Source organism: Momordica charantia (genome assembly GCF_013281855.1).
Source record: "Momordica charantia cultivar OHB3-1 chromosome 5 unlocalized genomic scaffold, Mcharantia_2.0 BLBB01000005.1, whole genome shotgun sequence".
In the NCBI taxonomy this organism is placed as follows: Eukaryota; Viridiplantae; Streptophyta; class Magnoliopsida; order Cucurbitales; family Cucurbitaceae; genus Momordica; species Momordica charantia.
Window position 1 is genome coordinate 4,352,800 of NW_028275163.1, and position 107,003 is coordinate 4,459,802.

Sequence of the window (107,003 nt, forward strand, 5' to 3'; positions counted from 1 at the left end):
GAAACTAAGTTTTTGCCATTTGTCTCTTGTGTTTGTAGTTCAAAAGTTGCTTGGCTTTTCTGAAGGTCACCTTCTGGCTCTTTGCTCCTTTTGGGTTTCATATCTTTCTGTTTGGAATTAAAGGCAAACCATTTCTTCCTCTAGAATAGAGTATTTCCTGGCTGTTCAGTAACACATGTCAGTCATGTGATATAAATTCTTTCATAAGTTTTGTTTATATTTATCAGATACATATTAAATTGACTTTGCCAGTGTGAAGTAAGTTGAACTTAGTCTATTAGAAATGGACCATCCAGCCAAAATAGCTCCTAAGAACAATGTGAACCAAACCTGAGGATATTAAATAGGCATTTACTTCATTTCCTTTTGCATATATATTCGCTTTTCTTAACTTCTTTATCAGTGCATAAAGAAACTACTGCTTAAAAATGACAAAATTTCCAATACTAAAAAATAATGTGAGGTACAGGTACAATGAAGACAAAAATTATAGTATAAAATAGAGGAGTTGGTATTCTCACAGTACTATAAATTTTTTCGCTTCAAAACTACAATATTCAAAGGAATTGGGATCGGGATAGCTATTTTTCTGAAATGTTCATGCTAGTCTCGATCCCAACTTTACCACTCCAACCTATTTTTTGAGAAGTAACAACCACACCACGATTTGACTATTAATGTCTAATTAGAATTCCAAATCCTTATATTTTTGCCAGTTTTGGAACTTTGGTTTTTCATATTGTTTCATTTCCATCTTTGTATTTTTGTTAATGGTATAGATTAGTAGTAATAAAAGATCTTGCATGATGTGTTTTAGTTGTTTTTGTTTTTTTTTTTTTTTTTGTGGGATAACTTATTGTTCGGTTTTCCATATATATGCAATTGCATGACGTCATGGATGACGTTTGTTTTAATGTTGGTGCTATGGTAGCTTTTGGTTACTATTTAATAACTTTAACAATTAAGAACTAATAATAATAATAATTTAGGTTTGGGCGTTGCCGCAGTGGTAAGAGGCTTGGGAGTTGACACCCAAGATCTAGATTCGAACCCTCTATGTCCAGAAATCAAGGAGAAAAAGTGAATGAAATAATAAAAATATACTAATAAAACGGATGAAAGTTATAAACGAAATTTATGATTGTGCTTCATGCCATTTTTTATATACTTTTCAAAATGTTTTATTCATTAGTTGGATTTGTATAATTTTAAAAAAGTCAAACTTATATATGTTACCTATTTTTATCATTCTGGGGACCATAAATTTGTTACTTGTATGTAATACGTAAATGTACGTTTTTAAAATTAGCTTCTCAAATGGTACAATTACATTTACACGAACTATAAATATTTAGGGTAAAATATAGCTTAGAATAAGATTTCTAATACCATTCTAAAGGTTTAGCCCTCTCCCCCAGTAATTGTTTTGTAATTAAATCTAATTATAACAATATTTATAAAAATAACTTTAGTATATATGTGCTGCTTAAATATAATAGTTTAGTTTTCTACATTAACATGGAAGCCTCTATAAGAGTATATATATATAATATATATACATATATTATACGTTTTGTTATAACTTTTTAATTTCATGCTTGGTAGTAAAAATAGTAAAAATATATTTGTTGTTTTTCTTTTTACCTCAATAGTACATTTGTAATTAATAGATGCCGTTCCCTTTTCTTTTCTTTCTAAAAAATTAGAATTATTAAATACGAAAACCGACAACCTACAAAATCATATTTCTATAGTAGAAAAATCCTTTTATTTATTTATTTTGTTTTTTTAGACTCCCTTTGGCAAAATTTTTTTTTTTTAATTTATCTTAAAATTTTTAATGTACCATTCAAATATTGAACAATTTTCATTCGAGTCCCCATTCACACATCAAATTGAATAATAAATAATCTGAAAATTTAAAAGTTATTATTTTCTATAGATTGATTTTCTTTTTCTAATGTGAATATACATTTCACTCCATCAAATTAAAATTCAACCAACCTTATTTAAACAAAAGTACAAACTCAAAACCCTACCCGACCTATAAAAAGTAATAATTTTCAAATTCTAAATTCCCATTCCATCACTCAATTTGAACGATACTATTAAGTTGAAATTGATCCAAAAATTAAAATGGAAAAGTAATGTATATTTAGTCTAAATAAACGAATAAAAAAGAGAGAAAAAAAGTGGAAAAAAGTGATAAAATGGCAATGGGAGAGTGGGCACCCTAACCATGGTAAATTAGAGAAGGCCGATTCAACTAACCATGGTTACTTAATTTGGTTAACATCAAAGCCAAAAAAAGTAAGAAACAATACAATACAACAACGCCTGAGGCCAAAATATTCAGTAAGGAGAGAGAGAGAGAGAGCCTATATGCTCTACGCTACAGCAAGAAAATAAGGAAACGAAAGGAAAAAAAGAAAGAGAGAGAGAAAAAAAAATACATCAAAAAGAAAGGGGAAAAAAAAAAAAGGAAAAAAGGCTCTTACAAGGATTTCTCTATCTGATTCTCCGATGTTTTTCTGATTTTTGTATATTTCCTTACAATCTCCGATTGTTCCAATCACCAGCTTGAATCGGCTGCGCTCTGCCGATCGTTTCGCCGTCCGTTCTTCAACATTAAATTATCGAATTTGTGTTGGGGATCTTCTATGTTTCTAGCAGTCCCCAATTTAAATTGTTGATAAATTTGTTGTTCCTTTGATCTACGAGGTTGGTTTCGGCTTTTAATTCGCGATGGAATTGGAATTAGATGATTAGATTATAGTTTTCGCTCGTGTTGCACGGGTTCAACGTTTTGACGTTTTATATAGATGCTTCAGTTTCTGCTTTCGGTATTTGTGTTTGTGATTGATTTGTTTTTATCTTTCTTTCTTTTTTTTTTTTTTCCGGTGGACGCAGATTTTGATTGTCGTCGATTTTAGTACTGAGATTCAAGGTATGCGTCTTACTCCTCGTTAGATGAATACTCAACAATCTGAATGGTTTTAGTTATCTGCCAAATTTTTAGCTGGATACGATTCATTCATGCGATGCCAGTTCTATTATTCTCTCTCTCTCTCTCTTTTAATCTTTTGGTTTACATAAGATGGATTGATATTCATGGTTTTCCTACTGCATTGAGGTATGAGAGACGTATGGTACTTTTACGTGTTAAGTGTATATAGTTCACACCTGAGAGAAGGAAAAAAGGATAACTAGATTAAGGTATTCATACTTTGTTGTCTTGTGCAGTGGAAAATGGCATCGATGGTCGCTAAGCCGAGTTGTCCTAGTACTAGCAATCATGTGCCTTCTTCTATGACTGTCCAGGAGAAAGGGAGTAGGAATAAGAGGAAGTACCGAGCAGATCCACCTTTAGGTGACCTGAATAAGATCACCATGTCATCTCAAGATGAATGCCCGAGTTATGAGTTTTCTGCTGAGAAATTTGAGATAAGTTCAAATATTGGGCAAACCAGTGCGTGTGATATTTGTAGCATTAGTCAAGAATACTCTGCTGCATTGAAACTTGATCTCGGATTGTCCAATGGTTTGGGGTCTTCTGATGTTGGGTTAAACTGGCCAAGGGAGGAATTAGATGTTGATGAGGTCGAAGATGCTGATTGGAGTGACCTTACAGAAGCTCAGCTCGAAGAACTTGTTTTAAGCAATTTGGACACAATATTCAAGAGCGCAACCAAGAAAATTGTTGCTTCTGGATACAGTGAAGAGGTTGCTATAAAAGCTGTCTCGCGGGCTGGCATTTGTTTTGGTTCTAAAGACACCGTGTCAAATATAGTGGACAACACCTTAGCTTTTCTTAGAAGCGGCCAAGAAATTGATCATTCAAGGGAACACTGTTTTGAAGATTTACAGCAACTAGAGAAATATATTTTAGCCGAATTAGTTTGTGTTCTCCGAGAGGTTAGGCCTTTCTTCAGCACTGGGGATGCAATGTGGTGCTTGTTGATATGCGACATGAATGTAACTCATGCATGTGCAATGGATAGTGACCCATTTAATGCATTTTTTTGTGACGGGGCTTCGAATGAGAGTTCGTCTAACTCTATCCCACAGATAAAAGCAGAAGCCAAAATCTCTGAGATGAATCTTCCTAAGCCCGTTAAGCCAATTTCTCCAATCAGTTGTGCTCATAGTTCTCAATCCGAGGAACCAGCCACTCTAGGAGTTCCTAATCTTCCAAAAACAAAGGATCCCGTGTTTTTGAGTGGACCAGTATCAGATAAAGAATTTCAAAGTTCCGCCTCTGATGTTGCTGAGGAATCATTTAATGTAGCTGGAAACTCTCAAACTTCTGTATCGGAAGAAAAAATTGGGAGCAGTAGGAAGTTTCATTCTAATATAACAAAGAGAGAATACATGCTTCGACAAAAATCGCTTCATGTGGAGAAGAACTTTCGAACATATGGACCTAAGGGCTCATCAAGAGGTGGGAAGCTGACGGGTTTGGGGGGTTTAATGTTAGATAAGAAAATAAAGTCTGTTTCAAGCTCCACATCAGTAAACTTTAAGAATGCTTCGAAAATAAGCAAGGCTATGGGAATTGATGTGATCCAAGACATTGGGAACCATAGTCTTTCCACCATTGACATTCCAGCTTCCTCCCTAGCATTTTTGGAAAACATTAGCACCATTTCTCCTTTTTCTAAGGCCAATACGCTATCTTCAATGCCTGCACCTAGTTCACCACCTGCATTACCTGAAGCTAATACTTCTTCTGCATTATCAACATCTGACATTGATCTTTCTCTTTCTTTGCCCACTAAAAGCAATCAGCCTTCGATGCCTATCAGCTACAACGCTGAATCTTCTTCTAGCAGTTTTGTTGAGAAATCTTATGAAAAGTCACTTGGGCAGTGGTTTCCTAGGGATAAGAAGGATGAGATGGTTTTGAAGCTAGTACCAAGAGCACGGGAGTTACAAAATCAGCTGCAAGAGTGGACGGAGTGGGCCAATCAAAAGGTCATGCAGGCTGCAAGGAGGCTGAGTAAGGACAAGGCTGAACTCAAGGCTCTGAAACAAGAAAAGGAGGAAGTTGAGCGGCTGAAAAAGGAGAAGCAGACTCTGGAGGAAAATACCATGAAGAAGCTTTCTGAGATGGAACATGCATTGTGTAAGGCTAGTGGGCAGGTTGAACTTGCTAACTCTGCTGTTAGGAGGCTCGAGGTGGAGAATGCTGCACTACGGCAGGAGATGGAGGTTGCAAAGTTACGTGCTACAGAATCAGCTGCTAGCTATCAAGAGGTTTCGAGGAGGGAGAAGAAAACACTAATGAAAGTTCAATCATGGGAGAAGCAGAAAACATTGTTCCAGGAAGAACACACGGCCGAAAAACGAAAATTGAAACAACTAATACAGGAACTAGATCAAGCCAGGGATCTCCAGGAGCAACTTGAGGTATGTTTTAACAAGTTACCCATAGTTCTCATGAGCTTTAGCTATTATCTTCTAGTCCCTTCATTATTAATTGACAACTAATCTGTAGAAATGATGGATGTCATAAGCAGAATGACTATAGATTGAATGATAAATTAAAATTTTCACTTCCCAGGAATAATTATGATACACTAAATGACGCTTTTTACCTGTAGTGGTCCAAAAGGCAATAACTGCCCTAGGAAAGGAACCCAGTTAACAATGTGTATTCCGCTTTATCTTTCCTAGGGGATTTCAACTGAACTTTAATCCTGTTATGCATAGATCATTTTGCAATTTTTGTTTGCTGTGCTTAGTTCCTGGAATGTTTGCAGATTACTGGTTGGTGTTTTCACCCCCTTTGAAATATCTGAGTATGTTCCTCTTTTTCCTTGTTGAGCATTAAATATGTTGTTTAGGGATACTTGCTCAGTCGAGAAGTAACAAAAAAGTTTAAATTGTTACCTTTGGACTCTTTCTTATAAAGGTACATGTTGCATCTCTTTTTAGGTGCAAAATTAACATTAGCTCATCATTTAGTTTTTCTCTTAATATTAAATTTCAACTCTTAATCGTATGTTCTTGCTTGGTTGTTCATGTTGTGCAGCTTTTAATATGCGATGCATTTGTTTCTCCAACAGTTCATGAATTTTCTGAAAATTTGAGTATTTGCATGTCAACCCTAAAAAAAATCTGAATTACTATATGTTCTATCTTGAACATACTTTCTTTGCGTTTTGTGACTCTGTTGCTAGTTTTGTCCTTAAATGTTTCTCATTGGTTTTCAATATTTCTGACATTAATTCTTCGTTTCATGGGTTTTAAATATCGACGGATGCCGTATTCCTACAACCTAGTACTTAATTTGCAGTGTTTCTCTTGGTTCTATTAATTACGTGGCAACTTGTGGACCCTTTCTGATTGACAAGGAACATATCTCAGGGTAGATGGAAGCTGGAGGAGAGAGCAAAAGATGAGGTGCTGATGCAGGCTGCTTCGTTAAGAAAGGAAAGAGAACAAATCGAGGCTTCAGTGAAAGCAAAGGAGGATACGATTAAACTGAAAGCAGAAAACAATCTTCTAAAATACAAAGACGATATTCAAAAGCTTGAAAAAGAAATCTCCCAGTTGAGACTCAAGACTGATTCGTCGAGAATTGCTGCTCTTAAGAGAGGCATTGACGGAAGTTATGCCAGTAGGCTAACAGATACCAGAAACAGCACAGATCATAAAGAATCCTGGACCCCAAATGTCTCGGAATCGATGAAGGATCTTTACGAGTACTCTGGAACCGGGGGTGTGAAGAGGGAGCGGGAGTGTGTGATGTGCCTTTCAGAGGAGATGTCAGTAGTTTTTCTCCCATGCGCCCATCAAGTGGTGTGCACAACCTGCAATGAACTGCATGAAAAACAGGGTATGAAAGATTGTCCTTCTTGTAGGAGCCCCATACAGCGGCGTATTCCAGTCCGTTATGCTCGCTCGTAATCAGTTTTTACCGTTGAGTTCGAGTGCTTTTGAATAATGTTCTGGGACTCCTATGGAATGGAATAATGCATTTGAATTACCCTTGTTAGAAAATGTTGTGGAAAATCAAGTTTGCCTGTGTTGGTTATTACAAATCCTTACCTTACCTCCCTCAGCAGCTGTTTGAACAATCAACAAGGTACTCTTTATCTTAAACTCTTTAAGAATTTTAGCATCCAAAAGTAGATGATGCAAGAGAAGTCTTGTCCTTAAAATTGCCTTTTCTTTTTTCCTTTCTCTTTTCTTGGGTCCTTTACCCAAATTTTGGCGGAATCTCTCTCACACGCTGTTGAACTAAAAAAGAAAAAACACAAGGCAACTTATTTATTTGGTTTTGGGTTAAGTTATGATTTTCTTTTGGTTCTAGTTTGGTTTTTTCTTTTATTATTATTTTTTTTTAAAAGGGGGATTTGTTGATGATACTTTTTATCAATGTTTCTATCAAAATTAGTCTAGATTGCTAGGAATCAAAGTTTGTTAATTAAAACGTGTATCTTTCAAATTTAGGAGAAAAATACATTTTTTTGTCCATAAATTTTGTGTTGAATTCCAGATCTTAAATTTCAAAACCAAAGAGATTATCCTTTTTTAGATTTTATTATATTATATTTTTTACGCCCAGTGTAGCAATGATTTATTATTAATTTCGTATTTCTTATTTTACTTAAATATCAATAAGTTGAACTCTAAATTTTTAATTTAATAAAAATTAACAAAATAAATATATGTATAATTTTTTGGGCAGGTGATTTTCTTACCGCTTCCATTTGCCAATCATTCAAAAGTAGTGAAATAACTATTTTACCATTTCTTACTACTTCACTTCCAAAATCCATAACAAGTATTTAAAAAACGACTTAAAATTACATAATGAGTTTGAATAATTATTTTAATCTTTTTTAGAAAGCTAAAATATTTTAGTGAACCATAGACTTGAAATGAATATTAGACTTGTGGTCAATTAATCATAGCTCAATTAGTTAAGAAGATATATAGGTTCAAATCCTACCTTCAAATATTGTTGTAATGAGTGTGTTTGTGAGTGATTTTGACATGACCTAAATCACTTTAAATTATTTTTTAAGGTATCACTTAAATAATGATTTTAAAAAATCAATTATACTTCAATCTCTTTTTTCAAAATTACTCGATCTACTGGTACTCCTAAACACATATTTAACAAAGAAAAAATGTATTTATCTCTAAAGAAAGAAAAAAGGAGAGAAACAAGTGCCATTGAAATAAGATAGCCCTCTCTTTTTAACTCAAATAGTCTTTTAATTTAGTTTTATTTCTTAAGCGATAAATCATCTATTTCTACTTTTGAGGTTGTATATTTGGTGTAATAAAAGAAATTAGGGGAAAGAATATTATGTCTTAGAGGTGTAACTAATGTTTATTGAATTTATGTAGACTCGTTTTTTTAGTGTAATCACTAATAATTTAAAACATTGAATTTTTGTTTCCTTTCTTCTAAAGAGAAGAAACATGAAATTTGTTTAATGTGTCTAATAGCAAACATTTCTAAATAAGCTTTAGGAGGATAATGAAATTATGGTAATACATTTTCTTCTTTTAAAAAAACCATTTTTACTCCTATACTAACCTTAAGCTTTTTAATTTCATTGAATTAAACTCTAAACTTAAGTAAGTATTACAATTAATATTTTCTTCAAATTAAATTAGAAATTTACCTATGAATGAATTAATAAATCATATAAAATTAATTTCTAAAAAATATAAAAAACAAATCAAAATAAATAAATCATATAAAATTCAACTAACAAAGAACTAAAAGTTATATCCTAAACTTAATTATTAAAATACTTGAATACAAAAAAACTCAAGGGTTACCCAAAAAAAAAAAAAGGAAAATGGGGAGGAAAATTTATCAAACTTTTTTTTTTCTTTTTTTGAGTACAACAGTAAAATTTATCAAACTTAAACCCTAAACCCTAATAAAATTGAAAGACTCTAAATATACCTCTCCAATCTTTGAAATTTAAGAAAACTTTTCATCACGTGCGGACTCTGAGGAGCCTTTTATTTACCAATCTATAGTTGTTGAGAAATTGTTGTTATGAAGTTGGTGCAGTGATCCTTTTTAATAAGAGTTTACCTTACACACATAGTGTTACTTGTCCTGTCATTCTAATGCACAAGTCAGATCAAGATCGATCAAAATTGTCGAGCTAAGCAAGAATTAGAATTGTGTGTATCTCATGTGAGACTTTGATTACTCTGTCGCAGTAACATACTTAGTTTATCATGTTCGTGGTCTAAGGTTAGACTATTCGAAGTGACTTCTTATCAAAGTAGTCCTACACTAAGTTGCACATCTATCTTGAAGAGGGTTTTGCCGTACAAATAGAATAGTCCATTTATACAGAATGGTAAAGGGGTCCCTCTATGATGATATAAATGAACAGAAAGGGATATTTGAATCCTTACCAACTTGATCTTGTTGCCCCAGGCAACAAGCATGCATGAACCATTTCACGAAGTATGTGTCCAGATAGCCCAAAGTCTCGATAGTTAGCTCTCTGTCTTCCGGTTAAAAAACAACGTCGATGAAGACGTGTGGGTGCACTATTACACGGTGGGGATTGTAACTTTCCATGAATTTCCCATTTCTCACTCAACGATGTAACTTTTCTTATTTCTTTTTTTAAGGATCGACGAATCAAATGATATTTTTGTTCCAATTTTTGCCTCTTTCTTCTCCCTGTGAATTCCTCCGCTTGATGACTGGGAGGCAAACTCTTTCTTCCCTACTTTGTAATGATATCTATATTCTAAAATTTATACATTTAAATGTTAGTATCTAAACAAATATTTTCTATCTTAATTTCCTAGTTCCAATAGTTTTTGTGATCTAGGAAATTTGTTTGACTATATAAACGTCACATCAATCTCCATTAGGATTAATAAATGTATATAGAAAATCAATCATTTTCTAAATGCAAAGATAAAATGGCTACAAATGAGACCAAATGTATAATTCAAACCAATTGAAATAAGAAAATTGATGGTGAAGTTCTACTAAAACTAAATAAATAAAAATAATAAAAATATAAAGATAAAGTTAGTAAAAATAAAAAATAAAATAATTTATTTGTGCAGATACAATTTAGCTACCGAAGTACCACTTGCTCCTTATTTGAATTTAGTTTCTTATAATTTAACATTTTTCAATTCGATATCTTATTGTTGGTATATGCTAAAATTAACAGATGATAAACTTACACAATATATATGACATTGAGTGAATTGACAAAAAGTTAGAGAATAAACAAATGTTATAAAGAAACGAAAACTTGAAATTTATGCTATTTTTCTTTTTTCTTGAAATTTGGTTGGAGAATTAGAAAATTCTCTATTAAACAACCTTTTCTTCTCTCTAAATTTATGTCACATTAAGTTTATTAAATCAACTTCTAATAAAGTATTAAATTGGAAAATACAAAAATATAGAGCTCTAAATTCGTACAATCAAACTAAAAATAAAATAAAAAAACTCAAACATCATAGCCTAGATATTTAGCCTTTTTATTTTTATTTATTGGGAAAGAAAATGATTAAATGACTGTTAATTTCTTTTTTTTTTTTTTGAGCAAAAATGACTGTTAAATCAAATCATTATCACTTTGTAATGTGTGGAGATGAAGATAAGATAGAGGAGGTGTGGAGGATTAGTCCTCTCTCCTTGTGTCCAAGACAGTGCCACGTGTCACAATCCCGTGACTCCGATGTTCCGACAGTATGGGAGCTGGTCCCACCCGGCTGCATTTTTCCGTGGAGTTTCTCTCTCTGCCCTTGGTGACCCCTCACTAGAAATATCAACGCGAAATGACAGGATTGCCCTCGTCAAATAATTGAATTCCCTCCCAACTTTCTGAAGAACTTCCAAGAAAAATGGCATTTTTGATATGTGTGCCACGTTAATCAGGTCAAAACGGTATGTTCTAGTGTTCTCATCTCCATGATTCAGCAATCTGTCTCACCACGTGTCGAAACTCGATTGGCACAAACTTCCTCTGGTGCACGTGGAGAGGGTACCCTGGGAAATTCACACGACCGTTGTATGGACCATGGACAAATAAAGGTCAAAACTTTGGCCGCAATGGGACTTTTCCCAGCAGTAATTTCATCCACTTACGTCGCTCCTGTAAGCATTATGAATTTATGGGTTCACAGAAGGAGCAGAGGAAAAAAAAGAAAAAGAAAAGGAAAGAACCAAAGAAATAAGAAGACGCCACCAACTACCATTCTTTTCCCTTTGTATTGCAGAAACTGTGATCCTCACAAGATTCTCACATTCATCTCAGAAAGTTTCTGAAACATTGGGTAAAGAAAGGTTTTGCTTCTTCTCTTTGTTGTGGGCTGCCATATTGTTTGTTTGCTTATCAAATAGTATCAAGAGCAAGAGTTTTCTATTTCTGTAGAGTAGAGTCTATGTTTTAAAAGGGGGGTTTTTGGAAAGAGAGGAAGATTGAATCTTCTTTGTTATTGCCCACCATGTGTTCCGTCTTAATGCCTCAGAGACCACCGAGTTTAAACTTGTGACAAAAACAGGGAGTTTTGGCTTTTTTTTGGTCTAGAACTGGCTCTCGGGTTTGGTTTTCCAATGATTTGGGTTGAAAAGTTTCAGTTTGGTTCATTGTTATAGTGGGAAAAATGTTCAGTTAATTCTGGTTTTATTTCTTCTTCTCTGTTTTCTACATGGCAGGGGTGATTGGAGAGGGAAAAATGTCCTCCATAATGCATGGATCACTGCTGCAGACCATAGCAGATTGTGACCAAGGATTGCTGAGAAGGGGGAAGTACCACATGGGCAACACCCATCTTCCCAAAGAAAAACATTCTTCTTTGAGGGCAAATAGGAGTGGTAGAAGTAAAGGTATTTGCTGCCAAGACTTGCATATGAGTACCCCTAAGCCAGAGAGACATGAGCCTCCCAATCGACATGGCTCGAGAACGGACGCTGTCCTAAGCCCTGTAATACCTACTACTACCAAAAAGGTTGGCTCATACTCCTCTGGCTTTTGATTTCCCTTTTCATGTCTCAAGTTTTTTGAGGTCATAGTGTTGGACATATCCATATTTTATTTTTATTCTATTTATTTATTTTATTCTACTCAATTAATTTGGTCATTTCTACTCTTCCTAGTAAATAGGAGGGGAGAGGTTGCAATTTGTTAAATCGAGACTCCCTAATAATAGGGGTGCTATCTTATAAAAGGGCAAAATCTGAGAGTCTTATACAAAGTTTTTACATCGAGCTGTTTTTTTTAAACCAAAAGAGTTTGTTATTTAGCACGATGATTTTTGAGCATGCGAGCAATCGAGGACTAGCTAGAGGATTTAGCTGCTACACAAAGCCTCTTGAAGAATTGTTGTACCTTTGAAGTGGGGCATATCTTCTCTGTAGATAGTGTTTATAAACGTGCCTCAATGCATAATTTCCAGGCATTATTATCTTTCTACTTTTTGGTTGTTTTATTAAGTTAATTATATTTCTAAGAAGTACAAACACATACTCGTAAAAGTAGGACACGAAACATTAAGTTTTTATACGTTAAAATATATTAAATATTAAAAAAATATTACTTAAGCAATTAAGAAAAAGTAATTGAGAGGAAAAAAGATAGTTTTTACTGAAAAAAAATATTAGCCTTGAGGAAAAGCAACATAAATAAAGGAAGAGAAAAATGGCCACTTGTTAGTTAGTCATGGGGACACAGGTAGAGAAAAACGGCCACCTGTTAGTACATGGGAGAGAGGTGCTGCATGCAGAAAAATTGCCACTTGTTAGTCATGGAGGAGGGGGTATGTCATGCACTCTTGATCTTTCTCCAGTTTATTTTTGTTCTACTTCTTCTCTTTTTTCTTCTCATAATTCTGTGTTTTTTTTCCCTTTTTTCTGGTTTTTTTTATTCTTCTCCTCCTATTAATTTTCTTCTTCTTTTAACTCATCATCTTCTTCCAACTCTTCTTATACCAAGGCTGCCCTTTTTTTTTCTTTTCTTTCTACTCTTCTTTCTCCTCATCCGTAAGAGAGAAGCCAACATGTCGTGGGTAGCAGAAAAGCCAGAAGAAACCCAAACGCCAAGGGTAGAGCAGGAAAAGATGGAGAAGTTGAACGTGTCGCACACGTGTCCTGTACGTGTCACCCCGTGTCTTTTAATTTAAAAAAAATAATTGAGATACGTATTTGAGCGTGTCGGAAGCGTGTCCGACATCGACACGCCGTGCTTTCTTTTCATATCAAATATTATTCATATCGATTATTTCAGAAATTTTTATTCCAGATGAAAATATTTGGCTCTTATTAGTATGGGACAATTTTGTCAGTCCGCTAAATATTTAACAATCCAGTTTCAAATATTTAAAGATCAAGGACAATGTTTCTCCTTATTAGTAGTAAGGAAAATATTTGACTCCAGGAAATTAAGGAAGAAACTTAGGATTGAAATAGGGGAAAAAAATACCATCCCGACAATATTTCCAAAGGAATTACAAATGGATCTGCGGGTTCAACAATTGATGGTTCTAGAACCGTTAAGTCCACAGTTACATACAGTAGTACCTAGAATTATCACTGACTCCTGGAAATTTAGGAACAGGTCCTCAACGTGGCCCAATAAACATTTTGATATCTCCTATTTTCTCTCTTTTTTTCTCCCTCTCCCACAACGTTTTACCTCTTTCATTTTTCTCTTTTTGCATTGCTTCATCATTTTTTTATTTTTTTTATTTTTAAGTATTTTATTTTCATTTTACAAAATAAGTATCTCTCATGATAGGAGGAAAAAAGATAAACGAAAAACATATATATATATTTTTAAAGTTCAACCTCCTACCCTATGTACTTTGCATTGGGAAAAAAGAAAGTTACGACGGAGAGGGAGGATGAGAAAATATAGGAGATATCATATTATTAAAAAAAAATCTTGTCTACCTGTTACTTGACACACGGACTCTTTTCCTATTTCCAACACATAGTTCTATTGATCACTCTAGTGAGTTGTGTTTTTTCAGGGTGCTTGTAATACTCTAGTTAGCTGGTTTTGATCCAATTTCTTATTTGAACAGAGAGTATTCACTTTTGGAAAAGGAAGGAGTGAGGGTAACAAGAGCATGAAGTCCTTGGTAAGTATTTCTTCAACTTCTCAGATTGCTTTTTCATCATAAACTGTTAAGAAATTGAAGCAACTGTGGAGAGGCTTATACTTCAGTTATAAATTCACACTCAAATGCTTGAGCATTTCTAGGGGTCTAACGTATTTAGTGACACCATAATGTTGTCTTAAATTGAACTATTTTTTACAACCATTGAACTCATAACATACTGTTGTGCTACAGTTGGGAGGGAAGGGAGCAAACCTTGCAGAGATGGCGAGCATTGGGTTATCCGTTCCGCCTGGACTGACCATCTCAACTGAATCATGTCAAGAGTACCAGCAAAATGGAAATAGATTGCCTGATGGCTTGTGGGAAGAGATATTGGAAAGCCTGGAAAGTATTGAAAAGGACATGGGAGCTGTTCTTGGAGATCCATCTAAGCCTCTCCTTCTCTCAGTTCGGTCTGGTGCTGCTGTAAGTCACCTTCCCATTGAATTGAATCAAAATTTATGATGACTATTAATGTCTCTTCTGTTGATGTATAGATCTCAATGCCTGGAATGATGGACACTGTCCTTAACCTTGGATTAAATGATGAAGTCGTTGCTGGCTTGGCTGCAAAAAGTGGAGAGCGTTTTGCTTATGACTCTTATAGACGGTTTCTAGACATGTTTGGAAATGTTGTAAGTGGTTCATAACTATGCCTTTTGTTTTTCTTTCTTCTTATTTGAATCAAGCATTTTAGTTGATGAAAGGTCTGGAACTAACTGCACATTTTTGTTGTGTCCATTTGAAGGTGATGGGCATTTCACATTCATTGTTTGAGAAGAAGTTGGAAATGTTGAAGATTGCAAAAGGCAAGACACTTGATACTGACCTAACCGCCTCTGATCTTAAGGAGCTCGTGGAACAATACAAGGATGTATACATTGAAGCTAAGGGCGAAAAGTTTCCTTCAGGTGCTCTCACTATATTGATTTGTGAACATAAAAGATTAGAGGCTTTCGCTAATCATCCTGTCATTGTCCAATAGTTCATGCCATTTACCCTTTTATCAATCTGCAGACCCAAGAAAACAGTTGCAGTTAGCTGTCGAGGCTGTTTTTGATTCTTGGGATAGCCCAAGGTCCAAGAAGTATCGAAGCATTAATCAAATCACTGGGTTGAAGGGAACCGCTGTGAACATCCAATCCATGGTGTTTGGAAACATGGGACATACCTCTGGGACTGGAGTATTGTTCACTAGAAATCCAAGTACTGGTGAAAAGAAGCTGTATGGAGAGTTCCTCATCAATGCTCAGGTTACATTCACTAGCTTAATCTTTGATCTACTTCCTATGTCTCCCTTATTTTTGTATATGTTCATACTATTAAGATTTGCTGTTGCTTGGCAAATTTTATGCATAACTGAATAAAATGTCTGATGTATCACTCCCCTTTTATTTCATTGATCAGGGTGAGGATGTAGTTGCAGGAATTCGGACGCCTGAAGACTTGGACACCATGAAAAATTGCATGCCTGAAGCTTATAAAGAGCTGGTTGAGAACTGTGAAATTTTAGAGAGACATTACAAAGACATGATGGTATTTTCCTAGTGAGCAGAAACTGCAGTCTGATAGCTATAGATGATGTTTGGTGACTAAGCTGGATTGATTTGAAATTTTTCAGGATATTGAGTTCACAGTCCAAGAGAATAGGCTATGGATGCTGCAATGTCGGTTGGGGAAACGTACAGGTAAAGGTGCCGTGAAGATAGCCGTAGATTTGGTAGATGAAGGACTTGTTGACACTCGTACTGCGATTAAGATGGTCGAACCGCAACATCTCGACCAACTTCTTCATCCTCAGGCATGCTTTTCTTTGTCCTTCCATTTAACAAAGCTAGAACTTTGACATGACTCGCTGTTATCAAAATGAATAAAGAGAAACAACCAAAATCCAAGAAGTTGGGGTCTAAAATATGTCTATACTAGAAGATCTATTTAAACGAATCAGCTATCAGATTTCCCTATCCTGTCACTCACCAACTCCCAAGCACTTACATTCTTTCCGAGTTTCGAGTACGAGGTTGTTTTGTTGTTTGCATATCTAGCTAGATTTATGCATGTTCTTAGAGGTTTCTCTCTAATTGTTTTTGTTGGCTCAGTTTGAAGATCCTTCTGCTTACAAAGACCAAGTAGTTGCAACAGGCTTGCCTGCGTCTCCCGGTGCGGCCGTGGGACAGGTCGTCTTCAGTGCCGATGATGCTGAAGCGTGGCATGCCCAGGGAAAGAGCGTCATCTTGGTATTCCCATATTCATTTTCATAGTTTCATTCTTTATTCAGTTGACAGAGATTCAGTCTCATTCCATCAATCCCATATAGAGTTTTTACTTAATTGCGTCTGAACTCTTTTCCGAAGTTTTAAGTTAAGACGATAAAAATTGAACTAATAGCAATCACCATAATAGCACTCTGAATTCTTTCATGGCTGTGACTTGTAAAGGTAAGGGCAGAGACCAGCCCAGAGGATGTTGGTGGTATGCATGCCGCTGCAGGTATATTGACAGCCAGAGGTGGAATGACATCTCATGCTGCTGTCGTTGCTCGTGGATGGGGAAAATGCTGCATTTCTGGTTGCTCGGATATAAGAGTAAATGACTCCGAGAAGGTACATCATTCGGTTTTTCCTTTTCCTTATCTGATGTGGATACAAAAAACAACAGACGAATGGAAGTGGATTGTGAAGATTACTTCATAACAATGCAGGTTCTTGTCATTGGAGATCTGGTGATCAATGAAGGTGACTGGATATCTCTCAATGGCTCTACTGGTGAAGTGATATTGGGCAAACAACCACTCTCTCCACCAGCTTTAAGTGGGGATCTAGAGATATTTATGTCTTGGGCCGACCAAATAAGACGTCTCAAGGTGCTCGATACGATAGCCTTAACAAACTCCAAATTTATTGTGATTGTCTTTTGTTTATTCCATCTAAATCTTTAATCTTTCTATTTAGTGATTGGTAATTTGATGCTCTGAAGGTTATGGCCAATGCTGACACTCCTGAAGACGCTCTTACCGCTCGCAACAATGGCGCTCAAGGGATCGGCTTGTGCAGGACAGAGCATATGGTAATTTGATCCATTCTATTATCCTATTCATCACAATTATATAGTGGCATCAGTATTCTCACAATCATGAAACTTTCAATTTCATGTGTCCTTTTTCTCATTTATATGTGGATGTTTCAGTTCTTTGCATCTGATGAGAGGATCAAAGCTGTGAGGAAGATGATAATGGCGGCTACAACCGAACAAAGAAAGGCGGCTTTGGACTTGTTACTACCTTATCAACGATCCGACTTTGAGGGAATCTTCCGGGCCATGGATGGTAAACATCCAATCCAGCCTACTGCCTTGTAGCTCCTTGATATGTTATAAATTTTTGGGTAAATTGCACTTGCACAAACCACTACTGTTGTAATTACCCCCTTAACTTTCAATTAGAAAAATTAACCTCTCATAGTAAAAAAATTGGACCACTGCAAATTTCCTTCTTTCTACATTTGAAACATAATTTGAAACATAGGAATAGGAACTGTAAAAAAATTGGACCACTGCAAATTTCCTACTTTCTACATTTGAAACATAATTTGAAACATAGGAATAGGAACTGGACTCGCATATGACAAACCTCAATTATTCATTGGTCGCGGGTCTTTTTCTTAAGCGGCGACCACACCCCACCAATTCTCTTCCTCCTCATCTCTGTCAAACCAATCAAACTGTCAAACCAATCAAAAACATCAGACTGTCATTAACCAAAATCAAACCCTTAAGAAAAAGTTGATTAAAGAGGGAGGTGGTCTTTAGGATCGGTCGTTATCGCCATCATTTGGATGGTGGTTTTAGAAAAGCAGAGGTGTTCGACGAAATGTCAAGCGAACGACCATCATTTGGATGGTGGTTTTAGAGAAGCAAAGGTGTTCGACGAAATGCCAAGCCAAGTAGGGGTGCAAATCTTGAGAATGGAGAGCCTGCTCCGTTTTCCATGTTTCAACGGTAAAAATCAAAATTTGGGGAGAAATAATAGTTTAAATACCTCAACTGGATTTTATTTTTATAATGGAAAACCTTAAAAAGGGTAAAATTTTCTTATTTAGTCAAGTTTGAATATTTAATTTTTATTATTAAATATTCAAGGGTCCAACTTTTTCACTTAAGGGTTTGCAATTAAAAGTTGAGGGATGTAATTACAACATCTACTATACTTTAGGGGTGGTTTGTGCAATTTATTCTAAATTTTTTATTAGGTTCTAGTGATTCCTACTTTGTTACAATTTCAGGTCTGCCAGTGACTATCAGACTGTTGGATCCTCCACTCCATGAATTCCTTCCGGAAGGCAACTTGGAAGACATTGTCAGACGACTAACTGCAGAGACTGGAATGACTGAAGATGAAGTGATCTCTAGAATTGAGAAACTCTCAGAAGTTAACCCGATGCTTGGCTTTCGTGGTTGCAGGTATGATATCAGAACTAGTGAACAAATTTGAATCCAAGCAAAGATATTTGGAAAGAAAGAACATTGCCATTGCATTGGCAACTTTATTTAATAGTTTCTGACTGTGCCTGAAAACATAGGCTCGGGATATCGTACCCGGAGCTGACAGAAATGCAAGCACGTGCAATCTTTCAGGCTGCCATCTCAATGTGCAATCAGGGAGTTAAAGTATTTCCTGAGATAATGGTTCCATTGGTCGGAACACCACAAGTATGAGCTGCTTCTTTCTGCCATTAATGTTCTAATCAACATACAAGCTTCTTTCTCCACTGATAATATGAAAATGTATCAGAAAGAGATCTCTGTACAATAATGACATTCTTGATGGCAGGAGCTTGGACATCAAGTCAGCTCGATTCGTGGTGTTGCCGAGAAGGTTTTCTCCGAGATGGGTTCCTCCTTAAATTACAAAGTGGGAACCATGATTGAAATTCCTAGAGCTGCTCTGGTTGCAGATGAGGTATTCATAAAATGTGCAAATTTCCCCCTTCGCATTCTAGTTCTTGTAATACTGTTTTTAATGCGAAGATAGTGTAACCGACGTAGAATTAGAGAAATCAAATGGAAAAGTGAAAGATTTTGAACTGAAGTATGACTACATAGTATCAAAATGGATGAAAGTAGTAGAAGGACTAAAAAGCTAAACAAAATACCACAAGGGTGTAGTAGCAAAATGGAAGAATATCTGAATAAGAAGTGCTGCTGTTTCCTGTTTGATTGGCAGATTGCAAAGGAAGCAGAGTTCTTCTCATTTGGGACCAATGATCTTACACAAATGACCTTTGGGTACAGTAGAGATGATGTGGGCAAGTTTCTTCCTATTTATATATCCAAAGGAATTCTGCAAAATGACCCTTTTGAGGTCAGTGCCATTTTTCAAAAATCATTGAAGAGAAGTTAGTTTTACAAATGAATTGAATGTATATTTGCTTGGTGGCAGGTGCTTGACCAGAAAGGAGTTGGGCAGCTGATCAAGCTGGCTACCGAAAAAGGGAGGGCAGCCAGGCCTAGTTTGAAGGTAATTTTTTCATAAAGTATACAATATTAATTATTTTTTTTTTGAAAAAAGTTATTTGAAAAAATTAGGTTGTTTGACATTTAGATTTTGTGGTAGTTGTGAAGAAAAAATGAAAGTTCGACATGATATCATATGAAATCCTCTCTTGAAAATATGATTTAGAAAAGTTGAAATAATTTTTAGAATAAGTTTTCAAACCATTTTTTTAAAAGTTTAAATACTTGTCTAGTCCTAATACTTTTAGCTGGTCCCTATATTTTTAAAGTATTCAATTAAGTTTTTGTAAAGCTGTACTTTTCGTTTTATTTCGTTTTATTCCAGTATTTTTAAAAAGTTGATCAATTTGGTCCATATTTACAAAATTTTAATACAAATTTCATATCAACGAAAACTCTTTAATACTAATTTATGACTACATTTCAAAAAATTTAGCGAGGAAAATGTCGTGCAAAATTATGAGTGAAAAAATGACATAAAAATGAAAATGAAGAGACCAAAATAATCAATTTTTAAAAGTATAGGAACTTGGTGCGAACAAAAGTTGGAAATATGGTAATGAACCAAAGTTGAAAGTACATGAACTAAAATAGTATAGTACTATTTGATATTTGATATTGATGAGAAAGAGGATGAATAACAGGTTGGAATTTGTGGAGAGCATGGTGGAGAGCCTTCATCTGTTAGATTCTTTGCAGAGGCTGGACTTGACTATGTTTCATGTTCTCCTTTCAGGTATGTTCTTCTTTATCTTTATGAACATTCTTCTCCAATCCAACATCTCGGGAAGGCTAATATCGATTTTACCGCTTATTAAATATTAGAGTTCAATGAAACTAAAACTGGAAGAAACTTGTATCTCACAGAGTTCCAGTTGCAAGATTGGCTGCAGCCCAAGTTGCAGCATAAGAGTGGAAGAGAGAGGGAGGTCAAAATGGGAAATAGGTTTGTGGATTTGTAAATTAAAATTGGTGGGTAGAGGATATAAATGTTGTATAAATGAATAACTCTCTTGTTTAAATGTGTAGAAATATATATTGTATACAAAGAACAAAGGAATATCAAATACTGTATATATATAATAAATGGGAAAGAAAGTTTTCATTGGTTCTGAAATATTGTTTGCTCCAAATAATTGAGAGATAAAAATTATCATCAGGTGGATTGGAAGTCACTTGTAAAGTTTTTTTAAAATTTGAATACGGTACAATGTCATACTTAAAATTGAGATTGATTAAATTTATGATATAACTTAAAATAAGCTGTTAATTAGCCTTAGTTATTCAAATTCTATGTTTTTTTTAATATAAATTTATTGTTATATTGATGACAGTGTCATGTTGAAATTGTAATGACAGTGTTACGTGATATAAAAATAATATAAAAGGTACAGAAATCAAAGTGGTATTTCTTTTAACTTTTTATTAATGGAAACAGTTAATATGTCCAAAGGAAAAGGACTAGATAAAGAAAGGAACACTTAATTGATTAGTTTGATTTTTTTAACTTTTTATTAATGGGACGTGAGCATATTAACTAGGACTATATAAAGGACGGAACACTTGATTGATTAGATTATATATATGGTCATACACGTAAAGGTATTCAAATTTGTAAGTAACTTTTAAGGTATTCAAATTTTTACCTCATAATTAAATATTAAATCCAACTCATATTAGATGCTACCATTCAAATTACGCTAATTTAAAGTAAATAATTAGAGTTCGTTTGGTAATATTCATGTTTCTTGTTCATCATTTTCAATTTTTTTTTTTAAGAAATTGAAGTATTTTGCAACTATATTTTTTTTTCTCTTTTATTTTATTTGGGTAACATTCTAGTTTCGAAAACAACGTAGATAAATTTATTCTTTCTTATTCTAATTTTCAATTTATTTCAAAATATAAATTCAGAAAATATAATTTGAATTTTTTTTCTTTATAAATTCTCTTATAGTTGATATTTCCATTCCCATTGAATTGGGACATCGACGTTTCATACATACAAGATATGTATTATTCTACATCTATTAGGCACGTATTGAAAGGAATCCAGCCGACGGTTGGCGGAACTGGGAACTGGGAACTGGGAACCGGGAACCGCTCCTTCTCCTTCTTCTGCAACGGGCCGCCGCCATTGGAGTTGCAGACTGTCGAAACCCTAAAATCCGCAAATCCCATCACATTCTTTAGCTTCTCTTCAATCGATTAATGGCCTCTGAATTCGAATTCGGGATCCAGAGCTACGTTGTGGTGCATAACATAGCTAAAAGGCACAACATTGGCACATTGGCGCGAAGCGCCACCGCCTTCGGCGTATCGGAGCTTATCCTCGTCGGTCGTCGGGACTTCAACGCCTTCGGTAGCCATGGCTCCACTTCCCACCTTCGATTCCGCCATTTCCACTCCCTCCTCGACGCCCAAAACTTCCTCAAGGTTCGCCCCCTACTTTTTTTTTCCTTTCTCGTTCTTCCCTTAGGGTTTGTTTAAAACTTGAATCTCCTTCTTCTGTAGGAGAAGGATTGCGATATCTGTGGCGTGGAGATCACTGAAAACGCCGTGGCTGTGAATCAGCATCCTTTCAGGAAGAGCACCGCTTTTCTTCTCGGCAACGAGGTTGGTTCTTTGCATATTATGGGCTCGTCACTGATCGCTACATGCTTGTATTGAGATTCCCTTTTTTAGTACATTAATTTTCGCCAAGTAAAAGGAGTAATTACTTAATAGTTAATACATTGTCTCTGTTGTTGATCTATTTCCAGGGAATGTCTGTTCGTTATAACTTGTAATGGTTGAATTGATGGTGTTGTTTTCTATATGCTGCGTTGCGAGTCAGTTAACAAGTTCCTTTTTAGTTCCATTGATACATATTAGTTGTTGTCTCTCGGATTCGGCCTTGGGGTGGGCGAAATGCATCAAATTAGTGGAGCGAGCCATAAGCATCATGTGAGGAGTGAGGACATGACATCCTGGTTGTAATTGTAATGCATTATTTTTCTCCTTTGATGTAATGAGATTAGGACTTAACATAGAGTTATAGATCTCTTGCTTCGTTGTACGATCCATGTATATGTGATGTTCTGGGGACTGAGTTGTAACATGATCATCAGTGCTGGGCTGGACCAGAATCATTTGGAAATAATTCTACTACACTATTTTCAGCGTCGAGCCACCCTTTTGATGGTTCTATGGATGTTGTTTCTAGGGAACAGGGCTTTCTGCTAAAGAGTGTGCGATCTGCGACTTCTTCATTTACATCCCACAGTATGGTGTTGGCACTGCTTCTTTGAATGTTACTGTTGCTGCTTCCATTGTCCTACATCATTTTGGTGGTAATTGATTCAGACCTGTTGCATTTTTATGGCCCCCTTTTGAGTTTCTTTTGCTTGCTTATCTTATGTATATCACCTATCGGGATTACTAGTCTTTCTCAATATTGCTTATTCATGCAATAACTTTGGTTTTGATGCAAAACCATGGGCAGTTATCTGATCTAATTATTTTTACCCCTTTCTTGAGTCATGTATAAGTTCTTTATAATGGGAAATGATCCCTTCAAACTGACACTAGGGAAAATGTCTCCTCGGAATTAATATGACTCAGTTGAATGATGTGATAGTTTGTAATGGCTCTCGTGGTTAATATTGATAAATCATCCTTTCATAATATTAAAACAACTTGAGCGTGTTTGGGAGCTGAACTGCTTTTGATAGCGAAACTGTTTTTAAGAATAGTGATAGGGGTATTTATGCATATGTATTCACATGCTCGTATAGTTGTACTAACAAAACATGCCACAAGATAAGAAAAAACAACTTTTAAAAATGTGTTATTACTAAATTTCACTTTTAAAAACAAAAAAGGATTTTGAAACAGCTTCCAGATTTAGCTATATCTTCTATTTCTATTTTAGGATCTTTCTAGTTTCTAGCTTGCATATGTTGAGGTTCAAGTAAAAATCAGGTTAGTTACGTTTTATTTGATAAACTGGAATTGATATTTGTCTCCTTTTCTAGATGTTGTAAACTTCTCATGGATTGTTTTCTTCAGTTTGGGCAGGATTTCCTGAGAGATGTCGTGATGGTAACAAGTTTATTGTGGCCGAAAGACCGGTAAAACAGGTCAAACGGAATTATTGCGCTGAAACTGCTGAATCTATTATTGAAGAGCGGAAGTCCAGGAGGGAGAATGCTTCTAAAGGCTTCTTTGATGAGGGAATGATTGATGATTCAACATCCAACCTTCTTGATACATTGTTTATTGACGAATGATTGGATTTGGAGATGGGAATCGCTATTCTATTATCACATGCATCCAGAACCAACCGGCAGTCTACACGATCATTGTAGCTTAATTCCATTGCTGAAGGCATTCACTGCAGGAACCTGTTCTGGAGAGAAAAGAGATCTCCTCCATCTTTGTCTTTTTTTTTAATCCTTCTCTTTCATTTTCCTAGAAAGTTTGTGGAATTATATTTAGTTGATTAATTAGCTTGATGGTTGACTTGCCAAACAAAACATGGCCACCACATGGGTAGGGCTGATTGAGGAAATGTAGGGCTGATAGTGCTCATCTTTTTGTCAAAAAACACCATGTACATGTAACATGATATGCATAGGAAATATCAGTTTTTCTTTTTTCTAATGTCTGTTTACATCTCTGTCTCTCTCCCCACCCTGACACCGACCCTGACCTCGACCTCTCTACGTCTACCGTTTTTACTTTCCATTACATTAGGGTGGGGACCCAGAACAACCACCTTGAGAAACTATAAGATTTGATCAACTTGGCTCTTGGTCGCCAGAAATCAAAGCAAGCATCTTTTACTAAAGATGGTGAAAAATGAGAGAAATCAAAGTCAACTCAGAAGTGATGTAATCTTTGAAACTCTCTGTTCTGTTGTACCTACCAAGGAAAACTGCACCACAGCTAAACTCAGATTGGGAAGGCAATCAAAAAGTCTTGTCTCACATCATAGTGATTCTTTCTGGAACAGTGAGTTTTGTCATTCTCAAGTCCAATTGGAAGTTATTTTTCTAAGTTCAGTGGAAGTGGTTGGTTCCCTTTTGGTTTATTTGGAAAAAGGAGCTCAACAATACTGCATCTTTGTCAATCTTCTTCTCAAGTAATGGAGTGGTTGATCCTTGTCCTTATGTTATATATCTCTCTCTTCACCACACTGTAATTCCTACCTTTTAGTTGGGCTGTTGGTGGCACCTCCATTGAATTCACACATGACTTGCTGTTGTCTTAAAGATCAGAGGTGAAACTTAACCGGTCCCCAGACTATATAACGGAGTTTCGAAATCGTTACTTACATCGAAAGAATTGAGGGGTCCTTTGTTTAGCTGAAATGTTGAGGATTCTGAGGAGTGAACTCCGGCGTCTCTGCTCAAGGATATGGTGGCTGATATGGAAGCATCCGAAGCGCAGAGTTATAGTCAAAAGGTTTGGGAAGATGAATGTGAAACATCGACGAACGGGCAGACCGGGTAAAAATAAATCCAGAGTCTATACGAAGAGCCAGTTGGGTGATTCTGTCACCGAAAGGCCATTTCGTGTTGCCACATTCAATGTCGCCATGTTCTCTCTCGCACCTGCTGTTCCAACTGCAGATAAACCAGCAGTGTTTGGCTTTGGTAGAAAGGAATGCAATTTCAGAAGCCCCGTGAGTCGTTCCCCAAAGAGCATACTCAAGCAATCTCCATTGAACACAGCATTGTGCAATGCTGAATCTCTCTCCAGATCCAAGCCAAAAGTTTCCATTAATCTTCCTGACAACGAGATTTCATTAGCAAACAAGTTGCCTGCCTCCATGGAAGACGAGACACCGAAGACGAACGACAAAAGGTACTTCAAAAGCCAAGTCCCGGTAAGATCTCCTGTGTGCTTTCCTTTCTCCATAGCTAATTGGCAGTGTGAAGACCAGTTGACAAGCAGCAGAACCATCCTAGAGGTTCTTAAAGAGGCAGATGCTGATATATTGGCTCTACAAGATGTGAAGGCTGAGGAAGCAAAAGGCATGAAGCCTCTATCTGATTTAGCAGCTGCTTTAGGGATGCATTATGTATTTGCTGAGAGCTGGGCTCCTGAGTATGGAAATGCTGTTCTATCCAAATGGCCAATAAAAAGATGGAAAGTTCAGAAGATTGCTGATGATGATGATTTCAGGTTTTTCATTCTCTACTCATTACTAGAATTTCGACTGGAAAATCATCATAATCTTTCTCCTTTCGTTTTCTATCTTCAGTTTGTGTTTTTCACCTTCTGGGACATGGTAGGAACGCTTAACTGATGGATTTAGTTCGATGTGAATCTCAGAAACTTGCTAAAGGTTGCAATCGACGTGCCGGGGACGGGAGAAGTGAACATCTACTGCACTCAACTTGACCATCTAGATGAGAACTGGAGGATGAGGCAGATAAATGCAATAACAAAATCAGTCGATTGTCCCCACATCTTGTTGGGCGGTCTCAATTCGTTGGAGAGATCCGATTACTCGCCTGAAAGATGGACCGACATCATCGAGGTAAACTCTGCACTTGAAACGAAACAATCAATATTCCAACCCTCTGAGATGCTGATAAATTCAAGCTTTTTCCAATGCAGTACTACGAGAAGGTCGGGAAGCCGAGTCCGAAGGTGGAAGTGATGAAGTTTTTGAAGGGAAAAGGCTACATAGATTCAAAAGACTATGCAGGAGATTGTGTGCCAGTGGTGATCATGGCCAAGGGCCAAAGTATGAGACATTGCCTACGCTCATCAACCATTTCTCTTCTGAAGAAAACAAAAACTTAGCTAATTCCATATATTTTGCATCACAGATGTGCAGGGGACCTGCAAATACGGCACAAGAGTCGACTATATCTTAGCTTCACAGGACTCGACGTTCAAATTCATCCCGGGGTCGTACTCGGTCGTATCGTCTAAAGGTACTTCCGACCACCACATCGTCAAGGCAGAATTCATAAGAATGGGACAGAAAACAAGCAGAGGGCAGAAGGATTTAAAGCAAAGAATTGTAAGGTTGACTCAAACATGTTCTTCAATAGGGATGTCCTTGGTGCATCCTTAGATACCTTTTGCTGACTTCTGATTTCAATACAGAATCCTAAATTTACCCATATACAGAAATTTATCAGTTTGTATAATTTTAAAAGCAGTTTCTGGTATAAAAAAAAACGAATTATTTTGTACTAATATTAAAAGTCTCAACTGTTTTCTCCAATTTTTTTTATTACAACATACTGGAGTCGAGGATCGAACTTGCAACTTCTTAATTGGAGATATATGTCAATTATCACTGAGCTAGGCTCGATTTAACCTGTTTTCTCCAATTTTTTCTTTACTTAGTTAAATAAAATATATTAAAAATGTATCACCTATCAAGTTCAATTATATTATAGAGACTGATTTGAAACTTTTAAAACCAAATATGAGAGTGATTGAATTAAAAATTTTAAAACTCAATTTATAATTTAACCAAAAATATATATACTATCAAACGAGAATGAGTCAGATCTTTAAATTAATTATTGTTTTAATTTAAATAGTAACAATTAAATTAAAATATATATTTAAAAGAATGTAGTATATAATATAAACTAAAAAGGGCTAAAAAGGAAATAATCTTTTTTTTCCTTTAAGCTGCTTTTTAATATTTCATAGATGGTTCTCTTTATTATATTATAGATCGATTTAAAATAGAGATAATATCTTGGAGGGCTATTTTTAATTCTTAATTTCATAAATGTCTTTAATTTTCAAAATTTACATTTCTAGATTTTTTCACGTAGGATTTTATTCTAATACCGTTTCTATCCTTATTTATTGCTTTTTATTTTATTATAATTTTAAAATTTAAAAGATTTGAATCTTTCATTTGTTATTATATTCATTTAATTATTGTGGCCCCGTTCAATTTTTCAACCTAAATTCCTCAAATCTCTCCCTCAAAAAAGATTTTATTCTCTCACCAATTAAGAACTTCCAAATTTGTGTGCTTTCTTCTCCAACCTTGATTTTTTTTCTCCGGCGTCTTCTTTTTTTTTCGTGCATACCTTCATCAATGTCGACAACATTGAAGTGCATACCGTCTGTGTACTTCTTCAGAGCTTCCATCAACGATCGATTTTTTCCTTCTTCTTTCCGTCGAGATCTTCTTCTTTCCGTCGTCGAATAGACTTTCCGTCGACCTCGTTCCACGTTTTCGATGCCGTGCAGCGTGCTTCCGTCAACGAGGTATTTATTCCTTCAATTTCCGTCGCCAAATAAACTTTCCGTCGACGTCTTTAAACGTTTCCGACGCCGTTTAGCGTGTTCCTCGTCTCCTGTCCCCTTCTGTTTTTACCATTGATACTTATTAGTCTTCCGTTAAGATTAGTATATATGGGGATATATTTTATGTATGTGTACAGAAAATGGAAGTTCTAAACGTCTCACAGTCTTAGTATTCCTGATTATATTCGTATATATAGGTATATATTGTATATGTTAATATATCTTATATGTGTGTACATATATCTTATAGTTCTGTAGAAATAGTCCTCCATACCATTTGTAATTATTAGTCTTCCGTTAAGATTGGTATATATGGGGATATATTTTGTTTATGTGTATAGAAAATTGAATTTCTAAATGTCTCATATTCTTAGTATTCCCGATTATATTCGTATATATAGGTATATATTATATATATGTGTATATATCTTATAGTTGTATACAAGATATAAACGCATATATCTAGAAAGGGTCCTCCAAAACTGAAGTTTTAAACGTCTCGAAAAAAGTTCTTAGATTTCGAATTTGGGAGATTTTTGGACGGGATTTGGAGATTTTTGGACGGGATTTGGAGATATTTTGGGAGGTTATGATTTCAATTTTGGGGAATTTAGGGTTTTGTTTTTAATGTTTTGGTGTTTTAATTTGTTTTGGAAAGTATCGTTAACGTAAAATTATGGGATCTAAATTATAACCTTCCAATTAATCAATTTTGCATATTAAAATGAATTTAAAATTAATTTGTAAATACAAGAGGCTATTTAAGTAATTTATATGATGGGTACCCTCTTAAATAGGGTTGATACATGACAAATGTGTAAATTGTATACATTCCATCCTTTTATGTAATTAAGATTTTTAAATAGCCCAGTACTAATCCCTTTAAAATATTATCCTCTAATAATATTTTTAACCACGTAGTTATATCTTTGTCTTTTTTACGGTTTTATTTTAAACTTGTAATATTGGATAATTTGGTTAAAAAACATATTTGGTATTCGTACTTTCATTATAGTAACGATTTGGTCTCTATACTTTTAAATTGGTAACAATTTACTCCCTGAACGTTAGTATGTAATAATTTAGTTCATATAATTTAAAATTTATAACAATATAGTCTCTGTCATGAAAAGTCTAATCAAAATTAAATGTCAATTTTTAGCATATAATGATTTAGTCTTTGTAATTTATAAATTAATTTAGTCATTTATTGATTTATTGATCTACATATATAAGAGATTTAACAAAAAAAAATTCACGACAGGGACTAGGCTGTCACAAACCAAAGTACAAAATCTGAATTGTTATTTTAGCAAAAGTACAAATATCAAATGTATTTTTCAACATAAAATTTTTGTTCAAGAAGATTATTAACAAACAATAATATATATATATATATATATATATATAAAAATTAACTACCATGTTTAATTTTTACTTTTTATATTTGATTCATGAATTTTTAAACCATATCCTCAAGAATTATTTTCAAATTTTACAAAAATGTCTACAAAATGTAGAGTAAATCACAACTTTTAGTTCCCTAATGTTTGGAATTGTATTTATTTAGTTCTTAGAATTAAAAAAAAATCAATTATGTTTCCAGATTTTTATTTTAATTTTAATAAGAGTGCACAGACAAAAATTCAATAAGAGAAGCAAGCAAGATATATTTCAAATTTTTTTTTTGTTCTAATATATTTAGTTGACTCAATTCCTTGTGTCAAATTAATCTAATTAGCATACTACATGAGCAAAATAATATTAACTTGGTAGGAAATTATTAGAATCTAATCTAGACTATAAATGAAACTTTTTGAAGTTCAAGAATTAAATAAAACTAATATTAAAAGTTTCAACTAAATTGATAAAATAGCCTGAAAAAGTATTTAATTCATTTAAAAATAGCCCGTGAATTTCCGGCTGAGGGATCTCTGTCGCGTGACGTTACATTTTCTTTGCCCTTTTAAGTAAATTCACGAAATCCTTGCCACTGTTCCAAAAGCTCAACTGCACAATTTTTTATTTTTTTTTTCAATTAGTCTAAATCTTGTCCGTGGATTTATTCTATTCTAGTATTTAAAATTTTTAAACATTAAATTTTCAACATATCTATTAATAATTTTGTTTTCGGTCTGAAATTTTAGTTCATTTCTTCAGTTTTGATTCATTTTAGTCTTTATACTTTTAAATGTTTTATTTAGTTCCTATACTTTTAAAAAGCGATAACTTTGGTTGTAAAATTTCGAAATAAGTCCTACATATAATGTTAACCCTCCAATATAAATTCATAGTTACATTTCAATAAATATATTGGGTGTAGTATCATGTTGAAATTATAGTTAAAAAATGATTAAAAATAAAATCAATGAACAAAAATAGTCACTTTTTAAAAAAACGTGAACCAAATCAAACATTTTGAAAGTACATGGACTAAAATGAACAAAAATGATCATTTTCAAAATACGGAGATTAACATGAACCAAAGTTCAAACTACGGACCAAAATAGTATTTTTAAATTTTATTTTTTGCCACCTAAAATTCGCTCAATCAATACATATTTCAATTTATTTATATAATTTCAATACATACACATTATCAGTACATTAACAAACATATTGAATAGTGAATTATCCATTTATTAAATAACTAATAGAAAAGTAATGACAAGAACTAAAGTAGTTTATTTAATTTTTTTTTTTGAAGATAAATAGTTTATTTAAGCTAAGCAGTAGGATAAACATCTTGAAAGTTTTTTTTTTAAATACAATATGCGGGGTGGAAGATGAAACTCACAATGTCTTAATTGGAGATATATGTCAGTTATCATTGTCTTATGCTTATGTTGACAAATATTTTAAAGTTAATTGATCATAAAAAATAAAATTGAAAGTATCAAGTATTTTATTTCATTTGCACATTAATTTAAACAATTACATTAAGTTATAGTAAAAATAATTGATTGAAAATATATTGAATAAAACATTTGAAAATGACTAAACATTTCTATTACCTATTATTTTTATACTTCAATTAGAAACTTTTTTTTTGTTAATATAAAATTTGTTTTTTATTTTTTATTTTTAAAAATTTACGTTGACTTGTGTAGGTTCGTTATGCGTTTGGCCGTTTAAATTTGCAAAACGCAATCTTTCCTCATTAAAGGGACTTTTCTTTTTCTTTTTCCGTCTTTTCAAAATTAAATCACGTGGAAAATATATTATCTCTTGAATTTTTTTTACTATATTTATATATATAACTAGTATATTTTTTAATACTAAAATTTAATTTTTATCTAATGTATTTGATTATTTTTCTTTGTCAATTACTACTGAACTATTTGGTTTATGAGTTTATACGAATTCCTTTTGTTTAACTTTTGTACTTCCAAAAATTTTCGATAATTTCTTTTTTTCTTCAAAATCCTTTATTATTATTATTATTATTTTTAGTTAACCTGATGTTCACACGGCTAAATATCAAAATCTATTTAAGTATCTAAAGATGGAAGGAAAATACTTTCTTACTTACTAGTCAGAATTGTCATTAAATTATTGAAAAATAAAAGAGAGGAATATTATTTAAAAAAAAAAAAGAAAAGAAAGAGAAGATATACACTTTTTAGCTATAAACATTTTTATGATGATGGACTACAAAAATTTTACTGGCAAGAAAAAGCATTCTAAGAAAAAGAGTTGATGTTCAACATCTATTTTGAGCTAAATTACTAACTACCATTAGATTATTGACATAATATTTTACCAAAAAAGAATTAATAATAATAAGTTGACAGTTTTTCAACGAAATCATCATATAGATAGCACTAATGAGTCAATGCTTAAATATTGTTCCTTCGAAAGAACTCTTCGTTTTTTTTACCTCAACAATATTTTTTATTTAATTCATTTATATTTCTTTCTATTTTAAATTATTACCACGATTTTCCACCACCTTATGAATATATATTAACTCAACCTTGTTACAAGGAAAGTAAGAAATGCCATATATACTAAATTCTACTGAATTAAGTATTATTATTTTTATTTTTATTTAAAGATGCAAATTAATCCAATATCCACATTCCTCCGCAGCTTTTTGTTTTTCACCTCTTGGAAAAAAGTTATTTAAATTCTTAAGCAAATTTCAAAATAACAATAATAATAAAACTCTGGAAAAATATGTTCTTTTCTTTTTAATTTAAAATGTATACAAAATCTATATAGGAATAGTATAACTCTCACAATTATATTTTGGAAAAAACTTGGCCACGTAGAGTTAACGAGTAACTCTCCTTAATACCATTAAATATTTGACAACTCATTATTTTTTTTTAATTTTTTAATTTATGTATTTTTCTCTCTTAGTTGTCAAATATTTAATGGTATTAATGAGAAAGTTCATCCAAGTTTTTTTCTTATACTTTTAATTTTATAACTACCTGACACATATTTTGGCGAGTTCAAATATTTGTACTAAAAAAATGAGTTTCTGTTATTAGTATCGATGACTGATGGAAATGGAGGAATAGAGATGTTATATTTCATTCATAAATTCATGATCTTCTCGTTTGGTCCAGCGAATTAATATTTCTACATTTAATTTTTGAAAATATTGAATGAAAAATATAATAGTTATTGAAGAGAGAAAAGGTAATGGGGCTGCTCTTTTGGGAGAGGAGCACAACACCTGGTTGGAGGAGTGGCCGCACGAAGCCACGGATTTATAAAATTAAAAAAAACAAAAACAATTTTATAACCTTTTCTTCATTATTTATACCTCCAAACTGAACCCAAAAAATAAAAATAAAAATAAAAACCAGCCGTCGTAGCTCCTCCAAATGGGCACCTCCGGGAAGCAAAAAACCCTGACCGGCGCCGGCGACTTAATCCGGATTCTCCCGACCGGCACCGTGTTCCTGTTCCAATTCCTGAGCCCGGTCCTGACCAACAGCGGCCACTGCGAACCCTTCAACAGAACCGTCTCCCTCGTTTTCATCCTCCTCTGCGGCTTCTCCTGCTTCCTCTCCTCCTTCACCGACTCCTATGTCGCCCACGACGGCGCCGTCCACTGGGCCTTCGCCACCCCCGCCGGCCTCTGGCCCGCCCCGGACCCGCACTCGGGCTCCCTCGACCTCTCGGCCTACGCGCTCCGTGCCGGGGACTTCGTCCACGCCACGCTGTCGGCGCTGGTGTTTGCGGTTCTGGTGGTGCTCGACTCCGACACGGTGCGGTGCCTCTTCCCGGAGGCGGCGGCGGAGGATAAGATGCTGGTGCAGATTCTGCCGCCGGTGGTCGGAGCGGTTTCGAGCGCGGTGTTCGTTATGTTCCCTAATACTCGCCATGGCGTTGGGTATCATTCCACTGCAACTTCCCTCGGAGTTCAAAAGGCTGCCATAAGCTAAAAAATTAATTAAAGCTAATAATGAAAAATTTGGTCATAATTTTATCTGTTTTAATTTTTTTTTAATTCTCAAATTGTATCATATGTATTCATAATTTCTATTAGTGAGTTTGATTCTGACTAAAAAAGATTATGAATTCTAATTTATTATCCTTAATTTGCTGTAAAAAAAAATAATATTAAAATTTGTTGACAATAGGCCGGTATGCTCAAATTAGACATTAAATTATTGTTTTACTGGTGTATTTGAATTTTGAACCAACAATCATGTCTTTAAACTCAACTTTATCTTTTGACATATTTATGCATTCAAATATTATTCTATAATATATATTAGAATATATTAAACCTTTATTAATTTATGGAACTTTAAGAAAGACGTCTAAATTGAATTTTTTTGTATTTTTGTATTATGTATATATTTTTTTAGATGTCTAAATAGATCTAAACTAGTATCTAAATTGAAATGTAATAATTTTATATTATTTTTTTAGAGATTGGACTTAGAGATGATAAAAACTAGGTGACATCTTCCATCTTCCTTAACATTTAAGGATCTGTTCCAAATCCAAATTTGGAATTGACTTCTCATTCATAATTTTAATAGAAGGAAGAAATAGATCTAAAAGGAAGGTTCCCTTTGTTTAAGGTCTAGAAGTCACGTAAATTAACTAATTGGATAGCAACAAACAACGATGAGTGAGAGAGAAGAATGTTTTTCACTCTAAGTTAGGCAATAGTAATCAATCTTTACTCTTAATATTTCTTTCCAATTTGGTAAATGTTATAATTCAATAAAAGAAAAAAAAAACAGCTTTAAAATCTTCTCAAACTCGCTTAAATTTCAACTAAAATCAAGCTCCAATTAATGAATGCCATGAAACAGAGAACTTTCTTCTCTATTTTTTTCTTTAAAATACATTTTTACGAATAATACTTTATATAAAGAACCAACCCAATTAAAATTCCGTAATTTATTTTTTTTAATATCCCATAAATAAACATTTTTCTTTCTCGAGTTTATGAAAGTACATATAATTTAGACGTCCAATTCCAAACATTTCTTTGAACTTCCCAGTGGCACATAACACGGCGGAGGAGAGACGGCCGACGAAAATCTCAGGCCGCTCTTTGAACCGGCGCCGGAGACCGGCCGGAAGTTGCAGAGGATTCATAATACCCAATTCCATGGCGAGTATTAGGGAACATCACAAACACTGCGCTCGAAACCGCGCCGACCACCGGCGGCAGAACCTGAACCAGCATCTTATCCGCCGCAGCGAAACTCGGAAAGAAGCACCGCACCGTATCGGAGTCGAGAACCACCAAAGCCCCAAAGACCAGCGCCGAAAACGTGGCGTGTACGAAATCCCCTGCCCTAAGCTTGTACGGCGACAAGTCCACCGCCTTCGAGTCCGGAGCCGGCCACATTCCGGTGGGCGTCGCGAAGCCGCAGTGGACGGCGCCGTCGTCGCCGGTGTAGGAGTCGGTGAAGGAGGAGAGGAAGCAGGAGAGGCCGCAGAGTGCGATGAGGGCGGCGGAGAGGGATTTGTTGATCGGCTCGCAGTGGCCGCTGTTGGTCAGGACCGGGCTCAGGAATTGGAACAGGAACACGGTGCCGGTGGGCAGGAGGCGGATTAGGTTTCCGGCGCCGGTTAGGGTTTTTTGTGCGGCGGAGGAGGCCATTAATTGAATTGGGGATTTAATCGATTTTCTTGTTCTTGTTCTGGATTTTGATTTTGTTTGCGGCATCGATTGGAGATTTGAGGAGAATTTTGGAGATTTAAATAATGGATTGAAGAAGGGAGGGTTTGGATTGGATTTTGCTTTTACGCAAATATATGAAGAAGACGATGGAGCTTGTTTTGCTTTTACTTGCAGAAAATGTTTTAGAAAAATGGAGGTTTTTTAACTATATATAAAAAAAAATGGGGGATTTTTTAATTATATCAAGAGAAAATGAGATTTGAGAATTGTCTCTCCTTGTGATAAAAGTTTCAAATATAATATTTTAATTAGAGTTATAATATTTATGCACTATTATTAATCATATCCATATTTTACTTACCTTCATTCAAGTTTTGATACGTGGAAGAGAGAAAGGTATACTTCGCGTTTTGATACATAGAAGAGAGTGAGGTATCCCAGCAAAGTGTACCTAATAATTACATAAACATTTTCCATATTGAAAATAGATTTAAATAATTTTAGGTAAGCGTTTAATTGAGTATCTAACTAAAAAAAATATAAAAAAGATGATGATATAATTTTTGAAGTATTTGATGATAGGAGGGAAGGAGGGAGAGAAGAGTAGGTATGACATATAGGCGATGTATAGGGGAAGAAAAGAGTATAGAATAAGAGGAGTAAACAATCGTGTTGATCAATCTAATGTAAAGTGAGGATCCGAACATTTGATTTTTTAGAACATAGGCATAACACCTTAATTTCACCACTTATGTTCATGTTGGCAACCAAAAAGATATAGGAAAATTATTCTTTTGATCTATAAGTTTTCTCCGATAAGTCACTTTAGTTTTTGAGTTTTTAAAATATGCACTTTTAACCTTTGAATTTTAAAGAACGGGTAATTTTAAAGAATTGGTAAGTTTTACATGGAAAAATTTACTTTACGTATTAAAAAAATTTCATATTACTCTGTTTGCTAATTCAGCAACTTTAAAATAGAGTGTGAATCCATAGAACAAAATAATACATCATTCAATGATGCGTCAAAGTGTAAATGAAAGGAGTATGTATTCCCATAGCACTAGAAAAATTGTCGTTTTAAATATGCTCACATGAGTTGGTATATTATATAGTTTATATTATTATGTCTCTCTCCACTCCATCTTAATGTAAAAATAAGAGATTTAGTGAAAAGTTTTCGCATATGTATTTGATAGTAGATTTGAAAATTGAATCTCAACTTAAAAATTATTCAATGTATTTGTAAATGAGTGGTAGTTATTCATTAAATTTTTAGTTCAATCTGGAATAATAATGATTAATTAATTAATTAATATGTTATAAATCTTGTAGAATTATTATTTTACAATATTATATTATTTATAGTGTATTATATTTTACCTTTTTTTTAATTTTAACAACAATGAAATGAGTTTATAATAGTAAGCAGTATATTTTTCAAAATTTTTAATTTTTTTAATGTAATTATTTATTTTAATATTGTAATGGACAGATATTCACTTGATTTAATGAATCTGAAAACAATAAATCACATACCAAATAGGTCCTAATTTTCTAAAAAAAAATATTAATTTCACCTCTTATTCAAGTTCAATTTTAATTTGATTTTTTTTTAAAACTTGAATTTGATTAAATTAGATCTTAGAATAAACTTGATTTAATCCAAATATATCAATTTAAAAATATAAAACAGCCACTTGATTCAAAGTTTTGATTGGATGTCAATAAGTTACCAACATATAGGAGCAGAGATTTATACATTTTGATATGTGATAGACAATTTAACCAATTGAACTATGTTATTTGATATTTTTTATAATTAAATGTTCATTATTATAATCAATCAACTTTTGTGTTTCAAATAAATATGCAAAGAAAAAAATTAATAAAAAAATTTTAAAACGTTTTTAAAATTAAAATTAAAAACACTTAAAACTTGTGCTGTGCAGTTGTCTTTCTCAAGAGAATGGCGAGGGTTTGCGAGGAATGTAAAGGTAACTTAAGACACGGATCGCTCAACCAAAAACGGGCCGTTTATTTGGGCCGGCCCAAATACTACATCGCCACTTGGGTCCATTAAGCTCATTATTGGGCTTGTATCGGTTCTAAATCAGTGGAAATTAAGATAACCTTCTTATTTTTGTATTGTTTTCAATTTCTTATTTCTTGTTTTGTAATAAAAAGGTAGAATTTCGTTTGGTAATTTTTTGCTCTTATTTTTTTTAATTGAAGAAAGAAACATAATCATATTTGGTAACATCTCTCCAATTTTAAATAAGACAAGTAAAAGTTGTAAATGAAAATTAATTTTCCAAAATTTTTATGTTAAATTTATTTTTGATATTTATTAAGTATTTTACAAATAAAATTGATAAAATAATATTTTTATTTATGTTTTTGGAAAAAACTGAAAATTGAAAACATAAACAAGATATTGTTATTTCTAAAATTTATAATACACCATTTTGAGAACATTTATCAACAATAAGAAAAAGAAAACAAAAATAAAAAAATTAGCAAATGTACCTTAAAAAAAATAAATATAAATAAAAAAATAAGAAATAAAAAACATTATAAAATAGATCCATATAGTTTAGTTTTGAGTATTTGCTAATTGTTAAGATATTATTTAATTTTTCTAAATCTCGCACTCTCTTTTTTGCCATTTATTTGCAACATTATGTAAATCAACCAAAATTTATTTATAGGCATGTCATAATAAACATGTTAACATTAACCAGCTAAATACGACGATAATTTAGGACATATTTGACTTTTAAAGTTAAAAGTTTGGAGACAAAATAAGTGTAATTATTAAAGTTTTGAGATTAAATTTTATAATTAAACTATAAACAAATTTACATACCAAAAACCACATCGATTTCAACTATAAATTATATAAATTCAAATAAATAAAAATCTCCAGAGAGATTTCTTGGATTTGCCTTGTTTCCCAACATGAAAAAAAAAACCAAACAAACAAAAGATAATAATCAATATTTATCAACATTATATTTATTATTTTATTCGACTCATTTGGATCAATTTGAAAATGATCTATTTTACGGCCTAAACCTTAAAAAATATCAGCTTCATTCATGAAGTTCAAATTTTTTATTTCAACTTTGAGAAAACAGTCCTATGATAGTTATTATTATTACATCGCCGATTTTCATAGATTGGATTAGGTTGAGATATCTTTTAGACTCAACTCAATTATTCGGATGGTAAATTTCTTCCACTAAAACTACTTTTATTAAATAATAGACCCAACCCAACACAACCATGAATATTTGGATTGGGTTGGTTCGAATTATTGAGGTTAATTATTCAAAGTATTGTATAATACAAAAAAATGATAATATTAAATTCTTTTTATATATTGTCTCAAAATTCGTAAGTCGATTTTATTTATATGGGAAAAGAACACTAAAAAAAACTCAAAATTTTTGTTTTTAAAAGTCGTCGTAGAATAAATAATCCATAAAAATTATTGAATGAAATAAAATTAAAATAAGTATAACTAAATATATTTTTTATTGTTTTAGAATTAATAACAAATTCCGATTGGTTCATTTTAGGCGAACCCTTCAACCAATCCAACCCATACAATTTCATTTATTTGAAACTAACACATATTTTGATTGAATTAGATTTTGTTGATTAGTTTTTTTAAGTCATCAAATTTTTTGAACACCCCTAATATTACCTAATATTTATCTCAATCAGTCTATGTAGTTCTAATATATGTCCGTAGCAGCACGTTAGAGTTTAGATTTTGAAAACTCACAATTAACATATGCGAAATTCAAATCTCATGAACATTTATCCTAAGTTTATTTAAGCCTATAATTTAATTACCAATCAACCTTTTTCTTCAAAAAAAACTTACCAATCAAACCTAACCGAGTAAAAAAAAACATCTATTTTCATTTCACAAGTGATAGCTACATCCCTTGAACTAAGAAAAAAAAATCTAAGGATTTAATTTTTTGAAAATCGAAATTAAAAACTAAAATTATTAGTGATATAGTAAAAATATTTTTTCTTTCCCCAATCATTTAAGTGAGATTTATGCAGAGAAACAAACAGAGCCAGCCAAGCCCAGAGCTGAAGAATCAGCGAAGGCCCACGCGCCGCGACTGAGAATGAGAAGAACTCGCGTTCCACACCACTTGTTTCAATTTCTAATGACACTCAAAATTCTTCACTCTCCTTTTCCCCAATTCTCTCCCTCTCTCTCTCTCTCTCATCTTCCCAATTTGTCTTTCTCCTCCGCTCTGTTACTGTTGATGATTCATCGCATGCTTTCGTACAAGGGATTCATACGAATGGGGGACGAGAATCAGAAGGGCATGAATTGAAGTTCGAAGGAGAAGCTACGGTGGAAGATGCAAGGGAAAGCATGTGGCTGTTCCAGCTTCGATCTTCCTGATGGTGTCTTGAAAGTGTTGCCGTCTGATCCTTTTGAACAGCTCGATGTGGCCCGCAAAATCACTTCCATCGCCCTCTCAACGCGCGTCTCCTTGCTCGAATCAGAGTCCTCTGTTCTGCGCTCTAAACTTGCCGAGAAGGAGGACATCATTGCCGACCTTCGCTTCCAGATCGAATCACTTGACGCTTCGCTCTCGGAGACCGCCGATAAACTCGTCCGCGCCGATGAGGAGAATGTTGGGATTGGGAGCCGTTTGAATTCAATCTTGTTTTGTGGAATTGGGTTCGTTTTTTTTTATTTGTTCCGTTTGGTTTGGTGTTGCAGGAGAGCTTGGAGATGGAGAATGCCTCGTTGTCCAATACTGTGAAGAAGCTAAGCAGAGATGTTGCGAAGGTACCATTAAAATGCTTCATTCTCTGTTGTTTTAATTGAATTCCTATCCAGTTTGGTGAATTATTATGATGCTTTTTCTGAAAATGGACTGCCTCTTTCTCTTTCTCTTTCTAGTTGGAGGTGTTCAGAAAGACGTTAATGGAATCACTTCAGGAGGAGGGAGATAGCCCTGTAAGAAGGAAAAGAAAAGAAAAAAATTATAATCAGTTTTGAAAGATTTCTCGAGCTTGTTTAAACAGGGTTCTGTTAGGCGGATGTTGGTTTATGTGTTTTTTCTTTTGTGCTGTTATTGGGTTTGATAATGCCACAGGCAGAAGTTCCAGAAGTTGTTGCTAAGATACAGAGCCAAGCAAATATCTCTACTGTTTCTCAGATTGAAGGTCTTTTTAACTTTCATATATTTACGGTTCCTTGTCTATGTTTTTCCATCCATTGATTGGGGTCAGGGGGGTCCCTTTTGTTTGTGATGTTGATGTAAACTTGTTCATGTAGCCATTGCATCTCTTCTGCCCACTGTCTGAGTTTTGCATTTACTTGTGTTTTGAGACAAATGCTTGTCTTCTGTATAATCTTTGACTAGTACAGAAAATTGTCTCTTTCAGAGGAGGATTCATCCTTGGCATCCTCTAGATACTCGTCAATTCAGAGCCAGACTTCTGAAGTAGAAAATTCATTAGCAGAGGATCGTGATTCTGATGGTAAGGAGAACTGTAGAAGTTGATTTTACATGTTAACTACTGATTTTGACTATGGGTGATTGTAGTTGCTTCCATAATCCATAGAGTGGAAGAAGAATTGATATCAGTGAACTTTTTTGCAAAGATTAGAAGACTGGACTTGTAATTTTACTTCTTTCTTGTAGGCATCCGACCTCGTATTGCGCCTGGCCTCCTGGTAGCGTTCCAGACAAGTTCACCTCGGCTTACCCCCCATGGCTCTCCTCCTGTACTATCAGCATCAGGATCTCCAAATAGAACATCTAGACCTGTTTCACCGAGGCGGCATTCAATGTCGTCTTCAACCTCCAAGAACATTTTTGAAGATAGATCTTCAGTATATTCTTCTGCACCCTCGAGCCATCATGGCTCAATTTCCTCCGATAAAGGTTTGTGGGGTTGCATTGCCTATAAAAATTTGCTTCTATTAAGAACATTCAATTGGTTATGCATTTCACAGGAGAAATATTGTGGCCTTATCAGCTACAGTACCAATCTTCAGGGCTTTGGCAGCAGTTGCACGGACTTTTTGGTCCCTTTGATAATTAGTTAATATCACTTTGCTCTCAGAATGAAAGAACAATAGTGATTTTTGAACCCCATTTGAACTCGTCAATGAAGAGTCCTATTTTTCTTATACATTTATGAGTTCTTATCGACTAAATTTCCTGTCCAAGCTGGCTCCCCGAATCCAATTTAATTTAGTCTTATATTATCAGTCACCAAAGAACTAATAGAAGAGTGTCTTCCCTGCAAGTTGGTTTTCTTGTGATACTGCTGCCAATAGTTTATCTCGTACAATAGCTTTAACGATTACCTCTATAATTGTATTTTCATGATGAAGGTTGTTCTTGTTTGATCTTTCACAGCGCGAACTCGGGTTGATGGGAAGGAATTTTTCCGACAAGTCAGGTATTGATACTGTGTTATTAAGGTTCAATGTGTATATTGCTTGTAAAAGTAATGGCTGCTTTGGTACTCCTTTTCTACCTGTACTATCAGTCACCATTTTTGACTATTTTCTGTACGACACTCCCTTATTTAGTTCTTTCTTCCCATCCCACTGTTATTATTCAAGAAATTACCAACTTCCCTACAGTAGTAAACCTGCAATTTTGGATCATTTGCCTCCGTGCTTCCTATTTCTCAATTCTCACAGCAGTTATTTTTTTCCAACTCCCTTCCCCTATCAGGACTCGTCTGTCTTATGAACAGTTTGCTGCATTTTTAGCAAATGTGAAGGATCTAAATTCCCGCAAGCAAACGAAAGAGGTTATCTTTCTCTCTTCTCTCTCTCATTCTCTCATTCCATGTTGAATGTAGATGATAGGTGTGTAGTTGCAACGAGGTTACGCTCACAACTGTTGGATGACTGAGAGAAAAAAAAAAGGTTTAAGTACTATTTTGATTATGTACTTTTGGCTTTGGTTCATTTTAGTTCGTATATTTTTTACTTTGTTCATTTTAGTGCTTTTGGTCATTGTATTTTTTAAAAGTAACCAATTTCGTTATGACTTGCAAATTTTTATACATAATAGAGACTTTTTACAAATTCATTGTTACATCTCAAGAAATTTAGTGAGTGTAGTGTCGTACTAAAATTGTGATCGAAAGAAATGAGATAAAAATGAAAATGAAAGAACCAAAATGAATTTTTAAAAGTAGAAGGATCAAAATTGATATTTTGAAACAAGGGTCAAAATTTATTGTCATTTTTGGGAAACGTCATTTTCACTCCCAATAATTTATTGTTGATGGTGCGGTGCGATACGTGTGATTTCAGGAAACGCTTCAGAAGGCGGACGAGATATTTGGCGACAGTAACAAGGATCTTTATGCCATTTTTGAGGGATTGATTACTCGCAATCTCCATTAAAAGAAAGATGAACCCAGAAATGTAGTTAAGAATCAGATGGGCAACTACTGCTATCAGGTTTGTTGGCATCAACTGTACATCCAATACTGTGGCTTGTAAATTTGTAATGGAAGGTGTCTTGAAATTCCTTCCCTAATTCATGTCATCAAGCTGTGTAAATTTTGCTAGTTAAGGATGAATATTAACATAGAATAAGATGGTACCTACCTTACTAATCTACATTTTTCTTGGTGGAAATTATGATCAATAACCTATTGTTTTTAGTTTAACAACAGGTAGAAGTAGAAGTGGAGGTAGAGATTCAAAAATTCGACATTTTAGTTTAAGATATTTGTCTTAGCTAGTTTAGCTATATTCAGGTTGACAGTTCTATTTATCTAACGTTTGTACACGTGGTAGTAATTGTTAATATGTTCTAGTAACTAACATTTTGCATAATGTATTAACAATAAACTGCCTTTAAGTTGAAGGGTTATTTTGAAACCATTTTTAAATTTTCATAGTTTACACTGTCGCATTTTGTTTTCAGTCAACAAATAGAATTGTTTGGTAAATTGTAATAACTACAAATGTAATTGTTTGTATGAGAATTGCATGATTGAAACTTGTGACAAAATAATAAGCATTTGTTTTGGCAAAGCAACGTGTCTCTGACTAAGAGGTCACGAATTCGACAAAGATTATTGTTGTGGTCAAATATTGATTAAACAAAAAATATAAAGACGTAGAAGATTATTGTTGTGACCAAATATTGATTAAACAAAAAATATAAAGACGGTAGAAAAATATTGAGGTTAATTGAAAAATGTCAAAATTGTTAATTAAATGGAAGTTATTATATCACTGTTTTCTTTTTCTATATTTTTTTTTGTTTTCCTTTATGGGCATGCAAGGTGGATTTTGTTAAAAATTATTTAAAAATAATTATACATTAGAAATAATAGTTTGTAAAAAATAGCTTCCTTGACACAATTTAGAAGGGAAAAAAATTCAATGAAAATAAGAGTTATATTTTATTATTTGTTATCGAATATATTTTTGGTGGTAGATTTGAAAATTAAGTTTCAATTTAAAAGAGATGTATAGTAATAAATTTATAAATCAGAGGATATATTTAGTTTAATCTAATATATTATTATTAATTAATTTATTAAAATACATGTTATAAATTTTATATAATTATCATGTATTATTTTCTACGTATTTTAATTAAAAAGAATAAAACTAATTTATAACATGAAATAATATATTTACCAAAAACTTATATTTCTCCCGGTGTAATTTTGTCTTTTAAACTTCAAAATTTAAAATCTAAAAGAATTGAAACATAAAAATATTAATGTAAAAAGTATAACAAATGTGGGGATTGGACCACCGAATAAAAATTATCAATATTTATTAATGTTTTCTAAACTACTAAAGTCATTATTGCGCCCAAAGCTATTTAACACGTGCCAGGTGCCACGTGTGTCGGGTTTGAAAGTTTGACAGTTAGACAGCTTAAGGAACTCGAAATCTGGCAATTTTCCTGGAAAATCAAATCGCCGAGAAAGGAAAATTTTTCGCAGCTCTCTCTGTGGTGATCTGATTCAGTCTATGGCGAGATTTTGCAGTTGTAGTCTACTATTTTTCTTCTCATTATCGATCTCCTTGCTCCTCCGCCGAGCTTCGAGTTCTTATGCTGGTTCCGCTAGCTCAATCGTCAATCCCGCAAAAGTCAAACAGATTTCATGGAGTCCGCGGTACTTAAATTTCACTCTCGCTGCGCTGTTGTTCTAGTTTCTGAGCTCTGATAATCGACTTCTTCTTTTGGATTAACTCTGTTTCCTCGATGATTTGAATGATTTTACAGGGCTTTTGTATACGAAGGCTTTCTCACGGACTTGGAATGCGATCATATCATCTCGCTTGTGAGTAGAATTAGAATGATTCCTTTTTCTACCACAATGGAAACTCCTTTTTTTTTCTTTCTGTTAATTGTTCTTTTGTTCAAATTAGGCTAAAGCGGAGTTGAAGAGATCTGCTGTTGCGGACAATTTGTCCGGAGAGAGCAAGGTTAGCGAGGTCCGAACTAGCTCTGGGGCGTTTATTCATAAAGCCAAGGTTTGTGCAGAGTTTGCTTCTTGTTTTTTTAAGCTTCTAGCAGAGAAGATAGTGATGTTAAATCTCCATCTAACCTATAGCTTGAACTCTTAGCTTGGAGTAATGTAATTGTTTAATGTACTTTCAAGATTAGTTTGATTCACGAGATCCATTGGTTTAATATTAGTTTGATTTGTGAAGTCTATCTTAATATGAAATGAGTGAGTAAATGACAATGTGGTTATTGTTAAGGATCCTACATTGATAAAAGAAGGGACCTTACATAGGTTTATAACAGACTGGGCTACTCCTCTCCTTGTCAATTGTCAATTGTAATTAGTACTTCAGATCTTCTATCCTGATAGTGTTATAAATCACCACTAGAAACAGAAGTTAGAACTATTGGATTGAAGCAACTTTCATAAGTTATTTTCATCAATTCATACTTGATTTAGAAGGGACAGCTATTATTACTTCTTCATTCTGCACTAGTTTGGATGGCTGATATTTTGGATGTAAATTTTTTGAAGAATATGTTGACAGCCTTAGCAAATTTCGATTTTGCCTATCTTTGATGATTATTGTAGCCGGAAAACATTAAACGTCATCCTTTTGTGTACAGATGGAGACCAATTTTACTTATAAACTTCTAACTTGATGAGGAACTCTATCTCCATTTCTGCTTTGTAAACTTATTGTTCTATATCTCATGTAGGATCCTATTATTTCTGGTATAGAAGACAAAATTGCAGCATGGACATTTCTGCCAAAAGGTATACCATTAGCAGGAGGCACAAATTTCTTGTCAGATCCCATAGTCATTAGCAACTTATCCTAAATTACAGAATGCTTTTTGTTATCCTAAATTAAAGATTGAATTGATTAACAATTGAGTATGGAATTATAGTCTTTTTTACCACAACTCTGGATTTTTACAGGATATAGGCTTTTGCAGCTGAATTCTGAATTTTGGGTGCTTATGTTCTATCCATTGTTATGATTTACATTTTAAAGAAAAATTTTGTGATAATTATATTAAGCTTTAGCGTGGAAAGAAAAAACAGAGAATGAATGGCTGTGTGTCCGATGAGTTCTAGTTCTCATCTTCTGTGTGCACTGGTATAGTTCTATTAACAAGATTTTACTCCATTTAAATTAGTGAACTTAGAAGACATACCCAGTCATAATTGTGAAATACATAATCAAGTGACAGGATCTGAGGAAAAATGTCCTTGCAGCAGGGCAGAAACAGTGTTTGGACTCGGTTCTTTTTCATTTTTTAGTGAGAGAAGAAAACTATGAATGTCAAACTCTGTTTATATAAGATGTGAAACATTTGACTCGTGCATAAATAGCTTGTTCATGTATTAGTATTACTGGTAAAGTGAAACTTGAATGTGCTTGATTTCAGAAAATGGGGAAGACATTCAAGTGTTGAGATATGAATATGGGCAGAAGTATGATGCACACTTTGATTACTTTTCTGACAAGGTTAATATTGCCCGAGGTGGACATCGAATGGCAACTGTTCTTATGTATCTTTCCAACGTAGAAAAAGGTGGTGAAACTGTGTTTCCTTCTGCAGAGGTCCGTCCCAGTATTTCCCTTCAATCCAATTAATTACAACATTTCTTGCATGCTTGCTTTTTACCGTATTTGGGAATTATCAAGTGTTTTGATTTTTTTTGTACAATATTATTTCCAAACTATTTTTCTCTCGAGTTACCTTACTGCTGGAGGATATATCTGTCTCTACTAAATGACTTGCATCATCTAATGCCGTCTTTGAAATTTTAATTAGAATTGGAGAAGTTTTCTGTCTTTGCTGAATGCTGTCACTAACTGATGATTTTTTTTTAATTGAAATTTCAATATTGAATATTTTTGTTCATCCATGTGAGTTCAGGAATCTCAAAGACGCCAGGCTTCTGAAACAAATGAAGATCTCTCAGACTGTGCAAAGAAAGGGATAGCAGGTGAGTCTTTTAAGAAGATAGAAGTCAGTTTTCCAACTCCTGTCCTATTTCTGAAATTAAGTTCGTCGATAGCTGTCGGGATTTCTCTCGTTAACCTCCACCTTTGAAATATTCAGTGAAACCACGGAGAGGCGACGCTCTGCTCTTCTTCAGCCTTCATCCTAATGCTGTTCCAGACACATGTAGTCTGCATGGAGGGTGCCCTGTCATTGAAGGTGAGAAATGGTCAGCAACCAAGTGGATTCATGTCGATTCTTTCGACACGATCTTGAGAGACCATACGAATTGTGCTGATGAGCATGCTAGCTGCGAGAGATGGGCTGAACTCGGCGAGTGCACAAATAACCCGGAGTATATGGTGGGATCTCCCGAGCTTCCTGGCTACTGCAGGAAAAGTTGTAAGGTGTGTTGATAAGACTTTGCTCCATTCTTTATGTGCATTCCTTACCTTTGGTTTACCAGGTCTCTGTGTTTTGCAAAGTTTGTTCAAAAACACAAATGGTAGTTTTTTGAGAGCATTTTCATTACTATGTTTTGTGACAGATAGCATGTATTGATAACTCAATTATGTAATATTATTGGATGAATAATATGTAGTTTTTGGAATTTATTTGGATTTAAAGGGTTTTTAATCAAAATTTTCAATTGTTTATGGTTTCCTTAGAAAGATGTTCCGAGTAAGATGGATGATTATTTTTCAAATGGACTATTTATTTGCAATGTCCAGACACAAAAAGGTTAATAAAAGGTTAATAAGTTATAAGTTCTAATTCCAACCCATTTTATTTAAATCTCAATATTGGAAAGAAAAAGAGGAAAAAAAGATTATAAGTAAAGAATTTGAAAGAAGGCATTAATTTATGATGTGAAATAGACGATCAAAGGTATTCGCCTAAAGCGAACGAAAAATATGATTAATTCATAAAATACATAACAGAAAAATTTTTAGTACTACGATAGTACTTACCCTTTCCATTCACAATATGACGCATCATCTAGTGATATATTGTTATATTTCATAGATTCTACAGTTAATATGGTAAATTTTTAACCGAAGTAGTATGAAAGATTAAAATTTATATACATAGTATTATAAATTTTTCCACATTACAAGCTTTCATTCTTAAGTGACAGCGATCTTTCATTCAAAAGACAAGTTTTTTATTTAAGATATATCATATACTGTAAGTCAAACAGCATACAATTTCTTGTTTATATGAAATAATCAAACAGAATTAAATTGAAATCTCCATGATCAAGTGATCAAGAAAGTTCATGAACTTCAAATGGAAGAATATTTTCCAACCAAACTCAACATTAAACAAATGGGAAAAAAAATGTCAACCAAACACAAACATTAAAGAAACAGAAGAAGAAGACAAGAAAAAAGATTGCATTTTAATTTTTGAGAAAGCATGTGTATTTCCAACTGTCCCACTATATTAAATAAAAAGGAAAAACAGCTGTAGGATTTGCTGTCCCATTTCTCAAGATCAAATTTCTATAAATTAACCAATCGAATCATAGGGAAGCAATTAAATTAATGCAACAGATCAGACGGTCGGAAATGGTTGCTGTCTTGTCCCAAATGGGAGATTTGTATACCTCCGAACCTCGTAAATTTAAGAATGATAAAACAAGATTTTTATCTATGTCAGAATAAATTAGGATGGAGAACCAAAAATAAAAAAATTTGTTTTTGTTGTTTCTAAAATTTTTATACAGTTTTGAAAATGTTTCTATATAAGAAACATAAATAGTCGTCGAATGGTTAGATTTCTTAAATAAAATTGAAAATAAGATCAAGAAATAAAATGTTACCAAACGGGTCCTCAACTTCTCTTCTTTTACGTTCTTTGGATCATTTCTAAAATAGTATTATTAAGTACTTAGTTTTATTTAGTCTAGAATCCCGTCATAGAGATAAAACCAAAATTTTTAAAACGATATAAATGAAGTTGAAACTAGTATTTTTAAAATTAAATTAAGAGTTTGGCTTACCCTTTTAGAGCTGTAGTGAGGGACAAATTATTTATTTATTTTTAAATTTAGTAACTAATTAAACATAATTCTAAAAGTTTTAAGATCAAGCTTATAAATTAAAATAACTAAATGTTTAGTTATGTCACTTGACTTCAATTAGTTAAAAACATATATCATTATCAAAAAATCAAACACGCGAATCCTAATCCTGACTAAAAAAATAAATATGCAACACTTTTTCTATTAAGTGCTTTTAACAAAATTATTATAAATAAATATGCAACACTTTTTCTATTAAGTGCTTTTAACAAAATTATTATTATTATTATTAAAGGGAGTTCGATATGGTTCTACAATAACTATGTTTGAATTAACTTAAGCACCCTGCTAGAAAGCAATTGTTAGTGCTTTTCATCCATTTATTTGATTGAGAATTTTTTCAAGAATACTTCTAAGAGTATAAAATCAAATATCAAAGTGAATTTTTACTAAACTTTTTGCTGAAAAGCTTACCATTAAAATATTTAAAATTGCTTACCAGTAAAATATTTAAGAAGCAAATTTCAAATTCAACAGAAACATAACTATAAGATCTAGTTAAGACATTTCTACGAGGTTATATATTTAAATTTCATATATATATTTTCTTTCTTTTTTGTATGGTGCAATATAAAAGTACTCCTAAACATGTTTTGTCACAATAGTAAAACTTTAAAGATCTTCCAACAAAAAAAAAGTAACATTTTTAGGTAGAAGCATAACTCTCTAGCAAGTGCTAATAGGAGTGGAATTTAGAAAAAAAGAAAAAAGGAGTTCGTCATAAATAGTACAAAACATTTTTTTTACCAACAAAAAGAATTAAAAAAAAATCGTTTTTAAAAATGAAACGCAACACTTTTTGAAAAGAACAAAATACTTGAATAAGAAAAAAAAACATGGATAATATAAATAGAAAAAGCGACCAATGAAATTTGCGGAGCCATAAAAAAAACAAGTCTCGTTTGCAAATCAAAGAAACGAAGAAAACGACAAGTAGAAGGTGGGAGCTTCGGCTTTGAATTTGATCCTCTAATCTGTAATTTGTAAAGAAGATCCTCAAAATCCATTCTCTCAAAACCTGCTTCCGACTCTGCTTCTACTTCGCCTCCTCTGTAGTTGCTCATCCATCGCTGAAACCAGCTCAAATTCCTCGATTCCCAAGATCTGTAAATCGAGAACAGGTTTTCTGGATCGCAGAGTCGTCTTCATCAATCAATATTTGAGTTTCCACAGAAGAGGAAGCTTCACTGCGTAAAAATGGAGGTGGGATTGATGCAGAGAGAGTGGGTTCAGTATATAAAATCCTTGCTCAACGAGGTAAAACCTAAAATCTGAAGTGGGTTTTGTTTCATCTCTGATGGGTTTTGTTTTATGAATCTTATGTTTGTTCTGTTTTCTTTCTGGGTTTTGGTTTCTGTGGATCTCTTTGTGTTTTGGTGAGAGAAGGGTACTCTGGATAGTCAGTATTTGCAGCTTTTGCAACTGCAAGATGAGAGTAATCCGACTTTTGTTTCTGAAGTGGTGACCCTTTTCTTTGAAGATACTGTGGAGCTTCTTAATAAACTCTGTTGGGCTGTGTAAGGACTCAGGCTATTTGGCTGCTTCTCTTTGGAATCTTTCTCTCTCTCTCTCTCATGGATGCAAAGTTCTCCAATCATCCATATGTACAGATCTTTCTGGTGGCATGTTTTTCTTGGACGAATTGTTTTATGTTTTCTCTGTCTTTGTCAGATCACAGCCAAGCGTGGACTTCAAAAAGATTGATGATCATGTACACCAGCTGAAGGGCAGCAGCTCCAGGTACATGTTTTCCTTCTCTCTCTATGAATGAATATGTGAGAGAAACACCCTTGAGAGCACTAGGTTTAAAGCCTTAAGATGTGATAGAATAGAACAAGTTCCGTGTGAATTTTCCCTTCCTTCTGTTGCACAGAGTTCAAACTTATCCATTTTGTGTTGAACAACTTTCTGGGCTGAGGTGCTAATGTGAACTGATCTTTTTCATTTGAAATTTGAACAATCATCAAGAGAGGGAGGGGAGGGATGGGGTGAGATATTTATGATGCATCTCAGATCCTGAAGATCATGGAGAAAAATGCTAACCTTGTGTGTTCTTGTTTTGATTCTTCTGTGGGAAATGCAGCATAGGTGCACTTGGAGTGAAAAATGTCTGCATTACCTTCCGGAGTGCCTGCGAGCAACAGAGTACTGATGGGTGAGTTCTTTTCACCATTTGGTTGATCTTTCAAAAATTCTCTTCTCAAACAGAGTTCAGCTGTCATCAAGTGTCTTATTTAGAAAACTGTTGTTTGCAGATGTGTGAGATGCCTGCAACAAGTACAGCAAGAATTCTATGGCGTGAAGGAGAAGCTCGGTTATCTATTTGCAGTAAGTAGAGAAATTTGCTACTTAAGGGGCTTTTCTTCTTGTGATCTCATGTTTTCATTCTTCAGTTTCTGAGACAAAAATTGATAAATCAACTCAAAACATTGCTTTCTGCAGCTGGAAAAGCGAATTTTGGATGCTGGTGGATCGATTCCGATGGACTTCTAAAATCGACTGTTACTGTGGAGTCCCTGTGGAGTCTCTTTTCTCTTGTTCTTTAGGTTCTCAAATTGACTGTTTCTTGTGCTTTGTACAAATTTGAAACCTTTGCCCTTTTCACTCAGAACATCCTTGTTTTCTACAGCTTCTTTTGACTTTCCATTTTTCGCATCTGTTTGAGCTGAATTGTCTGTATTGCAAAAAGTCCTAGAAGATTCTCTGGGTGATTTCAACGAGGCAAATCTTCTCTCTTATATCTCTGTTCCCTTCATATCCTGTTAATCAACATAGACCAGAAGATATTTTTGGGGCTGATTATAATTTTTTTGGATTTTCACTCTATTTGGAACAAACAAAATGTAACCAATGGACAGAATAGGCAACGCAACGGATTAAGAACAGCACGAAGCTCCAGACGATGACATAGTCGATTCGATATAGGGATAATCTAGATCTATTGTTTATTGCTTTCTTTTAACCACAAAATGGTCACTTGTGTTGTACAATTTTGCCCCTGAAATTTTCATCTCTGATGAGCATCAGCAAACACAAGATCCACGGCAGCAATTGCCAGTGTTGTTTTGCGGTTTATTCCACATTCTTTTTTGGTCAATAAAGCTTTTGATCACTGCAGACTGTTTCATATCACTTAGCCGGTTTGCAAATAGATCAAAGTAGGCTGTTTGGTTCAAATTTTGCAGTACTTTGACTAATTTCCCTCCCTTCTCATAGATGACAGTTTCACCATCTTGAGATTCAACACCATCTGCGAAGATTTTTACAGGCTTGAAGTGAAAAATTGGCTCGATATCCAGGTTTGTGGATTTTACACCATCATCTCCAGACAGAACTACTGCACCAAGAATTTCACTCAAGAAAGTATCCTACAGCAAAACAATCTACTGTTATTACAGCAAATAACAGTTAATTTTCATAAGAATTCCAAAGATTCCAAGTCAATGGAAACAAAGATACAAAAAGATTGAATCAGTAGAGCATTTTTTTACGGTTTTGTACTCGTTGAAGGCATGAGATGGACTAACCAAACAAAAACTATGAAGAATAGGTGAGATTGGAAGTCTTGTATGCAAATTCATAGGCATTGCTTACCACATGCTTATATCTGATGTCTGACTGCTTCAAGCGAAAGAGTCTTGACAGCAAATGGTAGGCAAAGAGAAGCTCGGGCGTCCTCTTTTTCTTGAGGAGAGTTTCTAAGATGTTTTCAAATGAGCTGACACGTCGCTGGACCCCGAGAGGAATGAGTATGACATTAACTGTTGACTCGAACACAATCTTGGCAGCTAAAGGATCAAGAAACATATTGAATTCTGCATATCTATTTGAAGGAACAGTGAATACATTTTCTTTATCTGTGTCGTCATCCTTGATGTGCCCCCCAACTACATAAACTTCCTGCAGTGAGTTCAGCGCTTACATTAGAATTATCAGAAGTATGCAATATGCAGCATATCTAAAGCTCAGATTCTGCTAATATGAATCTCAAACAAATGTTGCATGTAATTCAAGCTCAGCAGCTTAAAAAACTCTCCTTTCTTAAAGATGCAGGTACACTAGAGATTCTAAGGTCTCCATTCTCTATTTTATAGCATATATGTTGTAGGTCAACTCAAGGCAATTAATACAAACAACTTTTCTCCCTATACAGTATACAGGAAGCCACCACAAGAAACAAACCTTCCGGACCACATGGAGAACCAGCCTAAACGTGCAAGAGAAAAATAGCAATATATTTTGAACTGCTCAATAGAACAACAATTTTCACGGAGATTATCATGGCGACTTTATTTTCTTGCTTCGTGAGCATCTGTAGGACATGTTTTAGATGAGATAATGGCAACTGATTCCCTATTCACACCGTTTCGAACCCAACGAGTACATTCCAAAATAACTAATCCACAAACCTGGATATGGGAGCTTGCGTCTTGGTTTGATGTAATAAGCTTTGCTAAGTTAGTCAATGGTCCATTGGTAAGCACTGAAATCTTGGATCCCGGTTCCAATTTTGTCAATATGGTTTCCCAAATTTCCATGGCTAGAGCTTGTCTCAGTTCAAGATGCTCAGAGTTCCGTGGAGCTCCATGTTGAACAGGGTTTTCTGCTGCATACCTGACCAAGAAAGTCAATTTAGGTCACAGATGATAAATAAAATGAATGCAAGTGAAATATAACCCGAAGTGATCTCCCTTGGTTCACACTTCACATTCAAGTTATAATCAGTTGGTTTGATTTTTCAGCATGTGAGATTGGAGCATTCTCTGACAAGTACAGATAAAGATAGATTCAATATGGAATTTCGAGGTCAAACAGGTAATTTTGAGTACCTTCTGGGCAAATTACGAGCAAGACCATAGAGAGTGTCAGAGTCCAAATATCCACCACACCCATTTGGAATGGCTTTAGCATACTTGCAGTCTCCAACAACAGGCGAAATTAGATCTGTCTGGTTGGCTGCAAATACATCTCCAAGACCTACTGGTATGTCATCTCGACCCATCATATGCAATAAGTCATAGATAACATCTATTGTTGCAGCATTTGCCCACCCTGTTGGACTGGCTATTATTGCCTGCAAGAAACATGAGCAACACTATGCCACAATAAACGAGTCTCTTAATTGCTACCATTTCCAATGTTCCACTCTCAATAACTGCCACCAGGATAAGTTACTAAAATATAATTCATCATGAGTACTGAATGACAGCCATGCCTCGTGAATGGCATTAAGCTGGAACCTTGGAGTGGCTGTAAACAATACAGTAGTATCTGAAAAGGTGAAAAGACAAAGGCAGAAGACAAACTCTACCTTAATGTCAATGACTTCCACAGGTACTTTCAGAAGATAGAACAAAGCTAGAAAATCTCCAGCGCTCATATCCGTGTCAATCACAACAGGTTTTCCGAGTTTAATATTTCTGAAATCTGGTTTGTACATAACTTGCTTGTAATATGGAAATTGTGTGGTAAAATTGAATCTTCCCGTGTTTATCGGACTGTTAAGAACCTAAGCTCAGCACAAAGAACATAGTTTTATCTAAGTTTTCATTGAATGTAGTAAGGAATCAAGAGATAGTAAAACTTTAGGCAGAGTGTGACTTCCATGTCCAAACTCAAGGCAGATGAGAGACTCACATTTAAGAAGCTTATGTAAAATTCTCTGTCAAGAGGGCTAGTGATGTTCCAGTTGGGCTTTGCTTTTGTAGCAACCAAAACATGCACTCCCTCTGGACCAACTACCTCCGCTGTATAGCCATCCTGATGGATAGCATATAATAGGCAGCACATTTACATTATAGAAGCCAAAGGTCGTAGGGGATGAGAGGAACAAAAACAAAAGGCACTTGAAAGTATTAGAAAAATTAATTACCTGACATTTCCCTTTCCCATTATCCACAGTGCAGAAGGGATCTCGAAGTCCTGTTTGAACATGACCACTGTGCACCCCACCTTTTTCAAGATCAAATTTCGGAATTTCACGTCCATCAAAGAATGGATTTGACCCATCATATATACCATAAGGTTTATTTGACGTAACTGCAGTTATATTCATGTACTCCATCACAGCAAAATCATTTTGACCATCCCCGTTATGCGAGTTAAGCATGATAGATGTTGCCACACCAGATGCAAAAGAATCCCACATGAAATAACTCTGCAAAAACTTCAGTTCTTTTGTGATCTTTTATTTATCTCCCTTCACATTAAAATCAAGCAATAGTAACTAACAATGTTTTAATCTCTTTTTTAAAGAAAAAGATCTAAAATGCCATTCAGGGTGTTGGAGGGAGGAGTGCATTTCAGAAATTACTGTATAGAATTGCTCGCCAAGCTGAGAATCATGAGCTATTATTTTCAAGGATTGGAATACATATTGTGCCTCAACTGTGTCATGATGCTGCTCTAATTCTTCAAAGAAATTTTTAGTTACGGGGATAGTGTCTGTAGCATCCAGTGGAACAATGGTGAGCGGAATTCCAGAATGAATCACCTGCAACAACATAACAAGTCAACGCAGTTTTTCTTGGTCCTATGATGATTCACGTTCAGTGTGATTACGATACTTTAACAGTTCAGCAGAGTAAAGTACCTGGTATGCTGCAAAAGGGTCTCCAAAGATATTGAATTCTGCATAGGGATTACTAGTATAATCCGTGAATATGTTACCAGGATCACCGCACTGTTGAGGAGTGCAAGATGTGGTGGTATTTTGTGGACAGCATCCAGTCGGGTTTTCTGATCTTATACCGCCACCCATCGTATAAATATGCTTAACATTCTTCTTTTGGTGTGGATTACTCATGAGAAAATGGCAAAATTTGTGTGTGATCCTATAAGGAATACGTTAATGGGACCTTCAGATATTTTGTCAATCATAACCTGCTGAGCAGTTGATTGTTGCAGAGGATTATATTTCCTTCTTCCCTAAGTTCATAACAAAGGATATGAACTGAATTGTCTCAGTATTTGCATATCTTGACCAATAGTATCTAAAGATTGCTATGAAAATCAAGCTAAAGGTACATGAAATAGATTTGGATTCTGCTGATAATCATACTTGCCAGAAAATAGTATATTATTGTAAAAACTGAAAATATATGTCGTCAGTGCCATATCAACAACAATGAACACGTTCTGTGAAAGAATTGAATTAAAGATTGATTATATTCATACTGATAGTCACCTGGTTATAAATGTTTGGCGTAGGAAGAGAATGAAAGGGGTAGAGAGAGCTGATAAAAATGTATGCGTGTGAGTCTGTTATGAGGGGAGCCACTTAGTTTGTATGAAGTGTGCGCACTGTGCAGTAGGGGAATAGAAGTATATATCCTAGTGAGTGACATCAGGAGATATCTTTTGGCTTGTTTTGCAGCTTGGTTTTGGAAGAGATGGGAGCTCTCAAACACTCTCTTGCCTTGTATCACTCTGATTACGAATTAATAGATTGTAATCACATACCTGTGGGAGGAATGCTTTGCGGAGGCCATAGTTGGTATCAGAATCTAATCGCCCTCCAACACCAACAGGAATAGCTTGTCTATATCTACAACCTCCTGTTGTCGTCAATCCCTGATATCATAAACATTTACATGTTCAAGACTATTTGTTTTCTGTGTGCAATAAAATTTTGCTGAATCCGCAAATTCCTTGTAGTAAGTTATATTTAACTGTCATAATAACATGACAGCATAGTTCTTACAAATGAGCCTAGCAGTCATTTTTTTCAGTACAAAGGCAATATCTTGTTCCAATGGAAGAAATGTACAATGTAGGACTGGGTAAGAGTATTTAACCTGCTCAATTATGGAAAGATATCCACCAACATTCGGTTGAATTGTTCCATCGTCGAGTATTCCGCCTTCTCCTCCAACTCCAACGGCGATATCATCACGGCCCATCATGTAAAGAATGTCATAAATTTGGTTCACTGCATGCCCAGCATTTGTCCAAGCATTTGTGCTAATAGTGACTGCCTGCAGCAATGTAATAGCAGTCTTGAAGACTAGAATAGTAGCCAGTCAACTTATCCAGAATATGAACTATTTGCATTGTATCCCCTCTTCAGAGTCATACTGTTAGTGGCTGGCTCCATCAAACTAGAAGGGCAGGCATACTTAACAAACAGATAATCAAAGAGAGAGAGAGAGAAAGAACAGTTTTCAGACAGTCATCTACTTAACATGTGATGACGGTATTGCAACAATTTGCTTCAGCAATGATGTGTTAAGGAAAATAACTAATGGTAATGTATGTTAGGTTTCTCCATCCATGCCTTATTAAGCGATGAAATCACTAGTTGAGGTTACTTTACTCTGTCCAGAAGGACCAGAGGAATGCTTATTTGTTAAGGAAAGAAAATCCCACTATTTGAGCTGGACAGGTTAAAACAACTCTGCAACAGTACCCGAGAGATCAGGTTGATGGTGAAATTGATCCCAAAGCCCGGTATGTGAGAGGAAGATCATTGAATTATTCCACATTGGTTCTGAAGATTAGATTTTGGTTAGTGCAAACGAACGTCTCAACTCTTGAGTTGGTTTTTTGGGGGGTGAGAAGGCCTATTTAGCACCATTGACAATGACTCCCATTAAAAGCTTCAACATGGGGCCAATCCTACTACCATTTGTGTATAGAATCGTGCAGGAGGATTGGCAAACCGAGTAGGAAGAAAATTGAATAGCCTGTTTAATAACATTCCTTAAACTTCTCAGAAACAACAACCTTATCTAGCAATTTCTTGAACAGAGCTAAAATGTACGGAGATTTTGAACCGGAAGAAAAGGAAAGATAATAAACAACAACAAGAATCAACGAACTAACATGGCCAACTTACTGATTACCTCCAACTCAAATTCTGATCGATTAAGCTTCAACAGGTACAAAAGAGCAAATAAGTCATCAGTGTTAACGTCTGTGTCCAAGAGAATTCGTCGTGGCAATCCCTTTACAACGTTCAAATTGGCTCCAAAAGCCACCGCAATCAACACGAAAACAACCAAGCAATTCCTCCGCAGCAACATTTCTTATGCTTTTTTCATCACAACCCAGAAAATCTAAACAAGAAAACACGAACTACCAAGCTCCGGAGCAAACAAGCTTTCCGTTTAGAAGCAAAACAACCAATCAAAAGAAAAACAAGATAAAGAAATGGATTGAAAAGAAATGTATCTAATCACAGTGACGAAAGAGACAAAGAAAGCTGAAATTTATATATCTTCAGACTTCATTGTCAGCTCTGCATTCTTGAACTTCGAAAAGATTGAGAGAGAAAAAGAGAGATGAAATGGGGAAGAATAAATAATTGAATAAATTAGGGATTTTTAACTATTGCAAAGGGAGCAATCGACGAGAATGATTCCATCCGTTGGCTCACACGCATTGCTACCTTATCTTAGTTGTGAAATTTCATCTAATTTCGATTTTAGTTTATTTTAATTATTTTACTCTCGAAATTTGAGTGCATATATTACAAAAAGAAAATTCAGAGCTCGGTAAGACTTAATCTGAATCCTAGTTTAAATCTTTTCCTTCAATTTGTCTGATCTGACCCAACTCAGGGACTTCAAACTGTCGGCATGCTTTGGACGGTAGAACGGGGACGAGGAAGTCGAGCCTATTCTCTCTCTGGTGGCAATTTTGATCTTTTAACACGACACTTCTTCACTCACTAAATTTGTTTGGACATAATCACAATTTTGTATTATAGAGTTTTCATAGTGTATAAAATTTGTATTAAAATTTTGTAAATATGGATAAAATTGGTTAAGAAATTTAAGAAACATAACAAACATTTTTTAAACCACCTACAATAGGTGGCAGTAGGCTTGCGGTCGAACGAGGAAATGAAATATGAATAAATTTTGTAGTTTAACCTAAAATTTTAAATTTATTTTTCTTTGATTTTTTTTTTATGTTCGGTAATATTTAAATGATATATAAACTTTTTTTTTAAAGTTCGTCAACAATAGTTGAGAGGAAATTTGTACCATTAAACTTTGCTATGTCCTGGTTGACGATTTATAGACTTATTCTTAAATATAGACGAGTTGGATAAGATAAAGTGGTGTCAATATAGGTAAGTACTCTAGTATTTGTACCACTTATTTTATCAGATTAATTAATTTCAATCTACTTTTTTAGTGTCATGTCACGTCAAATGGACTAATATTTATAATGTTAATAATAAACAGAATTATTGTCGAAATTAGAAATTAAATAGGTGCAACTATATTAACCTATATGAACTAATTTGTAACTTTTTAACTTTTATTATGCGAAGTTATAGAAAAGTTATCTTATACAAAGAAAGTTTAAGCACTATTTTATTCTTAAGTAGGAACATATTGTCAAAGAAAAATTAATAAATAAAGTAGGATACTATATTCTCTTTATTACTTTATTTACCATTGTCCAAGTTGGGGTTTCTTTTTCTTTTTTCCTTTCTTTGGAAATTTTAAGAAGGATAAAAATTATTAAAAAAGAAAAAGTGGGTACAAATACCCACTTGCAAAATTATAATTTTTTGGGGAATGGTTTGACTAGCCAAACCAAAAATTGCCTTTCTTTTTAAAGAATTAATTATTTTTTTCATAATATATATAATTTTGCAAATTTTTAATGCATTTTGAAAAAGGATCGCTTTTTGTTTGCCTCTTTCATGCAGCTTCTGGGGAAGAGACTGGTTTTTTTTTTTTTCTTTTTTAACTTTAATTTCCATTACCCAAAAGAGAAATATAAAATTAAAAAATATTATACTTGTTTTATACTTTGGATAACTTTTTAAATTTATTTTAATGATTATGTGGTGGAAATTATTAACCAATGCACAAACAGCTGGACCCACAAAAAGATAACGTTGATCCACTGAAAAAAGATTATTGTTTCACTTTCAATTTTTGGCAAAAAAACAGAATTCCAAAAGAATCAAAATTGCAATTTTTAGAAATAATTAAAGATGAACTTTGATGACTTCACTTTTGTGAATATGTTTTTGTGTGTGTATTGAAAAAAATGTCAATTTGGATTATTGTTTTTGTAGAAATCGCAATATGTTTATTTTTTTAAAATCAAGAGACATAATACGTGACGAAATAGAAATTATAATTATTTTAATTTCTTTTTCAAAATAGTATTGGAGTAAAAATAAAGAAAGGATAAAAGAAATATTTTTAACTCTGGTTTTAAACGATTCAATAACCATTATAATCATAGTCTAAGTTGCGTAAGCAAAATACTAAAATATAAAACTAATTTGTATTAATTAAAATTATTGATACAGAAATTTGGTGTTTCGGTATCTACCAAATTTGCATAAATCTTCAATGATAGGTGGGAATCGACATCAACCTGCAAAACAAATACATCGGGTTGTGGTTGGTGCTGATACTTAAGTTAGAATCGAAAGTTTATGATAGTTTATATTTACCAATTATTTTAGCAGACATTTAGGATTCAGTCTTTTCCTCTATTTATAAGGGTTGAATCCTTGAATTCTTGTACTTGAAGAAAAGTTAGCCCTTTAAGCTTTACCTTGTCGTTGGGCTAGATATCAAGTTGAAGGGTTGTTGGTATGATGTGGAGTTTTCATTGAAAACAAAAATGTATTTTGGATTTGATATGAAGATTTGAAATTGATATATGCCTGTGAAATTGAAGTCTTATTAAGGATTTGAAAACTAATTTGGCAATTGATATTATGTTTATTTGTAAAGTATTTGAAGTATTCTTATATGATTTGATAAAGTTTTGTATAAATTTATTTAAAGGTTTGAAATTGATATTCTGTTTATTTGTGAAATATACGAAATCATGTTGTGGAGAATTGATAAAGTTTGTTTTAAATTATTTCAATGTTTTGAATTAATTTAATATTGAAAGTAAGTATTTGTTTTGCATTTTATTTGAAAGATATTTTGATTGATTTGATAGGACTATCCGGATATGCCATGATTTTGTTTTGAGGAACGTTTTGGTTATTTGGGGTAATTTGGAATTGATGGATTTCTGTTCTGACTTATTGTGGGAAGACACTTTTGTGGTTTGACATTCCTTGTAAATGAAGATTCATGTGTGTGTTATTCACTCACGTGACCTCACACTTAAGTAAATGTTTTGTTTGTTCTGATCGATATTATTTCGACAACTCTGTTCTAGTCGATATTAATTCGACAACTCTGATAGAAGCTTCTGATTATTGGTGTTATTGACGAGTAACCACATATGCTCTGTAGGCTACCCAAATAATGCAATTTCCACTCTGATTTTGAAAGTATGAATGAATGTACCATTGTTTTGAATGTTTGAATGATTGAGTTATTCGAAAGTTTGAAAGTTATACCAAATGTTTTAGAAGTAATTTTGAAAGTCTTGATTGAAAGAAAGTTTATTTTGAAAGATTTGAAGTTTGATCGAATGAAAGTTTGTTTCGAATGAATGGAAGATTGTTTTGAATCACTGAAAATTTGTTTTGAAAGAATGAAAGTTTGTTTTGATTGAATGAAAATTTTATCTTATTTGAAGAATTTGTTTATGAAAATCTAGTTTGTTTGAAAGTTCTGAAAATTGTATTAAATATTTTAAAAGACTTTAAAAGTTTTGATCTGTTCGTATTTTTGTTTATGAATGTTTTGAAAAGAAAATGAATTTCGAAATTCGATATGAAAATTGCTTATTGAGCATTTTTGTACTCATTTTTTTTGTTTTCTAAATGTTTTTCAGATGAAGGATTAAAAGATCGTTGAAGGTGAAGTTTAGCGCACCGGCATGAGTTTGAAAGTCATCTTCCTATTTAGTTAAGTTAGTTTAAAAAAATTCTATAAACAAATTGCTTCCTCTGAATAATTTTAGTTCTTAAAGTTTCTTGAAAGTTACGTTTCCGCATTTTCTTAGAATCATCGTATTGGAAAATACAGGTTGTAACACACCTCTTCTCCATAGGTCCGGTCCTTGTACTTCGTTATATTTTATTTTATCTCTCTATAGTAGACATTATGACAGAAAAGCGAACATTGTTTGTGGCATTGGATAAAGAATTATTTCTCTTTTCTAATAGAATCGAGATTTTCCGTCCAATTCGAGAGGAAGCCTCACAGGAATGAACTCGACTACACTTAGAATAATTTTTGTCATCAGATAAGTTACATTTTAACTGATTATACTCTTTTAATTCTATCAATTTTAAAATATAAAAGAGCATTTCTATAAATCTATTATTGATTCCAATTTTCAGCAATTTTCTCTAGAAAGAAAGAAAGAAAAAGAAAATAGATATGCTTAAAAAGTAAATAGTAAGAAATTGGAGGTGGGGAAATAGGAAAAAGGAAAAACACGAGGGGGACAAACGAGAAGACAGAGGAAAACTAGCCCACGTGGCAAGAAATCGTCCTTGTTGGAAAATCGAATCCCAGGGCACGGAATCCACCAGTGTGAACAGTGGGTAGACATGTCTTTTTCCAATTCTTTAATTACATTATAACCATTGGATGGCACGCTGCCACGTGGAATATGATTTGACAGCAAAGCAATTTGTGCCCACAAAAAATTATTATATACCACCCGTGTGGTACTCATTTCATTATTATTCAACAATCAATAATTGATCCATATAAGTACTTCAAAAATAAAAAAAACTAATAATTGATCCATATAATATTAATTTACGTTGATTAAATTACAAATATAGATTTATAAATTTCAAAAAGTTTTAGGACGCTTTTAAAATTTTAGTTTTAATTTACGTACCACATAAAAGTAAGTTAGACGTACAAAATAATATAAATATGAGCTTAATACACTTTAGAACGAGCATTATAACGTTTTCTTTTAATTATACTGACTTATTTCTCTTTCTCGTGTGTCATGTTTTGTGTTAAAACATCACTTATTAGATGAGTTAATATATCATGTCAATATTGTAGCTAAGGAAATTATAATAAGTAGCAAAATTAATTGTTCTATTTACAAATTTGTCTTCTTTTTTGTTTATATTCGTGAGTGTCTGGACCAGTTTACACGTACAAATTTGTCATATAGAGAAATAATTTGTAATATACCATTTTTCTATTACTAAGTATATCATTCATATACCTAATATAAAGTATATTGTTGATATATCATTTATGTAATAAAGTATATCACTAATATATCATGCTTGTAATAAGGTATAATAATATACCATTTTTGTACTTATTGCTGAAGTCTAATGTTGATATACCGATATAAAAGTATATAATTGAAATAACATTTTTGGATTGTTGATAAAATAGGGTATATTATTGATATATGACTTCTTATATTTCTGCCATTTTTTAAGAAAATATTTTACTATATGATATGTTTACGATTTATTTAGGTTAAATTGCTATTATCATAATTCGTAAAAGTCCCTTTTTAATAACGGTGTTAACAACAAAAATATATTATAATCAAAATTGAAAGATCGCAAATGTCATTGAAACACTTTTAAGTTCAAATTTAAAGACTATATTGATACAACTGCAAAATTTTCTGATTAAATTTATAATTCTTATTTTATTCGATGTATCTTACAATATGATTTTCACAATACTCTTTTCTAAAAACGCATTATTTCTACCCTATCGATCCCCTTCAATAATATATTCTAAACATCTAATTAGTGGATATATTATTTTACTTTATAAATCATACATTATTCTTAAATGTTACTGATGTGATTGAAAATAAACGAGAATAGTATAAAAAAATACTTGTCATATCATTCTATTACCTTGCGGAGCCATGTGTAAGCGTAGTTCTTTTTAGAAAACACATGGATTGTCCATTCTTCTCTTCATAAAAGGCTTGCTTTTAATCACATCACCCCCCTCCATTTGGGCCATATTCTTTCTCTCTTTTTAAATAATCATTATCAATTATGAGGTTGAAGATTTTGTTTATCTTTTTATACGAAGGCAACTAAAGGTAGGAATATTCAAATGAAAAATGAGTGTTATAAACTAACTAATCTTTATCGATTGTGTTTGTCAATGTAGAACAATTGTAAAGTTGGAGCTTCGAACTTTATTGTAAAGGTCATTAAATATCCTCTACATACACTAGCAAAAAATTATAAAAGTCAGACTGTTCATTTATTTCGTATGTAACTAATTATTATTTTACATCAATATTATATATATTCGTCAACTTGAGTATAGTTCAACTGGTCAAAAGTATATATTTTCAATCAAAATATTAGAGATTTGAATCTCTGCCTTTACCTGTGGTTAAATTATATATATATGTGTGTACTCGTCTGTCGGCTCAATTTTGAATTTGGAGGGGAATAAGAACAAGATAGGCCTTGCAAAAATTTGATGAAAGAAAAGTTTAATTTTAAAATAAAAATTTGGGGTGCTGGGGTTAATTGTTGGTCAAAAAAATAGAACAAAAGTTGGCATTTTTGCCACACTTTTGGAATTATTTAAAAATATATATATTTATATTTTTGGTAAAAACTACTTTTTTACCAATGCTTTTTTTTTTGTTCGCTTTTTGCTTTTGCCACTAGTGTCTTGGTTTTTATTTTGGATTTTAACTTTATTTATCAACAAATATACTAATATAGTATAATTTCGATAAAATGTTACAAAATAATAATTGAAGAAATAATTTCAAATATAGCAAAAATAGAATATAATGTATATTAGTTATTACAGTAAATAAATGTATAGGTTAATAATGGATTAAAATGAATCAGTACAATTAATCAGTTATTCTTATTCTTATGATTAATCAATACCTAGGTTAGTTGTATTATTATTATTATTTTAAAGTATTAGTTATTAATTTTTGTTAATCAATTACTAGCATTTATAATAAAGGATTAATAAGTTTTTTTAAAATACTATATTTACACTTTCTATATTTGTAATGACTTTCCAAAAAAAAGGACATATTTCTAAATATATTTTAGAAAATGTTCCAATTCTTCTTCATTTATTGGTTATTTTGTAAAGTATTGAAATTTCTTTGAGCAGATTTAATGAAATTAAACTAGGTTTAGAACTTTGTTTTAAAAACAAAAAAACAAAAAACTATGTTTAGAACTATTGATTAATTTTCGTTAAAAAAACCTATTGATTAATTTAATAAATATCATAATTTAACACTGTATTTTTTTTAAAATAACACAGTAGTTATAAATAGAAACAATTTGATGTTTTTACAAATTTAACACTCAATAATTGTTGCGTCATTTTTAATAAATTCATTTTCATACTTATTCAATTTTATTTAATAAACCACTGAAATATAAAAGATATAATAGGATAGTTATTGTCTTTTTTTTTTTTAAAGTTAGTTATTGTCTTGTTTTGTAAAGAAATCATACACAATATATTATAAATAAAACATATACTTTTTAAATGTTTAAAACTACTTAAATTAAATAAATAACATATATGGTATCATGAATTAAAAAAATACTTTTATCGATAAATTTTCATTGTGACAAAAAAAAATGTGGTGCAACAAAATTCAGAATTTGAAATTTAATTCAAGATTTCTACTCCTCCGTGCGAATTAATGGATGCTTGAATTTCTTCTAGGGTTTTTCCTTTGGTTTCTGGGACCCACTTGATCACAAATAGAATTGTCATCAAAGATATTAAAGAATAAATGAAAAATGTACCTGAAATTTACCACACACAAAAAAAAAAAAAATTAGTAATCAATTAATAAATTCTTGGTTCTAAAGGAATGTAAATAGTTTTTGTTTTCGTTTCTTCTTTTATAGTTCTCATTAAAAAATAAATAAATCTCAAAATTGCATAAATGCTGCGGAGCCAAAAAAGAAATATATAAAAATAAAAATAAAAAATCTTATTACTGGTTTGTTTTTCAATTTTTTAAAAAAATATTAACAGAAGTGCTAATCTTTTTGTTCTATATAAAAAAACTAAAATGACATAACAATTCTAAATATACTTTAATAAGTAAAACTTTATGATTATAATTAATATTAATTTAGCATTATGGAAAACAAAAAATAAAAAACTATTTATATTTTTAATTAACCAGAAATAGAATGGTTATCAACCATGTTTCTATTTTCCTTCTAAAAAAATTACCAAATGGGTCCAAACGACAGTATCTAGAGTTGAAATTTTCTACCTCGTATCTTCATTGAAAAGAGAAAAAATAAACATTTTTAAGTTGATATTATTTATTTATTATTATTATAATTTTCGTTTCTTTTTTTTTTTTACTTTTTTCCAGAAAAGAAAAGAAAATGAATTACCAGAGGAGGTCCATGTCATGAAGAAGTTGAAGGTAAAAGAGACAATCCAAGCACCTAACCAATTCACCAACACCACTATGCTTCCAGCAGCCCCTTTCACATTAATTGGAAAAATCTACCAAAAAAAAACATTATTAAATTATATACTCAATCCCACTCTGTTTGGCAGCTCAGAAAAGTTTTCATTTCAATGGGAAAATTTCTTCAACTATTTTTTTTTTCTCTTTCTCAGCAAATTCAATTTGGTTACCTCAGACATTATCACCCACGGAACTGCTCCCATTCCAATTGAGAAGAATGCAATGAATATCTGACCATCAAAGTATTAAAAAAAAAAAAAAAACCATTACCAACTTTTCTTTCAATATTTTCTTTGATATTCAAAAAAAAAAAAAAATCGACATGAATGAACAATAAATAGGAATTTTCTTTTGCTACTACTGAACTCAAAAACTTAAGCTAATAGGAGTTCGAACATAAAACTTTCTGGGTAAGTTTATGGGTTTCTATTCACTTGTGGACTTAAAAATTTGTACAAGGCTCAACGAGTGGTAATCAATATTAATAGGGGATCGGAGGAAATGACATTACAAGGTTCAAACACATCGGACCTCCTCCTTTGAACATGTTAAGTCACCAATCAACTCAAAAACTAAAGTTGATGGGATACGGCAAATTTATCTGTCCAACATTCTAAAGTAAATATAAATACTAATTATGATCATTATTATAACCCCGTAAGATTGTGTGATTTCCATAGTTTTCTCCTTGAATGATTTACAATCAATATTTTCAATAAACTTTAGAGCTTGATCGGAGAAAAAAATATATATTTCAACGTAGCTAGTTAAAAAAAGATCAATATATATCCATACCAGCACACCGACGACCACGAGCACGGGCACGAACGCGGGCAGCAAACCGCGGCCCTAAAGTTTAAGAATGAAAGTAGAGGTAGATTTTCATAAGCTATATTGAAACAGAAATGGAAGTTGAAGAGGGGAAATTTTGATTACTTGCCTTGAGAAAGAAAGAAGCTCCTGCAAGGAAGCAACCCAGAGAAGTCCCAGCAGCAGATACCTTCATAAACAAAGAAAAAACATCATTTTCTAATTTACACCCATTTCTTCTTATTGATTATCATTAATTGTATTTTGAGAGTGATAAAAGAATTTTTTAAATTTTGATGAAAGAATCCCATAAATGTGATCTTTGAAATAATAAGAACTTGCTTAAGAACCCTTTTGTTTTTTTGTTATCAACTCTTTACCAGCGTTCTCAAAATTTAAGTCAAATTATAAAAAAAAAAAGTTTCTAAAAAGCATGTTTTAAAAAAAAAAACTAAGAATTCAAATGTGTCTGGAAGAAATGTGAAAAACATATTAAAGAAATTGCGCGAAAACAAGCATAATTTTTAAAACCAAAAAACTAAAAATGAAATCGTTATCAAACAGAATCTAAGTAATTGAGGTCGGTAGAACAGTCCACTCACTTCTAAAAGTGTTCTTTTGTAAAAAAATTATGCATTCTTGCGGTTTTCTTTGTCTATCCATCCATGTTTATCTCGAGATTTTCATCGTAACGAGTGAGAAATTACCATTATAAGAGGCCTTCTTCCAGATTTGTCCATTAAGATTACACCAGCCACAGTGATTGGAACCTGTATATATGAGTCAATTTTGTGGTTAATTATTGTGATTAAATTTTAAGGAAATTTGGTCAAAAGGGTGTCTCAAAGTTTTAAGTACCTGAATACAAGCATAAGCAATAGTTCCAACTTTGCCTACCGATGGACCTGAAATTTCATATAAAATAAGCACATTTTCGCTGTAGATTAACTGCTAACGGTCGGGAACTAACATTCTCATTTCAAAAACCTACGCTATTAGTTTCACGTAGCATTCAAATTTGACGTATAACATTCTCATTCCTTATTTAATACATAGATTTGAAAATGAGACTAATGATCATCACCGATCATACATTTTTTTTTTCTCTGGTGTATCTAACAATTACAAAAGTGATAGTATAATTGAATAATCTGTGCTAATTTAAGGCTCATTTGGTAACGTTTCCATTTCTTGTTTTTCTCCCCAATTTAATTGGGAAACCGCAACTTTTTGTTAGAAACGGTCTCAAAATTGTATAAAAATTTTGGAAGCATAAAAGAAAATAATTTTTTTTGGTTACAGTATCAATTTATTTCAAAACATAAATAAAAACATTGTTTTATCATTTTTTAATTTATAAATATTGAGGTCATATAATTTTATTTTTTTATTAAAAATAAAAAAAAATAGAAACAAAAAATATCAACGTTGCTGAACGGAAACTTACCTGCAGAGGCGAAAGTTTCACTGACAAAGAAACCTATTCCATTGATCCCTCCAAATTGTTGGAAGACCATCAATCCCACCCCAATCTACAAAGTGAATAGCCATTTATCAAAAACAAAGTCAACGAAAAAAAATATATAGGGAAAAATATAAAATTATAAATTTAGTATATGCACCGGTGTCTATTTAGTTTTTAAATTTAAAATATTTTAAATATGTCTGCAAGCGTTTAATTATATTTCTATTTAGTCTCTTTGTAAATATCATTTTCTACTTATTTCATGAAGTATTTAGGAAAACCATTAATCATAAATTTATATATGATACGATCCGAGAATCCCAAAATAATTAATATCTATAAAGTTGCAGTTTTTCAGACTGAAATGAAACGTGTTCAATTTGTGACACTTTTTGTATGTCATAGATTCTCACAATGGTCTAGCTAACTGTCATGGAATAGTTGAAATATTTTTATTTTTCTTGACAATTATAAAATGTTATAAAACATGGAAATTTTTGTAGATCACCGTTTTTTTCCACCAAAATCGTGTTTTCCACCATTTCGTGACAGTTTTTTATTGTCATTGAAAATTCGATTTTCGTGACAATTTTTAACTGTCATAAAACAAAAAAAAATCCGAAAAATTGTGTTTTTCCCGCAAAAAACGCGTCCCATGATTTATGACAATTTTTTTTCCTCCAAATTCACAACTGTCACGGAATCTCAGTTTTGTAGTAGTGTTAGGTTACCACCATTAACAAAATGCTAAAGACGGAGTAGAAAACAAACATAATCTAAAAATGTCGGATATAATTGAGACTTTTTAAAATTCGAAAGATTAAATAAACAAAAAATACTTTAACTAAATTTATAGTTTAAGATGGGATTTATATATTATTTATAAGAGGAATTGCTTACAATCAAGGGGCGAATGTATCTGCCTTGAAACAGATCAACCAACTTGGTTTTTGGGAGACTTTCCATAGTTTCAATATAATTCTGTGAAACAAAAAAAAAATCCCAAAATTAATTATCTCACATGCAGAAATGAAAATTAAAATTAGAAAAATAAATAAATAAAAGACTGAAAAACTATATTAATATGTTTAACAGTAAGGATACACAATTCTTATATTGAGATCGAATGTTCAAATTTTCCTCATATTAAAAGGAAAAAAAAATCTATTCTTTATGCAGACATCTTTTTTGTAAAATATGTCTTTTTAACATAACAAAATACTTGAGTAATGATCGTAAAATCTCTCTCTAATGTTTATCACGATTGAAAAATTGACGGCTCATTATTTAAAAAAAAAAAAAAACTGTTTTTGCATTCTTCTCTTATTTGTAAAAAATTCAATAGTGATCACAGAGAGTCACCGACATAAGTATTTTATTTTAACGTAGGTTTCAATTTTACCGACAATGTTTGTTTGTTTCATAAAAATATCCTTACAATAACCTCCATTAAAATGTATATCTTCAAACTAAAATTGAAAATTTGAAACCAACTATATAAGTTATTTGAGGAAAATAAAAGAAAATTACTTGAATTTCAGCAGCTTCGGCAGAAGTATCAGCATTTTTGCCCCCAAGTATCTGCAATGCACTTAGAAACTCTTTCTCTTGCCCAACTTTTGCCTACAACAAAAGCGGTTTCGCCACATTGTACCAACCTCTTTGAATAATTTCTCGAGAGTATAGAGAGCAAGAGAGATGCTTACGAGCCATCTAGGGGACTCGGGAATAAACAACAGACCCACAAGAAGGATAGTGCATGGTACAAGTCCTTCAAATCAAAGTCCAAGATTAATATTTGTCTTTCAAAAAGATCGATTTTCTCTCCCAAGTCTCTTCTTCAAGACGTAGGAATATGACACTGTTTTGTCGTTGTGTTACTATTATTATTGTTATAAAAACTTCAAATGAAAATCGAAGTCTGAAAAGTTCGTAAACGAAAATGAAATATGTGTACCGGTGAGAGCAAGTGTTCTCCATGTTACAATTGTCCCTAGTAAGAAGGCAACTGATGAGCCCGTGACAATCAATAGCTGCAAAAGCGAATTGTAGATCTCTCAAGATAAGGAAGAAAAGTTATCAAGACTAAACTTGCAATCAATTCAACTGATCTTATAGGATAATTATCTAATCATACACCACATTTAGTTGTTAAGGAATCTCGTAAGATTTTGAATTCTAAAGTACATGTCGATCACCATATCTCATATATATTAGTTTAAACCCGTCTAAGTCCCTTTATTTTTCGCTTACTTTTTCTAAATCTTTCTCATATCAAATTGACGTGGGAGAGTGGAGAGTATTCTTTTTTTTAGTACAAGTAGGAGTAGAAGATTCGAATTCATGACTTGTTCGTCAGATCAGACCAGTGTCAATTACCGCTGATCTAAACTCATGTGGGTAAGTGGGAGAGTATATTGTTTCTTCTTAAATGAAAGTTTTATCTTCTCACCTGATTTAGGGTCGTAAGTCCTCCTCGAAGATTCTTCGGTGCTATTTCAGCGATAAATACCGGGACCTACATTTGTTTGCCACATTGGAGTTTTTAAGAATTCAAAACATTAACATTGGAGAATAAGGAAAAAAAAATAAAGATTAAGAATGGAGAGTGTTAGTGATGAGAGAATTATAACCACATAGGAGAAGACTCCAATGCCATAGCCTGTGAGTAGCCTCCCAATGTCCAATGCTAGTGATTCCTAAATACAAAAACTAGGCAAATTTTCATATGCTTTTTTGTTTTTAAAAATATTTAATTCTTCATTGTGGTCCTTTTAATTTTTAAATCCCAAATCCTACCAATTTTATTACGATAACCCAATAATTAATTCTATAAAAGAAATTATATAAGGAATTTAATAGAATATAACTCAACAGTATATTATAAAAGTCAAGAATCGAAGTTAAATTTCAAAATATTTTGAGTACAAATTATAAAAATAAAAATAAAAGAATTTTTTTTCCGTACCTTTGAAAGGTAAATTGCTATCCATCCTATAATACAGAAACAAGTTGACATTCTCATCGCCTGCAATGAGATGAGATAAAAAAAAACCTTAAAATTAAGTCGATAATATATGTCATAACTTAACGAGCAAGCATAGCTATATATGTTCAGATGGATTGAAGAACTCGTTTTTTAATTTTTTTTTGAACTATATGAAATGTATCGATCGAGCTAAGTTTCAAAACTTAAATTTGAACCGTGCCTAATTATAACGTCAAACTTACCCCTTTGCGACCAATATAATCAGCAATTCTGCCACTCGTTACAGCTCCAAACATGGCTCCAATTGTAAGTATAGAACCAAACATAGAATACTGCATGCCCATTTTAAATTATTAGCATTAAATTAATTATTCAAATTAGTGAGTAATAAATTTAATTAAAAAGAAGGAGAAAAAGAGACCAATAAATTAAACCTGAGAGAGAGAGAGGTGAAGATCTTCCCTTATTGCAGCTTGAGCTGGTGCAGAGAATCCCACCTGAACACCCAATAATATTCAATTCACCAAAGAGAAATGGATCATAAAAGTTTAGAATAATTAATACAATTTAATTATATCACATTAAATCTTTTATTACACATGTCTTGATCGGCTAAACTTGTCTCAGATATTCTTTAATTACAAAATACAATTTTTTTTAAGCATAACTCAACGATAATTGATACATATTTCCAATTCATAGAAAGTTTAGATATTATTTTCTGTCACTTTGGTTCATTTTAAAAATGTATGAACTAAAATAGATGCTTCGGAGATACAGTAATTAAAATAAATAAAATTAAAAAATATATAGATTAAAATAAATACAAGTAAAAAATAGTATCTAAACTAAATTTGAACTATTTTTTGTTGCTATATATATATATATATATATTTTTGGACCACAAATTGGGTAGTTAGTTTCAAGTTAAATTTTCTAAGTTTTGTTCTGAAAAACTTTTAAAATATCCATTATATAATCTATTATAATGATAGCTTGATCATTTTTGCTTTTGAGAAATTAATAACTTAATTTTAAATATGTATACAAATGTGCTAGGTAAGCAAATATCAGATGATTAACTGAAATAGATATTTTAAAATTTCAAGAATTCAAATAATTTAAAATAGGGTTAAATATTATTTTGATCGTTTTAGTTTTAGTTTTGGTTCATTTTAGTTCCTGAACTTTTAAAACGTCCACTTTAATCTTGTACTTTTAATTTTTGTTCATTTTAAAGAACACCGATTTTTGTCGTATATTTTTTAAAATGACCAATTTTGAAAGTGGATATTTTAAAACAAATATATATATATATAAAAACTCTTTAATACACAAATATGTTACGTTAAAATTGTGATAGAAAGAAATGATAAAAGAATGAGAATGGACGGATCAAAATGGTTACTTTCTAAAATTACACGATCAAAATAAAAATTTTGAAAGCATACGAACTAAGATTGGTAAAAAAATTACCAAAATGAACGTTTGAAAAGTAGATAACTCAACAAAAATAAATCAAAACCGAAAATAGATGAACCCAACCAGTATTAAAACATTTGAATTAATCAGTTTGAAAGATTAAAAAGAAAACTTAGGAATTAAAATAAAAAACAAATGATAGAGAATTTGAGAGTTGGAGGGTTGGTTACACATGATCCGAATTGGAAGGAGCCACAAACAGCAACGAAGGTGCTGAAATAAACCATCCCATTCCCAATAATAATATTGCAGCTTCCATTTTCATCAGTTTTTTCTTCTCTTGATCTCATCAATGGCTTCTCCAAATCTTCATCAATCGCCATTTCTTCTTCTGTTTCTTGTTATGTGTAAAATGGGAGCTGGGGCTGCCCTGATATTTATTTATGTGTCCAGCTCTACGGAAGCTGGAAAAATAACAAACCCAATTATTTGGCAGCTTATTTCAATTTTCAAGTGCCCAAATTATTGAAGAAAAACTCCATGTGGGCTTACGTGTCACTCGCGTGACGTGGACATTGGGGGCCACGTCGGAGCCCGAATTCAAAGTTTGCTGCTCGAGTCAATATCAAACTAATACTTATTCTGTTTAGTGCTCGAGTATAATGTAAATTCGGTGTCATGAGAGAGTTTACTCCAAATTTTTCTTCTTATTTTTTATCGATTCACGTTATAATTCTGTTTTTATAAATAATTTTTTAATATTTTCTAGAGTCCGAATTATTTTTAAATGATGAGGATGTGGCTGAGGATGAAGGGAGTTGAGATGGAATATGAATATTGATATGGTATCAGAGCCCAAAACCCTCAAACCAGCAACCGGTCCAAAAATGGAATCCGGCCAAGATCGATGAGCCAAAAGAGCCACGATCTTGAGGGGGCATGTTAAAAATCTCACGTTGAAAAGAGGATGAACCTAACAGTGGTTTATAATCGACATGGATTACTCCTCTCATTTCCAATTGATTTTGAGATGGAACCCCATAAATATTGGGATGTGCCCGTACGTTTGTAGATAATGGTTGTTTTGTACTTGACTTACTAGCTCAATTTACTGCACTCACTATAAACCGTCGTTAGACTGAGAAGCCTTCAGTTTTCTGGAATAGGAAGATGCGGTACATTTAAAATCTCTGGCATCTAAAAATCCACATCTTAAGATGTCGGACATTCCCGAAAAATAACCGCCCCTGGGATCCAGCAATATTAGAAAATTACTTTTTTTGAAAAAAGAAAATAATAGGGTGAACGGAAGAGTAGTAGAATTTGCAACTAAGCCGTGGTTTCATTGGGATCATATGGAATAGGAATACGCAGTAAATAAAATCAGAGGCTGCCCATGGCCGCAGCTCTTTGTTCAATATTATTTTCCTAATGTGTTTTTTTCCTTTTTCTATTGTTAATAATTCGTGGCAACTTGGGATTTTTTTTTTAATACTTAAACTAATGGTTTTTTTTTCTGGAAGTAATATGTATATATGATTATTTTAATTATTTCTTTATATTATTGTGGCATATGTCTAGCTCCTTGAGAATTTATTAATGCTTGAGTACTAATAATTGGTTAAAAAACAAACTTGGAGCTCGAGTAATTTAAAATTATTTTAAATATTTGTTTTAAAAAATAATTATTTGAAGATTACACAAGGTGGAGATTTTTTATTTTTTATTTTTTGAAACTAAAGACAAGATGGTTGGTTGCAATTTGTCCAATCCTATTTAATAATATGAATTTAGATTAGGATCTGAGTCAGAATGATGCAATTTGAAGATTACCCAACTTGATCATTTGGCTCGTTGTTTTTTTCTTTTCCCAAACAGCCAAGAAATCATTTAAACAAAATGAAAACGTGTGGCCATTGAATCATATCTCCTTTGAATCTAACAAAACTTTTGGTATTTAAACAACTATTTCAAAAAATATATATTACAAAGATCATAAATGGCTGTGTTTTTGGGGTTTTAATTGATATATTATAACTATCGTGAAAATTTTGAACTTTGAGTTTTGATTGCTACGTTCTTTGAGCTTCCAATGCTTTCGATGTCAACATTTCTACCCGTGTTCATAGACTAGTTATTCCATCTCACATCCATATCACCACAGGTGCAAGGCCGAAAGAAACATTCAAGCTTGGTTGGGTACACCTCAAGCTAGGAAAAAAAATGTAGAAAAAACCCCAACATGATCAATCTATTTGTCTATATCAACCATATTGAAGATCGAGTTGACAAAATATAAGTAGAAATATCGACTTCAGAAGCACTGAAATCTCAGAAATTGTATCAATATAAATGGTTGCACCACTACCTCGAAAGCTAGAAGAAGAAATCTCTTGTTCAAGGAGGTTTCATTAGATCCGGTCATTACTAGAGAAATGCTGAGTTATACTCGAGAAATGCTGAGTTATACTCGGGTTGACATAGATTTGGTGCATATCAACTGCATCAACAAATGGAAAATGGGAATACAAAGTAGAAATATGACTTTGAAAGCATTGAAAGCTCAAATAGTATGTCAATATAAAACCTTCCTATCAGTCTCAAAAACTTCAGAATGGTTGCGCCATTACCTGGAAACCTGAAAAACAGCTCAAACAAATCTCCAATTCAAGGAGGTTTCTGTAGATTTGGTCATTTTATTCTTCATTTGTGCTGTGTGTAAGATTTGGGGGAGGGGGTGAATTGAAGTTAGTGTAAAAGGCTGAGTAGTCTAACCTGCGACAAATGAGAACTTCATTGTTAGCGGTGAAACCTGGAAATTATTACAACACACTGGTCCAGCATCTGCTTCAACTTACATCAGATGAGATACAAATGTACACAAGTTAGGAATCCCACATCCAGTCCGACCAAAAACGAACTTTTTACTCCATGTAGTCGCCACGGAATTCCCACCGGACGACTGGAAGTAGGACGGTAAATCAGCATTCACAATAAAATGAGGCTTTTTTGCTTTAAAACACACCCAACGCAATGGTGTGTGAGACCAAGCTTTTGTCAAGGCATCCATTTCAAACTCGCTGGCGAAGAAGGATGCCACAGATTGGCAGTTCTTGAACTAATTTTCAGCTGCAATAAATGAATGGATCAGAAGTTGACTGCTTTTTCAAGTTCAGATCATTCTTCTCACGTCTAAAACTTATCGATCAAGCACCTGCGGATCGTAATAGCAAACTCGCCAACCTTGTGTGAATGTAGAAAGGCTGCACATATTCCGAAACAAACTGTAATGAAGGTAACTGCAAATAAAGTAGTCTGACGCCTAAAAAGAGTCCCTGAGAATAGAAGACCGCATGGCTTTCTTGAATGCTGTTGAACCATCATTCTATCACCGAGCTTTTCGTTTAAAAGCGGCACTGTTTCCACATTACCAATAGAAGTTGATGAACCTGCAACTGCTTGAAAATGGCCACTTTCTCTTGCCTCCGTTTTCTGCAGGTAAAACAAATACAAGAAATATAACCGAGAAATTCCTGTTTAAGGCCCATGCTGAAAATTATAACCAATCAGCTCCTACAAATAAACAATTTACAGGTCATGTTTCAAGCTCGTAATAAGATTCCAGAACTATTCTGCGGGAGTTTGATAGCTCATACTTTCGGGGCAATTAAGGTGGTAGGAGACCATTACAAAACTTCTGTTGCGAGCAACGTTTTCTTAAAAAAGAAATAAAGAGTTGGAGCCCAATGCCTTCAAAGATTGAGAGTTTCTGGCTCTCTCACTACAGCTTTGTGTCAATTTCAAAGAAGATAGGTGTAGTTCACATATAGTTGACAGCTAGCTTGGTTTTAAGCTTAACTCGTATGCTCTGGAACCGGGAGACCTTCTGTGTTCTTGGTCAAAAGAAGATTTGTGATAGTCAACCTCACCAAACAACTTAATATCCGAAAGCATTCATTTTTTAGCTTGTTAAGGAGGAAGGTTTAAGTCTTACAACTAATCAGCAAATCCATCGCTAACAACAAATATTTTAAAGTATCTATGTAATAACAAGCTCCAAGCCTGCATAGTTACATCATGGAATTCTGTTTTCTATTAGAGAGCGAGAGAGAGTTGGAAAATCATTATATCGTGATTTTCTTTTGGTGTTCCAATAGAGAAATCCATGATTTTACAGCCTTCCTACAAACTATTCAAAGATATTCCTCAATCCTTCGAAATAATAGGCTTTTCTGGAAGTTAAATCATTTTCTATCAAATCTTTGATTCTTCATCTTACTAATAGAGTCTATATCCTGAGCGAGAAACTCTTCAAGCAATCTTGTGCAAGATAATTCCAAAGAAAATTAGATTTTTCCTTTTTTTATGAGAAACAATATTTCATTGATGGTATGAAATATACAAAAGGCCAAAAAGGCAATTACAAGAAAGCTTTCCAACTTATAATAAGAACTCTTAGAGAATAGCAATTAAAGGGGTAGAAACATTTACACCAACCACGAGCTAGAAAAATAACTCTATTAAAAAAGATGTCAAAAGGAAGGGCTTTGTCATTAAAGATCCTATTGTTCCTCTCCAACCATAAGCTCCAATGAAAGGCCCGAACAAACTGTACCGAAAGAGTTGCTCTTTCCTTCTTGAAAGGATGTCCCGCCAAAAGTTGATCAAGAAAGGTTGATGGCTTGTTGAGAAGGGCTGTCTTCCATCCAAAAGGCAGTGAGGAGATGGTTCCAAAAACGAGATGCAAATGAACAATGGATAAAGAGATGGCCCTGAGTCTCATGAGCCCCATAACAGAAAAGACAGCAATTTGGAGAGAGAGCTAAGTATGGATGTGTTCTTTGTATCCTGTCATGGGTATTTATCGCCCCATGACTAAGCTCCCAGCAGAAGAACTTTACTTTTCTAGGGCATTTTCCTTGCCAAATGCGAGGGAAGAGGGTGGAGGCCGGTTGGGAACCATTGGTAGTAAGGACACTGTAAGCCTGGGAGGTAATAATACAGGTAATGTCAATCAAAAAAGAAATTCTCGCTGCTAACTTCTCTAAGTTGCTGCCCCCTTTGCCTTGGAAGGACTAAAAAAACACAGATAACATCTTCATGTCCATTGCTTATTGCTTATGCACTCTAAATCTCTTTATTCTTCCTCCACTTATAAACAACACACAGAACATCTTCATGTCCATTGCTTATGCACTATAAATCTCTTTATTCTTCTACCACTTATAACCAACACACCCCTAACTAATTACCATAATGCCACCCCTAACTAATGTCCTTATTAGTACTCTCACATTACCCCGCTCTTAGTTGGGTCGGTTGCTCTGATGGGGTGTGCACCAGACGGTGGCAACCATAGGTGTGCGACAGATGACCGTGGACGATGGTGTATGGCAAATGGACACACGACATACGACGGTATGATGTCGAAGCAAAGGCTACATGAAATGGGGGTGACACTGAATCCATTCTGAGGTGTTTGCAACGCACACAACATGTAGACGTGTGGCAGAGGGCAATAGTTGGGTGTGGACAACAATATAAATGTCGGCAATGAAAGTTGCCCTAGCACAATGGTGTTGGCAGTGTAGGTGAACGGCAGCAGGAGGAGTTCCTTGCAGCGGCTAGGGTTACTTTCTCCACATGGTAGGGTGTTTGCCAAATCAGGTCAGATTCTGGGTCTAAAACCAAGAATAACCCGGCCCAAAACCCATTTGCCAAAACATCCACTATTTTTGCCTTTAAAAAGAAATGGGAATCAACAACCTTATTGAAATTCAGCCAGCTCAACCCAATTGCTTCATTCTTTTCAAACCCTGCGCCTTACTTTGTTATATAATCTTCTCCACGCTTTGTTCCAGAATCTTCTCCATTCACATGGGTCACGTGATTAGAGCTCTTTCTCCCTTCTTTCTTTTGCAACTCCAGTTCCTCTTGAATGGTCACTACCTCCATGGCTGACTTTTCACTACCTCCTCCCATTCTGCCACTTCTTCATCTGTTGTGTCTTTCACTTGCCGGCTGCCTTGAAATTTCAGCCATGTGTCCTCCATACTCTTGACATTCCTTCCTCACCCATCCATTTCTCCTTCATTCTTCTTTTCGAACTTACTTTGTTGGGTTTGTTGCCTTCTTTTTCTCCTCTCCAATATCCTCACCCTCAGTCGACAACTATTCTTCTTGTATGTTCTCAAGGGATCCTGGCACGAAAACCCTTCCAAAGCTGGATTGATTTTCCATCACGCTCCGGTCGACATTTTTTAGTACAATGTTCCACCTGCTTCCGAAAGCCTAATAACTTTAGGACGGGTTTACTCAAAGTTTATCCTTCCACCATCAATGTCTCTTTTACCACTACCACAAGCTTGGCTCTGCACTCGTCAAATTTCTATTCTCTTCCTGCCCTTCTACAATTTGAATTTGTCAATCGATTTCACATTTCTCCCATCACTCGCCACACTTCTTCTAATTCCCGTTGCACTTCCTTTAGAAAATCACCCTCTTCAACCAATAATCTCTGCAACTACTCTAATACAAGACCCATGGCAAGAATCGAGGCTCGAATACCAATTCGTTAGGATCTCGACTACCAGAAAGTGACAATAGAACTATATTGCAACATCAAAGAGAAATTACAAATAGTCTTTCGAGAGTGCTATCTCTCTCCCAAGTTCATCACACTAAAATATTCTCAATGATACCCCTCCTCTCCCTAGTTCCTCTGCCCGACCCTAACTAACTACCAAAATACCCCCACTAGCATACTAATAATATTCCGAATATATCCCTATTAGTACTCTCACATATTGCTCACAGGTCACCCCTTCAAACCCAAAGTAAAAGTTCTAAGAAGTTTAGCATGAAAACCACATATCCTGATAAAAATTCAAGTGGAGGAGATTATGGAGGTTGTCCACTTTAGAGCTTCCCTTTGGAGTTCCATTTTTACATTATTCAGTCTCTATGATTTCCTTTTTAAAACTTTGACTCACTTGGCTTGTTTGTTAACTTCCTGTGTACTTGGTTATTTGCTTACTATAAAATTTATAGGCTACTTATCCAAAAATCATAGATCTAGATAATTTAAATAAGAATGAAAAACAAATTCAAATATCAGAAACCCTGCAGCAAAATTGAAATTCTCACCAGTCCAATGCTTGGAACAACTGAAACCAATTTGTTCTCCGAGCCGCTTTGAGAATCATAGTCCCCTTTGGGCTTTAGATATCCTAAGTTCAGCACCGGATTTCCAGTTTTACGAAGATTCAGTCGAAGAACGTCTCTAGCATAGTCCAAATACTTCTCAAAAAAACTTAATTCAGGATAGCTGAAGCCATTGACCGCTCCATTTGTTTCTACATTTTCCATAACAATCTTAAGATGTTCTAAAACTCTCCCTAAAATGACACATGAGTCATTGCATATCAAAAATTTCAACAAACGAGTGAATCTTTGAATCTGTGACGAATTCAAAATGTGCTGCAGTGGCTCTGGTGTAGGCTTTTTAAGTACCCAAGATATGTCCGTCATGAGTTCTGAATATACTTTTTGTTTCAATGAAGAACTTTCACAAAATTCCTGTGAAGAACCAGTAGCTTCCAAAAGCAGGGACATATCAAGCCGCTCTTGTATAATCTTCATTTCAGAACATGTTTCTCTATCCCCGATGAGTATGGGAATAAAATTTGACAAGCCTGATTGGTTCTCCACCTACACAGTGCATTTACAAAAAGATTATGAGAGGAATGTAAGAATAAAAATACTAGAAAAGAAGATATAACCAATATTTCCCTTTCTTAGTCTATTCCCACGTCAATAAGTCTAAACCTAATTTTATATTAGTCAGTGTTAGGATGTTAGTTTAAACATTGAAGGATACGATGAATGGTGAGAGTAAATAATTAAAGAACGTGAGATGGAAAATATACCTCCACAAATGCAGGGCCAAAAAGATTGCATTCAGTGTGAGGGATGTATATCTTGAATAACTGGTGGTCACTACACTTAGCATCACCTTCGTTGTGACAATGGGGAGAAACAAAAGAGTGATCGTGTGCAAGATACTTTCCAGAGAAAGATACAAGAGACCTGTGAGCATAAGTGACTTTCTCAGCATAGATAATGAAATTTATTGTGATAGGCATGGACCCTTTTCTTAAGCATATATACAATGAAGCAAAGAAACTCCACAGTTTACAGAATATTTAATTTCTTCCAGCCATATGTACAAGCATGCAATTTCCCCACTTTTCTTATTTATTTGGCCTTTGAGGGAGTGGCTTATCACGAAATATCTTTCTGCATTCAAGGCTACTATTTGCTGGTTTAGAAAAGTAGTCAATAAGATGCCAAATAAAACAACAAAGCTATCTCCCAGCACTGAAGGAAAAAAAATAAAGAAATTAACTTTCTTTTCAGACAATGCATGTATCTGGGCCTCACTCCAACTAATACTACAGGAGTGGGAGACTTCAGAATCTTTTTTAGCAGCAGGATCGCTTAGGTGCCAAATCCTTGAGTCTTCAACCAAATAGCTTGCCCCGGAAGCAACCAAATATTCTATCCAAATTTTGGTAAGCATCATCATTCAGAAAAATATAAACCTTAATAAATCTTTTATAGAATCAAAAATTAAAAGTTAATAAGATGCAGGATGCATAATCTCGATTTATGGATTGTGAGAGTTGCATGCAGGAATAATGAAGGGAAATTTTAAAGAAATGCAATAGAACCAAATAACCAAAAAAGAAGCGATTTGGTAGCTAAACCTTTCCTTTTACCAAAAAACCAAATGATAACAATATAGATAAGTCTGGAGAAGCATGTAGAGGGAAATTTTTGGTGGTCAAAATGAACCTCAAGTGAGTATAATTCTATTATTTTAATACCTAAATTTTGGTTGTCGCAAATGACTTCCACAAGCAACAAACTCCATGGGTTTTCCAGCCTCAAAGCATGTAGGATGAACATAGTGAAGTCTTGGAGCCTGCACATCCATCTTAAGTTTCATCACACTTCCTCCTGTACATATTTAAAAAAAATCACAAGAAAACATTAAGTAAATTTAAAAGACAAACGGTACAAGAATTCAACAATGGACATATTCCCAAAAGAATTTCAAGAAAATATGGGCTCAATCTCTAGTCATTGGACAGCATTAAAACCTTCAATCAGATCTAGTAATCTTATTTAACTCTTTTGTAGATATTGTGTGCTCTGGTGTTTCATATTTTAGATGGTTGGTAAAATTCAACAATCAACATGTTCACCGAGGTCGGTGAACCCTATCGGGATAGTTGATATTCCACATAGTTGTTGCTTAAAATTTTAGGCCTTCTACCAACCACCTGAAACAACATCCACTAACAAATAAAGAAGGCCAACTAGATTTCCAAGATAAAGGAAAAAGATAATGCAGTAAGAAATTTTTTCTCAAGTTTTGGCATATGATAGAATATTTTATATCTTCATCAAATGAAATAAGTGTAGCAAAAAATGGATAACTTGCATCAAGGCCATAGCTCATGAATAAAAAATAAAAAATAAAAAAGGGGTGGTGGGTAACCTTTAAATGAATAGTTGAATGTTTCATGAAACGTGCCCATATTCATCACAAATAAAAAGTTAAAATACTGGATTCTTGACACACCTTCCACAGCATGGAAAATCATGTTGTTTAAATAAACAAACATGTTGCCACTCCCCCAAAGAGGTCTTCCACGTGCAACTACAAAATTGTGCACATGTGTCGCAGGATCTTCAAGTAACTGTCAGTGGTTTGGGACATTAATTAGTTTAATAAACTTTCGGTGACAAGGAAACATGGAACCACGAGGACAAAGATTTCAGAGAGGACAATGCAGCCTAATTAATTATGGGTAGGGACAGACATGCAGAAGCTATTACATGAAGTGATTAATTAGCTATACAAGTACTTAAATGACTAAAAAGCCTGATCTTAAATTGATAGTTACAATCAACAGGATATAGAAAGTAAACATGCTACCGTATTATAACTAACGTTATATTTGAAAACATCAACTCAAAATCACCTTTATCCACATGAAATTTGGCATTGCAACAAATGCAGTCAAAATTATGCAACCAGGCCGGATATATCCCTCCAACTCAACAGGCATACTGGCCAACCATTCAAATATCTGCAATGCATTTGAATTCAGATTAACCAAATTCTAATATCTCTGCTAAACAGAATTTTTCTTCATTAAGTACTAAACTGTAAAGATGAAAATACTTGGAGCCGAAGTCTCCTGGGGAACTCTGCTGGATTCCAATCATACAGCTTGAATGATATTCGGCCTGTTGGACACTATAACAAGGAGATTTGGAGTCATCGTATGTCCTAACATGAACAGAAATAGAAAGGAGAGGAAAAAAAAACTTTTAAGCATCACTCCAATAAGGACCCACCATTGATGAATACGTGCTTTTATTTTCACAGTAGGATGAAGCAAGAGATTTGGAATTATCTTTTACTCCATCCAGTTGAGTTTCACCCATTGGCACAAAAGTTAACCCGCTATCCATGTTATTCGGCAAGTCGGGTGCTGAACACACAGTGGAGGCTACCAGCCCATCTTCAGAATCCAAATGCACCACCTCCTTTTGATCAGTTTGGTTGTTGAAAAAAATATTCTCTGTAAGAAAAACATGCCAATGAGAAAAGTAACAATAAAGCAAGCATAACTCTTGCTCCAGCTGGTTTAGATTACCTTTCCCCACATCTCCATCGCAAGAAACATCTTCAAGATGCACGCCTGCTCCATCACTTTCAATAGCAGCAATGGAATCAATAGGTTTCCTTCGTCGTCGATTGTTGTGGCGCTCTAATTTTCTTCGACAACTCCGTTTGCCTTCATCAAAATCAGATAAAACATGAAACCTGAAAAATTTTTGGAGACAAACACCAAGCATTAGTAGCTAAACTTTTAACTCATCATCATGAATCTCGTAGAGACTAATATTTCCAGAAAAGCATGTGGTGCACTATAAGGGAGAAAAGGTGGGAAGGACGCACTCAACATGTAGAATTAATTCAATACATGGAGCACTTCCATGATTGAGAAAACAATTTAAAGACCGCCCCAGTAGAATAAAAATATAGAATGAACGATAGAATTAAAGCAGGAAAGTCATGCAATGCCATTGAAGTGAACAAGTAAGAATATGCATTCTATAAGAGTATAACGTGTGACAAAAAAAAATTAATCTAACGACGACTGCCATTAAGTAAAAGATGCACACCACCATCGAATACCAATGACTGATCACAAACCAGTAGCATCAGACACCTGAACATGATGCAAAATCAGCAAGAACTGGTTGGTAAGCACCAGATTAACATAACAAACTTGACAATGGATAAAAAAAAATTAGTGAATTTCGAAACACAAGCACCACGAATTGAACTCACTTGCCACACTGCTGGCAATATCTTTTAGTCTCTCCATCGAGCATGACCGCAGTAGCATTAGCGCAACGAAGGCAAACCCTATGCCTCCGATGATAACCTTTAAGCTCCCTGATATCGACCTCACACCCCGGCACCTGGCACCGAACAGTTCCAGCCGAAACACGCGCCGTCCTGGCCCGCTTCTTGCCAGGCGCGGTGGCTTCGTCCTCGAGCATCGCGTCAATTTCAGGGCAGGCACACGGGACACGGCCGGCCAAGAAATTAGAGCAGGTCAACCTCGGGTCACGCTTCCGAACCTTGTCCGGATTGGAAGGCACATCCTCCGGTTGAATGTCGAGCTGATGGGAGGAGGTGGAGGTTAGATTGTCGTGTTCCAGAGAGAGGGAAAATTGTTCATCCGCAGCGAAGTCGAGGAGATCGCTCAAGTCCCAGAGGGCGGCGGCGGAGGAGTCGTCGGCCGTGGGGAGGTGGAGGTCCATTTCAGATCCGGGGCGGTGGACGGCGGCGGGCAAGGGCTGAGGCGACGGAGGGGGGAATTCCATTGGAAAGCGTAGAAATTGGAAGCGGGGGGGAGCCCTAGAGGGTTGGTGGAGGGTGGTGGTTGAAAAGGTGGCGGAAAAGGGACGGCAGCTCTCGAGTTTGGGAATGGGATGTTCTGTTGCTCCTCTGGTGGGCTCCTCTCGAGACACACAGATAAATTTAATTTTTAATTCTGATTTATTTTGCCAAATGATTGCAATTGAGAGGGTGGAAATTATTTTGTATCCACGCGCCATTTGTGTCGCATGCCCTTGTATTCTACAAAATTCATGGCTTTATAATTTCAATTTTCCTTTTTTTTTTTTTAAAAAAAATAGATTTAGTCACTTCATCGAGATGCGCCTAAATCAACTCTGATGACACTATCTAACTCTAAAATAAGAGAGGCATAGAACGTGCAAAGTATCGTTGCACAATCATATTGTATTTAGAGTGTATTGGGGTTAACACACCACTCGAGTGTGTATATCTTGAAACATTTCGACATTACATCTTGAATCCAAATCCTACATTAATAGGTGTCACATGCCTATATATTCTACCAATTTCATACATCAATTTTGTTTTTTTTGTTAACCCATCGACTTAATTTTTATCTCTTTACTTATATTGAAACATCAATTTAACCCTATATAATATCAGATTATTAAATTCTTATAATCTAAAATTTATTACTATTTCGAGTATAATTTTTTTTTTATATTCGTATTTCCGGACCAGCTTGCACGCACCTCGACTATCCACGGATCAACCGTCTTACCCTACTACATTTGGTTGATAGTTTTGAGTATAGTTGAATATATATAATATTTATTATCATCTATTTGCGATGGTTGAACTACAAAATATTGATGACTATTTAGTATTTAAATTTTAGCATGTAATCATCCAGATCAGTTATTAAGCTGCAAATATTTTTTCTTTTTGGAAGAGGATGGAGTATTCGAACTTATATACATAAAGTAACAATCAATTTACTTTTCATTTTGGTTCATAAACTTTTAGATTTATTTTATACTAATATCCAATTTTCATAATGTTCATGTTAGTCTTTAACTTTTAAAAAACAATCATCGGGTTGTACCTGTTATTTTATAATCATTTATTTGAACAACATAATCAATTGTTTAATAAGTGGTATTTTTTAATATATGTATTAATGTGTGAAGTTAGCATGTATTGTAGTCGTATACGGTGAAGCCAGCATTGGGTGGAGTGTTTATTATATGATATCTATATTTCAAATATGGTTGTGTTGTCTCTAAAAAAAGAAAGGTTCTTGATTGAGTTAACAAAAACATTTCTATTATATGGTACATTTTTTTTAAGAAATTATTGTAGATTTATTTTTGGTAGGTGGCCGTCGTGCAGTTTGAATTCATTTTCTCTTAATTAACCATAATTTATTTGGACCAATGAGCCAACTATGATGATTACATGATAGATTTTCAAATATGACCCTACAAATTATGGTATCTCATGTGTTTACTACATGAAATAATTTAAACGTACATATAGTGTATCAATTTTTACATTATACTGATTTAGTATTAGATTTTAGTAAGTATTGTGAGACATACCTTAAATTTGAATAATTGTTACCATTTGTACCTTATAACACTTTTGTTTGAATAATCACTAAAAAAATATCATCACATGCATTCATCGAATTATAAAACACGACTCTAGTACGAGATTGATGGGACTTAAAAAAAATACATATTGAAGTTAGATTTTTATTGAAATCTATAAGTTTTATGATAATTACTTATTTTTTTAAATTATTATGAAAATTACTTAATGGTTTAATATTGTGCATTAACATGACTTAATTTTGTGCCTAAGTTGATGTTTGTTGAAATTGGTTAATTTTTAATAAAATATAATTTACCTTGATTTTTGTTGAAAGTTACCATATAGTTTTGTTTTTTTAGTGAGAAGTACAAAAGAGGTGCAATTTGCAGTCATAAAGTGGTTCAACTAAACTTTGAAATTGAGATGCATAAATAAACGTAATTAAAAAAAAAAAAACAAAAGAAAAAAAATTTGATGAATTGTCCACTAATTTGTTGACTTTTATAATTTAATAATCATGTATCATTTTTATATTCCAATTTCGATAACGATGTTATACATTTAATGTTAAATTTTATGTATAACAAAAGTATTTAAAAAATAAAATAGACGATTAACAATACAATTATATTATCCGTTGCAAACACCTAGAAATAGTCCTACACTTTCACATTATTATTTTAAAAGTTGGATTTAATTTAATAAATTTAAAGTTAGAACTCACTTACCAGATTTAGAACATAAAGCGATAAAGATTTAATTTATCTTATACAATAAAAAAATCAAAACTCATCCACGTATTATTTATTATTATTTTTTTCTTTTTAGGATATAAGTCTAACTACTGGTTGATGGAAGCTTTGCAAGGAATCTAGTAGTACATTTATTTGATGGAAAAATAAAATAAAATAAGAAAAAAGATTCCCAATGAGACAGATTTAATTCGGAATGACACCATAGTGTACTACACCACCTAATATCTTCACTTGTGGGCAACACTATATGCTTAGATTACAAGCCAGCCAATGTGGTGGACCTCTATTTTGTTTTGGGCCACAAGTTTTTTTTTTTCTCCTTTTCTTACGTGGATATTGACTGCAGGGAGGATTTAAACTTCTGACTTTGTCGAATATTACAAGTCTGTCAAGATGGTGGATCTCAATTTTTTTTTTCTTTTTCATTAGTGAGTTGGTGATAAATCTAATATAAAGCCATAGAGAGTAGTTCCGTTAAATTTATTTGACATTGGATATATTAGTAAATTAATAATTTTTTTTTGATTCAGTAAATTAGTAATTGATAATGAATATACGAGTTAATTAATAAAAGATAAGAAAAATTAATATTTTTTTAAATTCAATAAATGTGGGTAGGTATAGGATTGAGTTTGATTTTAAGAAATATATGAATGTGTTTGTTAGCGCAATAGTGAGGGTAATAATTTGACCTTCCCACCCTAAATAAAATAGTAGATTCTTGAGTTATGGGAGTTTACAGTGACGTAGATAATAAATGTCTTATCTAATAAATTCTAGTTGAATTTAGTTTTCATGAAGATATTTTTTTTAACGTACTCACCAATAATTGATGATATGAATTAGCAAGTCTCCATCAAGCTTCAGCGAAGATGTTGATTTTATTTATTTACTTTTGTTTATGCTAGTTAGGGTTTAACCATTAGACCTTAGTCTAAAGTGTTAACCTTGATATTAGTAATTTATTTATTTATACCAAAATAAATTAAGATTTTGGTATTTGATCTCACCTAGGTTATTTTTATCAGTAAGCCATATATAGGGTTATCATTTAGGTTGTGAGGGACAATTAAGTTTTAATGAAAATTTGAGCATTTGAGTCATTTCTCTTCAGCAAGCCAAGTGCGCTTGAATTTTGCAAACTTGGAATATTCAAGATGGGTTTGATAAACCTCTCTTGTGGGCTGTTCAATATTGAGTAGGTAACTAGCTCTCATTGTCTCGTGGTATTCGATCAACAAGGTAACCTTATTCTAACCCTTCTTTAGGGTTGTGCTAAATTTATTTTGGGGATTTTAGTGAATGAGAATTAGGGGTTCACGTACACAAAGGTTCCTAATTATAATTCGCTAGAGTTTTCATATCAATTGGTATTGGACATATTAGTTAATTAATGGTTTAAATATAGTTAATACGATAATGTATAAATGAATCAATTAAGGTTAACTAGTTAACCTATAGTTATAAATATAGTCAAGATGATCGTTAATAAATGAATCGGATCTACTTTTTGAATTTAATTTTAAAAGGTTACCTATTATAAAATTTGCAATAGATTTAGTTTTTTTTTCAAGATTAACACAAAACAATTTATTGTTTATCGTCTAATACAAATATAAAGTAACAAAATAATATTTTATGAATCAACAAGAACAAAAAAATATTTTTATTTATATTTTGGACAAAATTGAAAACAAACAATAAACTTGATTGTGTTGTTTCAAACATTTAAGCACAATGTTAGAAATATTTATTGGAAATGAGAAACAAAAACAATTAACAAACTCTTACATTTTTACAAAGTTTACATCAATAACTTACTTAGTCAAAAAGTCAAAATTTGATTTGAGAAACCTATATGCGATCCAGTATGGCTAGAATAATCCGACAAACAATTTTATATATGATTAAGTTTGTGAAATTAATTTTTTTTTATTAAATATATCATGAAGACAACTAAACAATCCAATTCGAATTAGGGATGACAAAAAAATCCGCGGGACCCGATCCATGCGGGTATCCACCCGATCGGGTCGGAAAATATCCGGTTTGATCGGGGACGGGGTTAAACTAGGGATCTCAATCGGGGTCCCTGACAAGGACGGGGGAGGATTCTTCGTACGGTCCCCGTCCCCGTTTAATATTTTATTGCTTTTCCTATTATTAATATATATTAATTTTATAAATACTTTTTAATTTTTGTAAAAAAGCTAAATCTAATATCTCATTTAACCATTTTTTGTTCACTTTTTATACGAGTAATAACAAAAATTAATTAAAAAAATATTTATAATGGGGATGGGTTATCCCGGAGAACCCAATCGGAAAAATCCCTGCCCCGTTGGAGACTTGTTCTCTCATCCCCAAAATTTTGTGGGCGAGGATGGGGATGGCCCCCGCCCCATCCCATTGCCATCCCTTATTCGAATATAGTTGAAATAGTTAAAGCATATATTTTCGATTAAAAAGTCATGGATTCGAATCCTCACCACAACATGTTGTCGTACTAAGAAAATATAACTCAATTGATAGAGACATATATAATCGGACAAAAAGATCAAATGTTCGAAATTCATAAACTAACAAAATATATATATATATTTATTTATTTATTTATTTGAACCATGATTAAGACAACCATGTTGATAATTTATGAGAAAAATATTGTCAACGTCTAAATTTGACCGGATTAATCCATTTTTACTTAAAACTTTCAATTTATTTAAACTTACGACAAAGATTACAAAGTTTAAATTTTAATAGAAAAGGAAAATTATGTCCTTACATTATTGTTTTTATACCTTTACATGGGAAATAGGTAGCTACGTGGGGACAAACTAAACAAGCATACAAAATAAAAAAATTTACAAAATTGATTTCCCCTAATATTTGCATAATTCCCGTTCCCAAACAAGCCCTTATTTTCAGTTCTACCCCGATCGGACCATCGGTGGACGTTTAAATATTTGAACCGTAGGGTTTAGGCCTTTGGGCAGCCCTATCATCTTCATCTCTCCAATCTTCATTTTCCCACTAGGGTTAGGTTAGGGTTAGGGTTTTTTCTGTCGTGTGATACACGTTTGCAGGTTCTTGGTAGCGCTTCGTCTTCCCAGAGAGAAACGTTCATAACTCACTATGGCGAGGTACCGGAGCCGGAGCAGAAGCTACAGCCCTCGCCGGCGCAGCAGAAGCCCGCCGCGCGGGCGGAAGCGGTATGACGACGACCCTCGAGACCGGTACCACGAAAGCAGGTCTTACAGGGACCGTCGCTCTCCCGCTCCTTCTGGGTTACTCGTGCGCAATCTCCCTCTTGATGCCAGGTATTTCATGTTCTTCTTCGAGCCTTATTTGTTATCCCTAATGTTTTACTTTCTTAGTTTGTTAGAGGAAGTGGATGGCAATTTTACTTGTGCGTTTGTACGCTATTAGTGTTATTTTCTCTGTCTAGAGTTTCGATGTTTGAGCAGTGGGAAAATACAGTTTGTTTTTGGAATTATGATTAGTAGTTATATTATATAAATAGTTGGTCGAGTGGAGCCTTTGTTGCGTGTAATTTATTGTCAAGATGTGTGTAATCACTCTACATTGTATTGTTTTATGGTTTCCAATTGTCTATCTATGCTATGAATTATTAAGAACAACGACTTAGTGTTTTGATTGCATTCATTCAGGCCGGAAGATCTTAGGACTCCGTTTGAGCGATTTGGTCCTGTCAAGGATGTGTATCTGCCTAAGAACTACTACACTGGGTATGACTACTTTGTCATGTTAGCTTGTGCGCACTTGGGTGTTGAAGAAACCAATTTATTACTTCCTGGTACTTTTTTCTCTTAATTATCAGGGTATCCACACTATAAAATAGAGTTTTGGTTATCTTAATTAATAAATTGACTGGTACTTTTTCTCCTACCTATTAGGGTATCCACACTAGAAAATATAGTTATGGCTACATTACTTATGAATGGAAGATCTAGAAAATTGATATTGTTTTTGAAATTAAGTTAGTGAGATCAGAAGTTTGGAGCAGCATTGAAGTTTCAGAGTTTAAATTGCCTTTTGTATCTTGTAGTTATCTAGTGAAGATTGTTTAACAATTTAATTTTCTTGTAGTTATTTAGCGAAGATTTTTGAACAATTCAATTTGATGAAATGAGGATTAAAATTTCTGTATATGGAAGGGATCTCCAAATTCTTTTAATAACCTAGACTGAGTGCACACTTAATCTAAGAGAAGATAAGGACGATTAATAAGAAATTTGTTGATAGGAAATGATATTTTGGTTAGTGTGTTATGAGAGTGGTTAACATTTTAGTTCAAACAATTTTTTGAATTTTGTTGATAATAAAGATGCTACAAAAGTATAAATTAGATGACAATGGAGATTATATTATTCTCTGTGTTGTATACTTGAATTAACAAGTGATTTTGCCTAAAATTTATCTGTTGCTTCATATAGTATTCAGGTTTTTTGCCTTACTACCAGATGTTGTATTAAATATAGACAGATGTATCGTTCCCTCAGAAAAATGCTCACTTCCATATGTAAACTTAAGCCAGAATATCTGTTTTCTTAAGAGAAAGTTGTCTGCTTAAAAGGTAACAATTATTAATTGGACAGAAAATGAATACTGCTTATCAGATAATATTGTGTTGTGACCGGTGATGTCGTGGCAACCCTTTCTCCAGTTAGTACCAACCGGCTTTATATTTCTTGTGTTTTTAATATATGGGTTTATGACAGACTAACAGTAACGACCTGTTTCTTTGTATTTATTTTGTTAAATATTTATATAAATTTCATGTCAATTGTAGGGAGCCCCGGGGATTTGGGTTTGTAAAGTTCCGATTTGCAGAAGATGCAGCTGAAGCAAAACAACAGCTAAATCATACAGTTATAGGTGGTCGGGAGATACGAATTGTGTTTGCTGAGGAGAACAGGAAAACTCCTCAAGAAATGCGTGTGACTTCACGTTCAAGGTTCTATGACCTTCCACCTAACTTCTATCTTGCAATATCCTTTTTGGTTTGGATTGAATATCTTCTCATGAAAGGATTATTTCTAGTCTCGGACTGATATATCGTTGGTCAATTTATTGCTTTTCATATTTAGTGGCAGAAGCTACCGAAGGCGGTCTCCAGCAAGGTCTCCAAGACGGCGATATCGTTGTCAGTGTCAATACATTTATCTTGCTCTTTTAAATGACTTTCATGAAAAGAAGAAATCATATTTGGGTTGCTTGATGTTTTTAGAAGTCATTGTGATGCAATATTGTGATTACACCCTCATTTTATGCTCAGCACCTTCTTTTATTTGACTGCAGCTTACTCGCGCTCTCCTTCACCTGCCAGGCATGACTCAAGGTTGGATCTTATTTGTCATACTCATTTTATTACTAGCAAGTAGCAGCATTAATATCATTATAGTCCTGCCGTTTCCATTTCTTCTTGCTACTACCATAATTTGAAATATTATTTGTTCCTATTTTGATAACTAGCAAGTTGCCTGAAGTTTTGGTATTATAACATTTGATCCCTATTTTCTAACTACTACGTACTACCATAATTTGAACCCTATTTTGGTGCACTATAACATGTCATAACATTATTTTTGGATGAGAAACATAGTGTAGGATTTTGAATTTTGGTACTTATGGAGTATCCAGACCTTCAATTGAAGCATTTGTTCAATGTTAATGTACATATCTTTTTCAGTATAACCTAAATGATTTTGTTTGTAATTTTAATGTAAGACTAGGTCCACATTGAGTGGAAATTTATGCTTGTAGAAATATTTTGATAAACTAATAATAACTCTATTTACTAACCTGAAGCTGGCCCTACTTGGTTTTATGATGTCATTAGGCCAGACTTCAGTGTTTTTGTTTTTTCTACATGCGTTCATTGTAGAATATATATTTCATTTTCTTGAATGTTTTCATATTTTAAACAAAGCGACTAAATCTAATGTTTGATGCATGCGGATTATTCTCTCCTCCTTACATTATACAGGGTGCATTGCTGGAAATTGTACACAATCTACTTAATTCCTTGTTTATGCAGATATTAAAGTGTAAAGGGAGACTTTAAAGACTTGTTGATTAATAAAGTTTAACAAGAAAAGCGATCATAGAGTGATGGGCAACTTGCTTACTTTACCTATCGAACCCTCTCCATGAGTACAATCTATTACTTATTACATTGTCTTAGTTGCATGAATTCTATTTATTTGTTGACATTTGTTCTGTGAGGCTGAAGTTAAGCATTGGTGAGAGTTTAAAATCAAAAGTTATCTATGATTCTTCTTTTTCCCTTTCTTTTTGTCCCTTGCGAATTTCAACAGTTTATTAGTAAGAAAGTGATTTTTTAAGTTTGATATCTTCTTTTGCATATACCATCCAGTTAAGAAAGATTAGAGCTTATAGTTGGCCAAAGAAAGAAATCATCTTCGAACGAGAAAGGCCAAAGTTTTACTGGTTGTGGTATGGTGACATTGTCCAAGAAAAAGATAATGTGATTTTTAGAAAGTTGGGGCAAAGAGAGCTATGAACTTGTCAGAAGCTGATCAACCAGTACAGCTTAATAGAGCATAATTCTCAGTGTTTGGATCTACTTGTCATAATTTTGTTCGGAAACCTGAAAATGGTGCAGGTAAAAGTCATGTTTCAGTTGATCAGTTTTAAAAATGATGTTAATAGAAGCTTGTGCTTGTATAAGTATGATATAGTATCATAAGTACCTATTGAACATACCTCATTGGAGCTCCATGAAGACTGCTTGGACAGGTTCTCTTTCCTGTTATAGAGGGAGGCGGTTGTGTTGTGCTTTTTAAAGTCTGAATGGAATCATATCTGTTCAACACGCTGATTTATTCTTCTGTTAATATTTTCCCCACTGTTGTGGCTGAGGCAGGAACCGTGGGGCAAGGGATGAGTATCTCTCTCCTGCAAGATCTAGATCAATTTCACGATCTCGTTCCCCTCATGATAGGCGAGATTATAGCCGGTCTCCAAGTCCAAAGGAGAACGGTCGGAGCCCTCGTGAAGTGGACATTGAACGCAGTAGGTCAAGGAGTCTGAGGGCTGATAGCCGCAGTCCTTCTGGATCTCGCTCACAATCCTATAGGTAATTTGCCTTTTAAGTTCCTCTAAGTTGTCTTCTAGAAGTCTGTCTCTTCATGTCATACAAAGAGGATCTATGCAGGCAATTGTTTTTGGTTGTGACTTGATGAATATTTGATTAACATCTTGCGTATTGGCAGTTTCAATGTTCATACTGAATTGCTGATTATTTAGACTAAATAAAGTTTGTATGACCGTTTCCTTTTTCCTTGCTGATTCATTTGAAATGTTCAAAGGGGTTAGGGAGGCCTGTGCCCATTGTCAATAGATGTCTAATATATATGAGTTGGACCCCTAAAAAAAAAAATTGCATATGATGAACTTAGGTATTTAAGAAGCTCATGATATATGGCATATGCTTGAACGATACCATTTTTTCAAGGTTTTTTTTGGTAATCTAGTGGTCTTGTAGGATTTAGCAAAACCCTTTTGAGAGATTTCATTGATTTGCCAATGCCCACACTTAGTACAAAATTGAGATCCCTCCTTGGGCAGGGGACAATAAAGTCGTTGACATCAATTTGTCATGATAGAACTTTTCTCCAGGTCCAAATGTGGTGGTGTTTAACCAGTAATCTTTTCACCTGGTTGATTGAAGAATTTACAAAGTGACTAACACACTGCCATTTGTATGCTTCTGCAGCCCTCGGTGATGGATGCACCGTGCCGCTACTACAGTCCTCAAGATTTCTTTAGCATGCCTTGAGTTGCGGCCAGATGTAGTTTGCTATTCGATGCCATGGAGTTGTGTAAGGGAATTTTAATTTATATGTTTTAGTTGGGAGGCAGGAGTTGAGTTGAGAACTCTTTATCCAAAAAAAAAAGGAGTTGAATTGAGAGCAATGAGTGAAGGAGTTTACTTGATCATGTGAATTCATGCTGGTAGAGTCATAGACTACTTTTTACTAGATTTAGAATTTTGGGTTCAGTGGATTTCGTTTGACTCTTGTATATGATAGTGGTTGTATTTGCTGATACCTTTAGCGTTTGAAAAACATAGGATGCTCAAATCTAATGACTTGTTTCTTTTGCAACCCTTTTTTGTATTATGTTCTAAAGAATTGGTATCGTTTTTTGTTTGTTTGAAGTCAAGTTTTAAGCCTTTTTGTGAAGTGAAAGATAACGTGAACTTATTATCAAATAATATTAATCATCCTTGAAGTCGCAAAAATGTATTGAACCTAAACATGCACTTTGAAGTTTATTTTGTATCTTTACTTGTGTTCGTGATTCTGTTTGATATGTGTGGCTTTGTTCCTTTTTGATGGATCCACGTTCTTAACTTTTTCGGTCCCATGAAAACGGTTCTAACATTAACTTGTTCACGCAAGAGTCTGAAGGCATCAGGGTTTTGGAGAGGAAAACGAGTAACAAGGTAATGGTGTCCTCCTCCACCAAGTTGAAAGACAAATCTCATTACAATACTTGCTTTTTCTTTTCTACTGAGACATGGAAGCAGGGTGAGCAAAAAAAAAAAAAAAAAAAGAATTCTCTACCTACAGCAGTACAGAAAAAGAAGTTTGTTTAATGCACTAGAAGTTCAAAACTGAAAAATAAAGTACATCGCTCTAAGTGAGTATAGCGTTGCGACTTCGATTTCTCATCTTCACAGAAAAAGAAAAAATGGTAAATTAGTAGCTCTTATGTGTACACTTGCTAGGATTATGTATTAATGTTTTTGTTTGACTGTGTTTTTTGAGTTCATAAATTTTGAATACTAAAAATATAGTTGCAAAAAGCAATTTGTTTCCTTAGTTTAAAGTTGGTAAAAGAATTTAATCTTTATCTTGAATTTTTTTTTTTAAAATTTAATAATGATCAAATGTATTTATAAATTACAAATATTGGATCATTGCCTCGTAAAAATGAACAATTAATTTTGATGAGAACTAAATTACTATAAATTTTAAATTATAACAACGAATTTGTTACCTACTAAAATTTAGTGTCATAGAGTTCAGGCGGTTGCTAACGTGCGCGGGAGGTCCGGTTAACATACAACATTGTAATATTTGTAATTCTTTGAGGGCATATATGTCTTTCTGATCTTTCTTCTTCAGTTCTCCGTATAGCCTATTTCGGCGACGGCGGAAACTTCACTCCGTATTCTCTTCGTGGCGGCGTTTCTCGTTGGCCGATCGCTCCCCTCGCTGGAATTGGCTGCTCATTCTTCCGAGTCCTTTTGCGCCATATTTTGTGTTTATTTTCCAGTAAGTTCAGCAGAAAATCATTTAATTTTTCTCTGTTTGAGTATCGTTTTTGATGATTGTGGTTTTAAGTTGGATGGGTTTGTTTACGCCGATCTGAAATGAGCCATCGCTTAAATATTTCCTGGAAATTGCTTTCATATCCCAATGTGTCTGTTAAATTTCAAGCTCGGGCTGTTTTAGTTGAGTTTTCCGGACGTGTAAACTTAACCTCGATCATGATGAAGAATTTGCTCATAGTGAAGTTCTAGTTAGTAAATCGAGAAGTCTGAAAAATCGGAGTGATTGTGAAACAAAAGAATTTTATGTCAAGCGATGCCTAATTTTCTGGAGAACTGTAAACATGAGCATTTTATCATAAGCATTCTGAGGATTTCTCAGAATTCAGATCAAGCGTGCGAGTCGAATCAAATCCATTTAGAATTTAGTTTTATTTTTTTTCTTTTTCAGCTCTGTGGGTGCTTAATGTCATCTTCGATACGAAATAATTTTGCCATATGCTTGAAATGACCACTATTGTTATTATTTTCCCCCCTCTTATATTTTTGTTTTTGAGCTGACATGTAGTTTGTGTTTGAACAATGCGTATTGAGGTTCTTTGGTATTGGGCGGCTAAAATGATTGATGGCTATGGTCCATTATATTCTGATGACAAACATGTATATTGGGTTCTGATTCTGTTGCTATGTAGATAAACTACAAAATGGGTGACAAGAAGAAGAAGGCTACCATGTTCATCAGACTTGTCTCAGCTGCTGGGACTGGATTTTTCTATGTCAAGAGGAAGCCAACTAAACTAACCGAGAAGCTCGAGTTCCGGAAGTACGATCCTCGAGTGAACCGTCATGTTCTGTTTACAGAAGCCAAAATGAAGTGAGGTTATCTTGAATCTGTTCTAATCCTGATGATGAATGTTCTTTCACTTATTCTTGCTTGTTAGTTGCAACTGCAATGTCAAATACTTGATTTATAGCTTATGTCAGTTGGGTTTTCCATGGTCTCTCTCCCTCACACACATTTATATAAAAAAAATACTATGCTTTGCCTCTTGAAGAAAGTAGAGAAAATTTGAACCCCATGTACTTCTCTCTCTCTTTAGAATGTAGCTTCTTTTTCTTCTCATGTGATATAAAAGTGGCATAAGCCAAAGATTTATTTACCTTTAGCTTATCATACTCTCATATTAGAGATACAATAGATCCGTATTGTTTTATTATTTATTTATTATCTTTACAAAGCACATAAGATAATTAGAGAAGCTTTTAGACCATAATTTATTTTTAAAAAAATTCACATCTCATTAATCACCAACCTAGTGGTTATTGAAGTTGGTGAAAAAATAGTAGAAAATGTAAGAGGAATGAGTTCAAATTATGGTGGTTAGGATCTTAAGATTCAATATCCTATAAGTTTTATGGTCAAACGATATTTTGATGAGATGAGTAATACAACATTGTCATATTTTTTGCTCAATTCATTTCTGATATCACCCACCAATTAAGTTGGACGTAGATATAAAAGTTTTTAGGAATGATGTTTTGGATTATCTAGTACATTAATAATGATTCTCCATCTTGTTACATATAATTTATCTTTATTATTTTTAAAGTTTAAAAATCACCATTCAAAATCTACGGATTTGTTTTGGAGCTTTATAAGTTTAAAGATTGTATTTGGAAGTGAGTTGGTCGTTCTTATATAAATGGGTAGGAAAGATCAAAATATACAGTTATCAAATGTCATAGTTTCTTTGCAATGAAAAATCTAATGTAATCTAGTTGATGTAATCATAGTATTAAATAATTTAGTTGAAAAACCAAAAATATATTCAATTTTAGAGAATAAGGATTGACATTATTAACATATAAAAAACGTCCAACTCAGTAGATAAGATATCTATTACTTTTCTTAACTTAAAAGTTCAATCTCTCATATGTTGTTCTAAGAAAAACATAGAATTAGAACAACAAATGTAGTAGGTGGATGTCAATTATTCGGTGGGGTTAGAAAAAGTTGAGTTGATTAAAAAAAATCTAATTTGTTTTTCTTTCTTTAATATTCTTTCTATCATTTCTCTTTTGTTCCATCTCTAATTCTCAACTAGTAAAGCTACGCGTCTCTCATCTTCGTCACCCGTCTACCTCTTTCTCTCTCTTGACGTCATTGGTTTTGGCTAAAATCGATCGATCGAATTATGAGTTCTAATTAAAATTGGTGTACTTAATTTTAACCCATCAAAATCAAATGGTTGGATTTTGGTTCCCCTAGACTTTGAAACACAATTTCTTTGAGATATAATGATTTTAGAAAATTCAAGTGGGGCGAAACCCTTTTGCCAATATAACAATATAAAAAGTAGTAATTATTTGTTTCGAAATTAATTAGGCAAAATCCATAAGAAGGGAATAGTTATTAAATATATAACCGTTTTTGCCGTTCCTCTCACAAAATGGGCATTTGGTCTAGTGGTATGATTCTCGCTTAGGGTGCGAGAGGTCCCGAGTTCAATTCTCGGAATGCCCCTATATTTTTCATTTTCATTTTTCTCTTTTATTTTTGTTTCTACTGTAGATGTGTATATTGGTTTTTCTCTCTTTTATTTTTTTTTTCTACTGTAAATGTTTATATTTTATAACGAGTTGGTAAACACCTTTTATGAATTTATTATTTCCCTTTTCATCGAGGATTAATATACAAATCCCGAACATGTTGTATCTCAAAAAAAAAAAAAACGATTAATATATAAATATATTTGTGATATTCGTGGGCTACCATCATTTTGTTCCATTTTTCATGAGTTTTTTTTTGTTTATTATTTAATTCGTTATTCCTTTTTAATCCATTCAAAATATAAATCATGTGATGCGCATATTTTCGACAAGTAAGTGAGGTGCTTACATGTAGGATCACTCAAGTCAGTCTCACATTTCGAACCACCGTCAAGTTGAAGTCGAGACCCTGACTTGTGACTTCAACATAGGTCATGATCGGTCTTCTCACTTTGGTTCAAAACTGCCACGTCGTCTCTTAACACTCACCCACATGAAGGGACATATTTTTACCCATAACAAATCCAAAGTCTCCTATCTAATAGCTTCGTATAAAAGTCTAAATGCAACAATAGTAGAGAAAAATGAAAGACATAAAATTTAAGACTTAACAAATTAAGTTCGGATCATGGTATTAAATATCCGTCGACATTTCTATATATCCATGAGTTCAATATCAACAGTAAAACGACATTTCTATCATATTACAAAAAATATCAAAAAAATCAAAAAAATAACAACAACATGTCACTAATATATACATAACATTAATATTAATCATTTTAAACTTATTTAGAAATATAAAAATATTTATTTGTTAATTTAAATATTTTTTATGATTTTTTTTTCTCTAACTTCTATAGAAATATCTATCAGCACCAATATTTAAAACCGTTGGGACCTATTTTGTTTAATTTTCTTTTGAAAACACAATTGAGGATTTCGTGGTAGATTATTAGCTAATACCGACACCAAATTCCAAAACTGATTATAGCTAATGTCAATGCCATAACAACACTTCCACAGTTTACTCTACAAATTAAGGCCTAAGGATCTGATTAGGTAGAAATTGCCATAATTAATATATAGAAGAGGGGCTAAGTTATATATATTAACTATTTTATTGATATAATTAAAATTAAATTAAAAATTTTGTTTTCTCGTGAAATTAGGAAGTAAACTTTTCAATACCAATAACAAAAAAATTAATACATTTGTGATAACTGTTTTATATAAATTTATCCGACATGTAATTTACCACAAAATAAATAGTTTATTTAATTTGTGTTCATTTTTTTCCTATGCTAATTAAATTTATTTACTAATTACTATCGAAATTTCCATTAAACTTAACTTATTTTCTCTTCTTTTTTTACATATCTAATACATTTGATTAATAAGTTAACACATTTTAAATAATAATTATTTAAAAGTTATTAACTTCGACATAAACTAACCAAAATAGTTGAATTCATTCATGGTAAAAATACATTTATTTAATTAATTATGCTTGTTTGGGGGAAAGAATATCCTGGACACGTGGAGAACAGCCATTGGTGCCCCAAGGTGACCATGAGTCATGCCCCAGCTCGGACCGCCGAGATCACCACCACTAGCGTTGACAGATACTAAGTATGAGGGCCGAGGTGAACCTGGCCGAGGTCCGACCTACCGAAAAGCTTGGTGGGGGCCGATGTGAGCTACTGTCAGCGGCGTGATTATCGGGTGTAACCGACGGTCCCGAGATTACCGGGTGTAACCGTCGCGAGATTAGCGGGACTACCACCGATAAGTAGAGGACTTCACTCCACGATCATGTACGATGATTTCTGACCTCGAACTAAACTGGGAATCCGACCTATACTGACTTGATCGTCGGAGTGCTCACCTTTTTGTGCAGGTCCGCCCAAGTATTCAGATCGGTCCGGAGGCCGAGTTCGAGCTGCAATCTGAAATACACTGTTGTGCATATCCTTGCATAAACATTTGGCGCCGTCTGTGGGGATCACAATCTAAGTCATCCCAATTCTTTTAAACCAACACGCGAGCGAACATGGTTCAACCAGCAAACTCGACCAATACGGCAGATCGAAGGACTCTAGCTGCCAGCGATGCCCACCAGAGGGAGGTCGGAGCAGCAGTGGTAGAGGGGCAAGGTCACGACGGCATAGCAACAGAACCCCTCCGCAGGTCGGCACGAATCACCGCGCCTGTTCTACCACCTGCGCACCCCCCAAGGACATCCAAGGCCACCCGTGGCCGAGGTGGGACCTCTAAGAAGGGCGCCCGGGGTCCAGCCCCGGCTCCAACAAGTGAGAACTTTGACGCACTCCAGAGAGAAATGGAGGCAATGCGCACACAAATGCGGTCCATGGAGGAAATGTATAACGAGATGATACTAGCAGCAGGCGCAGGGTCCCGATCTGAAAATCGAATGACGCGCATTGACATACGCGAGCAAAGGGGTTCCCACCTCGGCCCAGTCGAGGAGGAACATCCTGAAGACAACGAGAGCGAGGGACACACTCGCCGGAGAGGAGACCTCCGTGAACACCTCAACAGAAAGAGAGGCTCATCTCTCCGAAAAGGACAGACACCATCCCGCTCACACAGGAGCTCCAACCAGCAGGCTGAATCCTCTCGCAACCCAGCAACTCCTGCAGGAGTGATTACAAGGGAGGAGTTCGACCAGCTGAGGGGCCAGCTCGACGCTCAGGTGGAGGCCTTAAAGGCCAAATGTGAGCAGAAAGAAGGTTCACTGAACGATGGCGATTTGGGAGAATCGCCCTTCACCTTGGACGTTTTGGAAGCACCGATCCCTCCGAAGTTCAAAGCTCCTACCGTGAAACCTTATGATGGGTCGAAGGACCCCAAGGATTATGTTGAGGTCTTTGAAGGCCTCATGGATTTCCAAGCGGCATCAGACGCAATCAAATGCCGCGCCTTTCAGATCGCGCTTACTGGCAGCGCGCGATTGTGGTATCGGAGACTGCCAGCCAGGTCGATCTCGACCTACTCTCAGCTGAGAAGGGAGTTCCTCGCCCAGTTCTCTTCTCGGCATTATGACAAAAAGACAGCGACCCATCTCTCCACCATCAGACAGAAGGAGGGTGAGACGCTGCGAGAATATGTCACCAGATTCCAGGAGGCGCAATTGAAGGTCGCACACTGCTCCGATGACTCGGCCATGTGCTATTTTCTCACCGGTCTAGCTGACGAAGCCCTCACGGTGAAACTTGGAGAGGAGGCCCCGACCACCTTCGTCGAGGTGCTTCAGAAGGTGAAGAAAGTCATCGATGGATAGGAGCTCCTCCGAACCAAAACCGGCCGACCAGAACGAAAGATCGGCCGGGGCAGAAGTGGAAAAGATATAGAAAAGGCAGATCCCAAGTCCAAGGACAAGGGATCCTTTTCCAGCGGCCGAGCTGAGTATCGAAGGGTGGAGAACGGACCTACCAGGAGCCGACCTTACGAACGCTTCACCCCGACCACGATTTCAATTTCCGAGATCCTAACGAACATCGAGGAGTCTGGAATGGAAAAACTACTCAAGCGTCCTGCGAAGCTTCGGGGAGCCCCGGAGAGGCGCAGCAAGGACAAGTATTGCCGCTTCCATCGGAAGCACGGCCATAACACGTCGGACTGCTGGGAGTTGAAGCACCAAATTGAGGATCTAATTCAAGATGGCTACTTCAAGAAATTTGTGGGAAAGCCCAGGACCAGCTCGACAGAGAAAAAGGAAGAGCGGAAGCGTTCGAGGACGCCGCCCCGGCGCACTGACCGACCTGCGGTCATCAATACCATTTTCGGAGGGCCAAGCGGGGGTCAGTCCGGACATAAAAGAAAGGAGTTAGCTCGTGCAGCCAGGCGCGAGGTGTGCATCATCAGGGAGCAGAGGCCGACCTGCCCAATCACCTTCGACAGTACAGACTTAGAGGAGGTCCACCTGCCCCACAATGATGCACTTGTGATCGCTCCCTTGATTGATCATGTGGTGGTCAGGAGGGTGCTGGTAGACGGAGGCGCATCTGCTAACATTCTGTCCTTACCGACCTACCTCGCCCTGGGATGGACGAGGTCGCAATTGACGAAAAGCCCGACACCGCTGGTTGGGTTCTCTGGAGAATCGGTCATCCCAGAGGGTTGCATCGACTTGCCGGTCACACTTGGGCAGGACCAAACTCAGGTCACCCAAATGGCCGAGTTCGTGGTAATTGACGGTAGATCGGCCTATAACGCCATCTTTGGGAGACCCATCATCCACTCATTTCGGGCCATTCCGTCGACACTTCATCAAGTTTTGAAGTATTCCACCCCCAATGGCGTGGGCACGGTCCGAGGAGAACAGATCGCTTCGAGGGAGTGTTATGCCTCCGCACTCAAAGGCTCATCGTTCTGCGCCCTCGAAACTCTCGCTGGTAGGGATGGGACGCTCGAGTTCGAGGCCGACCTGCCGAGGAGGGAGTTTGCCGCACCCACTGAGGAGCTCGAGCTTGTTCCTCTGCTTAGTCCCGAGAAGTAAGTAAGCATAGGAACGAAGTTGGGGGCCACCGACAGAGAGGAGCTAATCCACTTCCTCAGATCCAACTCGGATGTCTTTGCATGGTCCCATGAGGACATGCCTAGCATTGACCCGAAAATTATGACGCATCGCCTCAGCATAGATCCGTCATTCCGACCTGTAAAGCAAAAAAGAAGACCTATAAACAAGGAGCGGAGTGATGTAATTGTTGAAGAAGTTAGCAAACTTTTGAAAGCTGAATACATAAGAGAAATTTCGTATCCCGAGTGGCTCTCCAATGTTGTATTAGTTAAAAAATCTAACGGAAAGTGGAGAATGTGCGTAGATTTTACGAACTTAAATAAGGCATGCCCGAAAGATTGCTTCCCACTGCCGAGGATTGATCAGCTCGTAGACGCCACAGCCGGGCACGAACTACTCACCTTCATGGACGCCTACTCTGGGTACAACCAAATCAAGATGCATGTCCCAAATCAAGATCATACCGCATTCATAACAGACCAAGGTCTGTACTGTTACAAGGTCATGCCCTTCGGTTTAAAGAACGCAGGAGCGACCTACCAAAGAATGGTGAACAAAATGTTCGCCAAGCAGATCGGCCGGAATATGGAAGTGTATGTGGACGACATGCTTGTCAAGAGCAAGCTGTCTAAGTCGCATATCTCCGATCCGACCGATGCCTTCGAGGTTCTGAGGACATATCAAATGAAGCTCAACCCAGCTAAATGTGCCTTTGGAGTCTCTTCGGGAAAATTCCTTGTTTCTTCAAAGTCCTACAAAAGAAAGGGCTGTTTGAATGGACAGCAGAGTGCGAACAAGCATTTCAGCAATTGAAGGGCTACCTCTGTTCGGCACCTTTGCTCGCCAAGCCCCTGCCAGGGGACAAGCTGCAATTGTACTTAGCAGTGTCTGACAGTGCCGTCAGCTCGGCCCTAATCAGGCAAGAGGAAGCGCGGCAAAACCCGGTCTACTACACAAGCAAGGCTATGACCGAAGCCGAGACTAGATACCCTCAGATGGAAAAGTTGGCTCTCGCTTTAGTCACATCGGCCCCCCGGCTTAGACCATACTTCCAAGCCCATACTGTGGTGGTGCTCACTAACTTGCCCCTAAAAAACATCTTCCATAAGCCAGAAGCTTATGGACGCCTGATGAAGTGGGCAATGGAGCTAAGTGAATACGACATCCAGTTCGAACCTAGAGCTGCGTTGAAAGGGCAAGCAGTGGCAGACTTCATAGCCGAGCTCACACCACCTTCCGAGTCTGGCGAGTCCGACCTACCGTGGACAATCTATGTCGACGGATCCTCCAATGAGAAGGGGTGCGGGGCCGGAGTCCTCTTGCTCGGACCAGGAGGCGAGCGATTTGAGTATGCCTTGAGGTTCGGTTTCCGGACTTCCAATAACGAGGCTGAGTATGAAGCATTTATTGCCGGTCTACGAATCGCTAGAGCATTGGGGGCCTCTTGTGTCAAGATCTTCAACGACTCCCAACTGGTTGTGAACCAGATCAAGGAAGAGTACCAAGCGAAAGACTCCCGAATGGAGAAGTATTTGGGCAAGGTCAGATCGTACCTCGTCCAATTTCAAACTTACGAAGTAAGCCGGGTTCCCCGAGCAGAAAACTCTAATGCCGACGCCTTGGCCAAGTTAGCATCAGCGTACGAGACCGACCTGGCCAGGTCGGTCCCCGTCGAGATCTTAGATAATCCCTCGATCTCAGAGCCAGATCTGATGGAAATCGACGCTCCAGAGTCCTCATGGATGGACCCGATTGTGGACTTTATTAGGGGCAATTCACCACAAGACCCCAAGGAGCGCAGAAGGTTGGCAAGGCAAGCAGCTCGGTTCGTGGTCCGAAGTGGAGCGTTGTACCGACGCGGCTTTTCCCTGCCTCTATTAAAATGCCTAACCCCTGAAGAGGGCCTATACGTCCTCAGAGAAATCCACGAAGGAGTGTGCGGCAATCACTCAGGCGCCCGGTCGCTGTAAGCCAAAGTGATCCGCCAAGGATACTATTGGCCGACCCTCAGCCAGGACGCCAAGAAGTTCGTTAGAACTTGCGACAATTGCCAACGCTACGGAACCATAATCCACCAACCTCCCGAGCTGCTCACCCCCATCTCGGCCCCGTGGCCATTCGCGCAGTGGGGGGTAGATATCATTGGTCCTTTCCCTTTGGGCAAGGGCCAGACCAAGTTCGCTGTGGTTGCTGTGGATTACTTCACAAAGTGGGCCGAGGCAGAGGCGCTCTCCCACATAACGGAATCCAGAGTCACGTCCTTCGTATAGACAAATATCATATGTCGCTTTGGTATACCGCAGGCCATTGTGACAGACAATGGGAAGCAGTTTGACAACGCCAAGTTCAAAGACTTTTGCAGCAAGCTTGGCATAAGTCACCTTAGCTCGTCCCCCGCACATCCGCAAGCAAATGGGCAGGTGGAGGCAGTGAACAAGATCATTAAGCGAGGCATCAAACTTACACTGGACTCCAAGAAATGCAGGTGGGCCGAGGAGCTACCAGAGGTTCTATGGTCGTACCGGACCACCCAAAGAGAATCGACGGGTGAGACCCCGTTCTCCCTGGCCTTCGGCTCAGAAGCTGTAGTCCCGGTTGAGATCGGCATGCCATCTGACAGAGTAGAGCATTACGAGACTACAGCAAATGAGGAAGAGCTGCTCCTCAACCTCGACTTGTTGGAAGAAAGAAGAGCAATAGCCCAGCTACGCCTGACGGAATATCAGGGCAGAATGGCCAGACATTACAACGCCCGCGTTCGACCTCGGACCTTCCAGGTTGGACATCTGGTCTTAAGGAGGGTCCAAACCCGTGTGGGTGCCCTTGACCCGACCTGGGAGGGGCCGTTTGAAGTCAAGGGAATAGTCCGACCCAGGACGTACATTTGGCCGATCTGAAAGGAGACGTCCTCGCGCACCCATGGAACGCGGAGCACCTGAAGCGTTATTATCCTTGAAATGCCGAAATGGTTTTCAATGGATCTGTAAAAACTGTTTCAATCGGAAATGTGATGATTTAATTTCATGATTTCGAGTTCGACCAGAAATTAAATGGGGGCCACGGACTCCCACACGATCACATTCCAACAGTCAGTTAAAATTCAATCCTCCAAAACCTAAGGGTACGAGGTGCGATGCCAAAACCACTGATGAACTTAAAATTTAAACCTTCAAGGTAAAGGGACGATGTGAAAAGTTCAAAATGATCAAGCCTCTGAACCTGAGGGTACAATGTACGATATGAAGAACAGCTACGAACTTAGGATTTTAGCCTTTTAACGTTTTTAAGTTAAGGGTGCGATGTTAAAAAATCCAGAGTTGGTGCAATGCATTGAATACTAGACAGAGATTCGAATTCAAAATTTCAAGTATTTTTGAAGGCGCGACCTCAAAAGTACGAGGTGCGAGGTGACATTGGCTTTAGCTTAAAGAAAAAGCAAAGAAAGGAAGGCAACAAAGTAAAAACAAATGGGAGCTTCTTTATTGAATGGAGAGCAGATCCAAGGCTTATAGACCTTGCAGCTCTGCCCTGACACTTACAAACAAAGGAGAAGAGAAGAAAGACAGAGAAAGGCCTCATGAAGGATGATCGCCTAAGAGCCTGCCTGAGGAGCGCCCTCCTGGGTGGTGCCGACCTGGTCCTCTTCGAGATCGGAGTAGTCAGAGTCCA

The 107,003-nt window shown here is 34.6% G+C and overlaps 14 protein-coding genes, 1 non-coding gene and 1 pseudogene across 31 annotated transcripts; 11 read left to right on the forward strand and 5 right to left on the reverse strand.

Moving 5' to 3' along the window:
* The first annotated feature begins 2,340 nt into the window (after positions 1-2,340).
* LOC111009134 (putative E3 ubiquitin-protein ligase RF298) lies at positions 2,341-7,046 on the forward strand. Its single transcript, XM_022282081.2, has 4 exons — positions 2,341-2,721; positions 2,911-2,947; positions 3,244-5,409; positions 6,370-7,046. The coding sequence occupies exons 3-4, from the start codon at positions 3,250-3,252 to the stop codon at positions 6,910-6,912; spliced, it is 2,703 nt and encodes a 900-aa protein (XP_022137773.1). The 5' UTR covers positions 2,341-2,721; positions 2,911-2,947; positions 3,244-3,249; the 3' UTR covers positions 6,913-7,046.
* A 4,089-nt stretch (positions 7,047-11,135) lies between these two features.
* PPDK (pyruvate orthophosphate dikinase) lies at positions 11,136-20,752 on the forward strand. 5 transcript variants are annotated; one of them, XM_022282236.2, is made up of 22 exons: positions 11,138-11,308; positions 11,681-11,973; positions 13,009-13,113; positions 14,047-14,103; positions 14,317-14,550; positions 14,622-14,759; positions 14,873-15,035; positions 15,142-15,377; positions 15,532-15,660; positions 15,746-15,925; positions 16,224-16,361; positions 16,563-16,727; positions 16,826-16,987; positions 17,101-17,190; positions 17,311-17,449; positions 18,405-18,582; positions 18,702-18,831; positions 18,953-19,081; positions 19,346-19,483; positions 19,562-19,639; positions 20,280-20,371; positions 20,503-20,752. In XM_022282236.2, the coding sequence occupies exons 2-22, from the start codon at positions 11,701-11,703 to the stop codon at positions 20,543-20,545; spliced, it is 2,997 nt and encodes a 998-aa protein (XP_022137928.1). In that variant the 5' UTR covers positions 11,138-11,308; positions 11,681-11,700; the 3' UTR covers positions 20,546-20,752. The 5 variants fall into 5 exon arrangements, with proteins under 5 accessions (XP_087979796.1, XP_022137928.1, XP_022137929.1 ...); XM_022282237.2 differs by having other exon boundaries at positions 11,138-11,298; XM_088123669.1 differs by lacking the exon at positions 11,138-11,308 and adding an exon at positions 11,339-11,565.
* Positions 20,753-21,619: 867 nt separating this feature from the next.
* LOC111009398 (tRNA/rRNA methyltransferase (SpoU) family protein) lies at positions 21,620-24,279 on the forward strand. The gene is made up of 4 exons (XM_022282467.2): positions 21,620-22,071; positions 22,150-22,251; positions 22,841-22,967; positions 23,686-24,279. The coding sequence occupies exons 1-4, from the start codon at positions 21,847-21,849 to the stop codon at positions 23,904-23,906; spliced, it is 675 nt and encodes a 224-aa protein (XP_022138159.1). The 5' UTR covers positions 21,620-21,846; the 3' UTR covers positions 23,907-24,279.
* Positions 24,280-24,425: 146 nt separating this feature from the next.
* Positions 24,426-26,794, forward strand: LOC111009397 (DNAse I-like superfamily protein). The gene is made up of 4 exons (XM_022282465.2): positions 24,426-25,806; positions 25,957-26,164; positions 26,245-26,374; positions 26,460-26,794. Exons 1-4 carry the CDS (start codon positions 24,989-24,991, stop codon positions 26,708-26,710), a joined length of 1,407 nt encoding a protein of 468 aa, XP_022138157.1. The 5' UTR covers positions 24,426-24,988; the 3' UTR covers positions 26,711-26,794.
* A 5,736-nt stretch (positions 26,795-32,530) lies between these two features.
* Positions 32,531-33,473, forward strand: LOC111009431 (protein DMP2 pseudogene; annotated as a pseudogene).
* Positions 33,474-34,264: 791 nt separating this feature from the next.
* On the reverse strand, positions 34,265-35,207 carry LOC111009371 (protein DMP2-like). Its single transcript, XM_022282431.2, has one exon. The coding sequence runs from the start codon at positions 35,066-35,068 to the stop codon at positions 34,436-34,438; it is 633 nt and encodes a 210-aa protein (XP_022138123.1). The 5' UTR covers positions 35,069-35,207; the 3' UTR covers positions 34,265-34,435.
* A 4,023-nt stretch (positions 35,208-39,230) lies between these two features.
* LOC111009366 (uncharacterized protein At4g15545) lies at positions 39,231-42,665 on the forward strand. Of its 2 annotated transcripts, none has more exons than XR_015790817.1 (9): positions 39,231-39,696; positions 39,786-39,854; positions 39,969-40,025; positions 40,165-40,234; positions 40,457-40,552; positions 40,717-40,959; positions 41,440-41,482; positions 41,764-41,960; positions 42,354-42,665. XR_015790817.1 is itself a non-coding variant. In XM_022282427.2 (9 exons), exons 1-9 carry the CDS (start codon positions 39,418-39,420, stop codon positions 42,444-42,446), a joined length of 1,029 nt encoding a protein of 342 aa, XP_022138119.1. In that variant the 5' UTR covers positions 39,232-39,417; the 3' UTR covers positions 42,447-42,665. The 2 variants fall into 2 exon arrangements, 1 of the variants encoding a protein (XP_022138119.1); XM_022282427.2 differs by having other exon boundaries at positions 39,232-39,696; positions 41,764-41,842.
* A 1,223-nt stretch (positions 42,666-43,888) lies between these two features.
* LOC111009125 (putative prolyl 4-hydroxylase 4) lies at positions 43,889-47,126 on the forward strand. The gene is made up of 7 exons (XM_022282069.2): positions 43,889-44,188; positions 44,299-44,356; positions 44,445-44,549; positions 45,244-45,301; positions 45,940-46,115; positions 46,435-46,504; positions 46,621-47,126. The coding sequence occupies exons 1-7, from the start codon at positions 44,043-44,045 to the stop codon at positions 46,914-46,916; spliced, it is 909 nt and encodes a 302-aa protein (XP_022137761.1). The 5' UTR covers positions 43,889-44,042; the 3' UTR covers positions 46,917-47,126.
* Positions 47,127-49,432: 2,306 nt separating this feature from the next.
* On the reverse strand, positions 49,433-57,563 carry LOC111009188 (nucleoside hydrolase 3-like). Of its 2 annotated transcripts, XM_088123849.1 has the most exons (12): positions 57,423-57,563; positions 56,383-56,562; positions 56,048-56,158; positions 55,179-55,419; positions 54,900-55,079; positions 54,459-54,743; positions 54,224-54,346; positions 53,898-54,095; positions 53,416-53,660; positions 52,996-53,200; positions 52,181-52,486; positions 49,433-51,954 (listed from the first exon to the last, which is right to left on the reverse strand). In XM_088123849.1, the coding sequence occupies exons 3-12, from the start codon at positions 56,074-56,076 to the stop codon at positions 51,610-51,612; spliced, it is 2,157 nt and encodes a 718-aa protein (XP_087979975.1). In that variant the 5' UTR covers positions 56,077-56,158; positions 56,383-56,562; positions 57,423-57,563; the 3' UTR covers positions 49,433-51,609. The 2 variants fall into 2 exon arrangements, with proteins under 2 accessions (XP_087979975.1, XP_022137863.2); XM_022282171.2 differs by lacking the exons at positions 56,383-56,562; positions 57,423-57,563 and having other exon boundaries at positions 55,179-55,513.
* On the forward strand, positions 49,708-51,324 carry LOC111009189 (histidine-containing phosphotransfer protein 1). The gene is made up of 6 exons (XM_022282172.2): positions 49,708-49,843; positions 49,973-50,103; positions 50,258-50,326; positions 50,670-50,741; positions 50,842-50,914; positions 51,029-51,324. Exons 1-6 carry the CDS (start codon positions 49,784-49,786, stop codon positions 51,077-51,079), a joined length of 456 nt encoding a protein of 151 aa, XP_022137864.1. The 5' UTR covers positions 49,708-49,783; the 3' UTR covers positions 51,080-51,324.
* NSH5 (Inosine-uridine preferring nucleoside hydrolase family protein) lies at positions 56,152-57,609 on the reverse strand. Its single transcript, XM_088123904.1, has 3 exons — positions 57,430-57,609; positions 56,383-56,562; positions 56,152-56,256 (listed from the first exon to the last, which is right to left on the reverse strand). Exons 1-3 carry the CDS (start codon positions 57,607-57,609, stop codon positions 56,152-56,154), a joined length of 465 nt encoding a protein of 154 aa, XP_087980030.1.
* Positions 57,610-65,016: 7,407 nt separating this feature from the next.
* On the reverse strand, positions 65,017-73,049 carry LOC111009348 (sugar transporter ERD6-like 16). Its single transcript, XM_088124539.1, has 18 exons — positions 72,843-73,049; positions 71,625-71,687; positions 71,433-71,522; positions 71,170-71,229; positions 70,835-70,900; positions 70,654-70,719; positions 70,159-70,234; positions 69,908-69,972; positions 69,732-69,824; positions 69,102-69,182; positions 68,184-68,268; positions 67,595-67,641; positions 67,444-67,506; positions 66,867-66,926; positions 66,722-66,775; positions 66,097-66,156; positions 65,847-65,961; positions 65,017-65,237 (listed from the first exon to the last, which is right to left on the reverse strand). The coding sequence occupies exons 1-18, from the start codon at positions 72,993-72,995 to the stop codon at positions 65,098-65,100; spliced, it is 1,437 nt and encodes a 478-aa protein (XP_087980665.1). The 5' UTR covers positions 72,996-73,049; the 3' UTR covers positions 65,017-65,097.
* Positions 73,050-74,989: 1,940 nt separating this feature from the next.
* SPL7 (squamosa promoter binding protein-like 7) lies at positions 74,990-84,720 on the reverse strand. 9 transcript variants are annotated; one of them, XR_015791064.1, is made up of 12 exons: positions 84,047-84,720; positions 83,346-83,515; positions 83,044-83,270; positions 82,868-82,942; positions 82,665-82,772; positions 82,262-82,379; positions 81,501-81,633; positions 80,541-80,700; positions 79,759-80,322; positions 75,388-76,104; positions 75,200-75,250; positions 74,990-75,112 (listed from the first exon to the last, which is right to left on the reverse strand). XR_015791064.1 is itself a non-coding variant. In XM_022282182.2 (10 exons), the coding sequence occupies exons 1-10, from the start codon at positions 84,586-84,588 to the stop codon at positions 75,805-75,807; spliced, it is 2,397 nt and encodes a 798-aa protein (XP_022137874.2). In that variant the 5' UTR covers positions 84,589-84,720; the 3' UTR covers positions 74,990-75,804. The 9 variants fall into 9 exon arrangements, 1 of the variants encoding a protein (XP_022137874.2); XR_015791067.1 differs by having other exon boundaries at positions 75,243-75,272; XR_015791065.1 differs by having other exon boundaries at positions 75,200-75,272.
* Positions 84,721-89,821: 5,101 nt separating this feature from the next.
* Positions 89,822-95,069, forward strand: SCL28 (SC35-like splicing factor 28). Of its 3 annotated transcripts, XM_022282183.2 has the most exons (7): positions 89,827-90,236; positions 90,588-90,665; positions 91,730-91,894; positions 92,028-92,083; positions 92,239-92,278; positions 93,827-94,039; positions 94,679-95,069. In XM_022282183.2, exons 1-7 carry the CDS (start codon positions 90,052-90,054, stop codon positions 94,686-94,688), a joined length of 747 nt encoding a protein of 248 aa, XP_022137875.1. In that variant the 5' UTR covers positions 89,827-90,051; the 3' UTR covers positions 94,689-95,069. The 3 variants fall into 3 exon arrangements, with proteins under 3 accessions (XP_087980721.1, XP_087980720.1, XP_022137875.1); XM_088124595.1 differs by lacking the exon at positions 94,679-95,069 and having other exon boundaries at positions 89,822-90,236; positions 93,317-93,970; XM_088124594.1 differs by lacking the exons at positions 93,827-94,039; positions 94,679-95,069 and adding an exon at positions 92,978-93,292 and having other exon boundaries at positions 89,822-90,236.
* Positions 95,070-95,978: 909 nt separating this feature from the next.
* Positions 95,979-97,407, forward strand: LOC111009198 (Ribosomal protein L33 family protein). Its single transcript, XM_022282184.2, has 2 exons — positions 95,979-96,245; positions 96,934-97,407. Exon 2 carries the CDS (start codon positions 96,946-96,948, stop codon positions 97,117-97,119), a length of 174 nt encoding a protein of 57 aa, XP_022137876.1. The 5' UTR covers positions 95,979-96,245; positions 96,934-96,945; the 3' UTR covers positions 97,120-97,407.
* A 1,286-nt stretch (positions 97,408-98,693) lies between these two features.
* Positions 98,694-98,765, forward strand: TRNAP-AGG (transfer RNA proline (anticodon AGG)). Its single transcript has one exon. It is a non-coding gene; the product is annotated as a tRNA-Pro (tRNA).
* Positions 98,766-107,003: the final 8,238 nt, after the last annotated feature.

What these genes read in the sequence shown, in the direction of transcription:
- LOC111009134 (XM_022282081.2), top strand. Translation starts at nt 3,250, where the DNA reads ATGGCATCGATGGTCGCTAAGCCGAGTTGTCCTAGTACTAGCAATCAT. An exon ending in ATCTCCAGGAGCAACTTGAG is followed by an intron (nt 5,410 to 6,369) that starts GTATGTTTTAAC and finishes AACATATCTCAG; the next exon opens with GGTAGATGGAAGCTGGAGGA.
- LOC111009125 (XM_022282069.2), top strand. Translation starts at nt 44,043, where the DNA reads ATGGCGAGATTTTGCAGTTGTAGTCTACTATTTTTCTTCTCATTATCG. An exon ending in ATGGACATTTCTGCCAAAAG is followed by an intron (nt 45,302 to 45,939) that starts GTATACCATTAG and finishes GCTTGATTTCAG; the next exon opens with AAAATGGGGAAGACATTCAA. An exon ending in CTGTGTTTCCTTCTGCAGAG is followed by an intron (nt 46,116 to 46,434) that starts GTCCGTCCCAGT and finishes ATGTGAGTTCAG; the next exon opens with GAATCTCAAAGACGCCAGGC.
- LOC111009397 (XM_022282465.2), top strand. Translation starts at nt 24,989, where the DNA reads ATGTTGAGGATTCTGAGGAGTGAACTCCGGCGTCTCTGCTCAAGGATA. An exon ending in GCTGATGATGATGATTTCAG is followed by an intron (nt 25,807 to 25,956) that starts GTTTTTCATTCT and finishes TGTGAATCTCAG; the next exon opens with AAACTTGCTAAAGGTTGCAA. An exon ending in GATGGACCGACATCATCGAG is followed by an intron (nt 26,165 to 26,244) that starts GTAAACTCTGCA and finishes TTTCCAATGCAG; the next exon opens with TACTACGAGAAGGTCGGGAA.
- NSH5 (XM_088123904.1), bottom strand. Translation starts at nt 57,609, where the DNA reads ATGTTGCTGCGGAGGAATTGCTTGGTTGTTTTCGTGTTGATTGCGGTG. An exon ending in GATCAGAATTTGAGTTGGAG is followed by an intron (nt 56,563 to 57,429) that starts GTAATCAGTAAG and finishes ACATTGCTGCAG; the next exon opens with GCAGTCACTATTAGCACAAA. An exon ending in ATCTTTCCATAATTGAGCAG is followed by an intron (nt 56,257 to 56,382) that starts GTTAAATACTCT and finishes TTATTATGACAG; the next exon opens with TTAAATATAACTTACTACAA.
- LOC111009348 (XM_088124539.1), bottom strand. Translation starts at nt 72,995, where the DNA reads ATGGCGATTGATGAAGATTTGGAGAAGCCATTGATGAGATCAAGAGAA. An exon ending in ATTATATTGGTCGCAAAGGG is followed by an intron (nt 71,230 to 71,432) that starts GTAAGTTTGACG and finishes ATCTCATTGCAG; the next exon opens with GCGATGAGAATGTCAACTTG. An exon ending in TTGCTTATGCTTGTATTCAG is followed by an intron (nt 67,507 to 67,594) that starts GTACTTAAAACT and finishes TCATATATACAG; the next exon opens with GTTCCAATCACTGTGGCTGG.
- LOC111009371 (XM_022282431.2), bottom strand. Translation starts at nt 35,068, where the DNA reads ATGCCGCAAACAAAATCAAAATCCAGAACAAGAACAAGAAAATCGATT.
- SPL7 (XM_022282182.2), bottom strand. Translation starts at nt 84,588, where the DNA reads ATGGAATTCCCCCCTCCGTCGCCTCAGCCCTTGCCCGCCGCCGTCCAC. An exon ending in TATTGCCAGCAGTGTGGCAA is followed by an intron (nt 83,516 to 84,046) that starts GTGAGTTCAATT and finishes AAAATTTTTCAG; the next exon opens with GTTTCATGTTTTATCTGATT. An exon ending in TTGGCCCTGCATTTGTGGAG is followed by an intron (nt 80,323 to 80,540) that starts GTATATTTTCCA and finishes TGCACTGTGTAG; the next exon opens with GTGGAGAACCAATCAGGCTT.
- LOC111009398 (XM_022282467.2), top strand. Translation starts at nt 21,847, where the DNA reads ATGGCCTCTGAATTCGAATTCGGGATCCAGAGCTACGTTGTGGTGCAT. An exon ending in CTTTTCTTCTCGGCAACGAG is followed by an intron (nt 22,252 to 22,840) that starts GTTGGTTCTTTG and finishes TGTTGTTTCTAG; the next exon opens with GGAACAGGGCTTTCTGCTAA. An exon ending in TGTCCTACATCATTTTGGTG is followed by an intron (nt 22,968 to 23,685) that starts GTAATTGATTCA and finishes TGTTTTCTTCAG; the next exon opens with TTTGGGCAGGATTTCCTGAG.
- PPDK (XM_022282236.2), top strand. Translation starts at nt 11,701, where the DNA reads ATGTCCTCCATAATGCATGGATCACTGCTGCAGACCATAGCAGATTGT. An exon ending in TAGACATGTTTGGAAATGTT is followed by an intron (nt 14,760 to 14,872) that starts GTAAGTGGTTCA and finishes GTCCATTTGAAG; the next exon opens with GTGATGGGCATTTCACATTC. An exon ending in TGTGCAGGACAGAGCATATG is followed by an intron (nt 17,191 to 17,310) that starts GTAATTTGATCC and finishes TGGATGTTTCAG; the next exon opens with TTCTTTGCATCTGATGAGAG.
- LOC111009188 (XM_088123849.1), bottom strand. Translation starts at nt 56,076, where the DNA reads ATGGCCTCCGCAAAGCATTCCTCCCACAG. An exon ending in TTGGCGAGCAATTCTATACA is followed by an intron (nt 54,744 to 54,899) that starts GTAATTTCTGAA and finishes AAGTTTTTGCAG; the next exon opens with AGTTATTTCATGTGGGATTC. An exon ending in ATGGGAAAGGGAAATGTCAG is followed by an intron (nt 54,347 to 54,458) that starts GTAATTAATTTT and finishes GCTATCCATCAG; the next exon opens with GATGGCTATACAGCGGAGGT.
- LOC111009366 (XM_022282427.2), top strand. Translation starts at nt 39,418, where the DNA reads ATGCAAGGGAAAGCATGTGGCTGTTCCAGCTTCGATCTTCCTGATGGT. An exon ending in TAAGCAGAGATGTTGCGAAG is followed by an intron (nt 39,855 to 39,968) that starts GTACCATTAAAA and finishes TTCTCTTTCTAG; the next exon opens with TTGGAGGTGTTCAGAAAGAC. An exon ending in AGAGGATCGTGATTCTGATG is followed by an intron (nt 40,553 to 40,716) that starts GTAAGGAGAACT and finishes TCTTTCTTGTAG; the next exon opens with GCATCCGACCTCGTATTGCG.
- LOC111009189 (XM_022282172.2), top strand. Translation starts at nt 49,784, where the DNA reads ATGGAGGTGGGATTGATGCAGAGAGAGTGGGTTCAGTATATAAAATCC. An exon ending in CTGAAGGGCAGCAGCTCCAG is followed by an intron (nt 50,327 to 50,669) that starts GTACATGTTTTC and finishes TGGGAAATGCAG; the next exon opens with CATAGGTGCACTTGGAGTGA. An exon ending in AGCTCGGTTATCTATTTGCA is followed by an intron (nt 50,915 to 51,028) that starts GTAAGTAGAGAA and finishes TGCTTTCTGCAG; the next exon opens with CTGGAAAAGCGAATTTTGGA.
- SCL28 (XM_022282183.2), top strand. Translation starts at nt 90,052, where the DNA reads ATGGCGAGGTACCGGAGCCGGAGCAGAAGCTACAGCCCTCGCCGGCGC. An exon ending in AATCTCCCTCTTGATGCCAG is followed by an intron (nt 90,237 to 90,587) that starts GTATTTCATGTT and finishes GCATTCATTCAG; the next exon opens with GCCGGAAGATCTTAGGACTC. An exon ending in CGTGTGACTTCACGTTCAAG is followed by an intron (nt 91,895 to 92,027) that starts GTTCTATGACCT and finishes TTTCATATTTAG; the next exon opens with TGGCAGAAGCTACCGAAGGC.
- LOC111009198 (XM_022282184.2), top strand. Translation starts at nt 96,946, where the DNA reads ATGGGTGACAAGAAGAAGAAGGCTACCATGTTCATCAGACTTGTCTCA.